At 40.7% G+C, this 144179-nt stretch overlaps 1 long non-coding RNA gene across 2 annotated transcripts; it reads left to right on the top strand.

Moving 5' to 3' along the window:
* Positions 1 to 70858: 70858 nt before the first annotated feature.
* Positions 70859 to 73484, top strand: LOC115286071. 2 transcript variants are annotated; one of them, XR_003905837.1, is made up of 3 exons: positions 70859 to 70979; positions 71541 to 71653; positions 73425 to 73484. It is a non-coding gene; the product is annotated as an uncharacterized LOC115286071 (long non-coding RNA). The 2 variants fall into 2 exon arrangements; XR_003905841.1 differs by lacking the exon at positions 73425 to 73484 and adding an exon at positions 72737 to 73404.
* Positions 73485 to 144179: the final 70695 nt, after the last annotated feature.

The raw sequence follows: 144179 nt of genomic DNA, 5'->3' as shown, positions 1-144179 counted from the left end.
TCTCATCTAAAGACTTTGCCATCCCTGTGCCCAGTTGAAGACTCATGGTATTCATCCACCAGGATGCATTTACACTTCAGCTTAAATAAGCTTACTAGATCAGCTAACTTTCCCAAGACAATGTGACCCAAGATGGTAATATGCTTAATAGCAAGTGAGAAAGACAAGCCATTAGCAGTGGTATGAGTTTACACATCCCTGGATGCTGAGTGTTAAATAAAAGGCACTCAATCTGTTGGCCAGTCCATTGGAGTAAAGGTATCCCTTGGGGTCAGACCTGCATCCCAAGTCCTCTCTCCCTTGACTCCAGACTGAGTAGCTATGCCTATTTTTTTTTCCAGATTACATATTGCTTCCCCACACAGCATCACATTTGATTCTCATATTAATTAACTCTATAGAACTCACAAAGCAGACACCACAGTGAGAAGCAGCAAGATTACAAGACTTGCCCAGAATTACATAGATAGTCCAGTCTCTCTTCACTCTCTCGTACTTCTTCCCTTCCCAGCAATATCTTAACCATTTTCATAGGCATAAGACGCATTTAGCCAATCGTGGCTGAGCTGAATTTATTATTCCTATTTAACAAGATCAGGAGTGCAAAGGCTAGAATTGCAGCTCAGTCCGTCCACCCTTCTGCATCTGGGGTCATTTAAAAACCGCACCCTGGTTGCAAAAATGCTAATGATAATTCGACTAGTATGTTTGCACCTCCCCACAAAACAACTTTTAGATTACAAACGCTGAACTGTGCACTGCCCAACTGAAATATCTTTTTCTGTGTTATTCCTGTAAAATCAAGAGACTATTCTTTTTAAATTCCAAAGGGCTAGACTGAAGTCAATATTTGTGAATATTAACTACCCTATTTTTTCTTCCAATCTGATAACAAGCAATCCGAATTGGATTGGGGTCTGCACTAAATAAAACTCTCCATTTACACGACCTGTGCTCTTTAGTAGAATGGTGGTATAAAAAAGGGTACAATTCAGCTCAGAAACCTTGACTCTTTATCGTCCATCAGTCAAGGTGAAAACCTCTCTGAAACTCCAGTGAGATTAGATTTAACGTAAACTTCCTGAGCTGAATTCCATTATTGCTAAAATAACTGGAAGGGAATCATTTAAATATTTTCCAGAATGCCAATATTGGGGCTTACTTGGCTTTTGACTAATAGAATTTTGAGAAAAGTTCATCCTCTTTCAAAGTGTCAAGAATTACTTAAGTTTTATACCTAAAAAGGACATTAAAGAGTGTTATTTCAACCTTCTTGCTAATGAAAGGTATCCTGACAGAACTGAATCAAATTTTACTCCATATGTCCAGTAATGGATTCCTTTACTTCCCAAGAGGTGTCCTTCCATTGTTGAATACAAAATTATGTTGGTGGATACAACCAAAGTGACGAGAAATGACTCTAAGGCCATACCTCAGGCCCCAGAAAAGAAATAGGTGATAAGCCTCTTATATTCTGATATCCAGGTTTGACACCGTCATGATGAAAACAGTTAATAGTTCAAACATCTGCTAGAAATCTCATTCAGTTAAAAGAAAACATGCAATAAGTTCATAACTCACCCAGTGATTATTTCCATTTTCAGGACATAGAGGAAAAGAAATACTGTGTGGACATTATTCATAAGCAGTAATTACTAGGTATATGGAAATGATTTAAACTTGAAAAAAAGAATTATTATATTATATTAAATTTCATATAATTGAGAAAATCAACTTGGTACAAAATTGAACATGAAGCAGCTTTCAAAGAGCCAAAAATTAAAGTCCATGTAACTCCATGACACTCCAATTCACTTACCCTATTATCTTTCCACCAGTTGGGGTGCCATGCACTATGCATGTATATGTGCCATGCTCTGTGAGGTATAAAGGGAGTAAAGATGAATATCTGATTGAAGGAGCTGACAATCTAGCAGACAAAACAAATAAATCCAGGATTCAGGCCAGTGATCCTAATTTTAAGACAAAAAGTTGTGTTCTCTTGACTTTACTCTTCTCCTATATGCATTACAAGATTTGGACAAGGGGTTCTTTGAGTCCTTACAGATGTGAGAGACAAAATCACCAGTGGGAGGGTTTGCTCCAACATTCATCTCAAGTCAGCACAAATAGCTTTAAAGTTTTTTGTTATTTACTTTTTTTTTTTGAGAGAGAGAGAGAGCTGTAGAGTACATGTTGGGGGAAATGGCAGAGAGAGAATGGAAGAGAATTCTCAACAGCCTTCTCATGGTCAACACAGAGTGCTTCATGGGGCTTGTTCTCATGACACAAACCAAAATTAAGAGTTGGATGCTCAATCAACTGAGTCACCAATCACCCCAACACAAACAGCTTTAAAACACCTCTAATGAGCATTCTAGGGATGAGAGAGGGTGAGAAGAAGAAAGGTAAGGAAACTAACACTTTTAAGCACCTGATACTATTAGTTGTCATTACACTGGGTGCTTTACATTCAATATCTAACTTTATCAAAAGAAAAATTACATGGGGCTAAGTGTTATTATATCAATTTTACACCAGAGGAAACTAAAGCTGAGTGGATTCTACTACATGCCTGAAATCACATACTGGAAAGTACCTGAGTAAGGATGAGACCCTTCAAAATTCCCAACAAAACTTCACATTGTAAGGCTAAGGCCAGTCTGTTTTCACAGGCTTTGAAAACTATATTCCACGTTCTGTTTTTCCTGCATCCCTTATGTGATATCATCGACCGGGTGCTGAGTCTGATTGAATTTAATTCAACACCACTTTCAACTCACGTTCCAAAAATGTATCTGCCAAATTTTGGAGATACACAGATGAATGAGACATGGTTTCTTTCTTCGAAGAATTTACGTCTAGCAAAGGAAAAGAAATGCTAACACAGAAAGAGAGCAGTGCAGGATGTATTTGGGGACATTAAAGCACGTGGAGTTCTTCACCAAGTCACAACTAACTCCCTCTGTGATGGGACTCTGCTAGGCTCTCTGTCCTCTGCCCTTCTCCCTCTCCCACTGGCCCCACACCTAGCCACAATGACATTTTCTCAGTTCCTGAACCTCTCACACAACCTTTCTTCTGGCCTTTACACACTCCGTTTCCTCTCCAAGCCTTAGCTCATCTGCCCACATGACTTCCCTTTCCCACTGAAACGCTCACCTGGTTAATTCATACTTGTCATCTGAGTCTCCACCTGTGACTTCTCCAGTTGGCAATAGATGCCCCTGCTTATTTTAGCTGCTACTTGGGTGAGCTATGATAAAGTTAGTGTAGATCAAAAGAGGAGTCCTGGGAAAGGATTTGCAAGTTTGATACCCATGGTTCACTGGAGAAGACACAGCCTGAGATGTAGGGCTACATGGAAAAGCACTGACCGAGGTCAGTCATGAAGAAAGGGGAAATGTGGATGGCACCTTTATGTGATTTCTGTGAGAAAGACCGGGCAAGGCAGGGAGAGCAAACTGATTGGATTATTTGAAGCACTCCAGCAGGACCTTGGCCAGGGGTTGACCCTGGTTGTCTGGTACCTGACTCTAGGGATTTTAGGGCAAGCAGACTAGTGGTCTGGAGTATGAGATCTCAGTAATTGAGGCAGTCAGGGACTGGACTTCATCTGCTGCTCAAGAAGGGGAATTAACTGTCTGGTAGCCAGGGTCCCCAAACTGGATCAAAACAGCACTTTTTAAAACCAATATATACTGCGTGCCACCTCAGACACCCTGGACAACTCCTATCATTAAGTGCATGCTGTGTTGTAATTGCATATTGAGTCTGTCATTTCCACTTGATTAAGCTATCTCTGTGAGGGTAAGAATAACCCTAGTATCTAAGATACACGAGATGGTTTAAATGAAAGGTTATGGCATTTAGGCTGTGTTTTGAAGGAGGAATAGGAAATCTCTAGGAGCAAGTGTGTTGAGTAGGAAACCTAGACAAAGGGAAGAGTAGACCAAAGGCTTTAAGATATTCCAGAAAATGTTTATATGAGAATGACAGATGTTGTTAGGTTTTTTTAGGTTAACATTCAGGGAGAAATATCAAGGTATGTAATGAGGTTAGAAAAGATAACTTGAAGTCTGACTGAGAAAAACTTTATGTGTTGGGCTAAGGGATTTTGATTCTATGCAATGGAGAGTCATCAAGTCCCAGCATTAAAAGATGGCTTGATCAGCAAGTTCCACAGGTAGCTTCTCAGTATGAAAAAGAAATAGGAAAGATCAAATGTCCCCTACCATGGCAGATGTCCAGGGTTCAACTGGCACAATTTAAGCAGAAATTCTTTTACCCTGATAGCCAGCCACCACATTCAGTTCCCTGCAGGGTTCATGATCAGATACAGTGTCATGTGTTGATGAACTCCAAAATTATCTACAAAGACATCCTTCAGCTCTTATTACCAATAGATTACATCTTGTTTTTCACCTCCTTTCTGAGTGCAGCATGAGGAGATGAAAAAGAAGCCTATAGGAGTATAGATAGTGCATATTTCCAAGTAATATGTAATGCATAATATATAATTGCTAGAGTCATAAAAGATCTGGCCTCTAGGCAAGTTTTATTTATATAATGACTGTCCAACTATCTTTAAATTACTGTTTAATAACTACTGTGCTCTCTTATTAAGAAGAAACCATACATGGTGTGATATTGTGCTATTGTTTATTATTTTTCTTCAGACACAGACATGACATATCTTTGGCCAGATTCAAATAAATAAAATAAACGAAAAGCCGCAATCTGTGAAAGATCGCAGGGTTTCCATAAGAAAACGAAAATGTAGATGCAGACATCTGATTTGCTCAGTCCCTTCATGAACCTTTTGCAGCCTGCTCCGTGTGAGACACAAAGGGCTTTTGTGACGCATATGCTGTGCATCACAAATGGAAAGCCCCAGCCAAAGAAAATATACAGTTACCAGAAGAATAAACCCAGGATGAAAAGCACAGAGGTAGCATCAATAGACGTCTAATATGCCATTGGCCCCATCTGGTTAGAATCACATCACCAAAATTAGAGCTGGAGTAGACCTTCCAGGTCATCCTTGGAACACCTTGCCAACTCAACAATCATCTTTTTGAGGACCAGGTCCAGTTCAGTTTCATGGGTCTCAAGAGACAAGAATTCCACAGATTCTGTGGGCAAGATATTTACCATATTTAAAGAGGCAAATGTAGTCACAGTAGAGACTTCAGTCAGTAAAATAATTGCATTCAGCCTTTGAAATATAATGCATTGGCTTTTTTTTTTTTAGTGGATATTTTCTCCATAGAAGACAAAGAACTTGGTGCTTAGAGAATCACAAATAAAATAGAAACAAGAATTGCTGCAAGCAGTACAAAGATTTAAGGGAACCTCAGAACCATATCAAGGGGCCTCACAGGATCAGTCCTAAGAAATTTTATGTCAGTGTTCAGTCTTCTTCTATGATAAGGCATGGGGTGACACAGAAGTCATCTCAGGCACTGGAGAAAGACATAATCAGAGGTACAGGCTCTCACTCTAGAATATAGAGGACTCTTCCTCATCTTTTGGAGATAGTGGGAAGACAATTGCATATTAAGAGAAATCCTGTGTGAAAAGCCAAGAGGTGGAATCAGAACACGTGTCCAATTTTCAAAGATCTGATAGTAGGATCAAAGATACAGCCTGTGGAGTCAGGAGTTTGGAAGGAGGAAGATAAGATCTAGTATAAACAAATTGGGATCAAAAAGAATGAGGAGGTCTTCTAAGTGATTCTGTTTGAGTCGTTTTTAAATAGTGAAAGTTTTTCTTCAAATGAAGCTCAGTGTGATTGGCACATATACAACATAGAAACACCAGCCTTTCTGAGTGGAACATGACACGGGATCCATTCAGTAAGGAATGCTGAAGTCCTCATGCCCAAACTTACCTATTTCAGTGGAGGACCTTGCCCTACATGGAACAGCCAGAATTTATTTAAAACACGAATTTGCAACAGTAGAGTTAATAATCAACTATGTTGAGTATTCCATCGTGGGACACATCAAAGGGGAAGAGGAATCATTCTTTAATAAAGAATTCTAGCCATGGAACTCAGAGCTTGTTTTATTGAGGGCAATATGTTATTACCTCACACAGCCACGTGACTAAGTTGTCCTCACAAACACCACAACCATATTTGCTTCAGCAGACCGAGCGTGTGGTTTGTTGCCCGTGAACATTGTCTGTGGCTTGATTTATGTACCAGCAAAGCAGGCCAGCCCAGATTCAAGGGTTCTAGATGGGGTATAGCTAAGAGACAGAATGGTATATGGAGTTGAAAAGAGAGAATACAGAATAGCCAAACTAGGAAACAGGAGAGGAGTTAGAAAAATAACAGTAACAAGATCAGCAAGGATGAAACTGGGTACTGTAATTAATGGTTATGCCATTATTATCATAACATGGTTGTTTTACTGAACCAAATGGATAGACCATCCCTCATTTTTGCTAACATAAATATGACTTTGTTTGGATTATGTACCCTCCTTCATCCAACCAAGTGTAACTAGACCAGTCAATAATTCCTTCACTTTGCCAATAATTGACTTATTGGGCATATGATGACATTGTGAGCAAACAGGAGATCTAATACACAACTTCTGTGAAGAATTTCCTGCTCTACAATGGTTTCACTGGAGTAAGATGGCCCCTCTTCTTTCCCTAGATGTTAAATCTGAGTAACTGAAACTATAGCAGTCATTGTGTGGTGTGAGAGAACTTCCTGAGTGATAATGTTGACACAGACAGCTTGAATCTTCCATATTCCACTGAATGACCCAACCTTGAACTGTCCCACCTTGTGGTCCTCTTTATGGGAAATATTACCTTTCTTCTTATTGCTTCAGTTAGTTGAGGCAGGAGATTCTGTTAGTAGCAAGCTAAGCATTCTGACTGATACCAGAGGGTAGAAAGCAGCTTTATAACCCAATCACAGTTGGAATCTCCTCAGCCATTTCTTGTACACATTGTTTGATCTCTATCACTGACCTGAAACTTGAAGCAGCAGATATTCACTCGGTAGAGATGGCCCAAGAAATATGATTGCAGAGGGACAAAGGCTGATTTTGTAAGGTGAAACCACAGTTCTATCACAGAGTCCAAGTGAACAGTTTATATATTTATGCCTATTGGACTGACGTAGACCACGTGGAAGAAAGAAAAGTCTTTGGAACAAAACAAGGAAAATTAATCAATAATGTGTGTGATCTCCTTGAGCGTGGGCACAATGTTTTCTTTATTGTTGGGGATTCAGTGCTCAGCAACATGCCTGGCGTATGGTAGGTTATTTATAAGTGCAGAATTAAGTACTTGAAGGAAACTAGGGATCTAGTAATTAACATAATTCTTTGTTTCATCTAGGCATTTTCCAGGTGTTTATGGTATAGTTGAATAGATAAGGCTTAGCTGGCACCAGGAACTAAACGCAAACACTAGTGCTAGTTAAGCATGAGCTGCAAACACGGCATACTCATGGGAGTCTGAGGCAGAGACTGTTTATTATTCTTTAAAATTAAAATACATGTTCATCTTCCCAGGACTGCAGTAAGAGTCACAATGCATAAATCTAAAACCTACATTCATGACCATCGCAGCTCACAATAATCTGACATGTCCTACCTTCTTTAACATTTCCTACAATGCTGGGCTCACACTAGACTACAATTTTCAGACTCTCTTGCATGGTATTTCCATGTGAAAATTTCCACATGACTAAGCCAATAGAATATAAGTGAACTTGATGGATGTCATTTCTGAGCATAACTTTTAAGAAGCAAGTGTGTTGTCTTCATATCCTCCATTCACTGTCCTGGCAGCGGGATGAAGATAGCGTTGAAGCTCAAGAGAGCACCAGAGTCACAAGCTGGAAGTACCTGGGTCTGTGATAAACAGTCAGCACCAGCCAGTAATAATATGTAGTTAAGATTTTTCTGTTACATATTATGCCATCTTTGTGGTCTACTTTAAAATTTTTTAATGTTTTTAATTTATTTTTGAGAGACAGAGAGAGACAGCACGAGCAGGGGAGGATCAGAGAGAGAGGGAGATACAGAATCTGAAGCAGGCTCCAGGCTCTGAGCTGTCAGCACAAAGCCTGATGCAGGGCTCAAACCCATGAACCGTGAGATCATGACCTGACCTGAAGCCAGACGTTTAACCAACTGAGCCACCCAGGTGCCCCCTTTGTGGTCTACTTTAAATAATCAACTTGTCCACACCAAGTTAGCTGAGAAGCACAGTACCAGTCTTGTCAACATTTCAAGATGATAGAGATAACTATGTTAATAATTTTTTTCAGTGAAAATGAATGTGTTTTATAGTTCATAATGATCTTATATACACTAGTTGGTATGATCTTCCCAACAACCCCATAAAATAGCAGAGTAGATATTGTTATCTGCATCTGAAAAGTGAGAAACATCAGTGATCAAGGAGATCGAAGAAATTATCTAAATCTACTGAGTGCTACATTTAGAACTTAAAAATAAATTCTTTTATTTCAAAGTCTTTGCTTTTCCTATTCTAAATGTGCTGAATGTCTGCCTCCATACAAAATATCTTGTGATGGTAACTTTGCTGCAGAAATTTTCCCAGGAGATTAGAGATTATTTTAAGAGAGTCAACTCACTTGAATCCTAAATATGGAATTTAAATATGGAAGGATTTGTAATTACAGAAGACTTAGTAATGAGGTTGGCTCTATCACAGACTATTTTTCTTTGTAGAGTCTCTCAGTGCCTCAGACTTGAATGGTTCCCACTGAGGTTATTGATTCATTCACCTTCCCAAAAACCAAAAGCTTCTCTGATGTGTCACTAAGAACAGGTCAGCCTCTCTACTTGATCACCTCTAATGATGGAACACACACTACCTCAAAAGTTTTTTCAACCTATTGTTAGGGTGGCCAGTTTATCCTGGTTTTCAAGAACTTTCCTGGCTTTATAACTGAAAGTCCCACAGCCTGGGAAACTCCAGTTTTGACCAACCTGGAAAGGCTGGTCACCTTATTATTACTGAACAATGGAAGTTATTAATTTCCAATTTTAGCTGCAATGATATTTGCCTTGCTCTAACTTCTAATTAGTTCCTCTTATCCAACCAAAATTTGTTTCTTGGTGATATCTGGATTGTCTCTGGTTTTCTATAACTACCAAAGTTTGCAGTAAAACCACACTATCATAAACTGTAATATCAATAGATCAGGGGCACCTGGTTAACTCAGTCAGTCAAGAGACCAAGTCTTGATTTCAGCTCAGATTATGATCACAGATTTGTGGGATTGAACCCTACATCAGACTCCACACTGAGCTTGGAGTTTCCTTAAATGTCTCTCTCTCCCTCTGTCTATTTCTTCTACTGTGTACTCTCTCTCTCTCTCTCTCCCTCTCTCTCTCTCTCTCTCTCTCTCTCTCTCTCTCTCTCTCTCTCTCCCTCTTTTTCTCTGTCTCTCTGTACACAAAAATAAAATAAAATCAATAGATCTAAGCTTTTACTCTTGTAATCTTTGGGCTAGATAGACACAGTCTGAAGACTCACTAGTAATAATCCCTCTCTCCTAAATACATTATTTTCCCTATAAGACTATAGTATTAGCCTTTTGAAATTGTTTTCCTGGTTCTCCAAGTTGAGTTTTATGATAGAATTAATGACAATGAAAATAAATATACACATATTGTAATCTTTCATGGATATAGATACTTTATTAGTTAATAATAATTCTTAAGCAGAAATCGATAATTTTCCCACTTCATGTTTTTGAGGGAAAAAAATAACTCTCTTCTAAGATTTCACCATTGAGCTTAATATGTCTCTGAGACTTGAACTTTCTTTCTTTCTTTCTTTCTTTCTTTCTTTCTTTCTTTCTTTCTTTCTTTTTTTCTTTCTTTTTTTCTTTCTTTGTTTCTTTCTTCTTTCTTTCTTTCTTTCTTTCTTTCTTTCTTTCTTTCTTTCTTTCTTTCTTTCTTTCTTTCTTTCTTTCTTAAATTTGAGCACACCATTTGCTCTTTGGGGAAAGGAACAGTCTCTGTTATTGGGTACTGAGGGACCACCAAAACCAGGAAATTCATGTTTTATGAGTTTTCCCCAAATCAAAGCTACAAGGTTATGGTCAACATCACCCTTTCATTCCCACTGGGTACTTCCAGAGAGGTGCCTCTGGGGGCAAAGGAAAGTTTTTGCAGTGAAAAGCACATGCACTTCATTGCTTTCTTTCCTGCTGAAAATCAAAACTGGGATCCTAAGAGCCCATAAGGTTCTGCACCAAGCCAGACAGGTCTCTTTATGCTGTCTTGACTTTCTTGCTACTTATGTTATCTGCCACCTGATAAAACACTTCATAAACCTAGTTCTTGAATGTATAGTCTCTGTACATAGCAAAATAAAAGCTAAAATGATGAGTATTATCATAACTACCAGGACGAATCTGAGAATTTTGAGAAGCAAATGTTTCTAGAGAAGATTTAGGTTGAAAGCACTTAGGGAAGGTTTTAATACTATAAGATTATAAGATTAAAATAATACTGTCTTGTAAATGGAGTAGGATTTTTGAGGACTAAATTTTTAAATAGTAGGATGTTAGAATGAAATGGGACTTAAGACATCATTTAGTTGAACTGTACCCATTCTGCAAATGGAAAAACTGAAGTCCGGAGACTTCAGATCATCACACTGATGGCCCATGGCAGATTCTGCAGACAGCCAGATTGATCTTTCATTCAAATTCAACAAGGCAAAGAATGATTCTCTACCTTTGGGGACTGATGAAGCCCTTTGAGAACTGGATTAATGTCGTGGAACCTGACAAAATGCACATACACTCAAAATTTCTCATGTAATTTCAGGAGATTTATATACCTTGTGAAGCTTGTCTTGGGATCCCCTTGAACTATGCTCTTTAGCCCTGGTTGATTTTCCAAGGGAACAAATCAGGGTATTCCTGAATGGGCTCTATAGTTAATGGATACTTAGAATTAAGAATTTAATTATTACTGAATTATTTGACTTTCAGTATTTTTTAAAGAAATCAATTTTTGATTGTTGTTTTACATTCAAATTGAGGCTTTATGTAAGTTATATGTTAATAGATTATTTGTATATTATAATTAAAACCAGAAATTTTCCTCAAGGATTAGTGGGGTAGGAAACGGGCAATGTTACTCAAATTAACACCTTAGAATGTCTCGATCTAATTTTTCCAAATCTAACTGTGATTCCAAATTTTTATAAAAAGTTAGGAAAAACAACTTAAACCTTTTTTGCCCCAATTTTAGAAGGACCTCTGCAGTCCAGCAGTCTTTGATAAATAAACAGTGATAAATAACTGATACTAGTAACTAACGTTTACTGTTCTCTTACATTACACCAGTGCATGCTAGTGAGTTTGAGTTATATCTTTTCATAGCAGTATAAGTTGGGATATTTATACATATTTTTAACAGTTAAAAAGAACCAAATCTCACAGAGTTTTAAACATTCCCTAAGGTCATCAGCCAGTGCAAATCACCCACTATTCTGTCCCCACTCCACTCTCAAAGGAAGAGAAATTTGGTGATTTCTGGGAGTATTTTTAGTCATCATATTTAGTAAAGTGATATTCACATCTCTTAAGTCAGGCCAGGAACGTCACTAAATATCATGTAATGTATAGAATAAACCTCCTCCACACACAAAAAATTATTTAGCCCAAAATATCAATGCAGCTGAGGTTAGAAAATCCTAAACAATTAAATGTCAGATTGAGAATTTATACCTAAAGAATATGATCCCAGAATGCACACTTGATATTTGCTCTCAAAATACATGTTTAATGTTACATTTTTTTTTTCAAAATAAGAATAATCTTATTTTGAAAAATGTAGTTGTGCTCACTGGACAGTTTATAAGTCACAGTTTGTAAAGTTTAAGCTACAGGACTGGGTAAAACTGGGTAGACTGTGACAACAGTATTGGCATATGTGTACCACGGGAGCTGGTGAGAAGAAAGGAACCTGCCTACGACAATCTCAGTGACAAGTCCACCCCAATCAGGCATCAATCCTTAAATAAGTATTTTGAAGATCACATTTGGGTCACAGTTTATTGGAGGAGATGCTTTGTAGAGATTGGTAAAATTGAGGAAACCAGTATGCTTAATATTGAATTATCTTTCCCAAGCATCTTTTGTACAGTGAGCTGGGATTGGTACAATTCTTAAAGTTGTAACTCGAGGTCTGCACTCAGGAAGATGTCATCCAGGCTGGCATGGGTTTTAGCTAGGCACATCGTTCCATGCTGTGCCCTGGGCAGAAAGAAAGCTGTTGCCTCTTGTCCTTGTCCACCATTCCACTGGGAAGTAAGTGCCATGCAAGCCCTCAGAGGTCAGTGGAGAAAGGATGACTTTGTGACTCTAAAGCAGACTGAACAGAGCACTCTTTTATCTTGGTGTGTAGGTGCAGCCCTTGTTCTGGAACTGATTTCTTTAAGTGCAGTTATTGATAGCCTTTAATCAGAAACGGAAATCCTGAGGGTTCTGGCAATCGCCCCACACAGTAAGTCATGGACCTCAGACCCCACTTGTTATTTGCTTTAAACCAGTAGAGCATTAGAATATGGCTCTAATGGGGCATAGAAACAACTCTGTTGTGCCAGATAGTTAGTCCATAGTCATTTCACAAGTATTTCATGAGCATATAATGTTAACCATACAATTATTTATTTTATTGTATTGTATTGTAATGTTTTATTTATTTTTGATACAAAGAGAGACAGAACATGAGAGGGGGAGGGGCAGAGAGAGAAGGAGATGCAGAACTGGAAGCAGGCTCCAGACTCTGAGCTACCTGTCAGCACAGAGCCTGACGCAGGGCTCAAACCCGTGAACGTGATATCTGACCTGAGCCAAAGGCAGAGACTTAACCGACTAAGCCACGCAGGCACCACCATACAATTATTTTAATAGAAGACACAGTTGGCGAAACCAACAGGATACAAGCAACTCCACACCCAAAAAATGAATAATCCAGTGAAGAAATGGACAGAAGACATGAATAGACACTTCTCCAAAGAGGACATCCAGATGGCCTCCAGGCACATGAAATGATGCTCAACATATCTCATCATCAGGGAAATACGAATCAAAACCACACTGAGATACCACCTCACACCAGTCAGAGTGGCTAAATTGAACAAAGCAAGAGACTATAGATGCTGGAGAGGGTGTGGAGAGATGGGCACCCTCCTACGCAGTTGGTGGGAATGTAAATTGGTGCAGCCACTCTGGAAAACAGTGTGGAGGTTCCTCAAAAACCTATCCATAGAACTCCCTTATGACCCAGCAATAGCACTGCTAGGGATTTACCCAAGAGATACAGAAATGCTGACACATAGGGGCACATGTACACCAATGTTCATAGCAGTACTTTCAACAATAGCCAAATCATGGAAAGAGCCTAAATGTCCATCACCTGATGAATGGATCAAGAAGATGTGATATATATATACAATGGAGTACTACATGGTAATGAGAAAGAATGAAATCTGGCCATTTGTAGCAAAATGGATGGACCTTGAGGGTGTCATGCTAAGTGAAATAAGTCAGGCAGAGAAGAACAGATACCATATGTTTTCACTCATAAGTCTAACAGGAGAAACCTAATGGAGGACCATGGGGCACGGGGAGGGGGGAAAGAGAGTTGGGGGAGAGAGGGACGCAAAACCTGAGAGACTATTGAATACTGAGAAAGAAACCGAGGGGTGAAGGGGGAGGGGGAGGGGGAAGGGGAAGGGAGGTGGTGATAATGGAGGAGGGCACTTGTGGGGAAGAGCACTGGGTATTATATGGAAACCAATTTGACAATAAACTATTAAAAAAAGAATATCATTATGCTCTTAGAACTTTTACTCTAATTAGAAAAATTAGACTATTAGAAAAATTAATTTGCCATTCATTTATTTCCAGGCATTAAAAAAATCTATTATGTATGAAGTACTATTGTAGGTATAAAAGGAAAACATAACTGAATACATGAGCCCTCTCCTCATCTTATAATGTAGTGCAAGAGGCAAATGGATGTATAGAGTGAGAAGAGAAAAGAAAGGAAAGGAATGGAAAAAGAAAGAATTAAGACATAAATAGGAACTCTGACTTTTCCTTTTTGAATCACAGGAGGAAACATTTAATGTTCTGAGGCTTAGTTTTCCCATCTGTGAAATGGGTACAATCATACCCATGTTATAGAAAAAGGAAGTTTTTTTAAACATGCTGTGATAAAAGCAAGACTATGGATATTTGCTTGCTCACAAGTCCAGGGATTCCACAAAGACACCCTTGATGTCTATGCCATCCCTAGAGAAGCCAAGGCTGGGCAAGCTCCTCCCATTCTCCCTTCAAGGATGCTCCAAGCCAGAAGAACCAAGAGAATCCAGACCCTGAAACTTGGGGCTAGAAGAAAATGGAAAAGTAATTTGACTAAGCCACCAGGTAAGTGAAAGACACAAGGACAGTGCAAAATATGCAGAATTAGTTCTCTGAGTTTCCCAGTGTGTTTCTTAGGTGACAGACTTTGAAAAGATGGGTTGGTAGAACAATGGTAGTGAACACTATCTTCCTGACTTTTAATCTTCACTCCTGGCTGTGTGCCATTATCATCTCCTAGAGTTTGTCAACAAGTATAGATGCCAAGACCCCACCCCAAACCAGCGAATCAGAATTTCTGGAGGTAAATCCCAAGAAGCTGTATATTGAAGAAGTACTTTAGGTGATTATGAAGCAAAGTCCAGTGTGGAAACCATGGTACTAGAGCCTTATGGAATGAGGACAGGGCTGTTGTGGGCAATAAAACCTTTTCACTTCTGATTTATGTTCTTCAATATGTAGAAGTAACTCTAAGATGAATTGACCTCATACATGAGAAGGCACATTCTTTCTTTGATTATATGATTATTATCATGTCTATTTGCCTGGATAGTATAATACACCACCCTTCCCTCCAATGTCCCATCTCTGGGAATCTTGTCCCTTTTTTCTTAACTTCCACACCCATTCACACACCAAATCCTGTTTACCCAACTTTTCTTAATATGTCTCAGTCTTTCTCATTTTCTTCTCTCCATTTATACCACCTTAGTTCAAACCTTCATCATCTCTTATTTTCTAATTTTGGAAGCCTATATTATTTATTTGAATAAGAAGACAAAATTAAATATTAAGGCAGAAAAGTAAAAGTGAGAGATGGGAGCCAGCACATAAAGCAACTACTACCTGTGAACCTTGTGCTGAGGTCTCCATATGTTACCTATTTTTATCCTGCCAACAATCTCATGAATTCAACTGATACTTCAGACCACTCTATAGAGGAGAAGCTAAGATGATTAATGATTATTTCCAATGTAGCAAAGCTAACAAATGGCTCAGCAGATTCTTGAATCCAGTATCCTTCCTACAATCAAAGATTTCAAGAATTTCTACAATTGCCCGTTCATCCTTCCCAATGGCTAATCTACATTCCAACAGTTTTACATAAATCTCTTTTCATTGTTTTCTTTGCTTGATGGACACAGGGACCAACTGTTCCCTGTCACTCATCTATTTGAGTGACCTCTTCTAATTTTTGAATTAATCCACCAGTCTTTCATACACAGAATTCAGTTTCCATTGGCACGGTGGGGCTAGAGATCAGGAAGGAGGGAGATTACAAGTTCACTGCCTTTGGAGTACTTAAGTCCAATAGAAGTTTGACAGATGACAACCAGGCAAGCCAGTTAAGTGCATTCTCTGAAGTCAAGTCGTGAAATAAATAGGAAGGCTGTGTGTGAAATGAGGCAATAGTCCAACAGCCCTCTTACCCAGCTGAGCAACCTCTTAGAGAAATAAACAGCATCCTTTTAACCATCCAGACAGGCTCATGGTTGAGCCCATTTATCTGTATCATCTACAAACAATATTTAACTTAATCTAAGGCAGAACAGGAGCACAAACATTGAGGTCTGGGTCTGTAACCATTCCTCTAGCACCGCAATGTTTATGGGAACATTCAAGGCCAAGAAAGAGTATGTGAGTTCTCAGTAGATATTGCCCTTCTTGCTGGATGCCAGGTTCTTACTTATTCATATAGCATGTGCTTCAGAATATTATCCAGTGGTCCTTTGGGAAGGGGCTAAGGGGTATGTGAAGTCAAGAGTTTGTGGTTCTGGGCCAAGCTGTGCTTCTCACTGGTTGTATGATGGTTAGGAAAGTCAGTTAGTTCACTCAGTCTGTTTGGTGAAAAGTCCAAAAAGGAATTGGACTAGATTCCTACAAAAAAGCTCTTCCAGCTTCCCAACTCAAGAGTTTCATATGAATGAGGAGTTGACGAGTTCTAAGAGAGAAAATGGCATCAATTCTTTTACCTGGAGAGATACAGAAGTAGGCTAAGTAGAAAGAAGATCTTGGGGCACCTGGGTGGCTCAGTCAGCTAAGAGTCCGACTTTGGCTCAGTTCATGATCTCACAGTTTGTGGGTTCAAGTCTCATGTCAGGCTCTATGCTGACAGCTCAGAGTCTGGAGTTTCCTTTGGATTCTATGTCTCACTTTCTCACTGCCTTTCCTCTTGTTGTGCTCTGTCTCTTTTTTGTGTTTCAAAAATAAATAAACATTAAAAACAAAACAAGAATGGGGTGCCTGGGTGGCTCAGTTGGTTAAGTTAAGCATCCGACTTCAGCTCAGGTCATGATCTCACAGTTCATGGGTTCAAGCCCCACATCAGGCTCTGTGCTGACAGCTAGCTGAGAGCTTGGGGCCTATCTTCAGATCCTGTGTCTCCCTCTCTCTTTGACCCTCCCCTGCTCAAGCTGTTTCTCTCTCTCTCTCTCTTTCTCTCTCAAAAATAAATAAAACATTTAAAAATGTTTAAAAAAAGAAAAGGAAAGAAAAGCAGAAAGAGGGTCTTCAGTCTCCCTCTATGTCTAAGTCACCTGTGTGTGTGATTGCCATTCTCTACCAGTGCTGGCGAGGAGTGGACTTGTGCTTTCTCCTAATCCTTCATGGCTGTCATGTGCACCTTCCCACTGACATATCTGCTAGGGATCTCTTTTAGGCTTGGCACACCATCATTCCCAGGTATCACACAGTGTTTCAGAGAGCAGGTGTCAGGTAGCACTATGTCAAAATACAATCCACGGAGTCTACCTCTGAGATCCCAAGGGAAATTTTGGATAAAGGCCAAACAAGGAAGCAACTTAAATGACTTCCCCAAGTAGTTTTGGGTTTTCAAAGGCATGAAAGATACCTATTGTTTTGCCTGCCCACCATTTATACCCCTTCCTCCAGTAAAAGCAGCCCAATTTCTCCCTATACACAGTGCATACAGTTTTGGTGTAGACCTGGAGCCAGGCCTCAACCAACCACATAGTCTATACCCTGAATACAATAATTAGCTCAGTGATGGGTACATAACCTATCCAGAGCTAGTAAGAATCTTATGAAGGTTGAAGACAGAATTCCTCTCCTAAGACTACTCACAGTAAGGATGATGTAAGCCTGGAGATGCCATAAGGTATCACATAGAACCTGGAAAAAAAAACTAAAACGAAGGAAAACAGAACTCAGAGATGAAGAAAATGGGTCATGATGATACTGACTGAGTCCTTTGATTCAACCATGCCTGAAACTACTTCTTCATTTATGTGGGCCAGGGGAGTCCCTTTTCTGTTAAGCCATCTGGTATTTACCACTTGAATGGAAGATCCATAACTTACAATTAAATGCGAACATTGGGCCTGATAGTTGCTTGCTAAAAAAATTGTAATAAATGGTTTGACAGGCTTGATGATCCTGAAGACATTTCCAGATCTATTATTAGGTGGTATTTCTTAGAACAAATCTGTCTGAGAAAAGCAAGATAGTAGAAAGAACAGCAACTGTGGAATCAGGCTGACCTACATTTGAGTGCCAAGTTATCCACTGTCCCATACAAAAATCTAGTCACTTAGCTTGTCTATGCTTATAAGTTTCTCTAAAATGGGAAGTAATTGTATGTGGAATTGAAGAATTTCTTTCCCGGATTAAAATTAAAACACTGAGTACTGAATATATTGCCTACCACATAATATATATGCAATGGATGACAGCTGTCATTAATTAGTCCATGGAACCAGAAGCCACATCTAGTGGTGTCTACTATGAATGTAATAATGGTACTTCCTTACAATTTCAGGCTCAATATAGTTTACAAAATGTCTTCTTACCCCCCAGTGTATTCTTCCCACTCTCTCATGCTGAGAAGGAGCAAAATTGGGTTTGATAACCCCCACTTTATAGAAGAAACCAAAGTCTTACAGCCAGTAACAGGCAGAGTCAGGACCAAAGTACCAGCATTTTGACCCCAGGCTCAGAGTTCTAACTTTTCCACTGTGCAGCTCAGCAGTCCTCATGCCCAGAATGTGTGTTCTCTCTCAGAGTCCCCACTGATAGTCCCTACATTGCATATATTACAGAGTCATAGAGTAATGGAGCTAGAAAAGTCACTGGAAATTCAAACCTCCACCCATAAAAACTTCCACCAATATCATAGTTAAAAGTGTAGGATGGAAGAGAAGAAAGACCAGAGTTAGAATGTGCCAGTTTTGGGACTTTTTGACCACATGCATGTAGAACAGTCCTGCTGAGCTGTAGTTTTCTTACTGTATTTTAGGGGTCCTCTGATTGTTTACTGCTTCTGCTGATAAAAGTAATTAAATGGGCTTCTATTGTGAAGAAATTAGCATATCACCTATCACATAAATTATCAAGTTGTTTATGGTTGTGATTATTAGTCTTATTATAAAACCACAATTCTGCACTACCTATGCTTTTCCCACTCCCTATCTCTCTATACTGTAAATTTTAAGAAATATATATTGGGGTGCATGGATGGCTCAGTCGGTTGAGCATCAGTCTTCGGCTCAGGTCATGATCTCAAAGTACGTAGGTTCGAGCCCCACATCAGGCTCTGTGCTGACAGCTCAGAGCCTGGAGCCAGCTTCGGATTCTGTATCTTCCTCTTTCTCTCTCTCTCTCTGTCCCTCCTCTACTCATGCTCTGTTTCTCTCTGTCTCAGTAATAAGTGAACATAAAAAAAATTTTAATAAAAGAAATATATATCACACTGAGGCTAGAGACTGTGTCTCCATTGCTTTTGTATCATCAAATCAATTCATATTTCTCAAATGTCACATTTAGTGAATGATTGCCATGCGAAGGCATTCATTCATTTAAAGTATTGTCCTAAGGGAATTATTACCCTTGAATTCTTACCAGGGCTTCTTTCCCCTCTCACCAGGGAGAAGACCACAGAAATTAATGAAGGTGAGGAAGTTTGAAACATACATTTTTGTTCTTTCCAGAGTTGTTTCTTGTGTGTGTGCATGTGTGCGTGCGTGTGTGTGTGTGTGTGTGTGTGTGTTTTCATCTATGTTTACCCCTTGCTTCTTTACACACCTGCTTCTGATCCAGTCAGGGATAGAGGGCTGGGTGTGAACCCCATTAGGGAAGATTTGGGCTTTATCCTTTGCTTGTGTTCTCCACTTGTGATTTGTATTAAATTCTCTTTGAGACACATGCTACAAAGTACAAGAGGCCTTTTTGATTGAACAGTGAAAGGAGCCTATTAGAAATGTGAAATCATAATTTCTAGAGGTTTGGGGGCTTAAAAAAATGTGGACAGCTGTTGGCTACAGAACTGAGAAATGTTTAAGTCAGGAAAATATCCTAGGTAATGGAGCCAGAGAGCCTAAATCAGCGGTAAATACTGCTAAGCTATCATTACATACTAAATAGTTATTAGTCATCTCTGTTTTTAAAGGAAAGCTTAAGGGTCTGAAGTCCCAAGCTTAGACTCCATTCTCTCTAACAAGTCAAAAATCTCATCTCCTCCAATAACAGAAATCTGCCAAGAGAACATTAAAGGTCAAGCTAAACCCACAAAAGCAAAGCAATGCCGATTTCAAAGACCCTGAATGGAAAAATACAATTAAAAGTCACTGGTTCATTCTGAGCAGGAGAAAAGATTGAGAGCTTGATTTAAGGACAGGAGCCCAAGGGGCAATGGTGAAGGGAAGCAGGAACCCCAAGCCAAACCATAAGCAAAGTGGCCTGGAATCTCTCAAACTTGGAGTGAGCCTTTCCCTTTCCAGCCTCCTCTTGGGTGAGTGGGTCACAGTGTGGTTGGAACATTGAGTTGCCCCCATGGGACCAATATTGGGAACTGAATGTGGAGACCTGGCCTCCAGTGGGTAAGCCTGTACTGTAGACCTGGCTTTGTCCCAACTCCACAGTGATTTTCCTGCATTACCCTATACAAGTCATTCACCCTGCCCTGCCCTAGTTTTACCTAATTACAAAATAATTTTTTCTAATGAGGCTCGGCTTACCAGTAAGCCTGAATTTTGTGGCTTGAAGGATGCCAAGAAGACACCACTGGGACTTGAGGCCCAGCTCCATAATATTCACATTCCTCCATTATTCTTCTCCAACATCGGAAATACCACCATTTGTAAATATATTTAATCTTAAAAACACCTTTTGAGTGCCTAGACATTTTTTCATGCCAAGCATTGTACTAGGTATGAAATCTACAAGAGTGAAGGAAACAAACATGAATCTTATACATGGGCTGGTTGAGAGAAAGAGACGGAATTAAACAGGTAAAGGCATATATACTTACGTGAAAATTGGGAGTTCCCTAGAGAGTTACTGAACAAGTTACTCTGAGAAATATTGAAAGTCTGAGTCTTAGTCAAGGCCACTGAGAAGGTAGTTTATTGATTGAACAAAAAGAGACAAAAGGCATTGTCTCAGGAAAATCTCTGAAATACAGGCAAATTAGATTACTGTAGCCTGAATAAGAACCACCCCAGCCACCCCAGACCTGTATCCCTCACATTTCATAGTAAATGTGTATGGTTACTAAGTTTGGGGATAATTTGTTATGCAGCATTCCTGTGGCCAGAGCTGGGCACCATGAAATTCAAGGGAAAGTTATGAATTTTGAAATGTTAAAACTTGAGAGAGCTGTGATATTCCCAAATGGAGATATCAGTTAGGCAAGTGAATGCACAATTCTGTAAATATACAAATGAGTTCTCAGCTCAAGATAAGCCTTTTGGAGTCTCCAGCATAAAGATTATATATAAAATCATTCATATGAATGACACCATCCAGGGAAGGTGTATAGAAAAAAAGGTTAAAAAAATGCCCATTTCCTGCCTATGGAGTCCTTCAGTATATAGAGGTCATGAGAAGACTTCAAAAAAGACTGAGAAATAAGAACCAGAGAGGTGATAATAAAACAGGAGACCATGGGAACCCAGTCTCCAAGGGAGGAGATGTTTTTAAAAGTAGGGAGCAGTTGCTCATGTCAAACATTAATATGGAATGCTATCAGTTTTCTACTACTGCTATAACAAATTACCACAGCCTTGGTGGCTTCCAAGAACACAAGGTTATTATCATACAGTTTTGGAGATCAAAATTCCAAAATGGGTCTAACTACACTAGAGTGTTAGCAACTATGTGCTCCTTTTGGAGGCTGCAGGGGAGAGTCAATTTCCTAACCTTTCCCAGCTTCCAGATGCCACCCACATTCTGTGTCTCCCTCTTGTATGTAGAAAAATCTTTGATTTTACATTGATTACATTTATGTGATTACATTGGGCTTCGGGCCCACTTGGCTTTACCAGGATAATTTCCCCCATCTCAAACTCAGCAGATTAGACCTCTTGCCCCATATAACATATTATATTCACAGGGACCAGGGATTAATCAACACACAGCTCAAGAGGTCCATTTTTTTACAAAGCAAACACACAAAATAGAATGAGCTTTGCTTTTTGAGAAAATGGACAGATGTTTCTAGAAAAGTTTAGGGCTTCTAGTATGTTAATTAGTTTTCCAGATTATTAAAATAATATCTCTCTTATACACAGAATTATAAAAAAAGACACTTGAGAAATCAGAGAAATAGATGTAACCATAAATAAAACCCCCTTCTGCTGCTTATTTTAAATAACCAAAGATTTCCAACCATGTGGGAGTGGGGATTGGGAAGAGCACAGAATAGAAAAATCAAGGAATAAACAAAAAAAAATCTGGAATTAACATAGATATTCACAGAATATGAGAACATTTAAAATTATTCTAATGGTGATTCCCAGAGATAATGAGAAAAGATCACATCAATAAGATATGCATAATGAGACATGAAAGAGTTGATTAAGGGACAAGAAAGTAGTTGTGGACATTTAAAACATGATAGTTGAATTTTGTTTTTTAACTTTAATAATATGGTCTAGGAAAATACCCCAGCACACAAAATAGAAACAAAGTAAAGAAAAATAATATAAGACAAAAGTAAAATCTTAAAGGATCAACATAGAAAGGTCATCCTTCACCCAAAATAGTTCTAGAAAAAGAGGAGAGAGAGTATGAAGACTTAAAAAAAGTGCTGCAAGATAGCAGAGAAATGGGATATGTTACTTTGAATACAGAATTCCATACCTAGTCGTAATACTAAGTGTGAGAGCAAAATAAAGAAATTTCTAGACATGAAAGAATTTGAACATCTGTCTTCTGCAGACTTCTGGTGCTAAAAGCAAACAAACTTGATCATGTATTCCAACAAACCAAAAAAAGATACAAAAAAAGGAACTTAAGAAATTAACTCAGAGTGTAGGTAGAGGGTGGCATCTCCACATCTCCCTAGATAAACAGTGGATCCACTTCCCCGTATGCCCCATCCAGGTAGGCCATCTTACTGCTCTTTGTCAGTAATGATTCGAAGTCACACGTCCCACTTCTAGTCCTAAGAGATAAGAAGCACATGTGCCTTCCCCATCTCCAACCTGCCTGAGCACTGCCTGCGGAGGGGATGAAGACCTTCAAGATCATGAGGCACCAAAGGGCAATGTCCATTTCCAGAAAGTCTGCCCAACACAGAGCCACCTTCATATCCTAGGACTGGGATGTGAGCTTATTAGAAAATAAGCTCCCGAAATTTGGAGATATTATGGCCTTAAAACCAGCCTGACTAATATAAGAATATAATGGAAGCGGGGGTGGGTGGGGAGGGGGATTCTGGAAAAATGGCTCTGCAGCAGGCTTATAAAGAACTAAGTCCAAATCTGCACAGAATTCAGAGGACTTCTATAGTTTTCTGTATAAGAAAAAGTAGACTTTATTAAGGCATATGATTAAAAGACCAATAAATTCTGTGCACATGGTAAAGAAAGTAGATGGTTCTTCTGTTAGCAAGTAAAAGAAATCAATTAGAAACACCAAGAAAAAAATAAAAGATTTATAAGATTTATGGTTTAAGTAAAGTGAACTAAGATGTAGCATGATATTGAGCAATTAGAGTAGAAAAAAAGTCTATTTGAACTCAACTTTGGAAGCATTGTCTGTCAGTCATAAATGGCCTAGAATTACATTTCTTTCACTCTGAGTTCAATATGACACAGTTGCTGTTACATTGACATTGTCATAATACTGTAAAGACTCACTGCTTGCTTTCAAATATTTATAATCAACTTTAGAGAAAAAACAAATAGAGTCATAAAACAGAATGTACCCATTAAAACTCTGATATTGTACAAGTAATCATATAACTGACATCACTTGGGAGATGCAAGGAGGCAGGAAGGTCAAGAGTGTGCTGAGGCTCTAATTTTCTCATTGTAAATCATGGAGCATCAAGAAAGCCTCTCTAGATTTAGTGGAAGATGAAACACAGTTTTAAATATAACCTTTACTCAAACTGGGGAGAGTGGTGTATGTGACCCAATGGACTAATTTTTGCCACAAAGGGTCAACAGAAATAAATGTAGTAGCAAAATGGTTAACATTACTTTAGTAACAATTAGAAGAAATAAAAATATAAATAATCCCACTAAGGAGTTAGACTTTGGAAGGAGCACAGGAATGGGGAATAATGTTAATTTCCTCCTTACTACTGGCATTCAATTTTTCAAAGCATGTACCTTTATTACTTTTATGGCTCCACCAACCAAGCCTGCAAAGAGGAGGCAGAACAGGTGTGCGTGAGGATGGTAGGCATAGGAGTGGATGAGGATTTCAGTTTAAACTTGTTGAGTCATTTATTTTATATCTTTAGATCAAACACAAGCATTTCCTCTAAACTCTCTAAGAGTAGGATTACAGAAATACACTGATACACAATGGAGGGCTTTGGTGTACTCACTTTGAAATTCACATTTTTTATTTTGGAAGGAATTTTGTGTTCAAGGTTTCTGTTTGTTCTCAAATGTATCCACTTCTTTGACTTGGAAGAATTTCACATTTAATCACATGGAATAAAACCAAAACACCAGCAATGGTTCTATTGCTCATCATAAACATCTCATTTTAATTCATGTTTTCCAATGTTTTCTCCAGTGCTTACATTACTAAAACATTTTATGAAAACACCAGGTTTTCAGCTGGTAGGCTTCCTACCATACCTTAAAGTCATATAACATGAACTTGGTCTGTCATTCAGTCAACAGGCTCCTTAGCCCCTTCCTCATGAGCAGCAGTTGGTAATTTGTTGGTCTTATCCAAGGAAAAATGTGCAACAGAGAGGGGTACATATGTGCCCAGACTTTGGCTGAGACAGAGGTCAGGATGCAAGGGGTGCATCTGGTGGGATTAAAGTGCTGAGAACACCAGTCATGGATGTGAGATGAACTTGCTTAGGCAGAGAGTAGAGGGAAATGAAATGAGAAATAATAGCCAAAGTCAGGCAGTCCTCATGCACGAAGATGCAGACTTGGTTTTATAAGAATTTATTTATAAGAAAAAAGCAGAGATGAATGCATAGTTGGAGGGAATAAATACAAACTCACTGGACTATGAGTTCTGTAAGGCACAATTTGTCATCACTGACCTTTAATTCTCAAATTCTCCTCTCCCTGATCCCATTATAGACACATCTCAAGTAGCTATTAAGTGAGAGGGCAGAGTAAGAATTCAGAGTGGGTGAAGATGAAGAGAAAACTTCTTGCAGACCCAAGAGAAAATAAGTTTGTTGAACATGACTGTAGGCATGCAGTAGGACTTTGTCCCAGAGCACTAGCGATGTAGAGCACCTTTTATGTAGGAAATGCTCAGTGGGGGGTGGAGGAAGATGAATAAATGAAGTACAGGGATCCTGCATGGCTCAGCTAGTTAAGTATCCAACTTCAGCTCAGATCATGATCTCGCTGTTCCTGGGTTTGAACCCCGCATCGGACTCTCCACTGTCAAAGCCCACTTGGGATCCTCTGTCCCTCTTTCTCTCCATCCCTTCCCCATTCTCTGTCTGTTTGTCTGTCTGTCTCTCTCTCTATCTCGGTACAGGTGAGATATGCAAAACAGGAAAAAGAACAAGTAAGTCTGTTCTGTTGTCTAAGTGAAGGAACTTACCAGAAACATAAAGTCAGTGTTTTCCAATGGGAAGTGATGAATTATTAGCATGAATACATGCACTTCACCTCTTAGGTGCTAAAGCCAATTTAAGAGTATATGGGAGAAACCTGTTGTCCTTTCTCTATTTCTGTATCATAACCCATGAATATAGATCAAGTGACATTAATATCAGAAAAGCGGCAGAATATTAGTACTGTATTAATCACAAAACTACTTGGCACATTTTCTCTCCAGGAGAAATAGTTGGATTTCTAACCACCGGTGGGGCTTGGGAGAAACCACTGCTGTTTAGAATTCACAGGTTCTGTGTCGTCAAGGTAAAGATACTTTCTTTGAAGGCTGGGCCTTTTCCAGCCAGTCAGAATTTCATAGTCTACATTTTCCTATGAGCTTTCTTTAGTTCTTGGGATACATACATATATACTTATTGAGAGTCAGGGAAAGATCACTCTTAAACATTCCTAGTTCTTCCAAGCCTCAACCACTCACTCCTTTTCTTGGGAGGATGCATGTCGAAGGATAAACAATTCTCATTATTTGCAGTAGCCATGCTCTCTAAAGTCATCACGAAGACTGAGCTGGTGAATACGGAACCATTTCCCCTACAGAAAATGGAGGGTTTGGTTTTTACAAACCTCTGATCACAAAATTTTTAAGAACCAATCAATATATAACCTTGTCTTATATGTGTCTGTGTTTAAAGATGGCTTGCTTAAAATATATTGTTTACTCATGAACATTGAATTCATAGCCATCGGTGTAGGAACTCATGCCAGGACAAAGCTAATCCAGCATATTCTCTGTAAGCCACATCACAGTGTCTTTGCCCTTAGGGACACTAGACACCACTTCAGCACTAGGCTTGGGAGCCATTTAAACATCTAAAGCAGCACCAAGAAAAAGCACAAGAATTCAAAAATCATTGCACTAAGAAGATAACTGGAAAAAAAAGCCTATTTACCCTATGAGAGCTGGAATAGGAAGGCAAAATGTCACCTTGCTTCATCTCAGAGCAAAATGTGTGTGGCAGGTGACTGTACATTCAAAAATGACCATGAAAGCACCACAAGCATGGATTTGGATGTTACAATAAATATTAACAATGGGTCAATTTGCAAATACAGAATCCGTGAATAATGAAGACCCGTTGTATTTTTTAGGCTGCTATCTGTTGTTCAGTCACTATTCTCTACTCTAGGTTTTTATCCCAGTCAGTTGTCACAAGAACTCATTGAGGTAGGTACAATTTTCATCCCCAAATCGGAGAGAAGCAGACTGTAGACTGAGGGACTCAGGTGCCCCGTTGCTCAGGACAGGGTCCAGCATTCAGTCCACAGCCACGTGACCCAGCACCTGCGCTCACAGCCACATGCGCGGATGCAGGGCGCCTGCACAGGGCTCTCACTCAGCCTGGCCCACCCGTCAGCGTGCTTTCTTGAGTAAAACAACTATATTCCCGAAAGTGAATTAATTTGAACCCTCCCTGAGGGGACAGAATGAGGCTAGGATCGGTTTTTGTTTTAAATGGCACTTGTTGCTTTCTTCTTGCCAGATACAGACAGCAGTTACTATGTGCAAGGCGCGGGCACCGGGGGAGGCGGTACTTACCAGGCATGGGAGTAACCAGCAGCTGCGAAAGTGATGAAAGCTGCTGATGCTGAGCCCCCCCCGGCCCCCGTGCGCCCCACTGAAGGGATTCGATTCAAGTTTAATTTGGTGCATTTACTCATCCCATATCCCTGAACGCTTGGGGATCTCCATACCTCAGGGGCCATGTCAGTCCAGGGAGGGGCAGCCACCCTGCCTAGCTCCTTGCCACCATCACGGAAGGGGTGACAGAGCCCTGTGGGGAAGGTGTGACTCCCCCCCGCCCATGCCCTCACCACCAGGTTCCGTCCAACCCATTTCCCTCCCCACACCCGCCCCTGCTGCGGCTCTGCACATGCAGCACATGTGATCACCCTGTATCCCAAGAGCGGAACCGAATGTTCAGGGCAGTCATGACAAGATGGTAAGGAACAAACGTTCCACTAACGGCAAGGCTGACCTCGTGTTTGTGGGCGTGCGATGGTTACGAGAGGGGTTCACATTTACCCCTAGGAACAGCCCTGCAGAAAAGACATTACTTTCTCTGTTTTACCAAAGACTAAGTAAGATGCCAAGTCTTGGAGAGGGCCAGTGGTTTGCCTCCAATCATCCGGCTGATGAGCAGGAGAGGAAAAAGTGCCTCCTGGTCCAGGGCTCTTCTTGCTGCATCTGTCCAGGGCAAGAAAAGAAGCAGAGCCCTGGGGGCAGGAGACACCGCGCCAACAAAGGCGCACAGATCCGTTGTGCCGCCACCGCACGCAACTGCTGAGTGTTTTTCCTTCATTTCATCTCCTTGGCAAACGTTCAGGAGCCTGCAACAACCCAGGGACAAAATAAACGTAGCATCTGGAGCCATACAGAGACGCAGTGAGAAAGTCATGCAAAGCCAAGCAAGGCCGGTATTAGGAGACAGGCAGGAGTTAGGAGAGCAGGTAACAGAAGATCCCCAAATGCCAGGGAGTCCAGGGAATGCTCCCTGAACAATGACATCGTGGCTGGTATCTACAAGGGGTGACAGGAAGCAGCTGCTAGGCAAAAGGAGGTACAGGTACAAGAGGCCAAAGACAGGAAAAACTGGAAAATCTGAGAAGCTAAGAGTCAGAGAAGAAAAAGAAGCATAAGGAGGGAAGGGGGAGCAGAGGGCATGCAAGGGGGTTGGGACAATAGAGCCAGGTGTTGTAAGACCCCCTATTTCAAGGACCCAAAGAGTCAGTCTTGTGCGCCTCTCAGCTGTCCGGGGTCCCTGCCTCGGGGAGCAGTCAAGCCCATTAAGCTCTCTAATCTCTCCCCTCTAGGTCATTTCCTCCAGCTCCGAATGAATCACATGGTTCCCTTCTCCCCATCCACATGGCCTGGGTACCGAGCCTGGGAGCAGGGGCCTGTTTTCCAGGTGCGGTCTCACCAGTGCCATATAATGGGGGATTATTCCCCTTCCTGCAGCTTGACTCCTCACACAGGCCAGCCCCCAGCAGCGCTGGCTTTCCTGGCGGCCAGATCAGATTACGAGTGAATATCTAATTTGTAAGTTCTATATCATACCTCAGTTTCACAGCCTTTGCGGCTTCCAAGCAAATACTCACTTCTTCCTCTTTCAAAATTAGCTGAGTGTCCTCTAATGGGAGGAGGAGAATGGAACGTACAAATGGTCAAATAAAATGGGAAGGCCCGGAGTTGCTATCTGACCACAAGGGTGTAACTTCATCCCTTAGTTAACAGTCTGTATAATGGGGTCTTAATTCTTGCTGCTGTTACAGAACTTTCGAGAGTCCAAACTAAAGTGGGAAGTTTAATGGACTGGAATTCACGTTCTAATATGAGCTTTTCTGTCGATCATCTCTCTTGTCTTCAGTTTCCCCATCCGTAACATAAACAGATGGCAATAGATAAGCTCTAAGTTCCTCTTTTTTTAAATTTTTTGAACATTTATTTATTTTTGAGAGACAGAGAGAGACAGATCATGAGCAGGGGAGGGGCAGAGAGAGAAGGACACACAGAATCCGAAGCAGGCTCCAGACTCTGAGCTGTCAGCAAACAGCCCGATGTGGTGCTCAAATCCATGAACTGTGAGATCATGACCTGAGCCGAAGTCAGATGCTCAATTGACTGAGCCCCTCAGGCGCCCCATCTAAGGTCCTCTTTAAAAACAAAGGGGTTTCTATGCTGTGTGATTAGTGGCTGAAAGATTATTCTGAGATTTTTGAAATCCTAAGAATTAATATCATCAGTTACATTGCTATATTTTTGTAAGTGACAGATTACTAGGATGCTTTGGAGAAGAGGAGAGAGGATAGGTAAGGGTAAAAAATCTTTGGGTAGAGTAGTATCATAATGATCCAAGTTTTCCCCAACTCCCAAGTCTATACTAACTTCATAGGATGTCCGACTATAGTTTTGTTTTGGCCTTTTTGGGGAACAGTCTGATATTGGTGAATATGATACAAGAAAGCTCAAGAAACTTATGCATATTGGGGTGACTTCTCTTGCCTCCTACTATGGCCATGCAAAAGACATGCCCAGGAGCCCACTGGCCCCAGACAGAGGATGAGGCATATGTGGAGAAGAGCCAACATACGTCCACACAAACAAGCCCAAACAAATTGTAAACTCATGAACGATCTCAGGCAAACGCTACAAAACCCTTCCTGGATGATCTCATCCCTGCTGATAAGTTAGAAATAAATATTTGTTGTTGTATACCACTGAGTTGGGGGGAAATTTGTTCCACGGCATTATTTTTTTTAGCAGATGATACATGTCTGAACCTGAGTACTTCATAATTTCTTTAATCTCTAACTTATTTCTCTTTCTCAGTTTCTCTATCTTCTCCTGTCTTCTATCTTTCCCATCTCTCTTAAAGCCATGTCCCTACTCTGAGCTGTCTCTGCCTCAGTCCCCTCTCTGACACCATTTTATCCATCATCTCATCTCTCAGAATAGTTCATGCACCTTGATGTCTCTAAGCATGACTTTTCTCAGAAGGTGAATTTAAGAAAAAAACATCCTCTGGAAGAAATTGATTGTCACAACCCATTTTGTTTGCGGGATTTAAAAGAAAAGTGTCTGGGGCACCTGGGTGGCTCAGTCAGTTAAGCATCTGACTCTTGATTTTGGGTCAGGTCACGATCTCACGGTTTGTGAGTTCAAGCCCTCCATTGGGCTCTGTGCTGACAGTGCAGAGCCTGCTTGGGATTCTCTTTCTCTCTCCCTTTCTCTCTGTTCCTCTCCTGCTTGTGTCCTCTCTCTCTCTCTCAAAATCAATAAGTTTAAAATAAATAAATAAATAAATAATAAAATAAAAATAAAAGTGTCCATACTCTGAGGGGAAAAAAGATAAGCATCCTAGAAATAATCTCGGCCAGCTCTGTGGGTCTAAGGCTTACCCCCTGGGAAATGGCTCAACATGTACCCAGGGCTGGGCTGGTGGAGGGGGCGGGGCGGTGGCAAATATGGAAGCTCCTTAGTGTGGCTTAGCATGGAGGGAAGATCAAAGTCCTCCCTTAGAAATCATCATAGCCTGTGCAGGAATATGTCCACACTCCTCAGCCTAGGCTGTTGCAGAAGACAAAAGCCTCACGTATGACAGTAAAGTGTGAGGAACCTGCACATCCTGCACCTGCAATTACTATCCAGAGATTCGATGCTGGATGATTGAATCATGATGAATAGAAGGGAGTCAGCTCTTTTATTATAATTACCATTGCCTTTTACTCTGAAACAATATAAACAATAAAATAAAATTTACTTATTTATATTTATACTATTTCAATTTAATTTATTTTTTAGAGTGTTAAATATGCTTCCAGAAACTTCTTCAAATAACTTGTAACTTAGGATTCCTTTGGTTAGGGTCCAAGACTAGAAACTAAAACATTCAATATACTGCTTTTATTCTTCCCTTTCTGTGGGAAACCCTAGGTCAAAGAAATTTGAAATAAAAATACAAGTTTTTAAAGGGCATACAAATATCTTATGGGAGGTGGCTGTTACATGAACAGTAGGTGACATTTATGCATATAAGTATATTGCATATGATTATAACAGCAAGCATTCAGTAGCTGTGCATTAAAATGTGCATGCATTTCATAAAACACTGTTTCTAGAATTCTAGCATTGATAGATGACACACTCCATCAGAGAAGACATTGTCACTTTTATTTATATTATATACTTAGTACTTCTCAAGATAAGCTCAGGTATTTGTGGAATAGGTGTACAGATGGAAGATGAACAAATGAAAGACATCATTATATATGTAATTAATATATATGTATATATGTAAATATAAATATTTTATATTGATATTATATATGTTGAATATGCACTATATGTGAAATATACTTTTAAGCTAAGGGTATACAAAAAAAAAAACCCACTAGGGGTACCTAGGTGGTGACTCAGTCAGTTGAGCATGACTCTTGATTTCAGCTCGAGTCATGGTCTCACAGTTATAAGACTGAGCCCCACATCAACCTCTGAGCTGACAGCACAAAGCCTGTTTTGCATTCTCTCTCTGGCTTTTTCTATGCCCCTCCCCCATTATCTTTCTGTCTCTCTCTCCCAGAATAAATAAATAAACTTACAAAAAACAATAAGACAAACTATTTATCTTGAAGAAATTTCAGCCATCCAGTTCTGATCATATTTGACCATTCAACACTTAGGCTGCTCTGATTTGGAATATACCATATATCTTTAGGCTAAATGTGCTCTCACCTGGAACAAAAGCACTTCTTTGTCGTCTTGACTAAGCCACTTTTGACAGAATGTTTTTATATATCTCACTAAGCTTACAATCTCTGTCTTTGGGTGAGTAGCTCCCCATTGAATAACAGGTCTTTGAGGACCAGAATGACATTCCATTCTCAATTTGTGGCATGTTGTAGGTGCTTAATAAACACCCATATTCACAGAAGAACCAACTGAATTAATGAATGCATCTCCCAAATTTAAATATTTATAAGAACAAGTCTTCCCTTTAAGCCTTCATTTTTTAAAATACATAAACGAATGAAAATGAACAAAAAGTTCATGATCACAGGCCAATTAGATGATTCTTTTAAAAGTGTGCACATCATCCTGTTTTGCAGAGCTGTGTGTGGAGAAAGGACTCTATGAGGTATGAATAGGCTGAGACCAGAATACCTAGGTCAAAGACAAGAGGGGAGTGGGGAAGATGTCTTCCGTGGCTTCCCTCCAGGAAAGATGTCTCTTTCCTACCCCAGTTGTGAAGCAACTATACATAAAATAAAGATGTTGGAAAATGGGAAATAAAATATTAACTTTATACTGGTAAAGACTAGGTCTGGGAGAAATTGGGGTTCTTCACAATAAACTCCAGAGTTGCACAGCTGTCTGCAGGCCACTCCAAACTGTACTGGGTTGCCACATGGGATGCAAATCTCTACAAAAACTGTCCTGTTCAGAGCAGAAAGAGCAAGGTTTCTCTGTGGGAATCTGGTTTCCAAGAGAGAAAGGGGAGAACAGTGGAACAGGATTATGAGTGTCTAGTTTCTTCTTCATAACTCAATAATCAGAAAAGCCCTCAGGAACCACTGAGTGAGGCAACATGCGAGGCCAGAAGTGTTACTCCCACGGATGCTCTCCACATGAAAGGACACTTATGGAGTGAAGACAAATCCTGCTAATTGAATCTTAATTCCAGGGGACCTGGGGATGGGAAGAGCTCCAGATCAAGCAGCTGGACAGGTCACTTCTGAGAAAGGGTGAACTTGAGAAGTAGGGTCAATGGGTGATCTAAGATCAAAACCATCAATGACTTGGTTGACAAGAAGGCTCAAACAAGCCTGGAGCTCCAAGGTCTCCCAGATAAATTGTTGTTGCAAGTGCCCTCCATTGCCCCTCACTTTACCCTGAGCCCCAACAATCATGTATTTCTTCCGTTTTTCTGTCACAGCACTCTGAACTGAATCATTCTCCCTGTTCTCTTCATAATCAATTTCATATCCCTGCATCATATATACGTACATTTTCATTTGAAGTGTCAGACTTTCCTTCCTTGTTTTTTTGGGATCTGCATGCATCAAGTGCAGGTCTCAATTTTCACAAAACTCTTTAATTAATGCTTAATTTACTATGTGGCATACGGTGAAGAAAGGGGCATATATCTTCTTGTAGAGTCAAATGATGCCAAGGGAAAATGAAAGAAAAAAGGCATTAGTCATTTCCAAAGTCTCTACTCCAAAAGTTGCAGCAGGTTGACATTGATTAAAATACCACACATTGTAAAATGTGTGAAAGAAAGTGAACTGGGGCCAGCAAAAATATTTTGTTCCCTCAGGTGAGTAAAATCTTGGATTACATGAATTTCATGTATTCTAGACAGAGTTGGAGGTTATCCTAATTTGAACAAGGCATCATCTTTCCACACTGCAACTGGCACTTAATTGTACAGCTCATGTCAGAACTACCAGGAGTGGTAATTCTATAATATGAATGGTCATTTCTTAACTATAGCACTGGGCTCTCCAAAGTCATGCGTTTCAGGAAATTGATTGCTTAAGTCACTTTGTTCTCTACAAGGGAAAGAAATAAACATTTATTAAGTATTTAGAAGATACATATATCCTGTTGGTTCTTTTTCTCTGAAGAACCCCCACTAATACAACAATCAAGTGAGTACCTTCTGTTTGAAATATGAATAGCTGCCTTCTTTATCTTTCTCCTTTGGATCTTTATTGAGATGTTATTCACTACTAGAAAATTCACCCTTTCAAAGCTTGCACACCAGTGACTTTTAGTATATCCAGCCCATCACCAGAGTCTAAGTTTGGGACATCTTCATCACTCCACAAAAAGGCTTCATACTCCTTAGCTGTCACTCGCCACCTCTCACCCCATACTGCTAGCCCCTGGAAACCACTAAAATGTTTTTTTCTCTGCATGTAGATTTATTTGCCTATTCTGAACACTTCAGATAAATAGAAGCATGTGATTGGGGTCAGTTGGGGCTGGCTGCATTCACTTAGTGTAATGTTTTCAAGATTCATCCATGTTTTAACCTTTTATCAGTACTTTGTTCTCTGTTATTACTCAGTAATATTTCATTACATATAGATAACATATTTTGTTAGTTCATCAACTGATTTGTGTTTAGGTTGTTTCCACAATTTGGTTTTTATGAATAATGCTATTATAAGTATTTGTCTGCAAGTTTTGGTGCAGATATATATTTTCATCATATTTCCCCTTATGTCTACAAGTGGGATTGCTGTCAAAATTTCCTTGATATTTGAGCAAAGGAAAGAATCCCTGGGGAGGATAAGATGATAAGATGAGACTTCGTAAAGTTAGCACCAAAACAACTGATAGTTCCATATCAGAGTATTCGTTCGAGCTTCCTTTAGCTGCTGTAACAAATTATCACAAATATAGGAGCTTAATACAACACCATTTTTTAAAATTTTACTGAAATCCAAAATGAGCCAATGGGACTGCACACTTTCTGGAGGCTCCACAAAATAATCTATTTCTTTGCTTTTTTCAAGCTCCTGAGGAAACTCTCTTTCTTTGGCTATGGCCCCGTCTTCCATATTCAAAGTTAGCAGCCTAATATCTTCAAAATCTCTCTCAATCTTGCTCTTTCTCATTCAATGCCTCTCTCTCTCTCTTGCTTTCTCTCTCTCTCTCTCTCTCTCTCTCTCTCTCTCTCTCTCTCTCTCTCTTCCCCTCCCCTCAGAAGACCTTCATAAATTATGGGGTCTTTTAATATTAGATAATTTGAGAGTAGCATGTCCAGTCCATTGATATTAGAAACTTGAATCACCCAAGCATAGAAATTAGTTAATCTGGGTTTTATAAAATGAGAGAAATACATTTGTTATTATCATTAGACAATTAAGAATCTTAGTGCTACAGAAGTACTTGATTAGAATGGTTCTATTAGTGGGTCCTTGGGTTGGACCTCTAGGGATCAGACCTGAACTCTCTCACTTACCAGCAAAATGGGTCTGGCAAGTGATTTAAACTTAGTTTCTTTATCTACTCAACGGAGAATATAAGAATATTATTTCACTGACTTGCTTTAAGAATTAAATAAAATTTTAAAAAGAATTATGTAAGATAATAACACATGGAAAGTGCTAAGAACCATTGTCTGGAATTCAGTAAATGTTAATATATGTTTATGATTACAAAACTATTCAAAACTTTTTAAAAAGAAAGTCAGGTAAAACTATATGAAGTAATGAAAATGTATTTCTATGAGAGAGATAAATGATTTACAGGAAAATCTCCAGCTTTGTGGCTTTATAAAAATTGATTTTTCAGGTTACTAGTTTCTAAGACTGAGGCATGCTGGCCGTCCTGGTGTTGAAATATTTGGATATTACTAGAGATCCTAGGCCCTATAACAGAAAATGAGGCTAGAGGTCTTTGTCTAGTGTCCCAATGTGATTTTAATCTCCCCCTGCAGAACAATGCTCATAATTACCATATGATGGGTAACATCTCTTGAGGAACCACCCAGTGGCAGAAACTGTTCCAAGCATTGAATAGGAATTAACTCATTTAATCCTCACTCCAGCCCTGTGAGGCAGATCATAAACTCCATTTTACAGAAACGGAAACTGAGGCCCAGAGAGTCTAAGCATCTTGTTCAATGGTACAAAAACTGGTAAGAAGCAAATCCAAGAGGGTAAGCTTGATCTCTTGTTCCTAGGGGTGTGGGTCTTCCCACAAGAGACACAGTGAGCATGATGGGTGGGAGCACCTCTTAGAGCCATTTTTTAAAAGAAAAATCAGTCAAGTAAAACCATATGAAGCAATGAAAGTATGTTTCTATGAGAGAGGTAAGTGATTTACAGGAAAATCTTCAGACCTGTGGAGATTTTGAAGTCTGAGTTTGAAGTCTGGCTTTGTGATATGCACTAAGCCTGAGTAATCTCAGGCAAATTGCCTAACATCTCTGTGCTTCATCTGTAAATGGTGGGGCATAGCCTGTTCTTCATGGGGTCACTGTGAGGAGTAAATAACATCTATCAATTGCCTCACCCACAACAAATGCTCAATAAGTGCTTCCAAATCAGAATAGGTTTTTTTTTTCTTTTGTAATAGTCTCTGCCTTTTAATATCATCTAATATTAAAGAAAATTAATTCTGGCATGTTTGCTCCATCACATTCCTTGATACTTGCTTATAAACTCATCAGCCTTCCTGTGAATTTTTTTCACTCATTCATTTGTTCATTGTCTTATTTCTTCAGTAAAATGTTTTGAGCTTCCTACGTGAGCTAAATCCTGTATCATAGATTCTCACACCCAATCCTTATAAACCACCTGTGCAAATGATATTTTTGGCTCCATGCTTTTTTCAATGATAAAATAGAGACTCGGCAATGCTCTGTTGGGTTGTGGAATGAACACACTGAGCCACCACACTTGACCATGAGGTTGGCTTCAGCTGTTTGCCAGCTGTTGACCTTCAATGGTGTATTAAATCTGAGCTTCATTTTCCTCAACTGCAAAACAGAAATGATAACAACTACTTTCCAGCGTTGTTTACAAGTAGCTCAATATATTGGTATGCCTCCATGAAATTGAGCATCCAATAAATGGTTACTTTTGTTACATCCATATATTAATTTCTTTGTAAGATTTAGTCCATTCTTTCTAGTGAGACTCTAACGTGTCCTTTGCATAGAATGCATTAGGGCAAAATTCCATCTAAGTTTTTTTTTTTCAATTTTAATATAAATGATGAAAAGGTAGCCTGTAACATTTTACACATCTGTTACCAAACTCCTGGGAGTTGACTCGAATCCAAAGCAGGTGGCTGGGCAGGACATACTGGTCTGTATGTAGAGCTGGACTTCCCTCAAAAGCCCACAAACCAAGGAAAACGTCCAAGAGAACTGTGAGAAAAGAGTAATTAATAACTACAAACACAACTTCTGGTCTTTGCAGTAAAGGTTCTGTGTAGAGGCATAAGGAGATCAATTCCACAATTTGAGTTCTCACCCTGAACTCCAAAGCACCATCAACCAACAGGAGTGAAAGTTCTATTAGCATGGAGTACCAGTCATGAGTCAAATGTACTAGGCATTTTATGTGAACTATCTCTTTTTTTAATCCATGAAACAGCTGTTATGTGTTGAATTATCCACCACCCCCCAGATTCATATGCTGAATCCCTAATCTTCAGTACCTCAGAATGTGATTTTATTTGGGTATAAGGCCCTTACAGATATAATTAGTTAAGATGAAGTCATTAAGGTGGGCCCCAATCCAATATGACTTATGTCTTTTTAAAAAGAGGAAATTTGGAGAGAGACATATACACACACAGAACATCATGTGAACATGAAGACAGAGATTAGAATGATGCTTCTATAAGCCAAGGAATACCGAGGATTGCCAGCAAACCCTCAGAAGCTAGAAGAGAGGCATGGAACAGATTTTTCCTTACAGCTGTCAGAAGAAAGCAACCCAGCCAATACCTTGATCTTAGACTTGAAGCTTCCAGAAGCATGAGACAATAAATTATCTAACCCAACCAGTCCGTGGTACTTTATTATGGCCACCCTAGGAAATTAACACAGCAATCCACAAAGAGAGGCATTGTTGGGTTTTCAGAAACTCACACTTAGAAAATGTGATTGTCTTGCCAAGGCACCACAGCCGGTGATTGATAAAGTTAGTGGGACAGGCTGCTGAGCTATGTGAGTTCCATTATCCACTTTCTTTCTAATCTTTCTAGAACAACAGGATGTCCCTTGTTGTATTTGCAATGGATAGCTAAACCTTTTCAGAAACCAAGTATGCTTTACAAAATAACTCACTTACACCAAAAAAAAACTATTGACCTACCTCCTCAAGAAACATCACAACCCTAAATAATAATAGTACACATTTAAACAGTACTTTGTGCACTTGCTGGTGTTGGCTTAGGTTTTCATAGGACCTCTATGTGCAAATGTTGCCATCTACAGGGAGGGATGTACACAAAGAGGCTGTGAGATTTGCCAAAGCAAGGCAAGGGAGCATTGGAACCATGGGCACCTAATCTGCCATGTTGTCTTCCTACCATGAACACAAGCTTAACCTGCTTCTTCCGCATCTGATATATCTGCTTCTTCCCTGTAACCAAGCAAACTACTGGACAGTTAGGGTGTGTATTAGAAAAAGCATGGCCTTTGGAATACGACACATGTGAGTTTGTCAGTTATGTTGAGAAAGGCCCTCAGTCTCTTTTATTGGAAAGTGGACTATAGGGAAGATTGTTGAGATAAACTATAAAAAGTATCCCCCAGAGAATTCTGCCAAATAAGTTATATTTCACTATTCCAAAGAAATCCTGGCTTAACCCCAGCTTCCCTATTCACTCAGGGTACTGTCCTGAGCTTATCTCCTTTACTTAGTTCTTGACTCATATACACACAGATTGCTGTGTTACCTGTTACAGATTGTTCTAGATTTTTATTTATATGCAAATTCAAGGAACTAATTGTAAGGAATTTATAGAGATACAAAAAAATGCCCAGAACACGCAAGGTATTAAATACATATTTGCTTGGGGCACCTGAGTGGCTCAGTTGGTTGAGCATCCAAGTCTTGATTTCAGCTCAGGACATCATCTCCGGAAGTGTGGGATCAAGCCTTGCATCAGACTGTGCACTGAGTGCAGGCCCTGCTTGGGATTCCTTCTCTCTGTCTCTCTTTCTGTGCCCCTCACCCATTTCCACTCTCTCTCTCTCAAAATAAATAAAAGCATACATACATATTTGCTTAATTAATTAAAACTACTAAGCCCACTTAACCCTCAAGATTCAAAAAGGCCTATTGCAATGGACAAAATAGGATCAGTTTCATCTGGAAAGCATTTGCATGAGTGAGAAAATGAAGAGAGATCATTTACTCTGGAAAATTAGAGACCATAATCATTAGTTTGATTGGTAAGAATATCTCATGTCTTAGGTTTAATTATAACTAAAACCCCAAGTTTCATTTAAAAAAAAAGAACTCTGTTCAATTTCTTCTAAGTTACTATAAATTTAATTTTAAATCCACTCATCTCCTAATTCAATATTATTACACATAAAACATATTTTAAGCCATGTCTTTATGCAGTTATTACTTAGAAACACATATATGGATTTGTCTTAGAGGAATTCTAATTCATGTGTTGAGATTCTTATCTAATCTGAGTTTGATATTTGATAACTGGACATACTAGGAAGACCTATCTCAGACTTTTCCTTTGGAGACAAACCTCAAGTGATCACCAAGTGTTCAAAGTCAATACCTATTAATGTTCGTACATATGGTATTAATTCCACATTAATTCTGTCAAAAGTGATATCATAGTTAGAAGTTCCAAATGATGACATCACTAAAACAACTTGGTTTTCATGAGCGTGGGACCAGTCAGTGCCAAAATCCAGTTCAATGTATTCATCCGTCTATTCTGACAAGTTCAGTTTAATTAGTTCATGGCCTCATAACGAACAAGAGACTGGCTTTCTGTCCGATTGCCAGAGCCATTTCTATTCTCTTCAACTTAAGTGCCAAATGCTTACACTGCTTTGCCCAATTTATACCTTTGCCTATAATTACTGGTCCCCAAGGTGTGATTGTCCTTTTTCATAAGAGTTTGTGCAGCTGCCAACATGAAGTTGTAAATAAATTGTAATACCGTTGCTATGAGGTGTAAAAATCCCACAGCTCATATCCAGAGCCTTGTATAATAAACCCGAGTAAACATTCCATTTCCTGCAAATGATTGTGGTCTGTGACTAGATTTAGAAAACAGGGCAGTAAGTCATCTTTCTTTAATGAGTCGTTGAAAACAAAGTCGTATCCCATGAAACCAAAACCTGTCCTTGACAAAAACAAATAGCTTGTTTGTAAAAGGCCCTCCAATGGGGGATAGATTTTTCTGAAACTCATGATCTGGGTTCCATTTGTGCAGTTGGAAGAGCGTGAACAATAGCAACCCCGCTGTCCCAACAGCACCTACTACCAATGAAGCTCAAGGCATTAGGTTTCTAACACGGGACATAATGTGCTTTGGGAGGAAAGAAGGAGAGAATCAGATGGAGACCCAGCTTGGTGGCTCATTCTTCTGCTTAGCTGTGTGCATTGGTCATTTAAAACCTCTGTGCCTCAGTTTCTTCAGCTATAACTAGGGAGAATGACCCCACTTAACGGGACTGGTTTGATCACACGATGAGATTATTAAAAGCAGGACACATGTCTCTAGCAATAGTCCTATCTGACAACAGGTGACACAGGATTGGCAACTTCTGCCTCCTCTTTCTTTATAATAGACACAAACTCTGCATTTCTTGATTTCCACAGGACCAACCCTTAGGCTTTGTGTGGAATGGGCTGCAACTAAGGAACAAGCCATATATATCTTTTTCTAGCACTACTGTTCTTAGAGACCTTGGTAATGTTTTCTTTTAAAATTGCCTCATCTGTGAAACATGGAAATGATACCCAAGGACAAACTCTATAACGCCTAAAATGTATTGAGACTCTTGGAGTTTTTATCATTTTGTTTTTTGTATAAGACAAGTTCATTGATTATCTTTCTTGCTTAATTACAATAGAATTTAAGAAACATGGAAGCTTTGTGTCAGAATTTTATCTTTTGAAACACAGAGAAACCATGGCTTCAACTTTAATATGAAATAAAATTTATAATTAAATCCGTTAAGCAAAGACACAATCACTGACTAAAGTCATTGTGTGTCCAAGAGCCAAGATACTTTAGTGGGAAATTAAATTAATCAAGATTAACAATTCATTCTTGTACGTTGCAAAGACCATTAATGCTACCAAATATACATGGTTTCTCCAACCATGTATATTTCTCTGCCTCTTTTGTAGTTAGTTTGAACCCATGGACTAGTTCTGACCGGTAGACCAGAATCAAAAGTGATGTGTATTATTCTCAGTTAAAGGGCATTGACAGTGTGTCTCATCCACATCTCTTTCCAGCTTCAGAGACCTTGGAAAACACGTACCAGATGTCACAGTATAAGATGAAGTAAATAGAACTTGATCATAGCCAGTGAGAGATAAAATGCTTTAAGATTACATATGTGGTGGTCATTTGCTGCAATCTTTTGTATTAGCAGTGCCATTCTAGTAGAGCTCAGTTCAGAGTTTGTCTTGCCTGTGCTCTAGAAAAATTATCCATTTGCTTCTTACCTTTTACCAGATACTAGGTATAATTAGGGTCATTTTCACAGTCTTTCTTTTAAAAAAATAAAAATAAAAACACCTCCACCATTAAGTCATGCTTAGGCTTCCAAGGAATGTTTCCTGTTTTCAGTTATCATAAGAAATCCACCATCATTTTGGTGACCACAACATCTTTCAATGGGGATTACTTCTCCTGAGTCATACCATGTCTGCTGAGCACCCCATTCTCCCCAGGCTTCAATGTCTATATTGTTTTACTGTAGCTGCCATGAAGAACTACTTTGGAGTGTGTGGCTTAACACAACAGCAATTTATTATCTCACAGTTGTAGAAGATAAGTTCAGAGTCAAGGTGTTGGCAGGCTACCCTCCCTTCCCTGCCTCTTCCAGCTTCTGGTAGCTGCTGGTATTTCTTGGCTTCCTTGACTTATATCTCTGTTTCATCCCCACATCACCTCCTCAGTGTGTGGCTTCTATTCTTATAAGAATACTTTCTACTGGATTTAGTGTTCATCCAGAAAGCCAGGAGGATATCTTCCTCTCAAGATCCTTAACATCCTTTACATCTGCAAAAATCTTTTTTACAAAGAAGGTAATATTCATAAGTTCCAGGCATTGGGGCTTGGACATATCTTTTTGGATGCGATTCTTAGGCCTATTAAAATATCTTTGATGCTAATGTGAACAACACAGAATGCTCCTCTCATTTATTTTGCCTTCTGACCACAACTTCTAAAGCAAAGTTGCCTTTCTCTTCAATGTCAGAGTTTTCATTGTGGAAGAATAAAATGTTCCTTTAGTTTTTTTTTTCCTTGAAGCTCCCACCTCCCTAGGACTCAGACACAGGCCAAGAAAAAACAGATAAGTAGGACTTCATTAGACACTGGTTGTCAAGGCCAGGTCCCCAAGCCAAAATTTTCCTTGGGAAGAACATTTCTTCTTCTAGAAGACATGAAGGTCCCTCATGACTAGCCTACCTAGCAGTTCACTAACTCTTTGCTTGGATTTTAGTTTCTAGGGATACTCAAACTATAGACTCAAACCTGCACAACAAGTATAGTTGTTTGTGTTTCTTAGTCCTATGAAAGTCTGGATCCTTGTAAACAGAGTTACTTATTTCTCTCTTCTTATCTCTCACTGTAGATATTCCTACTGATTTTTACTAAAGTGCACTGAATTGACCAAGTACTGTAACATTTCCAAATTAAATTGACAGTAGTCCTATTTAAATAATTAATTGTTCTGTGATTGTCACCATAATGTATCAGAACAGAAACAGACCTTAAGTCATGTTTTTAAGCCTCTCAGTTTATAGATGGGAAAACAGATCCCAACATGGCAAGTGACTTATTCAAGATCACCTGACTACTCGAAAAAACTACAATAATTTGTTGGAGTTACCCAAGAACATTGGTTTCTGGTTAGAAAACCAGGATTTGGACCAAACCTTGGCACTTACTACCTGCTCGAGACTATTCTAAAGAAATCATGTAGCTTTTTCTCCTCTTTAGTTTCTTATTCTGCAAAGTGGAAATAGATACCACCCTTCTGACCATCTGTGCAGCCCCAGTAACCTAACATAGATTAAAAAAATGTCTTGTGAATGATCCTCGACCAGAATGAGTTTATTGAGAACAGAGAGCACATGTCATCCTTGACTGCCACTCTAGCATATAGTTCAGGGATTGACATAGAAACAGTGTTCAGGGAAAGCTGAGACAATAACCAGGTGAATTAATTATTTAATAAAAACTCATGCTGTTAAAGAGGAAATTAGTATTAGCCTCAAATATAATGAGACTGTATAGAAATAGGGATTAAGAGCACTGACTCTGGAGCCTGGCTGACTGGCTTCAAATCCACCACTTACTAACTGTGCTACCTAGGGTAAATCACTTAACCTCTCTGCTTTGACTTTTCATCTGTAAAAGGAAAAGAGTACTGGTTCTCATCAATGGCGTTAAGGTGAGACATCAACGACATAAGGCTTGACAGAATGACTACCAATAAGAATTTTCATTATTTTTAAGTGTTGTGTTTATACCGTTTCCTGAAATGTATTCTAATCCACCTCCCCTTTTGTGTTTTCCATCCAGTTTTGGCACTCTGCAGTTTTTACGGGTCTCCGTATGTTTTATCTTCTTTTTTTAATATAATTTATTATCAAGTTGGTTTCCATATAACACCCAGTGCTTTTCCCCACAAATGCCTTTTTCCATGACCATCACCTCCTTCCCTTTTCCCTCTCCCCCTTCAGCCCTCAGTTTGTTTTCAGTATTCAAGAGTCTCTCATGGTTTGCCTCCTTCCCTCTCCCTAACTCTTTCCCCCACTTCCCCTTCCCATGGTCCTCTGTTAAGTTCCTCCTGTTAGACTTATGAGTCAAAACATATGTTATCTGTCCTTTTCTGCCTGACTTATTTCACTTAGCATGACACCCTCCAGGTCCATCCATGTGGCTACAAATGGCCAGATTTCATTCTTTCTCATTGCCATATAGTACTCCATTGTATAGATAAACCACATCTTCTTGATCCATTCATCAGTTGATGGACATTTAGGCTCTTTCCATGATCTGGCTATTGTTGACATTGCTGCTATGAACATTGAGGTACATGTGCTCCTTTGCATCAGCACTTCTGTATCCCTTGGGTAGATTCCCAGCAGTGCTATTGCTGGGTCATAGGGGAGTTCTACTGATAGTTTTTGAGGAACTTCCACACTGTTTTCCAGAGTGGCTGTACCAGTTTACATTGCCACCAACAGTGTAGGAGGGTGCCCATTTTTCCACATCCTTGCCAGCATCTATAGTCTCTTGATTTATTCATTTTAGCCACTCTGACTGGTGTGAGATGGTATCTCAGTGTGGTTTTGATTTGTATTTATCTTTTTTTGAATTATTAAAAGAAAGTGGTAATCACAGACATCTTTGTGCCCACTAAAACAAAAGGCACACAGACAGCCACGGATAATACATCAAGATGACACCGTGTGGCATCGTAGAAGCCCTCTGTTACTGTGAAAATTTGCCACTGTGAAAGAGGATGCCAGAGTACTAGGCACATCACAAATGAGACTTTGGGAAGCTCAGCCAGGAATGATACAATTAACTAGTGCTTCTCTCTTGGACTCCTAGGGCTGCTTTAGGAATGCCCTTGTCTATTTAATCTGTCCTGAAAGCTGGTAATACCATGATATTATTGGCAGCAAAGGACTCCATGTTTACAACCAAAGCTATCGCAGTTACTAAAGAGAATGGTTCACCCTCATCCCCACCTGCTATCGTGTGGCACTCCCGGAACCCACTTCTCCAGCCAACAAACTTACATTTCACATTTAAAACTCAACACAAGTGTCCCTGTCACTTCAAGAAATTCCCTAGTCACTCCTCCTCCACACATTTAACTAACAAATCCAGAAGGAAAGGACCCAACTCTGATGTAAATTTGCATCTACAGTAACATAAGATGGTGCTTCTATGTCATACGTACCCAGAAATGTCTTTTTGAATGAATCACAAATTCATAAAAAAGGATTGTCGGTTAACCTTGATAGGTTGTTTTAATGAGCAGAAGTCCAAAAAAACTTTTAGGAAAAATTTAAAATATAAACTTGAAATTTAAAAAAATGCATCTTGATTCTTTCCCTGATAGTTGGGAAAATATCAGTAATATTTGCCATTATTAACCAGCTTGTGGAATACTGATGTTCTGTAGAAATTTTAAGACCAATTGAATTAAACCATCCAAAACCACATAAAGCAGATAAGAAGGCTAAGTGTGGTCAACTGAAAAAAAGTGACAAATGTTTTATTACATTAGTTATAAAACAGCTCAAGCTCAATCAATACCTACCCGCACTAAGGCACAAAGATGAGGAAAATAAGAGCTATCCTGTCCTGGGACCTCCTTTGCTTTAATGTCCGTAAGTCCATTCTTTGTTTTTTTTTAGCTTTTTCTGTTTTTTATTTATTTTTGAGAGACAGAGAGAGACAGCACAACCAGGGAGGGTCAGAGAGAGAGAGGGAGACACAGAATCTGAAACAGGCTCCAGGCTCTGAACTGTCAGCACAGAGCCTGATGCGGGGCTCGAACCCACGAACCGTGAGATCATGATCTGAGCCAAAACCTGATGCTTAACCGATTGAGCCACCCAGGCGCCCCAATAAGTCCATTCTTTTCACCTATCACAAAAGTCTTGCAACTCAGACATTATCATTATTATTTTAGAAATTAAAAAGAAAAACTAAATGAATGTTAAAGAAACTACCCAGAGGGACAAATTTAGTGAATGGAGAGGCTAGAATTTGAATTCGTATGCATTTGATACAAAACTCCTGTGCTTTCTTCTCCACCTCAATAAGTTTCAATAGGTTGGAGAGTAGAAAACAACCCACAATTTGAAATAATCAGCTACTTTCACAATACCTGCACAGATCATCAGAAGTTGAATATCCAGACAAAAATGTTTTAATGTAATAGAAGTACAGAACTATGACATGCATAACGGAATAGGAAGTGCTTTATCCAGATTTAAAACTAAAGTCTAGGAAGGTTAAGGAGCTAGTTCAAAGTCATAGTACCTTCAATTATTTATACATGGTTTTATTAAGCCATTCATTCAATAACTAATTCATCAAAAATTTTGGAACAGATATTCTTCTAGTCACTGGAAAGACAGGGGTAAACAAGAAATGATCCCAGGCTTCAGGAATTTTTTAGTCTGTTAAAGGAGACAGGCACACAAATATATAATGATACAGTGCAATCTAGTACTTATAACAGGGCCTCCCTTTGTGTATCTTCCTAGGCTGCCTTTATTGTTTTCCAGTCTTCTGTAGTTTCACATCCCAGTGCTCCAGAGAAAATCCAAAATACTGGAAAAATGTAGATCTACCACAAAGTTAGTTTTACACATCTAATGACCCTGGCACAACTAGAGTAGAATTGTAAGATATGATCTGTCCTCTTCCTTTCTCTCCTCTTGGTAATTACTCCTGCCAAAAGCTTATCACTCTCATGGAAGCTATCAGCTAGTCCATTACCCTATTTATACCTACTTTCTGCTATGGCTATTTTGGTTAATTGGCTACCTGTGAGAAAACTCCCCTGGAGCTTTTGGTCTTGGCACCAGGACCAGCAAGATTAGCCTCTCTGCAAGGCAAATTGATGTAAAATGTAAATATCAGGGGACATCAGTATCATGTGAGGAAAGTATCACTTTTAGAGAGCCAATCTATGTCTAGAGTCCCTAATATCTGATTACCTAAGTGCCACCACTTCTTAGATATCTCAAAGCTACTGCAACTCAGTATGTCCAAAACCACACTCATACTCTTTGCCCTAAGCCTGGTTATTTGTCAGTATTCACTGTTGCAATGAATAATATCTAACCCTGTTAGTTATGCAAGTCAGAAAGTTAAGATTTACCTTAGGTCTTTCCTTCTCCATTACCCTTCATACCCCATCATTCCTTGCCCTTAACATAATCACTCCTAAATTGTTCTGTTTTCTGTCCACATTTCTCCATATATATCAACCATAAGACCAAGCTACAAAAAGTTTGTAACGGATCTACCACCATCCACTGCTGCTCTCCTAGAGTCCATTCTTCAGTAAGTGGTCAACTTTAAATATTCCAGTCTTGGCTAAAACCCTCTGACATTTTGCATGTACTTCTTTAAATAAAGTGGAAGTCCTACAATACTCTGGGCTTTGTCTCATGTCGCCCTCTTCTCCATGCTCAAGAGGACCTGCCTTATCACAAGATCTTTGCAAACAATCTTGACTTCTACTTCTCAACTCAGTAATCTCTCCCCCAGCGGAAATACCTCTCACCTCCCTAACCAAGCCAAATCCCTCATCATCAATTTATAGCATCTTGTATCTTTCAGAAAACCAAAGACACATGAACTCTGCTGACTGAAAGCACCACAGTTGCGGGACTCCACTGTGTGATTCTGTGAATAAGATTAATCTCCTCCACCAAACCCCATGACGTAAGAACTGAGTAGGTAAAGACCAGGTCTGCTTGCTCTTTCCATTGTGTCCCTAGACTCTTTCACAGTACCCATACAATAAATCTGAAATATTACATGAAGACCCTTAATTTATTCTGATAATTTGTTCTGGAGACAGTAGAAAATGACAAGTATTTTTAAAGATTGAAAGTGAAAGTGAAATTTCTTCAAATAATTACAATTTACAATTCTGTAAAAGGAAAGCTCACAATGCTTTTAGAAATCTATGCAAGTTCTCTTTCCCCCAGTTACTCCATGCCAACTCCTGACTTGTTAAGTCACAAGTTATTCTACTAAGCAGGAATTCTTGCAGAATCCACCCACCTTCACCTTTCTACACTCTACTCAATTCCTTATAACCACCTGGGGAATGCCTAGCACTCTAGATGAGGAGGACTCGGCATAGAAGCCTTGGCCTCAGTCATCAGTATGCTCACAATCAGCAGTGCTCCAGATGACCATGCTCCCCCAGACCCCTCTCAGATACCTGCTCCCATTTCAGCTCTGCTGCTCAGTAATAAAACCTGCAGTAAAAAGTGCTGTTGACACAGATGCTTCAGGGGGGAGTTGGCCAGCACTGGGAGCTATTGTAAAGCAAAAACAAAAACAACAAAAAAAAAAGCATTATCTGGGCAATTTCTCTAAGTTTTCCTTTAAACACATTAAACATTCCTTTAATCATGGATAAGCTATACACTGAATGCAAAGAACCATCACTGAGATTTGTAGAGAAAATAAATACTCCCCATGATCCCTTACAATAACCCAGTTTGGCAAGGGACAAAATGTTTACCATTATTATCAGTTTTAAGTGTCTCTGATTCAACCCTAACATGAAATCTGACTGATGGGCATCATTAAGTACATCTTCATTGAATAAGTATAAGAATGAGTGAATGGGTGACTGTGTTGTCATGCTCTCAGGAAGTGTATGTGCCACTATAGAGCTAGCTACCTCCTGATTCTCCAAATCTCTCTGTGAACCCGAGGTTGCTATTGAGTAAACACACCTGGAAAGGAACAATTTAGGGTGGTTTAGAAGTAAAGATCCTGTTCCCAAACTTGTGGCTAACTTTATGGCTTAGAAGTTTTCATTGGATCCATTAATAACCTCTGTTCTACCTTTTGAAGAAAGAAATGAAGAGTTTGAGCTGACTCACCTTGGAAAGAACATCCAATATCACCCTGGCATTTTGAGACCATACAAACACCTTCATTTGTTGCAGCCTTCCAGTTCCTCCATCATCTGGAATATCAGCCAAATAAAAACATTAGTTCTGCTCTTCAGAGATGCTACCAAAAAATTACACAAGGGAACTTTACAAAAAGGACAAAAGAGCATACAGATTTTATTAGCAGGCAGTGTCACCTCCCCTGGGGGACATGTACTAGGAAGAGCAGGGGAGATTTGGCCTGCAGGGTGCTTGCTGTAGTGAAAAAATCAGTGGACAGAAAGTCCAGACAATGTCAGTTTAGTCCTGGCTTTGCTGCTAAGGGAAGCAATCAACATCCCCATACCTCAAGTTCCTCTTCTCAAAATGAAGGAGTTTGATCTCTAAAACCCGTACCAGCTCCTACCTACCATGACTTTCAAATCTCTTTGATATTGGCTGCATTCCGGTTATTTCATAATTAATATGTCATATTTCCCAACCCAGTCACCAGGTAAAAATAGACACGTAACTTGTAAATTTTTGATTGTCTAAAAGATTGTTCTAAATGAAATTTGAAGTAGTTGATCTTAAGATACTACAAGATATTTTTGCGGGGGCGGGGAGCCAAAATCCTGTGTTGGCCAGAAAATATTCACAACTAACAAGAACTTTCACCCAGTATTGAACATGAAAGTGGCCAGGGCAAAGTGTGCCAAAGACTTGGGCACTTCCCCAGAACTTCCCTACCTGTCATAGAAAAGTCGGCTGGTTAAACATGGCAAAGATCCCTGCTGATAGTCCCAAGAATAATAAGTTCCTTTACCTGATAGTAGTGAATAGTGTCTTCCAGTTGGCTGCAAGCATTTCCTTTTCTAAATAGCTCAAAACCTAACATGATACAGTTTGTAGATTTTGGGGGCAATTCTTGGAGTCTAAGAGAACGTTGCCTTGGATAGTTAAAATACACTACAGTAAAAGGATCCAGGCTCCTTTCCGCTAGGAAAGGGCACACCTAATGCTGTTTCAAATGGCCTTGTTTTTTAGGAAATGGTCCTGTCATTCAGGTTGAAAGATTCAATTGCGTGACTAATTATGTTTTCCTTTGCAAACTATTTCACCATCCATTATGCAAAAGACTTAATGGGCTATTTCTAGAGAGGGCAGACTGCATACAGTCTTCCTTATGAAAACATTCAGAGAATGAGTTTAGAGCAAAAATGCCAGCTCCAATACCATCTTTTCCAGTGGCCCTTCTCATTGGTAGAATTAATCTTTCTTGTTTAAAGTGCTATTGGAACTTATTGATTGTTCTTCTACTCATACATTTAAGTTAAAAAATTAATTAAGAAAAGTAGAGGGGAGACCACAACTCACTTGGACATGGTATGGCATCTTTATCTTTGATATTAAAAGAAAATATGAAGGTTTTTCCCACCACAGACAAAATGAAACAGGACTATTGATTCACAATTGATCTCTGGTACTGCCGATGGTTATGTGAATTGGCAGACTCTTCTGTAACTTTTTTCTTAGCTCTAGAATATGGAGTGCTATACTGGCATCTTTATATGATGTGAAGATGTGGTAAGGGGAGCAGAGTGATGCTCTCCTCCATCTTCATCTAGAGATGCTCTGGGAGTCTGGGATAATATTTTTGTTATTTTTAACAGCTTTATTTAGGTATATTTTACATATCACAAAATCCACCCCCCTTGATGTGTATAATTCAATGATTTTTAGTTAATTTGCCAAGCGGTGTAGTCATCACCATAAACTAGCTTTGGAACAACCATCCCTCCGGTAAGATCCTTCATACCCATTCATGGTAACCAACATTCCTACCCCTAGCCCCTGGCAACCACTAATCTACTTTATGTGGCTATAAATTTTCCTTTCTGGACACTCCATATCAATGGAATTATATAGCATGTGGTCTCTCGTGTCTGGCTTTCTCCACTTAGCATCATGTTTTTGAAGTTCATCTACAATATAGCAATGCCTCAGTAGTTATTTCTTCTTATTGCATTGTACAGATATACCACATTTTCTCTGTCCATTCCCCAGTTGATGGGCATTAAGTTACTTCTACTTTGTGGCTAATATAAATAAAGTTCCTGTGGACATTGACTGGTACACGAATCAGTGCATGGATATTTCTTTCAGGTAGATATTAAATGATCTTTTTAATGTCATTATTCAATTCTTGCACTCAAATTAATTCATTGGCTATGTGTCTATGTAAGTAAACCTTACCAGCAGAAACACATTAGATGAGTGAAGTTTACTCTCTTGCAGGGATAATAAGATATGCACAAGGAGACTATAAAGTGAGTCCTAGAGAGGCAGATTTTGAAGGAGGGAGTTAGTAGGTTCAGTAGAAAAGCAGAAAGCCTTGATGGATGAAAGTCACATTTGTGCAGAGAATAAATGATATTTTAAGAGCTGGAGTTTTTCTGTGCAGACCACTTTCTTTTAAATGCTCAGAATTGCATGCACTTGCTTACATAAAGTGTGAAGAACAACAGTAGTATTGATATCAGGGTGAGGATCTATGGCCTCTAGCCTTGACTCAGTCTCTCTCAAAATGTACATCTAAACTCTCTGGGTTTTATGGTTTTCTCACTTGAATTAAGAATCACCCCTTTTCTCTCGAACCTTTGCTCCAGTTTTTCTGACCTGCAGAGGGTTGGAGGAAGAAGTCTTTGAGATACTGGATAGAAATTTCTTTTTCAAAAAGAATGATAAGTTTTCCTCCAAATCTTTGTACAATCTTTTACAGAAATGGATTGACATGAGAAATAGTTCACAGGAAGAGGTCGTCCGTATGTAAGCTGACAACAGTGAGCTCAGTTATATTGTAGAATAGCTGAGCTCAGCCGACTACCACCAGGCATTAGCTCCCTGATCTACCTGGTACCTGTCTGCTCTTTAGAAATGTTAACCTAGTTGTACTGGCCTTTCTGCTTCCTTAATATGTCAAGTTACATATCCTGTTAAAGCCTTTGAATTTACTTTTTCTCCCTTACTCAGAAGGTTCTCCTCCTTATAATCCATATAGTTAGCTCCTTATTATTGTTCATTATTATTCCTTATTATTATTATTATTATTATTATTATTCCTTATTATTGTTTATTATTGTAGAGCCATCCACTGATGGAGACTTTCACTGCCTACTCCAGGCAACGGTGATATCAATGAATGTGGTGGACCTGAAATGTAGTAGGTACCCAACACATCAAAACTAGAATTAACTATTGCTATTAACACTAGTAGTTTGCTAGGACTGCAGTAACAAAGTACCACAAGTGGTGGTTTATACAACAGAAATTTATCTCACAGTTCTAGAACCTAGAAGTTCAAAATGAAGTTGTCAGCAGGCTGATCCTTTCTGAGGGCTTGTAGGTAAGGACCTGCTACAGGTCTCTATCCTTGGGTTTGTAGATACCCACTTTTCCCTATGTCTCTTCATTTTTTAAATGTTTATTTATTTATTTTGAGAGAGTGTGTGTGAGCAGGGAAGGGGCAGAGAGAGAGGGGGGAGAGAGAATCCTAAGTAGGATCCATGCTGGCAGCACAGAGCTCAACATGGGACACAAACTCATGAACGTTGAGATCATGACATGAGCCGAAATCAAGAGTTGTATGCTTAACTGACTAAGCCACCCAGATGTGAGATCATGACCTGAGCCAAAATTAAGAGACGGACATTTAGCCTACTAAGCCACCCAGGTCCCCCTCTCCTATGTCTCTTTAAATCATCTTCCCAGGGCTCTTGGGTGGCTCAGTCTGTTGAGTGTCCAACTTCGGCTCAGGTCATGATCTCACAGTCTTATGAGTTTGAGCCCTGTGTTGGGCTTTATGCTGACAGCTCAGAGCCTGGAGACTGCTTTGGATTCTGTGTTCCCCCCTCTCTGTTCTTCCCCAGCTTGTGCTCTGTCTCTCTCTGTCTCAAAAATAAATTTAAAAAAAAAATTTTAAAGTAAATCATTTTCCCTATATGGGCATCTCTGTGTCCAAACTGCCCCTTGCTATAAGGACAGCAGTCATACTAGGTTATGGCCCTCCACCCTGGTGACCTCATTTTAACTAATTATCTGTATGATGACCCAATCTCCAAATAAGTGCACATTCTGAGGTCCTTAGGAACTACACTTTACCAAATAAATTTTGGGGAGACATAATTCTACTCATAACACCACTATTATTCAAAGTGCCATCAAAAGGAGGCTGTTCCAAAAGGAAATTATTTTTGGAGGAGCACCAATGGAGATTAAAGCTTGACAACTCTAAGCACAAAGCAGACAATTTCTTGGGAGATCTTGCCCATTGGATGACACACGCACTACGCATTTGACTGACCTAGACTGCTCTTCAGTGAGGTGTGTTGCTGTCCCAATAAAGCAGACATTCTCTCGGTCAGAAAGACTAGCCAAACCAAACCAGTACTCAGTAAGGAGCTCCAACCCATCTGGACCATTCTCTAATGCACCATGTAAAGTCAAGAACACATTTAAGGCTGTGAACACCAACTAGCCAAACACTAACATAATCAAGAGTATGGAGACAAAGTCAACACAGTTAATTTAAAGAAAAGTCAAACATGGGGCACCTGAGTGGCTTAGTCGGTTAAGCCTCAGACTTCAGCTCAGATCATGATCTCACAGTTTGTGGGTTCAAACCCTGTGTCAGGCTCTGTGCTTACAGCTCAGAGCCTAGAGCCTCTTTTGAGTGTCTCCCTCTCTCTGCCCCTCCCCTGCTTATGATCTGTCTCTTTCTCTATCTCTCAAAGATAAATAAACATTAAAATTTTTTAAATGTCAAACCCAAAATGTTTCCCAATGTTATTATTCATTCATCCTGCCCTGGTTTATCTACTTTTTCTTAATTGAAGGTCGTTGTCCATTTACAAACAGCTTAGGTCTGCTGCACAGCCTAAATTTTTTTCTTTTCTGACCAGTGGAGAGGATGCAATTAAAAGAAGGAAATGAGAATTACAATTTTGGATAAACAACAAAGCCTCTGAAATGCTTGTTCATAGTAAGGTAAAGTAAGTGCAAACATGTAATATTTGACATATCCCAAAAGAATTTGCATTTTTATGCTACATCTTGTGAAACAGGTTGAACAAGGACTATCTTAAAGTCAAAGGAACTAATATGAAGATCAAAAGGCTTAGCCAAGGTCCAGGGAGCACTTGAGGCACTGATGTGTGGGCTGATGTCGGGACCCCAGATCCTGACTTCTAGTCCAGCACCTTTCCTAGATTCTATGGCTTGGGGAAAGCTACAAGAGAAATGTGAAGTAAAGGGCAGGTGTACTTTGTTCCAACATCAGTCTTGACCACCCCAAAATTTATGGGTAATGTTGTCTCAGATCACCCAGTGGGTGGCATGGATAAACATCATCTCATGCTCAAGAACACAATACTACTACTCAAAGACCTGAACATTAAATTTGATGTCCCTTGAAATTTTCTAGGATCACTCCATTTTTCAGTGCGTGTGTGTGTGTGTGTGTGTGTGTGTGTGTGTGTGTGTGTGTGTTTATGCTTTCAATATCAATCCACTACCAGAAAAATGATCATGGGTAAAACAGGTCAGGAAGAAGCCAAGGACAAGGAGAACATAACGAACTCCATGAGGATGCAGTTACCAACCTCTTAGGTAAAGTGCTAATCTAGGTTTTAAACTTGTATCTCTTTGGCCCAAGAAGATATGGAACACGTGAAAAAAAAAACCCATATGGAAAATGCAAAAGCATTTTGCAGAAAATTAGACTCTGGGCTTAAAAGAGATGAATATTTCTTCAGAGGCTCTTGCCAATGCACCTCATAGAGGACACATGGAAATAGACCAAAGCAGCCTGTCAGGCGGTCACTGCCAGGGAACATTTTTTTTAAATATGTTCATCATTTATCTTGGTAATTACAATACAAAACTGTAGGTTTTGTTAAGATTAAAACTATGAAGATTAAAAACTTGAAGCATGGTAGAGGAATAGAGAATGTGTATCTTTTTTTTAAGTTTATACCTCAGGAGTTGAACATCTTGATGTCCAACTTGCTGTGACATCAAAGGAGTTCAACATGGGAAATATAGAATCCACTCCCAATCCAGCCAAACTGCTACAGTGTGCCTTCAGCTGCTTATTCTTTTCTTCTTCCATTAGAATCTTCTAGAATATGTGTCAGCTTAGAGCTGCATAGCATCCCTATTTGTAGCAAGAAAGAGAACCAATAGCAAATCATCATATCTCAACGTTTGATCAAGGGAATCAGTTGGGGTCTGAACCTCTGTGTCCCTGATTAAGTGATCTATGGAAAGCCACCATCTCCAAAGGACAGGTCCTTGGATATAATGGAGGTGAGGTAGTTTAGGTTGTAACCTCAAATGGAAGGAGACACCACCATTGTGGTGCTGAGCATTAACACTAGAACCCAAATCCTCAAAACTGACAGAGGCTATGCCAGATCTGTCCCAACCTCAGGAAGGACTTTGTGATGACTGTCACATGGGCCTTTGTGCCACCATAGCCTCAGAATGTCCTTTTCTCTCTGCATTGGAAACCAGGCACTACGGTCTCTTACTGAGAAGCTTATTTAGACTTCCATATCTCAGCTCAGACCCACTCAACAATTATTTTTAGAGTCCCTGTGTGTGCCTGAAATTTAGCTAAATGTTGATCAAGGTAATATCTTCAAATATGGAGACACAAGAGGTAGGGCATGGAGGCCTATAACTGTGGTCAGACCAATTTTTACCCAGGTCGACAATAATGAAACAAGTCATCACCAAAGCCCAACAGGTGCCAAGAGGTGCTCTCAGTGTTGTGCATAAGGAAAGGCAGGGGTGGCCCTTTGAAGAACCATCCCTGTGATCTATTTAGACCACACACATTCTGCTAAAAGGAGACAAATGCTCAAAATCATGGCATAAAAGTCACAGGAAAGGTGGGTGTGAGTTGTTAAGAAAAACAAAATACTTAGCTCTGTCTTGGACCTCAATTTCTGTCTGCTTCCATTCCCATATGAGTAAAGGATTCAATTTAAACCATGCATAAAGGGACTCCATCAGTGTAAGCCCTTGTACATGTCCCAGGACTGTGACATTATCATTCTCAGAGACAATAACTCTTATCCACACCTCTTATCAGCTGAGGCTAGACTGACTGGGGGACTCAGTCAAGTTAAGCCTCTGATTTCAGCTCAGGTCATGAGCTCACAGTTTTTTAGTTTGAGCCCCACACAGGGCTCTGTGCTGACAGGGTTGAGACTGTTTGGGATTCTCTCTCTCTTCCTCTCTCTGTCTTTCCCCCACTCATGTTGTCTTTCTCTCAAAATAAATAAATAAACATTTTTAAAACTTTTAATAAAAGAAAAATAAAATAATCAGTTCTGGTGTAATGACATCCACTACAGTCTCCCCTAACCACCTGCCCAGGCACATCATGCCTCCTTTTGTGCTTCCATAATAACCCACATCTGCTACATCCCAGCACTTGCCCTACTTGACTGAAATCACTACTGTTGTATAGGGCTCACCCTCCGTGTGAGCCCCTAGAGAGCAGAGACTACATTTTATTCATCCTTACATCTAAAACTCAAGAGTAGGGCCTGCTACAAAGCAGTGGCTTCATTATTGAGTAAAGTGCCCCTCCATAAATATTTGTTGAAAAAATAAATATTTAGATGAAATGGTAATGAATCAAATTGTATTCCTTACAGAGAAATCTGGGGTGATCTCAAAACCACTGGCCTCTGCACCTCCGTTCTAGCGCAGACCTATCCAAAGAAGTAGCATTCATGGTAGTGGGTGGTTTATCTGTTCACATTAATTGAGAAAATACTACATTTAAACATTTTGTTTTGATTGATTTGTCCTTACCGGGAGATTTCTCATCCCCAAGACCTGCAGAGTGTAGGAATTCCCAGACATTCGGTCCAGATGCCATTTTGTTAGGAAATGGGTCCTTAAGGACATATGCTCTCTTGCAGGGCCACACACCTGTGCAGATGGGCAAGTCAGCAAGGCAAATGCTCCACCAGGCACAGAGGACAGGGACTGTGTACCAACTCCCTCCCCTCAATAAAGAAGGACCATGAAGGAGCCAGGGCCACAAACTAATGCTCCCACAAGGTGTAAGGAGTCAAAAACCATTAATAGTGATACAAACAACGCTACCGGGGGAAAAGAGAGCTTGATCATTCATGTGGGAGAAACAAAAAAAGATTTTGTGACAGGAAAGAAAAACGTGGAGCTAATAGTTATTGGCAGTTATTTGACAATAAGCAACAGAAATCAATTATTTATGGTGTAAGAAAAAAATTACTAGAAATCCAGGGGATAGAAGAACTATAGACGAACTAGGGAGGTTTCTGGAGATTCAGGGAGGGAGTCCTGATGGCTTAAAGGCACCATTGCTGATAGGAAGAGCTCTAAGAGTTTCTGTCTTGGGGTCCCTCCCCTCAAGACTCAAATCTCAGGGAATGAAGCTCTGAATTCTCTCACTTTGATCACATGGCCACATGTTGGCCAGGAGAGGCAAGTCACCATGACTGACTATCTCTTCACAGAGATGTCCAAAGTACACTTGCCATGCTATTCCCAGAAGGGGGTATGGATGTTAGGCGGTGGTAACAAGAGCTGATTGTTACATTCCTTCTCCTCTCAGCCACCGTGTGAAATACGGTGATCCCATTTGATCCAAGGAAAGAGTGAGGCTCAGAAACTTAAGAAACAAGCCCAAGGAGTTTGAATAGAGAAGTTTCCTGAGTTTAGAGTCCAAGGGCATCACTAGTACAATTCCCCATACACACCACTGGCAGCAAAATCTAAGGTCTTTGCACTACAAGCAAATTGAGCTGGGCCTTGAAAGGTGCACGGAATTCCAAACGGCAGAGATGTGAGGGAAAGTGGGATATGACCACGCCATTTGCTGTGGCATGCATCTGATATTTGCAACATTCCTTTCCACGCGGGAAGCCAGCAACCTTTGTAAATGCTACAAGCATGCTCAGAGTTTCCTCAGAGACTCGCAAACATTCTACTAAAGGGAACACGATCCAAGGCAACATTTGTTTAAATTAAAAATAACAATAAAAAGAAAAACTTGACATCTATTCTTGGCCAGAAAGGTTGAGCATTAAATAACATTTAAATTTGGCTTTGATAAAAAAATGTATGTTGTTTTGGATAGCTATATTTAAGCAATTTTTGCAAGCCTCAGAGGGAACTAAAAACGCCTTAATTGCTTCCTCATTTTTACATGCTCCATTATATGGAACGTCAGCAGCATCTATCACCAAATTACCAGTGTTACAAAAACATTGTATATTTTATACATGGAAGAACCCCAAATACCTAAAAATACCTCTGAGTGTTGGAGGAATCATTTGAGTATTTTTTTAAATGTATTTAATTTCTAGTTATGCCTGGGTGTCTGCCTGAGGTGTTTTGTTTTGTTTTGTTTTGTTTTGTTTTGATTTGATTTGATTCACAATAAGGAATTTTCCATTGAAATTCTCCTTAATAGGGGCACCTGGGTGGCTCATTGGTTATGCGTCTGACTTTGGCTCAGGGTGTGATCTCATGGTTTGTGGGTCCGAACCCCATGTCAGGCTCTGTGCTGACAGCTCAGAGCCTGGAGTCTCCTTCGGATTCGGTGTCTCCATCTCTCTCTGCCCTTTCCCCACACATACTCCATCACTCAATGTCTCAAAAATAAATAAAAACATTAAAAAAATAAAAAATATGAAAAGCAAAATTAATTTACTTGATACTTTAAAATATGAAAACTTACATTAGTGATTAAAAAGACAAAGTGTGTGGGGAATGGAAACTAACACTTCAGGAAACACCTAGCATGGGTGGGCAAGTCTTAGGCCATTTCTGTCCCAAAACAGCAGTGATCCAAACACAAGCACACGCTGATAACGTCCATCTCATCCAATAACATTGCCCTTTAGAAGTGAGGGGACTAGAGACGAGAAGTAATTTGCTCCAAGGCACATCATAGTTCAGTGACGGGATAGGGCTTTAACCCCAATGAAGTATTTTTTTGGATACAGCAAGTGGAAGAGAGGGTCGGGGGAGGGGGGGGAGGAGGGGAGAGAGACAGAATCTCAAGGAGGCTCCACATAGGAGCCCAACATGGGGTTTGATCCCATGGGGATCGTGACCAGAGTCAAAATCAAGAATCAATTGCTCAATTGATTGACTCACCGAGGCACCACAAGCTCTTGTCTTTTTAAAACAGAAGGTATATTTTTACAAGAGCCAAAGGCCTTGGATTTCTCTATCCCTTCCCCACTTCAAATCTTCAACAAGATAAAAACAAATCAGTTGTAATCAGTGGTTTGACTCTTAGTTTGACTTCCATCATTGCCACAGAGGCTCAGCGATCACCACAATCTGTCAGTGCCATGATTTATTGTCATTCTAATCCACATCCATCATAGGATTGCCACCATGCCACTACCCCTCTGGCATGCAGCAGCCCTGGGACTCTGAGAATTTATTCCTAATCCTTCCCTCCCCGGTCACCCCAAACCCAGCACTCAGTTTTGCCAATTCCATCTGCACAGCTCTTGCCCACCCTGCAAGCCCTGACTGGCCACCCCCTTTCCCTGGCACATGATGCACCATAGCGCACCCCTCACCCTCCTGCCTCTCCCACTAGGCTCTGAGCACTGCTGGGGCATGGGCCAACTCTCCTTTGTCTCCGTGTGCCCCACCCCTAGCACAGAGCTCTGTCAATGTTGGCTATGTAAAAGAATAAATAAAAGGAACAAACACATCACATATGAAACCGTGTAAACCCTCCAAAAGTAACAACAGAGCAACAAACACAATCTAGCATTATTGACTCTGGCCCTCTAACGCCCTTTCTACTTATATGCCTTTTATGTTTCTGGCTGCTCCCTTTGCTCCAATCAGACACATTTTTCCCCTTAAGTTCACCTTTCGCTGCTTCACTGATATTTTGGCTCTCTTGTACCTAGAGTATACACAAACTATAGTTGGACATGTATCAGATGGAGGCGCCCTCACAGCCTGGCCCCGATGAACTCAAAAGCAAGACAAATATAGTTACTATTAGATTCTCTTAGAATGCCCTTTTTTTTTCTTGGTGTGGTCCCTGCCTATTGGATTCTCAAGGACTAGTTCATAGACATCTTCACCTTGGAGACTTTTCTGACCTACCCCCCTCCATTAGTTTCTTTTGTCAAGACACATACTTAAGCGATGCCTGGATGGCTCTGTCAGTTGAGCATCTGACTCTTGATTTTGGTTCACCTCATGATCTCATGGTTTGTGGGATTGAGTCCCATGTCAGGCTCTGTGCTGATGGTGCAGAGACTGCTTAGGCTTCTCTCTATTCTTCTCTCTCTCTCTCTACCCTCCTCTGATCTCCCTTTTGGTGTCTGCAACACCAAGTATGTCTTCACAAGGATCTTTGTGAATCAGTTAGAAGAAGGAGGAGGAGGCAGAAGAGGAGGAGGAGGAGGAAAGAGAAGAGGGAGGAGGGGGAGGGGAGGGAGAAGGAGAAGAAGAAGGAGGAGGAGGAGGAGGAGGAAGAGAGGGTGGGGAGGTGAAAGGGAAAAGAAGAAGAGAAAGAAGAAAGAGAAGGAGGAAAAGAAGGATGGGGGAAAGGAGGAGAAAAAGAAGGAGGAGGAGAAGAAGAAGGCGAAGGGAAAGAAGAAGAAGGCGAGGAAGGAGGGGAGGAGGAAGAGGAAGGAGGAGGAGGAGGAGGAGAGGAAGAAGGGGAAGAAAGGGAAGGGGAGGAGGGGGAAGAATGTGGTTAGGAAGGAATAAATGTGGCCGTGCTTTCAGATAACACAAAGAATCTCCCAGTCTGCCGAGACAGTGCCATCCGGCGCCATTGTAAGTCCTTAGAACGCCAGCACTGGCTTACAAACGGCTTTCTCTCCCCTCCTGCTCACACGCTACTACTCTAAATCTCTCTTGCCGTTTCTTTTTATTATTATTATTCCTTCCAGGCAAACAAAACTGGCATTGCATTTATTGCAAACACTTTATATATTTTTTTGTTTGATTACAGGGTATTCGTTTTGGTGACTTTGTTTTACTTTGTTACTTGTGTAACGGAAATCCTGAGTAAAGCGGCTCCCACCGCTAAGGGGATTTCAAGGAAGGATGTCAGGTACCTGGTGGGACCCTGGGGCTGGTTGTTGTGATGGGAGATACACAATGCTGGGGCCGGTGCGGTGTAGAGGGCTCCGGAGTGCTCCCCCTTCCCTGCCTGACCTTCTGGCCCGTTTGCACTCCTGGCCAGTGGGATGCACAGAAGTTGCTTCCTTCCCTGCTCTCATGTCCAGGCAGCTGGAGAGATACTCATCTGTTTTGATTTTTAAATTCCTGGTGAAGCCCCCTGAGTCGCTCAGAATGGTCAGGTGCTCCTCCTTGAAACAGTTGATGGCCATGTGCCACGAACCTGGTGTCTCTTGGAAACTATGTGGAGGGATTATGGGAGGGAGAGAGTGCCCAGAAAGGAGTAGGGACCCCTGGGCAGCTCTTTTGACAAGTTCCCACTGGGAGCCAAAGTCAGGGACTCCAGAGCAATATATATTCTGAGCACAAGGAGTCTCAAGGCTGCAGGCTGCAGGGTGCAGGAGGGTCCAAGGTTCTTATTAGCATATTAAAGACTCTGAGAAGTCCTGCAGATTAACCCAGCATATGCTGAGTCTATGTGAGCACAGGTTACCTTCTCAAGCATTAGTTAATGTCTCCCCCAAATACTTGAGACTCACTGTGTTAAACCAGTTGGCTCTAAGAGTGGTCACTCCCAGCTCCCAGCCCGGGGACTAATTTCTTCACACAGGCACCTCGAAATAAGCAAGGACAACCCTAGGGTTCCCTCCCTGCCTTTGAGGTTTCTATGTGTTTTTAGATAATTTATTCCCCGTCTATTTAATCAAAACATTGACTTGCAATTGGGTTTAAACCCAACAGCAGTGTAGACCTAACACATTTACCAGCCTTCTGAACATGGTCACTCACATACCCTGAGCCAATTCATTCACTTCTAGGAGGAGATCATAACACTTAAATCAGAAAATAGACACTTAGCAAGGTCAGAGATGCAAAACATCTACCAGAGTAGTTAGCAAGCAGGAAGCCTCCAGAAATGGGGGTTCCTTTCCTTTTGTTGTTCTAACATTTGGGGAAGGGTGAGTTGCCAGAGAAAAGCTACTTACATTCTCTCTCTCTTTCTCTTTCTCTCTCTCTCCCTGCCCTCCTTCCCTCTTTCCCTCTCTCTCTCTCTCTCTCCCTCCATATAAAATATGCCTACACCATTTAAAACTTCACTTCACTGAATTCAAAACTAGCATGCCCATCCTTTTCCTCTTCTCTTCCTCTCTCTTTCTCTCTCCCTCTTCTACTTTATTCTTTCCCTGTCACTGAATTTCTTCTTCCACACCCCTTTCAAACTGCCAAGTTTTTGTAGCCTGAGGATGAATGTCAGTTCATAGGGATTGGTCTTCAAAGGACTGGGGTGGAGAATTCAGTGGATGGAACCTGGGGCCAAGAGCAGACAGGGTTTCTTGTGTATTCTGGGAACTTCTGGGACGGGTCTCTAAATGTCAGAGGACACAGTCAGCATTGCTCAGGTGCTCAGGACATGCTTGATATCTACCACACATCTCAAGATCCATCACTACTCAATTTTCAGACTCTCTCCTTGCAATATTGTCCTTTTTTTCCTCCTCCTTCCCCTCAACCTGCTTACTATGATTTTTTTCACTTTTTTTTAATGTTTTATTTATTTTTAAGACAGAGAGAGACAGAGCATGAGCGGGGAGGGGCAGAGAGAGAGGGAGACACAGAATCCGAAGCAGGCTCCAGGCCCTGAGCTGTCAGCACAGAGCCCAATGTGGGGCTCAAACCCACGAATGTGAGATCATGACCTGAGCTGAAGTTGGAGGCTTAACTGACTGAGCCACCCAGGTTCCCCTCACCTTTTAAAGAGAACTTAGCCACATAAATGCTAGCTCATTGTGTCTTAGGTCCACCTGCCAAGGCGTGATTCAGAAGATACTACGAGGCTCCACTAAAGTCCCTGCTTCTCTCCTTTTCCCTGTTTTGATCATATGTAAATTAGTTTTAAAAATCTATGAAGAGTCCTACTAGGTACTGGTCAGCATGATTAGTGCATTGGGGTGATTTTTCTCTGGGCACTTCAGGGTATTTAGATATGAACGTAATACCAGAGAAATGAATGTGAAGAACATTTCTGCATCTATAGAGTGTGTGTCTCTAGTAAAATAGAGATTACAAAATCCTCACACAGGAAGCAATTTTTTCCTGTAAAGAATGAAAGAAATGAAATGAAAGAAACTTGATTTCTTTTTTATTTTAATGTAATTTACTGTCATGTTGGCTAACATGCAGTGTATACAGTGTGCTCTTGGCTTCAGGAGTAGATTCCCGTGATTCATCACTTACGCACAACACCCAGTGCTCATCCCAACAAGTGCCCTCCTCAATGCCTATCACACACTTTCCCCTCCCTCCCACCCCCTCACCCACCCTGTTTGTTCTCTGTATTTAAGATTCTCTTATAGTTTGCCTCCCTCTCTCCCTGTTTGTAACTAATTTTTTCACCTTCCCTTCCTCCATGGTCTTCTGTTAAGTTTTCCAAGTTCCACATATGAGTGAAAACATATATCTTTCTGTGACTGACTTATTTCCCTTAGCATAATACCCTAAAATCACCTGGAGACATTGTTTCTATTTCCTAATTTTAAGCCATTTCAGAATCACAAACATTTTAGCCATACTCCACACCACACACCTTTCTGAGAAGCCCACATTATATCGGAGACCATGGTTGTTTCTTAAGAAACAAAACGAGTAGGGGAACCTGGATGGCTCCATTGATTAGGCATCCCACTTCAACTCAAGTCATGATGTCACAGTTCATGAGTTCGAGTCCTATGTCCAGCTCTGTGCTGTCAATGTGGAGCCTGCTTGGGATTCTCTCTCTTTCTCTGTCCCTCCCCCACTTTCCTGTGTGCTCTCTCTCAAAAATAAATAAATAAACTTAAAAAAAACCTGAGTGTGATAAATTTCCCAAGAGGGCAGGACCCTGAGCTCTCTAAGGCTGAGCGATGAATCCTGCCTCCTCAGACGATGAATCCTGCCTATTTGTCTTTGGGAGTATTTCCAGGAGTGCACCACGTGGTGAAGAGGCTGAAGCTATTCAGGGCAAGGAAAATGCTGGAAGACCCCCATGGTCACCTCAGTCCAGCTCACAGACTCAGTGACCTAGGTGGACTCCATTGTCCTTCGCTGGGTTCTGCTGGGTGGATTACACACATCTCCACCCCATTGGGGGCTGGGCGTGGCTGTGTCACTTGCAGGCTGATTCAATACATGCTCTACCTGTATGAAAGAGGTTTCACATCCATCGCTGCTTTTCTGCAGGCTCTAGTCTGCTCATTCCTCTCTCCCACGGAATCAGCAGGTCCCCAGCAAAAGCTGCTCCTTTATCCTAGTTTCTGGACGGCCGCCAACCGGCAGTCACCAACATGCGAGAAAGAAATGTATACTGTTGAGGCCTTTGAGATTTAGGGGGAGGGTGTTGTTCCTGCAGCAAAAACTGAATACTCCAAACCTTCCTGCCTTTATTCGATCTCGTAGAAAAGTATTCTGTAGCTGTGAAACTTCTAGACAGTATTCTGCACTAGCTTGATGCTAACAGCTATCGCCTCTATAATTAATATGCTTTTTTCTTAATTTAAGGTTAAGTCAATGCTTCTGTATCAGTGGATTTTTCTGATTTCTATAAGAAGAGAAGTGGCCCAACACTTTCCCTAAAGGAGGCCTGCTCTTTCTCTCATCCGTTGTGACAGTTACGTACTTTTTATAAGCATGCGTTGTGCCATTGAAAGTAAGTAGGGGTGTCAGAGTTTGGGGGACACACTCTGAGTCCTGGGGCGAGTCAGATCAGATGCATTTAAAAAGTAAGACACATTTTGCTCAGGTCAGCTTCTCCTTGTCAGACAGCGAAGGGGCTGAACGGCAAATCTCCAAGTCCTTTCCTTTAATAAAATTCTAGTTATAAATTATTTTAGGTCACCTAAACATATAAAAAGAGATTGGACCCTGAGACCCAGAGGACTCTTTTGTGTCTGGTTCATCACAGCTCTCTGGTGTCTGCTCAAAACCAGGCCTGGAGTAGTTCTTGCTGAATGAATGAATGAATGAATGAATGAATGAGTGAGTTGGGTACATGCATGAAACATACATTGAACATTATTCTAAGCATGCAAAGTACTAGCCACTAAGATTACAAAGATGGGAGACGTGGTCTCCAGCACGAGGAGAGCAAAGATACACTAAGAGCTGTCTTCCATAAAACATGACCAACAGTGACAGGCACAGGGTGACACAGAAGCCCACAGGAGAGCCGTCAAACTCAGCCTAGTGTCAGAAAAGGCTTTTCACTTCTCAAAAGGTTTGCCCTCTGTTGGGAGTAGTTTCAGAGTCACATCTGAGAAGTAGCTGCTTAGGGATTACCAAATATCAGGTGAGATGTGTCCCTGTAAGCACCATATAAAAATGGCTCAAGAAACTTAAGAGGGGCAGGAGGATCATAAAATCTATGCTTCCAGAAATTGGAAATAATGAAGAAAACAGAACTCTTCGAACAACTGCTATGGAGACATCCAAGAGATAGAAATTTAAGACAAGAAACATTTTTGGAGGGCACGTGGGTGGCTCAGTCGGTTGGGTGTCCAACTTCAGCTCAGGTCATGTCTCATCATCCATGAGTTCGAGTCCCGCATTGGGCTCTGCGCTGACAGCTCAGAGTCTGGAGCCTGCTTTAGATTCTGTGTCTCCCTCTCTCTCTGCCCCTCCCCTACTTTCTCTCTCACTCTCACTCTCTCTCTCTCTCTCTCTCTCTCTCTCTCTCTCTCTTTCTGTCTCTATATCTCTCAAAAACAAAGAAACCTTTAAAAATAAAAAGAAACCTTTTTTGTTTTGTTTGTTTTGTTTACATGTGAGGTTTGATCACCATGTACTAAATAAGGAATCAGTAATACCATATTTATAAACTAGGCATGGAGTTCTTTTCAGGAGGGCTGGGGAAGGGTCACATTCCAGTTAAGAAATGCAGAATAGGGGACACCTACCTGAGTGGCTCAGTCAGTTAAGCTCCAACTCTTGAGTTTGGCTCAGGTCATGATCTCGCAGTTTGTGGGTGTGAGCCCCACATTAGGTTCTGTGCTGACGGTGAGGAGCCTGCTTGAGATTCTCTCTCTCTCTCTCTCTCTCTCTCTGCTCCTCCCCTCTCTCTGCTATCTCTGTCTCTCTCAAAATAAACTTGAATTTTTAAAAAAAGAAAGAAATGCAGAATAAAACATGAACTCCTTTTAGCCAGTGGTTTCAAGCACCATTATTTGACCATTTCTGTATTTAGAACTCATTCAAACTTATATAGTACATTACATTTAATTAATTGAGTGTTTATGCGTTAAAGAGTTACTTGCTTGGGATTATCGTGAAATTCCCAGGATTTATGACAGGAACATTTCAGAAGAGCAGCGTGTGTTTCCCCCCAATTTGTATAGCTTCATTCATTATAATTTTTCCTGATGTTTTGCCTACCATATTATTAAGTTCCCCAAAGTAATGAAATACCAGCTTGTCTTTTCATGGCAGAGAAATGAGACGAATAATTATGAACGTGGAAATCCCAGTGAAAACATGTTTCTATTGAAAAAAAGGCTAGCAGTCCAAGAAGGAGCTCCCTGGATTTATGAAGACCATTAAAAAAAAAAAAAAGCAAACACACAGGAAAACAGATACATTTTGTCATCTAGCATCTTGGATACCCCACATTCAGGGTAAAGAAATCTTTTATACATATTTTTATTTATATTTATATATATATATATGTATGTCTTATACTGGACAAGAATTTACATTTTATTATAAGTTATAAAGTCTGAATATGTCATCGAGGTTTCAAGTGCGTGCCATGCATAAATATTTAATCGCTGCAAAGTGTTCTTTTCCAAATATAAGAGTTTGTAAGCACAGTGTTGGATGTGTAACTGACTCCAGGGGCGGTGCCGGGACGCGATCCTCAGAACCCACAGCTACTTAAGATCTCATGCTGATGGGGGCGGGGTGGGGGGAAGTCAGGGGAAGGCCCACCTCCGTGCCTGTCAGGGCAGAGATGCTGGGTAGTCTGGGAAATCAATTCTGGCCAGGGCTCTAGGTCAGTGGTTATTTTACAAAGAGCAGGGGCTGACAGGACCACCATGGTCATTCATGGTTATTGTTCAACCAGGTGTTTGGGGGTCATCCAGACCCCACCAGGATCATGTGAAGAAGGCAATAGAGGAGGGATGCAAGGAAAGGGGGAGAGGACATTGAGGACCTAGGACAGGGGGAGGACAGGACAGGCTGGGAGGCAGCCTTCCCACCTATTCGGGATGCTGTTTGTACTAGGACATCCTGCAGCCTCCATTGTTATTTCTCACAACATCATGGCCCCCCCACCCCGGTGGCCTCTCATAAAAGGAGAAAAAGAAACCCTTGATTTACATTCTCCCTTCAGAAATGTTCTCTGCCTTTCTACTTGGTGTTGCTCCGTTTCCCTGATACTTCACTTTGGTTTACGTGACCTCTCAGCTGGATGGTGGTGCCAAATGTGTATTCACTAAGGGGAAGTTTCGGTTGGAATGTAATTCCCAATCTCGATTCTCCCTTCCAAACTCTGTGCCTCAAAGCTGCTCCACAATTTGAAGTTATTTCTATCTGCATAAATGTGGGGAAAAGAAGGAAATTTCCAAACTAAAGGGAACAGGCCTGGGGTAGGTCACTCCGGTGATGAGGTCAGGATAAATGCATTTCATTTAACAACTTTATGGAGCTTATCTTTCAACCCCTACCCTTTACAATCATTTTTATTATAAATCAGACCTCTATAGAAATGACCCAAATTCACCCTTTTACAGCCACCTAGTAAGTGGGACCAAAGCCAACTCTGATGCTAACACCAAGTTCATTATTCATACCAAGTTCATGCCATACCAAGTTCATTATCAAAATGAACAATTCAGAGGAGGCAGAGAGCACAGCAGTAGCTCTCCTCATTAAAACACCGGGACAGGAGATCCCAAGGAAGAAGGACAATATTCACTATGAAATAAAGAATCCACTTTTATTCTAAACTTAATTATTCTCTGATTTTGAGAAGCCACACACGGTGTAGCCCACACTGCAGAATTTCCCAGAGAAACATATGATTTTGTAAATTTTACTTTGAGTGATCAACTTTGCGTATTTAAATGCAGAAAGCATAACTGTATGATAAACATTATATTTTAAAGAAGGAAGTATCCTTTCTGCAATCACGTCATATTATATTACAAGATCAAGAGTTTGAATCGTGATCCCTTGCCTGGCAACTTTTGTGCAAGAGTCACATATCATGGCGCTATGTTGAAGATCACTTGACTTCATGTCCCCATTTCTCAGAAAGCAAGGATCTAGTGAATGCCCTAATGTTCAGAATATAAGCACAATATCGTTGTGTTAGCACCTGCAAAATGGTCCCCGGGGATGTCTGCTTCCTAGTATTCAAGTTCTTGGGTTATCCTGTGTGTTTGCATTACAGCCAAGGACTTGTCTGCTTGTACCTCGCAGTGTGGGGCAAAAAAATGTTATGTTCCAGATTCAAACATAAAAAATCTGTAACTTCTGGGGCGCCTGGGTGGCTCAGTCGGTTAAGTCCCTGGCTTCGGCTCAGGTCAGATCTCACGTTCGTGGGTTCGAGCCCCGCATCAGGCTCTGTGCTGACAGCTAGCTCAGAGCCTGGAGCCTGCTTCCGGTTCTGTCTCCTTCTCTCTCTGCCCCTCCCCCTCTCATGCTCTGTCTCTCTCTGTATCAAAAATTAATAAAACATTTTAAAAAATCTGTAACTTCTACCTTTCTCCCTTTTCTTATGACTTTCATTCCCTCTCTCTCTCTCTCTCTCTCTCCCCTCACTCACCTTCCTTCCTTCCCTCCTTCCCTCTCTTTCTCTGCCCTAGAGCCCTTACGCTGGGAGAATATAAGCTGCTATCTTACAGATGAGCCCTGTGATGTCTATGGCCAACAGCCACAGAGACCTACAAACAGGCAGGTAAGTGAGCTTGGGAAGCAGGTCCTCTGCTATCCTACCAGTCAATCTTTGAGATGACAGCCCCAGCCATTATCTTGATGGCTGCCTGCGAGAAACACCAAGCCCGAGAATCCAGCCAAGTCTCACCAGATTCACTCATGAGGTAATAAAAGTTCATTTTGGTTACAGAATTTTGGAATAATTTATTATGCAATAGCCCATAAGTAACATAATAATACTCTTCCCAATGTGAAGCTGGTTCCCCATGAGTCACTGGTGATATACCCCCTAAACTCTAGCTGTTAAAATAGGATCATTGATAAAGAAAAATTGCCAATTACAAACCACAAGCCACCTTAGCATAACTCCCTGGCAGAATCTTCTCCAAAGTTCTATGAACTCAATAAGCCTTCATATTCTTCATGCATCTTATCCTCTAGCACACTGTGTTTAAAATTAACATACTTATTGTATTTATTCTTTATTTTCTTCCTGTCCTATTTAGAATATACACTGTCATTTTTCCCCCATTCATATATTCCAAGGACTAAAACCAACACTGGGTCTATAGGAATTGCCCCCCAAATGTCGAATGAATGAATGAATGAATTAACATGGTACAATGTCAACTTCACAGTCTCCAGCAACAAGCCGTAAACCGTGCTGTTCCTCGGTCACACCTTCCATTTTCCTAAACTCACTGCCTTCCCCAGGCTATTCATTCCACCCAGAATGCCCTGTGTCTTGAGTTGCATTTCCCAGAAACACACTGTGAGACAAGAATTTGTGTGCGAGCGATTTTTTAAGGAAGTGCACCCAAGAGAAACCAGTAAGAGTGAGGGAAGCATGACGGTTAAGAAGCCAGAGGAGGGTGTGATTTCAGGCAGAGTCCCAGAGAGGGTAACTTCCACGGAATCCCCTTGGGGAGCTCTCAAGTGTAAATTATGCCTCCAAGTTTGTCCCAACCCCAGGCTAGAGTGTTGAGCTTGCAGACTCCCATGCTAATTAGTCATCAACGAAGGGCTGCCCCAGGGATGTAAACTCCCAGGTACTTCCAGCTGTCTGCAAGTGTGGGGAGAGCCAAGGGCAGCCCGCCAAAGAAGAGACACAGGTGCAGGCTTTGGAGGCAAACAAGCACGGAAGCTGAGAGAGAGGAGGAAAGAGCCAGTAAAGCAATCCAAGAAGATCTAGGCGGAGTCCCAACAGTGCCTGCTACCCCCATGTTTCCCAGTTTATTTTCTTGAAATCCTATCCATCCTTCAAATAATTCTCTACATATCTTAGCACCACACCTAATGCCTCATTTTTTCCCATTAATGTTCCCTCCTCTTCCCTAGATCCTAAAATCCATGAAAACAGAGATCATATGGTATATGAGATTTGTGCCTCCCACATGGTGTCATAAAGAGTTGCATTGCCACTGCAGATAGACTTTAGACTCCATGACAGTGTGGATCAGGGTTTCCATCACCATGTGTCCAGCAACTTTCCCAGTGCCTGTGGATAGCAGGCATTGAGAGAGTATTTGTAGAACAAATATAAGACGTGTGTTACAGGCTACCGAGGGCTTTTCCTGTGTTATTTCGTGTAGCTCTCACAGAATACAGAGGTGCACAAAATAGCTATGACTACCTGATTTTCCATAAAGAAAGTCTTAGTGATACAGATTTCCCAATGCCTTGCTGACTAACTAGGCACTGAGTAATGCTTCAGAACTAAATCCAATTTCAAGTCCAATTTGCTTTCCCCTGTACTGATTGATTGATTGAATGATTAAGTGGGGAAGTAATCAAAACATGTTTAATCTTATTTCATTGAATCCCATAAAATAAAATGGAATGCTATTAAAAAAAAATAAACTCAGCCCTGTCTGGAAAAAATAAATAAACTCAGGCCTGTCTGGAAAAAAAAATAAAAAAAAAATGGAACGCAAATGTTTAGCTTGAATCAAAATAGATTGAGACCATTTAAGTTACAGTGAATCTTACAGCATCCTTTACTCCTTGATTCATTCCCTATATTTTGGCTAAAATTGAGGGTGTAAGCAGAAGAAGGGAGGAAAGTTGTGGGCAGGCTTGGTGACTACAAATTTGTGGCTGTAATTCATTAAGAGGAATCAAGTAACCTATAAACAGGTCAGACCACCAGAACTCTGCATTTTAAACTTGTTTGAAGCCATGTTAGCCTGTTGTTTTCTGGGCCGTGCTCTGGTTGCCCAAACCCTTCACTCATCACTGTCCACCCCCAGCAAAAGGACTGCTCTCCTCAATGTTTTATCCTTAGATGTCATGGATTAGAGCCACACAGCCTAGTGCACACTAAGCTAGGAAGGACTGATAGTTCGCAACTCTGACACATGGATGTTACTTGTGCTTTACCCAACACCCTTGCCCAGGAAGTACCCAACAAGGACCCCCTGCAAACACTGGTGACTCTCTGCCCTAGTGACTGGTCCAAACAAGACAGGAAGAGGAAGAGTCCAGGGCCCCATGGAGTAGCTGTCGATAAATGACACCAAGAAGTGAGTGACAACCTCCCCAACTTAATTATCATTTTAATGGGTCAGCTCTGACATATATTGGCTATTTCTTCCCAGAAGTCCCCAAATGGCTTGAGCCTCAGCTGCCCGTAGCAGTTGCCTTTTCAACAGCTTACCCTCTCTGGGTTTTCTCATCTTCCCGTTTTCTCCACACTCCCACACAAGTGCTTCCCAGAATCATCTCCAAAATAAACTGCTTGCACTCAGATCCTTTTCTCAGAGACTGCTTCTAGGAGAATTCAAGCCTGTGTTGTGTTGCTCTCTTCAGAGGTATTCATACTTTGAAGGCAGATAGCTGGACTCACAGCCCAAAGGGAAGATCCAGTAGTGAGGGAATGGTCACAAATAGGAGTCACGTGGGGGAATAAATCTTAACAAAGAACCTTCCCAGCAGCACCTCTGGGGTGGCCGCATTGTCTGTCTACACAAGAGGCAAGCTGGCCTGGTGGAAAAAGCTGTGGGCTAGGGGTTGGAAATGTGGACTCTAATGTTGTCACTGACACTGGCTCCCTCGTCACCCTTGTCATTCTCTCTGATCTTCAGGTTTTCTCTTCTGAAAATTTACGGGATTGGATTATTTGATCCGAGGGCTCTTCTGGGCTCCCAATCCCCATGAATCCATGGAAGAAGATGAAGTGCATGGCACCTCTTTAAAGGTATGTTTCACAAGTAATTAATAAACAAGCAAACTTTTCACACAGTACCAGCTGTAAGAAGGACTGTTTAATTAGGCACACGAGACGTTCCAATCTGTCTAGACAGGCTTCTCTTTTTCCCCAGGACGCCGTCAGCCATGCTTGCTCTGACACTGTGTCAAGGTGTCCTTTGGCTACAGACAGCGATTTTGTTAGGTGATAATTCTAATGCCATAGAGTCAGCCGTGGAACTTTCTTTAGTTTTAAAGCTGTTTGTCTTTCCACGTGGAGCTGACTGAGAAGATTTACCCAAGAAATAGCCAGGAGAGGCAGCATCTGCAACAGGAGGCACCAAAGAGTAGCTTTCTGGTGTAGCCCCAGTGTCCCTGTCTTTCACTTTAGTGGGCTTTTTATTTATTGCCCTGCTCCTAATTTCTGCCCTTGGGGAATAAAATGTCCAAACATTTACAGGGAACTTCCAAGTCATTCAGTGGACAGCCCTCTTCTACCTCACCCAGAATCTCTGACAAAGCCTTAGAGCAGAAAAAGAGATTCCTTGACACCCAGGTTCCTTAACACTCCAACTTGAGTCTTGTGACAACTCTGGCCAACAGACCTTAAAACCCTTGATCTTCCAGGTGTTGAGACCTTAAAACCCATGTTGATAATATTAACAGAAGTCATCTGGTCTGAAGACCGGAGAAGAAATACACAAAATTCCTGTCAGTAGCTAAAGAAACTTTTCAAAGTTCAGTCAGCAAGTTAGACAAATGCAACTCACCAAATGTCTTCAAAAACATTGAGTCTTTGTCTCTTAGGGTCTTTTGCAAATGTATTCGTGGGGGGTGGGGTATGAAAAATTCTCAGGAACCATAATTTTTCATTTAGTTCCTTTAGTTCTATAACTGTATCAGGTCACAAAACATAACACCAATTCAGTTACTGAAAGTGTCTGCCCAAGATACTGGCCACATTGCATACTTTGTTCAAGGCTAGGCTCCTTCTATCCTACCCTCACATAAGGTTAGGTTGATGGCTGTCCTTAGAGAAGGCTATGTTTGGTTTCTGTACTCTTTCTCTTCCATTTCCAACCCCACTCACTAGCTGCTGCTCCGCACCCCATAAAAGGTAAAGAGGATGGCCTGCCAAGGAGAAGAGGAGGAGAAAAGGCAGTTTTGGCTGGCATGGATGGCTTCACGCTCTCTGGACCTGGCAAAGTGAAAGCAGTAGCTCTTTCCTTGTAGATGCTTTGAAAGTTGTTTGGAAGAGTCTCTGCTGGCCCCTCCAACTACAGCTTTTCTGATGTGGACACACATTGTCTTCAGCTGGCTGCTTCCCCCACCCCAGATCCTCAAAGATGAGGTCCACATCTATTATACCACGTGAATCCAAAAGCACTCCCAAACAGTCCATTTGAGCAGGACTTGAATGGCTCCAGCTTGGCTCTGTCACCACCTGGTCTATGAAACATGGCCTTTTACATCTTCCTCCTCTGGTTACTTGCCAAGCACTGTAGTCTGCTCTCTCTGGCCCATCACAGGTTGCTATAGTTTTCCTGAGGAGATAGTATGTCTGGGTCCTTGGTGTTTACCAACTGCAGGGAATGTAACTGAAGTATTGTGAGTTCTCGCATTGAAACAAGCTCTCCGAGCATGAGAAAGACATAGCACCCTCACCCATTCACTCATGACCGGGAAAGGATTGCAACTGACACTTAAGTGAAACTCTTCACAAATAAAAACCCCATCATTTTTTCTCTCCATTTTCTTAAACATTTTGTATTCTCAAACAGATGACAGACCACAAAGATCATGGAATCAGATCTTGATCATGTCCCTGGAAGAGTCTCCCAAGATGGTCTGCCTCATGTTATCTGAAGTCTACCATAGTTATTACATGTGGGTGCCTCAATCAAAACTCTGGTCTTAAATTCTATTTCTAAATAATATCAGTGATAGATTATTTTCACTAATTTCTTTAAAGATTAGGTATGCTCTTGGGGCACTTGGGTGGCCCAGTTGGTTAAGCATCTTACTTAGGCTCAAGTCATAATCTTATAGTTCATGGGTTTGAGCCGCACATCAGGCTCTGTGCTGATAGCTCAGAGCCTGGAGCCTGCTTCAGATTCTGTGTCTTCCTCTCTCTCTGCCCCTCCCCTGCTCACACTCTGTCCATTAATGCAAAAATACCTTATTAATACATTCCTTTCCTAGATGTTTATTAAATGCCTTCTATGTTGTAGGTACAATTCTAAAATCTTACCTATTCTTTTTGTAATGCTTATTTATTTTTGAGAGAGAGGCAGATTTAAAGGACAGCAAAAACTTGGAGATGTTACAGCTCCAGCCAGACTGAGTGGAGAGAACTTGCTAAACCAGTCAGGCCTTAAGCTGAGACATTAGAAACATCATGTGTGGGGTGCCTGGGTGGCTCAGTTAAGTATCTGGCTTCAGCTCAGGTCATGATCTCACAGCTCCTGAGTTTGAGCCTGTGCTGATAGCTCAGAGCCTGGAGCCTGCTTCAGATTCTATATCTCCCTCTCTCTCTGGCCCTCCCCGGCTCGCACTGTCTCTCAAAAATAAATAAAAAGCATTAAAAATTTTAGAAACATCATGTGTGAGGAGGGGGGTTTCCCCTAACACTGAAGTGAGGACTCCCCTTCCTCACTCTAACAAAGCTTTAGAAAGTCCTCAAAGAAGTTCAGGCAGGTCCACAAGTACATTAACTGACTCCCAGATCAAAACTGAACAACGCTAAAGGAACACGAAATCCAGGCACTCAACTGTGAAGAATTCACCGTCTCCAGCATAAAGTACGATGTTACTGGAAATGTGAATATGCAGGTGAAAGACAAGTCAGTAGAAGCAGATGTGTCTACTTCTGTTTAGCCAATTTGGATTTAACAGAAGACTCTAAAATAATTATTATAAAATACGTTCAAAATATTTAAGGAAAGCATGACACAGTAAAACAGAAAACAGAATATAAGATAAATGGAAACTGTAAAAAAAAAAACTGAATAAAATCTCTAAACCCAAAACTAAAATTGTAATATTTGAAGCAAAGAATTCAATAGAGTGGTTTAATGAAAAATTAGATGCTTTTGGAGAAAAAATAGTGTCTTGGAGGTAGGGCAGCAGAAACAATTCAAAAAGAAGCAAAGCACAGAAAAAGAGAGGCCTGGAAAAATGAGCAGAGCATTGGCCAACCAAGCCTAGGTGATCTAAGAGGGGTGTGATTGGATTCCCCAAGAAAGGAGGTTGGAGAAATTGGGACATTAAAATTAGCCAAAAACAAACAAAAATAAACAACAACAAAAACCCAAAAATACTTGGTGACATACTTTCCAAATTTGATGAAAAAATGTAAGGCAATGATATTATCAGACACAAGGAAGGAGACATACATCAAGGCATCTCATAATAAGATTGCTACAACATAAAAAACAGGCAAAAAGAACAGCTGTAGAAAGGGAAGCATTCCCTGCGAGGCGACAGCAAGTGTGGCTGCCGGGCCCTCGTCAGAAACGGTGTTATCCGGAAGACAATAAAATATGTTTCAACTGCTTAATTTTTTTTAAACTAGAGTTCTATGTCCAACATAAATATGCTTCAAAAATAAAGGTGATATAAGGATATGTTTAATAAAACAGAATTCATAAACAGAAGACTTAAATTCAAAAACAGTAATGGAAGTTCCTCAGGCTAATGAGAAATACCAGATGAGTACTCAGATGTGCTCATACACAGATGTGTATCTTGATCTTGGTGCTTAATTTACTTAAAAAAATCATTGACTCAAAGGAAAAATATATAGAAAAATATATAATTTTTCTAAAATATATAGAAAAATATATAATTTTTCTAAAATATATAGAAAAATAGCACAGGGGCCTGTGGGTGGCTCAGCTAGTTGAGCCTCTGACTCTTGATTTCAGCTCAGATCATAATATCATGGGTTTGTGAGTTTGAGGCCCACATCACGTTTCATGCTGACAGTATGGAACCTCCTTGGGATTCTGTCACTTTCCCTCTCTCTCTCTGATCCTCCCCTGCTCCTTCTTCCTCTCTCTCAATATAAATAAATAAACTTAAAAAAAAGAAAGAGAAAAGAAAAAATAGCACAAAGGATAGAAGGACAAATAAAAATATACTTTTGTAAGGGCTCTTATGTGAAGGACATGACCTTAATTAATTCATAGCAGACAAAAAATCTAAATCATAGATTAAATTTTAAAATATCAATAATCATACAAATGGACTAAGAACACAGTCAATGGTAGATAGCCTCAGATTCAATTAAAACAGAAAGCAAGATGCAATCATATGCTATATATTTTTGATACACTTCGCATTGAAAGACAAGATATATAAAAGATAAATAATAGAAAAACAAATATTATGCCAAGACTTATTATAATAAATTTGAGTGTCAATATCAGACAAAATAGACTTTAGAACAAGAAATATGAGAGATAAAAAGGGACATTTTTAAATGATAACATGTCAATTCATCAAGAAGAAATAGCAATACTAAATATATACTTACCAAATGAAAAGGACTTACAGTACATGAATCAAAAACTAAAGAACTAATGGAACACATAGACAAAGAAAAATAACAGTAGAACAGCTCAATACTATTATATCGGAATTCCATACCAGAAACAGACAAACACTGAAGAACTATCTAGAAAATTTGAACAGCCCTGTCATCTAAATTGACCTTGATGGTTATTTACAGAACATTACAACCATCAGATCCAGATTTATATATTTTTTCACTTCTCAATGGAATATTTACAAAGATAGATTTGGAAGAAATGAAATTATGCACAGTATGTTTTCTAATTACAACAGAATTAAAATAGAATTGATACCCAAAAAAGTGTCATCTGGAAATCTCCAAATACTTGAAAATTAAGAAACACACACACTGCAATTCAATTGAGGTCAAGGAAAAACTAACAAGCTAAATTAGAAAATATTTTCAGGGTGCTTGGGTGGTTCAGTTGGTTTAGCATCCAATATCAGCTTAGGTCATAGTTTGAGCCCTGCATCGGGCTCTCTGCTATCAGCACAGAGCCTGTTTTAGATCCTCTGCCTCCCCCCGACCTCACACTTTCTCTCTCTCAAAAACAAATAAGCATTTTTTTAAAAAGAAAAGTTTTTCAATGGAATAATAATTAAGACATATCTAAACATGCATTGGGAGATAACTAAAGCACTGCTAAGGGAAAGTTTTATAGCTCTAGATGCTTATATTAGAAATGAAAAAAGGTTTAAAGTCAAGGATCTAAGCTTCCATAACAGAAGACAGAAAAGGGAGAGGAAATTAAGCCTAAAGTCAATAGAAGGAAAAAATAAGATAAAATAATACAAACTAATAAAACAGAAAATAAATAAGTATAGAGAACATCAGCAAAACTAAATGTTTGTTCTTTGAAAAGCTCAGTAATATTGATAAATCTCTGCCTTGGCCAAATTATTAGTATCAGGAAAGAATGAGAGAATATTTCCAAAGATTTTTAAATTTCTTTTAATAGTTTATTGTCAAATTGGTTTCCATATAACACCCAGTGGTCTTCCTCACAAGTGCCTTCCTCCATGACCACCACCCCCTTCCCCCATACCCCTTCCCCTTCAGCCCTTGGGTTCGTTTTCAGTATTCAATGGTCTCTCAGGTTTTGTGTCCCTCTCTTTTTTTAAGTATGCATTTATTTTGGGGAGGGTGCAAGCAGAGGAGGGGCAGAGAGAGGGAGACAGAGGATCCAAAGCAAGTTCCTTGCTGATAGGCTGACAGCAGCAAACCCGATGTGGGGCTTGAACCCAGGAACCTGATCATGATCTGAGCCAAAGTCAGATGCTCAACTGACTGAGCCACCCAGGTTCCCCTACCGTAGATTTTACAGACCCTAAAAGAGATAGAATATCAAAGTAGCTTACTAATAAAATCAAATTAGTATTTTAATAGTATACCATGAAGAAAAGCACAGAGCCAAATTGTGACACTAGTGAATTAATTCTATTAAATAAGTAAAAAATAATAATTTTGCACACTTTTTTTGAGCACAGTATAACCACAATCCCAAAGTCATTCAAAAATACTCAAACTAATTATCAACATTTCACATGAAAAGAACAGAAAAAATATTTTTAATATTAACCATTCAAATCCTGCAATACATTAAAAAGGCAATGCATTATGAATCAGAGGGGTTCATCTGAGAAATGAAAAGTAGATTTAACATTCACAAATCAATCAGTGTAAGCAAGAATGGGCACTCTTACCATTAACATTCACAAATCAATCAGAATAAGCAAGTTGGGCACTCTTACCTACACAGCCCATTAAGTTTTGATAAAATACACAAGGTAATTCAATATAAGAATGTTTGTCAATCAGTTCTGCCAAAATAACTAGAGACATGGGGGAAAGAAGGTGTAAACCCTCACCTCACCCATACATAAAAATTAAGTCAAAAAAGATAATAGACCCACAGGTTAAATGCAAACGATGAAGTACTGAAGATCATCGTCATTAGTGTCAATAAAGATTTTCAGAACCACGAAAGTACTAAAAGAAAAAACTGATAAATTGGATTTTATCAAATTGGACTTCTGTTCATCAAAAGACACCCTTAAGAAAAAGATTGGACAGGCCACACAATGGAAGAAAATATTTGCAGTATAAGTCAAACAAAGGATTGTATCCATAATCTACAAGTACTTTCAACTCAAAACTTTAAAAAAAAAAAATCAAGAAATCTATGTGGAAAAGGTAGGGGCGGAAAGCAAAATACTTGAACAGACATCTCACAAGAAAACATAGATGAATGGCCACAAGTACAGGACAAAGTGTATGACATCTTTAGTTATCAGGAAAACGCAAATTAAAACCACATGGAGGGGGACCTGGGTGGCTCAGTCGGTTAAACACCAGCTTCAGCTCAGGTCATGATCTTACAGTTTGTGGGTTCAGGGTCCACATCGGGCTCTGTGCTAATGGCTCAGAGCCTGGACCCTGCTTCAGATTGTGTGTTTCCCTCTCTCTCTGCCCCTCCCCCACCTGTGCTCTTCCTCTCTCTCTCTCTCAAAAATAAATAAATGTAAAAGAGTTTTTTAAACACATGGAAATACCACTGCACACCGACTAAAAATGACTAAAATTCAAGAGGTAGTGAGGATAAGAAGCAACTGGAACTCTCTTACAGTGTTGGTGGGAGTATAAAATGGTACGACCATTTTGGAAAATCGTTTGGCTTTTTATTTTGTTGTAAAGTTAAACATACTTCTACTCTCTGATTCATGAATTCCACTTCTCTGTATTTATCTGAGAAAATTGAAAACTTATGTTCTAGGTTCTCAAAACTATGGGTCCAGGAATGTTCAGAGCACTTTATTCATGAAAGGCAAAATCTGAAACAAGAAACACAAGTGCCCCTTCAGAAAAATAAATGAACAAATTTTAGGATATCCAATGATGAAACAAATGTCAGTGTATTTACATCGTGGAATATGACTGGTAAAATAATAAACTACTGATACCTGCAACAATATGGAATGAATCTCAAAACACTGTGCTAATAAGTAAATAAAAACAAGCACAAAAAGGCACATACTGTAGGATTCCATTTATATGACATTCTAGGCAAAGTTAAACCAAGAGTTAAAGAAAGTAGAACAGTGGCTGGTTTGGAGGAGAAAGATGTGAAGGAATTGACTAGAAGGGGGCATGGGCAGATTTCCTGGATGAAATATTCTATAGCTGAGGGGCATGTGGTTACACAGCCTGTATGCACTTGTCAAAACTAATTAAACTGTACACTTAAAATCTTTATGTTTCTTTGAGTGTAAGCAAGTATCTCAGTAAAATATGACAGCTTACTAATTTAAAAAATTGTGCTAGAGTGAATATAAGTGATTATAATAAAAATGACTGACAGGAACTACAGTGGCCCCAAAATGGACGTGGTCAGACTTCGGTGGGAGAGGTGTGGGGTCCGAAGAGAAGAATGAGATCTGGGACTCTATAAGACATGGAGGACCAAACCCAAGGGGAGGATGGTATTTGGGCCCCAGGAATCTCCTCACATGTCTCAAGTTAGTAATTCATGAGAGGCAATATGACTAGTAGTGTAGAGCTTGCTATCTGAAGCTAATCAGCCTAGGCTTATAATTAGTTCCCCTATTTAATAGCTGTGAGACTTCGGGCAAGTTCTCTAACATCTCTGTGCCTTGCTTTTCTTATTTGTAAAATAGGAAAAATATTACTTAACCAAAATCCTTATTGTGAGGATAATATGTTTTAATAAGTATAAAATACTTAGAAAAAATCTGGTGCACACTTAGCACTCACTAAACATTAACTGTCATCATTATTATGTTTTTCTGAAGAAAAATAAATTTTTTAAATTTCTTTAATGTTTATTTTTGAGACAGAGAGAGAGTGAGCAGGGGAGGGGCAGAAAGAAGGAGACACAGAATCCAAAGCAGGCTCCGGGTCCTGAGCTGTCAGTGCAGAGCCCCAGAGGGGGCTTGAACTCACAAACTGAGAAATCATGACCTGGGCTGAAGTCAGATGCTTAACCGACTGAGCCACCTAGATGCTCCTGAAGAAAAAGAATTTTCACAATGTTTCCTTGGAGAGGGGATTGGTAGGAGTTGAGAATAATGGGAAAGACAGGAGGTTGTTGAAATACTGTGATTTATAAAAAATATTTATTTGGGGCACCTGTGTGGCTCCAGTTGAGTGTCTGACTCTTGATTTTGATTCATGTCATGATCTCAGAGTCATGGGATTGAGCCCTGGATTCAGCCCTGCGTCTGTCTCTGCCCTGAGCATGGACCCTGCTTGGGATTCTCTCTCTCTTTCTCTGTCCCTCTCCCCTGCTTACACACTCTTTCTAAAAAAATAAAATAAATCTTTATCAAATATATATACATATATATGAATATTCAGATGATCAAATACATATTCATGTATTCTCATTTATTTCTCATATATATCTGGTCTTCATCCACATTCCCTGGCTCATGAGGTCCCCCAAACCCTATAAGTTTCCTAAGTAATAAGAATCCCGTAAAGGGGCTTTTGTTATGTTAAGGAGGTGACTTTTGTACTCTACCTAATCAAGAGGGCTGTTCACCAGGAGAACCAACCTTGGGATTAGCAGGTTGGAATTTCCAGTCAGGGGACCTCTTGGGAGGGGGCAAGGGCTGGAGGTTGGATCAATCTCCAGTGGCCAATACTCTAATCAATCATGCCTTTGTAGTAAAGCATCCATAAATACCCAAAAGGCCATGGTTCAGAGAGCCTCCAGATGGATAAATACATGGATATTTGAGGAGAGCAGTGCATTTCAACTGAGCATTGGAGCCCCATACCCTTTCCCCACCATGCCCTGTGCATCTTGTCCATTTGTCTGTTCCTGAGTTACATCTTTTATAAAAAATACTCTAGGAAATAAAATGTTTCCTGTGTTCTGTGACCTACTATAGCCAATTAACTAAACCTAAGGAAGAAGGGGGTCACGGGAACCTCTGATTTGTAGCCAGTGGTTAGAAGGCCAGATGGCAGCCTGGATTGGGGACTGGCTCTGATGTAGAGGTGGGAGGAGTACTCTAGGAGGACTGAGACCTCAACCTGTGGAATCGGATGCTGTCTCTGAATGAGGTACATATCAGAATGGGGTTGGATTGTAAGACACATAGCTAGCATCCCAAGGATTGCTTGGTGGTGTGGAGAGAATCCCTTCCTCCTCCACACATTGACACGGGGTGCTCAGAACACAAAGGGATTGCCTATTCCCCAACAACCCAGTGAGCTGAATCATGATATGAAAAAGGCAGCAGAAGCCAGAAAAATGAGATGTTGCATAAGGGGACTTTACGAGATTTCCAGGTTTTGTTCCAGTGCCGGTGGTAAAGCAGGACCCACGGCTGGAGAGAGGTCATTCTCACCTCACAGAGTTGCCACCACAGAGTTCTATGCAGTGGGACTAGCTAGGTCACCTGATGTAATGAAGGTGGCATTGATCAGCATGGATGGGGAGGTAGGGGATCAATTCAATCAGTCCTTTTGGACACCATTATTACTTCATACTCTGACAACCATTTTGAAACATTCTTAGAGAAGCATCATGAAGCAGAACAAGCATGGGCATCAGGGTCAGACGGTCCTACCTTTTGTGTGACATGTATAATCTATAGCACTGTCAGCAAATTACCCAACTTTTCTGAGTTTTCTTGTTGCTTTTTTTGTTAATCTGTGATAATAATAATACACATGTATACTATTTGCTATGTGTGGTATAATAAAGAAACTGTGCTCTGTCTTGCATGTTCTAATTAACTAACACCCATGACCCCCATAAGATAGGTATTGCCATGACCTCCTCTTTGCACTTTAAGAAACTCACTCACAGGACTGCATCATTGGCCTACAGTCCCAAAGCTAGCAAATTGTGGAGCTCTGATATAAACCAGATCATCAGAATATGGATTTGAGCCTTAGCACATCTTGGGTTGTGATGAGGGCCGTCGGATGTAAGCAACACGTGGGACACATGGTGGGTGTCTTGTGCTCAGATGGCACAGGGAGAGGATGCTTCTTTACCACTCCTGATCTTTCCTTTCACATAAAAGGAGGCCTATCAATGGAGTGTCATCAGCCCCACTGCCTCTCACTCACTACACCCTAGTGAAAGAGGAAAGACATATCCAATGGGTGAGTTTTTAAAAAAATATAAAGAAAGGTATACCTGTTCCTTCTTCTCTTTCTTCTTGGGAACCTATGCATCTCTTCTTGCTCACAGGGTACATCTGTCCTCTATTGTCTGATACCCCCAAGTCTCAGGATCCAGCATTGCCTATGACTTATGTAGTCTATTTGGCCGCCTCACTAAATTGTGCTCTAATCTTGCCACTATCAGTCAAGAGTAGTATTTTGACCCTAACTGCCTTACTCTTTTTATCCTATTCCTCACTGCAATCTGTGATGCCAGAGCAAGGGGTGAGGGGAGGTAGTATTTATTGTTCTTTCACATCTCTTGAAGTCCCATATACCCTTCCAGCTTCTATTTATCTGTAATGGGCTATGAGATTTCTCCTGGACTGTATATTTCAGCCCAAACATTTTTTAAGATATTTAGAAGCCAAAATAAGTCTCCTAAGTAAATGAAGGTAACTTTATTTGAAGGTAACTTATTTGAAAGGCAACATCATGCTGTTCTTCTGAGTGACTTCTTTCAAACTTTTTTACCCAGTTAACTACAACATTCCTCTATGAATCAGCTAATCCAGGATGGCCCTTGCCTAGCCTTCCCTGGCCAACAAACACACTCCACTCCAGAGAGGAAACTGTCCAAGGCACCGTGAATTTGGAGGAACTGGTACCAAGATGATTCAAGCTGAGAGATATTTAAAACAGACTGAGCCTCACAGGGCCTTTCTGAGCTCACACCATTCAAACCTGAGAGAGGCAGTTTCTTACTAATGTTGCCAGCTGAGAGTCTCACACAAATTATTACACACCATCCTTCCCATCCTGAGAACATATTCAGTTCTTGGACTAGAAATAAAGACTCCAGCTCCTTCAGTTGAGCTGCTGATGTTTGATGTGCTCTCCAATCTCATTCTCTTGTTCTGCCAAAGTGAGTAAAATATTTCCACCACTGTCCCTGAGGCCATTATAGCACATGGGGTGGGTCCAATTGACACATATATACATCCAGTTTAATGGAGCTAAATTTGGAAATGAAAAAAGGACTGCAATGCAACCAGATGAATTCTGTTCATAGAAAGCTTAGACCTAGGAAAATGAGTTTTATCCCTCCTCAGCGTGGTCCCTGGATCTAACTTCACGTATTCACTCATTCCAGATATACACTTACTGTGTGACAATGAAGGTAGTTAGCATCAAGAATACAAAACCCTTTCCCCCAATGAGTCTAAAGTATAAAGGAATTGACAAAAAAAAAATAGTGAATCAGGGACAAACAAACATAATCATGTATGGTAAATTATAATATTGAGCGCATTGGACATGTACATGATGGAAAAGAAGAAGCACAGAGTGTGATAAAAATGGAAAGGCTGTATCTAATCCCAACCACCAGCTAAGGAAATGGTTTTCTGGTGAGGGGACCTCTGAATTAGACATTAAGAACACCCAGGGGCTGACCTGTCAGAGAAAGAAAAAAGGTCGTTCCTGTTTGAGACCGAGAACATGTGCAAGACATGGAGGCGTTAGATTGCAAGGCATTAAATTACATTTGAGGAACTATAAGAACATTTCATGACCGGAGAGAACTGTATGCACATAGCTTATCCACTGTTAGACATTTGGCATTATTTAGTATTCAAAATCCTATGCAAAATAGCTTGGGAAGATACAGAAGAGAAGATTTTGTGATCGTTATTAGAAAAAAAAAAGAAAGATGACCATTTTTTGGGACAAATGATTACCATTCATAAAAGAATAGTTACCAAGACAACATAGAGAAAGGGAAAGCAGAACAACCACCCGGAATGAGAACATAATTTATCAGAATACTTTGGAAAAGGGAATACTGTTATTAACTGAATTTTTCTGGTGAAATCATCACTGCTTTTTTTAGCAATACCCTTGAAATTTCTTCTTAAAATTTGATGCAACTTTTTCTCTTAAAAAAACAATCAACTTAGGATGATGTCTGGTAAAAGTAAGTATTACTTAGTAGTGGCAGTGGGAATAGCAGTGGAAAGTAGTTCTAACACTGGTAGCCATAGTGATGGCAGAAGCGGTGATCGTTAGAGCAGTGGCGGCAGTTACAGTAATAGTAGTAGTAGTGTTAGCAAAACAGAACAAACAAGATATAACTTTTTGTTGACTCTGAAACAGGCAAAAATCTCAGAGCACTTATTAACAGTAGTATTCCTCTTTGGCCAGGCATATAACAGAATGCTTTGGGAAACTGTAACCTAATCAGAGAGGTCTAGGATTAAAGAAGCCAGGTACCTAGCCATTAGCTTTCAAAATATCTCTGTTATCGGCAGAGAAGGACAGAAACCATATGTTTGCACTCATAGGTCTAACAGGAAAACAGGAGAAACCTAATGGAGGACCAGGGGGAGGGGAAGAGGGAAAGAGAGTTGGGGAGAGAGAGGGATGCAAAACTTGAGAGACTATTGAATGCTGAAAATAAACTGAGGGTTGAAGGGAAAGGGGGCGGGGGGAAAAGAGGTGGTGGTGATGGAGGAGGGCACTTGTGGGGAAGAGCACTGGGTGTTGAATGGAAACCAATTTGACAATAAAATATTTTTTAAAATCTATATATTAAAAAAAATCTCTGTTATCAACTTCATCACTATCTCTCCTCACCTCCTCCCCAGATGCCCTGAAGCTCTACCCTAGGAGAATCTAACTCCCTCTCTATGTTCACAAAGCACTTTTCACATGAAAAGCCCTCATTTTTCATAATTGCAGAGATTTCTGTCTTTCCTCCTGACTGCTGCCTCCTTAAGACTGTAATTTGTGTCTTGTCCCCATGGGTGTCTCAAGCACTCAACAGAGTCACGGGGTGACAGCAAACATTCAATTAACCACCACTGCATTTATTGGACTCTCCTTATTTGTCCCCTTCTACGGAGTATAAAGATAAACGCTAGTGAAGTGAAATTTCAAATGGCTAAGCTCTGTCCATGAAGTTTTGCTCTTCTGAAGGGATATAGATTAATAATGTAGAGTCTGCCCATAACAAACATGGAAAACATTACATCTTAGTGCTCGATCTAGTAGTTCACGTTGCATGGAACTTCAGGTAAGGCCTGACAGTGTTCAGAGAATATCTTAGTGTTTCAAAAAAAATATCAGAAATCAAATGAAAAGAGAGAAAATCTCAGTATCAGTAGAGAATGCCCTGAGGATGTTGGCGTGTGAGATCCTTCATATCTACTCACAAGAAAAAGGAGGGCGCAGGGCCTGGCTGTTTATCCACCAATAGTGCATGGCAGGAATGAAGATGACAGTTCCAGCAGGAGATCACACAGAGACGCTGCTGAGCAGCAGGGGATGGCAGAGACAGTCCACACCAATCACCCAGCCAGTGCAGTCACATGAGCTGAAGAGGCAGGAAGCAGAGAGAGAAAAGACCACGATGGGGAATCTGGGGCTTTGCACATCTGCCCAGGCAAGCAGAGATTGCCTCCCCCACCAGTCTGATCTGCAGTTCAGTGGTCTCCTGGCAGCCTGGGTTCCAGGGAAGATCCAGGCCCTGGAAAGACAGGCAGTGGGAGAGATGGACAAGTTGGGTAAAGGGAAGTCTAAGTGGAAGAACAGCCATTACCCATTTTATGAGGACTTGTCATCTCTCAGGTGCTATAGTAGAGGAGCAGGATACATGGTAAACCCAAAGCCAACCTTAATGTCACAGATACATGTCAAATAAACCAACATTGATAGTATAACATGGTAAATTTCCCTATAAAATGAAACAACTATGTTGACTGCTCACTACATAGTAGTAACTACCTAAAGAGCCTTATATATGAATCCATGTAGTCTCACAAAAACCCTATACAGTAAGGAAAATAAAGCCCATTTTAATAGTTAAACAGATAGAATTTAATGCCAAAAACTTGGTTACAAAGGTGCTGCAAAAGCTGCAAAAACCTAACATAGAGTTGTAAGGCAACCCAAAGAAGAGCAGAAACCCGGAAATACAACCACACGTATGAAGGTGTAGGTTGAGGGGACACAGGAATGGGGTGATATTTCCATAGCTGAGGTACCAGGGTTACCAGAAGAAACTTGATCCAGGAAAGGCTGGGACCCTGGAGGAATGACTCCAATCACCTTGCTTCTCCCTTCCCTGGATGTCTGATCTCTTGCCAGTATCTACCATTGACTGGACACAGGTGGGAAGCAAGAGATAAGTTTTCAGAAAAGTGAATAATGGATCTGAAAGCAAACTGGTAAGTGACTAGCACAAAACCAGAGAGGTGGGTGCTTTTGTAAGGAATGCAGATAAAGAAACGAAGTCATGGAGGAATAAAAACACCTGCTCAAGATCACAGAATTGAACCCCAGAGCCCACATTCTTATCCATCCTGCCACACAGCCACTGATAGATAAATAATGGAGTTTAGTGGGAACACTAATTCAGCTGGACTGGGGAAGGGGGCAGGAACAGATTCCCAGGAGACCAAAGAAAATATACTTGGTCCCAAGAACAGGATCACAGAAGAGATTCAAGCTCAGAATATTTGCAGCCTCAGGAACTAGCAAATAGAACAGTACCTGCTACATATAGATGGTTTAACAAATGAATCTATTAAATGTATAAATGGACTAATGGTCCCCCTAAGTTGAATAATATCTGGGGTGGAGAATAAGTGGCAACCCCAAAACTAAGAGGGATGACTCGCTATCACCAAAGGCTCTGTGCCCCTGTCAGTCTAAGGAGAAAGAGAAGATTGGGGGTAGTGCTGGTGTTTTTTGGTCCCTTGTCTCATCATGCAAGTATACTAAGGGGATTGATTATCTCATTTATACCACCACAACCTAATCCCATAGCAACTATAATTATCCCCATTTTACAGATGAGGAACCTAAAGCTCCAAGACTTAGGTAACTTGCCCAAGGTCAGCCGGTAATTAAGAGAGCCAACACTCAACCCAAAGTCTTCTAAGTTATCTCAAGTCTTTACTCCTTCAGTATAGATTAGCCAGGGGGTTAGGGTGGACAGAGGCTGTGGTAGTAAAGGTAGAGGATGCCAGGGAACTTATTTACAGAGAACTGAGGAAAGAAGGGGATGGGGAACCAATGGGGTTGCAGGCTGGTGGAAACAAAATAATGAAAAATGAAATGATTCAGATGCCAACAAAAATCTTTTCTAAATTCTCCCTTTGCAAAGGCAATTCCACTTGTACTCTGATCTTTGACCCAGACCCATACAATTAATTCCACATCATATTTCTGCATATTGCTCTCCAAGGAGAATTGAGTTTACACTTCCCCCCAATCCAAACCATAACAGTACTTAATTAGGTGATAATTTATGTAGTACTTAGCATGAACTTTTGGCACTTGCTGGAGAAGGCTGTACAAGTGTACACATGTTATCACCTGACTACATCAAGTAACAGGGCCTGGGCATTGGTGAGGTGTCTTGGGCTTTACAAGGTATCAAATGACTTTTATAACCCTGTAGTACCTGGCTTTCTAGTAGGCAGAACTGTCTCTGGTGTGTATTAATATACTGCATATTATGCCCACATGCACTTAAAACACTGATCCTGAGCACTTCAAAACAACAAGGAGCCTGGAAAATTGGAGAAACAGATGTTGGATGAATAGACAGCCTTCTTGGGGTCTATCATTCAACTTCAGGGAAATAGTGCAATAGCAAAGGGATCGCTCAGACCTTCATAGTGGAAAATAAACAGAACATCCCCTGCTGGCAGACATGGTCTATGGTGATAACGAGGCTCTGCTCACTTGACTCCAACCCTCACGCACCAGCCCTTGTTGACAGGACTGACCCAGAAATGGTTCTTTTTTTTTTTTAACATCCTGTCAGGGTTGAGGGGGTCATGACTGTATGACCCCAAAACATTGTAGATGCTCATTTACATAACACGTGCTTGTCAAGTGAAAGGAAATCCTGGAAAATGGCCAATGCCTGAACTACACTGAGGAGATAAGCTTGGGCCCAAGGCTCTGAAACATAGAACATAGGAGAATGTTTTCCAGTTGTTCCTAATTCTCCTTATGCTCATGAACAAAAGAGGAAAGAAATAGCAAGGGACATTATTTTGGCTCCTGGATACTGCATTGCATCTGGCCTCTCTCAGAACTAAAATCAATTCAGAGAAAAAGTACAGTCACAGACCTGGTCCTCTTCTGTCAAGTCCAGGAAGAAACAGAAACACGAAATATGTTCCATTCTAGGGACCACCACCTTGTTCAAGGTCCATGGCCCTAGGTGCACTAGACAAAGTAGCTCCTAACCAAGAACCTAAGATAGAAGGGAACCTACAAAGATGACTCATATCACAAGTCATGACCCCTGTACACCACTGACAGCTGTTCCTGGCAAGTTCAGATCTCCCCTTTAAGGTTGTTCCCTCTCTCAGTCAAGTTCATCTGGCACATCATCCTTGGGTTTATCTTCTGGCTGGGGCTTTGAGCCCACTTCACAGATGGGGCTTTTGACATGTATTCCGCAGCTCTGCCCCTCTGCAGGCCCTAAGACTGCAGCTCGAGGCTGTACCAGGCTGTCCCCCACCCATCCCTTTAGGCCTCAGAGATCACCCCATCCTTGTACTGGCTTTTCAGTTTATGTGACTCTGCTTTGGCACACACTCCATCCTCCTGCGGTCAAAAGGAAAGCAAGTAGAGGCTTCACAAATTCAACTACGAGATAGAAATTTAAAAATTAACCTTCCTGACTTGTTCATTTTAGCCACTCTGACCGGTGTGAGGTGGTATCTCAGTGTGGTTTTGATTTGTATTTCACAGAGTTTCTTTTTAATAATGCAATGGGAGTCAACTAATCTGGTGGGTTATAACAATCCTAAGTTCTTATGCACCTAATAACAGAACTTCAAAATACTTGGGAAATAACTTGATATAACTGCAAGGATAAATAAATCCACAATTAAAATTGGAGATAAAACCACAATTAAAATTGGAGATATCAACACAACTCCATGAACAAGTAGACAGATAATTGATAGATCAACTGGACAGAATATCAGTAAGGATATAGAATATTTGGAAAACACTATAAACCAACTTGAATTATTTGACATTTATAGAACACTCCACCCAGAAAACAGAATATGGATGATTTTCAAGTACAAATGAAACATTTATCAAAATAGACTATATTCTGGCCATAAGGCAAATTTCAATAAAATTAAAAGATTAATGTCATTCAAAGTATTTTCTTTAACTCTGATGGAATTAAACTAAAATTCAATAATGGAAAGATAGTTGGAAAGTACACAAATATTGGGAAAGTAAACACACTTCTAAGAAAACAATGAGTCAAAGAAGAAATCTAAAGGAAGATTCCAAAGTATTTTGAACTGAGTGACAATGAAAATGCAACATATCAAAATCTTGGGATTCCTTGACGAAGTACTTGAGGGAAATATTTTAGTCAGGAGACTCTAGATGCTGGCGAGGATGTGGAGAAACGGGCACCCTCCTACACTGTCGGTGGGAATGTAAACTGGTGCAGCCACTCTGGAAAACAGCGTGGAGGTTCCTCAAAAAACTATCAGTAGAACTCCCCTATGACCCACAATAGCACTGCTAGAGATCTAACCAAGGGATATAGAAGTGCTGATGCATAGGGGCACATGTACTCCAATGTTCATAGTGGCACTTTCTACAATAGCCAAATCATGGAAAGAGCCCAAATGTCCATTATCTGATGAATGGATCAAGAAGATGTGGTTTATCTATACAATGGAATACTACATGGCCATGAGAAAGAATGAAATCTGGCAATTTGTAGCAAAGTGAATGGGCCTCGAGGGTGTCATGCTAAGTGAAATAAGTCAGGTAGAGAAGGACAGGTACCATATGTTTTCATTCATAAATCTAACAGGAGAAACTTAGCAAAGGACTATGGGGGAGGGAGAAGGGAGGATAAGGTTGGGGAGAGGGAGGGAGGCAAACCATAAGAGACTCTTGAATTCTGAGAACAAGCTGAGGGCTGATGGGAGAGGGGGAGAGAAGGAAGGGGTGATGGGCATGGAGGAGGGCACTTGTGGGGAAGAGCACGGGGTGTTGTATGGAAACCACCTTGACAATAAACTATAAAAGAAAAAAATGAACCCTCTTTCCCCTTCCTGGTATATTTCAGCCAAAAATAGAAGTACTATATTCCTAGCTCCTACTCCCACACAAATACTACAAATCTAGTGTGAGTCTAAAGTAGTGTTGAAACCAAGCCTATAATAGTTCCATAAACCATATGCCTGTTCTTTCTCCAAGAATTCTTTTAAAATTGAAAATAAGGAAAACATTGTTCTGGGTGCTCTGAGGAAAACAAAGATGAATAATGTGCAGTGTCCTTACGGAATTTACAACGCAGCTCAAGAATTAAGACACAAGAGCTGTGGCTCCAGGAAATCCAGAATCACAGATAATTGAGATCCCTGGACTGGAAGATTCCACAAAGTGCATCCAGTCTAACAGACAGTTTGCCTCTGGTTGAGCCCCTCCAGGGATAGAAATCTCATGACTTTTCAGTTCAAATCACTTCATCTTTGAACAACCTGGATGCTGGGCATGTTTTACATAAAAACTGAAATTTATTCACCTGGGGCTTCTGCCAATAAGTTTACACTGAAATCTCTTAGGAAAATCTAATATTCTCTATTCATCACACTGAGCATCAATTACTTGAAACTGTTTATTATAGCTCCATCCTGTGAAATTCGTCTCTTTTTTCAGACATGATATCTCTAATTCCTGAATCATTTTTATGCTGCATTATGCCTTTCATAATTATCCTGCTTGCTTTTCCTTTAATTCTGTTCAGGCTGTGTATCCTTTTGAGAATATGGAAAAATGCCAGTATATGGACATGTGGTTCAATTACAGTAGAGAAGAATCAAACTCCTGCCCCTCTTTCCTTCAGTACTGTATTTTAGTGACATATCATTCAACTTTTTTGAGAGCCACATCATACATATCCAATTTATAGCAACTCTGATGGAATGGATGACACGGTTTGTCTACATGGTTGGTTTGGAGAAGCCAGCTGTTTGCCATTGAATACATTATCCTGGACTCACTGCTCCAGTGTGTTTTACTAATCCTGGATCCCTGCTTCCTCACCCAACCTTCCAAATTAGGCCATATGCTCCAGGCAGGTCTTGTGATCCTGTGTGTTTAGCGGATTTCCTGCTGTGGATGTGGATGTAAATGTTAGTGAGAACAGCATTAAGAACAGAGCTCTAAGATACACTGCAAAAAAATTTCCAATGTTCTGAAACAAGCCTTCTAAGAACGGATCCTCTCATACCACCTGCGCCTCTCCCACCCTCACTGAAGCTATCTCCATATTGCAATGGGATTAATGCAAACACAAAGTTTAACACTTCTCCCATCTTCACCCGTGCTCCCCACAGTCTACACTAAACAGAACAGCCAGACTCTGTTAGCACCCAAGCCACATTCTCTATGTCTCTGCTGCTGATCCTCCAACAGCTTCCCATGCTAATCCCGATAAAAGCTGACACCTTTCAATGGCTGATGAAGGGTGATATTGAACCCTTTCCTCTCTTTCATCTCATCTCCTACTCCTCTCAATGTGAAGTACTTTTCTCAGTGAAACTGGACTCCTTGCTGGTCCCAAGCACACTGGGAAAGTTCTGGCCTCAGGGCCTCTGCATTTGCACTTCCTTCTGGTCCTTCCATAACCTACCCCATGGTCACTCTCTCACCAATAAAGTCTTTTCAACATCACCTGCTCCTTACATACCCTGACCAACCCTCTGGCACACTCTCTCCTTGTGTCCTGTTTCACTTTCCTCTGGGGCCCTTATCACCTTCTGACCTAAGATCAAATTCACATGCTTTAATGGTTATTGGCTGTCTCTACGAGAATGTGGAATATTGGGATAGATGACTTACTGATGCTTCTGTGCTGCCCTGTGGCATGTGACACAAGGTAGGGGTAGTCATTCCTTACACATTTGCTGAATAAATGAATGATCCTTTAGTGAGAAGTCTCAATAGCTTATTTGTATTTGGGGGACAGAAGGTTATACGTAAAGTTGGCATGGAAAATCAGGATCTCCAAGTTCTCAGGCTCCAGGTTGCATCTCTATTCCTAAACCATGGAGGTAGTTCACCTCTCATTAAGTCTCCCATCTTGGCTGAAATGACCACCCTCTACCATCAGCCTCAACCCATGAAAGCTACAAACACAGGCCTCTTTTATGGGCTATTGCCCATATCCCCAAATCCCACCCACAAACTTAGAGACCTACCATCTCTCAATAGCCTCATTAACCAGGCAGCACCTTGGAGAAGGCAAAGGAAAAGCCTCAGGCAAACTTATCCTGTGCTTCCACTGAAATTTCACTTGTACATCAATTAAGCCATAGACCTAGAACCCCACAAGGAATAAGGGTGGCCTTATTTTCCATACTTTCTGAATGATTGTCAATGGAAGTCTTTGTGTGGTATACCCAAAAGATCTTGGAAGTCTACAGAGGTCACCATAACCTTTGACCTCTCTTTAGGAGGTAGCAACTGATCTGGGGTAGCAGTTATGAGCATGAAGCCCATAATCATGTGTCTGGGGTTCAAATCCAAGACCTACCATTTTCTACCTAGATGATGCAAGTCAGGTAGTTCAACTTCCCTGAACTCATTATCCTCATATAAAATCAGACAGTAATGATGGTACCTACTTCACAGATGATTGAAATAGTAATGCTGTATGGTACCTGTGACATAGGAAGCATTCAATGAATATTAGCTATTAGTAAAACTAATTAATTGAATATTTAATAGCTTCTTTTTAAAAATTGAGTATGTTTTCTATCTTGAACACTGTACTATGTTTAGGAATTATGGGGAGAGGTGAGTCACTCCTCATGCTCCCAAGGATCATGAGGCCCAGGAGGGTAAAGTATTAGCTAGGATCAGATAGTGGGCAGACAGCATGCTCAGTAGGACTTGTGAGGTAGACTGTGAAGAAGAGACTATTTACAAAGATATGTCCAGAGCTAAAGAAACCACATGATTTGTTGAGACACCAAGAGACAAACAACAGCAGGAAACTGCAACCACACATGGGCTTGAAGAGGCAAGAGAGGAAACAGTTCTACTGGAGTGAACCCAGCTGAGATAAAAATCCTGAAAGGGGTGTTTGACACTGTCAGAGCACCCTGAATCAGGAATGGGAAGAGAGAAATAAATGCATCAACCCTCATCTTCTCTTTCTCTCTCATGACCTTCTCTGTGCTTCCCAATCAGAGGTAGAGAGCAAGCATGCCTTGAATGGAGCAGCTCCTAGAGGAAAAAGGGAGGAGGGTACAAAGGTTAGGGTATTGAGAATAACTGAAACAAGAAACACGCCACAGTCGTTTCACTATGTATCAGTGCTTGCACTAATTGCTTTGCATAAATAATCTCTAATAGTCAAAACAAAACTGAAAGTAAGGTACACATTTTCCTTCCACAGTTTTCAGAAGAGTAAGCTAAGACTCCAGGAGACCAAGTGGTTTTTCCAAATCTATACCGTCTAGTCTCTCTGTGGGAGTATTCTTTCCATTGGACCATAGTGTCTCCTTCACTTCATTCAACAAACGTTTAAGGTGTTCTGTAGCAAAGACAATAATATTCACCAAATAGTAAATCTTCTCCTTGTATTTTCCTCCTTGCACAGTTGATGTAGCCATGATCTGTAGCCATTGGTTATTACCAATGAAACATGAGTGGAAGCTACATGCATCACATCCATGTTGGGATCATAAAGAGGCTATACATGAATCTTGACCATCTCTCTTTCTTCCACTGATGTAGCACTGAAGAGATTACACACTCCAGATCATAAGTAAGGAGATGTTCAAGCCTCCCTCAGCCCAGAACCCTAAGTGACTATGTGGAGAGGCACCTCCTGCTGTCATTCATGTTACATTAGCAAAGGTAACAAACTATTGTGTTGTTACTGACATTGGGGTTATTTGTTACTTAGCATATCCTAATCTGTCCTGACTAATACATGTGCTAACTTTATGTCAATTTCTTTGTGGTGCCGAGAGCACAACAATAAACACTAGTTCTACTGGTCTTGGAGTTTCAGTCAATGCCATATAACAACTGCAAACAATGACAAATAGATAAAGGAGGAATTATTCTGCAGGAGTAAACAAAATAATTGAAAAGATGCTTTAGTTTTCTTGAAGTATGCATGGAACTTTGCCAGCAGAAAAGGGATAGAGACAACTTTTATGGAAGAGAGATGGAAATGCAGATACTTGGAGATTCACAACATAAGGTGGTGATAAGCTGGAAGGTCCTGTCACTGAATGTAATCCAAAATTATACCAAGTTTCTTATATGACTGGGTCTAGATCACCAAAATACAATCTAGAGGGGAATGGATAAAACAGGAGGAAAACCTGAAATAAAATAAAATGAAGAAAGAAACTGTTACAGAACTGGATTTTACTAGTACAGGAGAACCAAAGCCCTACCTGTGACCACGTGGAAATGTAGAAATTTAAGGCAGGAGTTGAATGTGTTGAACTACATGAGCCAGCTTAAGGGTTTGCTCTTAGCAGTGGCAACAGTAGCAACTTTCCTCATAAAAGGAGTAACTGAGCCCTGACCTGTGTGCCTGTGGGCATAAGTGACTTATATGCATTATTATTGTTTAATTTACTTACTTAACAAGCTATGTGCCAAATACCATTCCAATTACTTTCCAAAGTAATTACTTTCCAAACTATTCAATTTTCCTAAGAACCTTAAATGATAGATATTATTTTTTTAATCCCCCCTTTCTTTTTCGGATGGAGAAACTATAACCTAGAGAGGTTACATAACTTACCCAAGGATACACAACTAAGGAGTCGCAGACCTGGTCTGAGGAAACAGAACTGCAGACCTCATGGTGTCTTGAGATTGCTGCTTTATGTTTTCATTAAATCCTCACCATCAAGCATTTTATTGTTATTGTTATTGTTATTGCCTCGTCTTATAGATGGGCGGAATAGATTCAAAGAGCAGTACTTTTTCCAACATCTCATGGCTACTTTATATCAGAGCCCAATATAAGCCAGACCTATGGACTCCAGGGCCCATGCCCTGCCCTTACATGGCTCTTCAAGTGGAAGTTATGGCCTTCTGCATTTTCTATCAAGTCATACAAATCCATGTATGCTTAAATATATTTCCAAAAAGCTTTACTTATTGAGGTGAGGGTTTCAGTTCATGAAAATCTATAAACCAACAAATGACCATTGAGCACCTACTGTGCATAGGACAAAAGTGAGAAATTTATCAATTTGTATAAACTGTGCCTGACTCAGCATCTTATATTCAGTTGGAAGCAAGGCACACTGTCTAACTTGGTAAAACAAACCCAGTAGTCTGGAGTCTTGGGTAATAGGTGGTGAGGAATTACAGAGATGTCAGAACAGACTCCAGGAGGAGAACATAGAGAATGCATTGGGCCATGGTCAATGGGAAGGGTCTGAATGGATAGAGAGAAAGGCATGATGTCACTCAGGTTCTGAGTCCAGAGTGAAGGAGGAAAAATCCAGGTTTGGTTGGAATATAATTGATGAGGATCAGTATGGGGAGGGGCCCAGAATTCCAAGCTAAGGAATGGCACTCTACTCTGTGATAAGTAGATCAATCTATTCAGAAACTAGAACCTTAACACAATGTGACTTGGAGTAGACACCATTGGGATGTCACCAGCCTAATCGGCAGCTCCTTGGAAACACTGCCTGGATGGGGAATTTTTACAACATCAGTTATTCTGCCATCAAATTGGCTTATTTGTGAGCCACCAGCACATAGACATTAAGGAGAGGGAGAAAGGAGCAAAGGCATGGGGGAGTGGAGTGAACAAAGAGAAAGAAGTTTAGAGCTGAGACAAAGCCCATGATCAACCCAACCAAAAACTAACCTTAAGACAAAGTTGCTCTTAGAATGCAAGTAAGCATTATTGAATTGCTCCATTACCATCAGGACTGTTTTCATTTTTAAGCACGTGTGTGGTCGCCTCCACATTGACGAACTATTCACAGCCAGGGAAAACACCCCCAAAATCATTTTCCAGGGCATCTGTGCCCTTGTGGAGGCTGCCACAATGTTTTAATTGCATTGGGTTGAATTTCAATGGAAAGAGTAGAAGCAGTGCATTTTCAAGAACTAATAATTCTGTAATTTTTTAGGTGGGGCATACATTTTTGGCACAAATAAGCAGGAGGCATCTGCATTTCTCTACAGCAGGCATTCTTATTTGGAACAAGACCAGGACTATCAAAAGTGCATGCTATTTCTTTCTGACTCCCACAGAGGACCCTGGAGAAAATGTGCCTCAAGAGGGTCCTGCCTGATGTGAGAGGTCCCAGGAAGATTTGCTGCAAGATAAGCCAGGAAATGGTGGTTCAGCCTCATTGTGTCCTTGGTTTCCTGGTCAGCTTCTCAGTAACATCTACCCTCTTCACTCCTGGGTTATTTGTTTCCACTGCATCCACCTATTCTCCTGAAGCTGGCTACACAGAGGGACAGTGGGTGCAAAGAGAAGCAAAGAGCAGTGTACTGTTGCCAGGAAACTCCAGTACAGCATCTCAGAGCAAAAAGAATTCTGGTGCAGGTCCCTGAGTAAGTCAGTTCACCTTTTTGTACCTTGATTTCTTCTCCTATATGATGTCTAGGGACCTTCTGAAACCCTGTGGTCTATGAGCCCTTTGTTTGTCATTCCAGTCTTCCCACAATAAGACCAGAATTAACTTATCCTTCTATCCAACATCATATGGATCCTCCCCCCTCAACTCCCAGACCCACCCCTCAGTTTGCTTCATTGATTCTCTCCTTTTGTCACAAGCTCCCACTAGACTTTCTAACTTTGAGGAAAATTTCCTTCTGCCTCCCTAAAGCCACTTTCTCTTCAAGACTCCTGCTGGCTAGACATCAACAGCCAGTGACCCAGCAGGGAGGGAAAATTCCACCATTCTGAGAGCCCCCCTAAGTGTTGTCTTAGGCAGCATTGCATCCCAAGTGCCTTGGAACAAACTTGGACATAGACTTTATCAATTCATCTGGAAATGTATTCTCTAGGGTGGCGTCTGAAATATCCTGGGTCCTGCGCATACTTGAGGATCTTATAATAGCCATGGAGAAAACTCCTCCCAGAAAAATACACCTGCAAACTGGCAAAGCATCCAGGCAGATCCAAAGCATGATGTCCAAAGAGCATGACTAACAATAATGGCATTCAGAACATTCTCATCACCAGGAATCCAGACGTCAAAGTTCAGTGCAGTACAGACGCTAGATAAGGTGGTTTTGTTTTGTTTTTTTTTTTTTGTATTGTGGATACCTGCCCCTTTTTGGGAGGGGGTCTGCTTCTTTTCCTTTGAGGAATTGTCTTTTCCTTGTTCTGTGTGATTCTGATGTGGCTCTCAGTCATGTGACTTTACCCTTCCAGCTATAGGAGGTAAAGCCATTATTGGTCAAGATGGGAATAGTGATGAGCCTGGAGTGGTCAGAGTATTTTTAGGGGATCAAGACAGTTGACAGGAAACAGAGACCCACATTCTTCTCTCCAGAATTACTATTAGTTGAAATGTTATAAGCTTAGAGCTACCAGAAATGGTCCATACTGCCATGATACAAGAACAATAACTGGCACCTGGCACACCACTGTGATCTAGAGAGGCCACTACACAGGAACTAAGACAGGGAAGAGTGGGCAGAAGTCCGGTTCCTCAGAATGACCAAACAGCCAGAAGGGGAAGATGGGCTGTGACCAAGGTGCCACAGCAGTGGGCTGAAGAAGAGACTGAGCAGAGGGGAGCCCAGCAGCTATCGAGAGCCTCAAAGTCCAACCTAACAGTAGAAGCAATGTCCACTTATTGACATGCACTGGACTTGAGCTTTCCATGTACCATCTCATGTAATTATTGCCATAAAATTTTGAAGTATTACATATACATAAGTTAAAAGGTATGCCCATTTTGGTGTGTGTGTGTATGTGTGTGTGTGTGTGTGTGTGTGTGTATGTATACAGAAAAACCTTGGTTTCAAGCATAATTCCTTCCAGGAACATGATTGTAATCCAAAACACTCATATATCAAAGCGAGTTTCAAGAACCATTGGCTCAGTAGTGATCAGGTGATGTTGGCATCACATACTACAGTATTGCAAGACATTGCTTGTTTGTCAAGTTAAAATTTATTAGAGGGGCACCTGGGTGGCTCAGTCAGTTGAGCCTCCGACTTTGGCTCAGGTCAGATCTCACTTCATGGGTTCAAGCCCTGTATCAGGCTCTGTGCTTACAACTAGCTCAGAGCCTGGAGCCTACTTCCAGTTCTGTGTCTCCTTCTCTCTCTGCCCCACCCTCTCTCATGCTCTCTCTCTGTATCAAAAATAAATAAAACATTAAAAAATTTTTTAAAATTATTAGAAATATTTGTTCATCTTGGGGCACCTGGGTGGCTCAGTCGGTTAAGTGTTCAGCTTCAGCTCAGGTCATGATCTCATGGTTTGTGGGTTCAAGCCCCATGTTGGGCTCTGTGCTAACAGCTAGCTCAGAGCCTAGAACCTATTTTGGATTCTGTCTGCCTCTCTCTCTGACCCTCCCCTGCTTGTGCTGTCTCTCTCTGTCTCTCAAAAATAAAATAAAATCATAAAAAAATTTTGAAAATAAAGAAATATTTGTTCATCTTGTGGAACACTTGCAGAACAAGTTACTCACAATCCAAGGTTTCACTGTGTATCACAATAGATTTATATAATTTATATGTGATATCATATATACCATGTGTTATTTATATCACTATATGTGATACATCACTATATATGATACATATCACATAAATATCTCCATCACAAAGGAAAGAAGGTGTACAAAGGCTATGTGGCATAGCTGTGGAGAGAGCATTGAGGGTCTGCTGTATTGGACTGCACAGCTGACACCCTTCATTTCCTTTAAGCTTTAGGGCCTGGCAAGGAGAGTGACAAGCCCCATCCTCAGGTGGGGCTCTGGAATTGGCTTAGCTGCCAACCGCCCTGGACCCAAGAATAGGGGAACAAGGCTGGGGGTGATACACAGCAACACTGGCATTGCCCCCAGGAAGTTTACAGCCTAGTGTCTTTGGGCTTGAGCCCCAAAAACTTATCTAATCTTCTAAATTGTCTTTAAATGGTGGGGCACCTGGGTGGTTTAGTCAATTAAGCGTCTGACTCTTGACTTGGGCTCTGGTCAAGGTTTCTTGGGTTTGACCCTGCATTGGACTCTCTGCATTCCATGTGGAGCCTGCTTTGGGTCCTCTGTCTACTCCTCCTCTCTCTGCCCCTCCCCATCTCTCCCTCCACCTCAAAATAAATAAACATTTCAAAAATAAATTGTCTTCAATGGCCTTTTAATTTTTTTTATCGTGTGTCTGGTACACAGGGGACTGTATTCCCTGCTCTGCCACCAACTATGACCTTGTGTATTTCCCATCACTCCAACAAATCATGAATGCCTGGGGACTGGAGGCCCATGTTGGTCCCTGATGCCCCCCCACAGGATAGTGCAGTGCTTGGGAAGCTTCAATAAATATTCCTTGGAAGAGTCAATACCACACAGCAAGGTTCCACTTTCCCCTCTATTGTAAAAATAAGGCAAGAGAAAAGCATTTATTGTACTAAATTATTTGTAGCAGTGTATTTAACTCTAAAGAAACCAGCAAACCCCTATTACTCTAGGCCTATGGCCAGGTCTTTAAAATATCTTTGTTATAGTAATATTTTTCTAACCGTATTTTCTATAATAAGATTTGACCTTAATTTGTTCTTTTACCACAATTCGAGTCAACCAATTATAGGGCTAGAAGTAGCCAAACAAAAAACATAAGAAACCAAGACCATCTACTTTAAAACTTCACTCCTAGGAGATGTTAATAGATGCTACACACACACACACACACACACACACACACACACACACACACACTACGTGGGTGGAGGTGTGGGAGCACTGTATAGACCAATGTACTGCTTGATGTGTTCCCCTTGGTGATTCATAAGGCACCTTAACATATGAAAGGCTGAGAAGTCCCAAAGGAAAGAAAATGATCTTTGAGCACTCAGCAGTTCTCAATTTATTGCTGCAAAACATCGGTGAAGACAAAGATGAACCCACTGCTGCATTTGGAACACCAGCTAGAGAAACTGATCTGGCATATCTTCCTCTTTAGAGGGACAGGGGACTAGAGACAGTGCAGCACCCAGCAGCACGTGCACACCAGATGCTGGATTCCAATGCTACCACCTCAGAGCTACTGTCTGATGTAGGCAAATAAAAAAAGCGTGTGTCCTCTTTCAACAAGAACTGTTTGAGCACCTACCCTGTGCCAGGCACTGTCCTTGTCATTTGGGATATATCTGTAAACATAAAAAGACCAAAATCTAGACTATAAAGTAGGGACAGAAATATCTAGGGAGATACATTGCGGGAGACCGTTTTGAAACACCTGCTGTGACGTCAATTAACGCCCAGTTACTGTAAGCAAACAAAAGGTCACCAATCCTTTTAAAAAGAGGCAATGAGCTAGTTCTGGTGTCTCCTGACTTTCCTAGTGTCATGGTCTCTCCCTGGTTTATTGTCCTGTCCCTGAGACCATTCCTACAAAAAGCTGTAAATCACAGTGCCAGTACTGTTATTTTGGGAAAAGAAGGGGTTACATTTCTTAATGAGCCGACAGAAAGGTATACTCATGGGGAAACTTGATTGAAAGAATGACCTACAATGAGGAAAAATTGAAAGAAGAGGTGTGAGGGGCAAAAGGAAAAGTTAATGGAAAGGCAAATGTGACTTTAAAGAAAAAGCAGAAGATAGTGACTCTCTCCAGACTGAACAATTTTCCTGAATATTCAAGACCAAATCTTCAACTAACCCTTAAATATCTCTCCCTGAAGTATCCTCAGGTATCCAACCCTGACTCCCCAATCCAAATGTCTCACTTTTTTTGTTGTTTATTCAGTTTTGAAAGACAGAGAGACAGAGTGCAAGCAGGGAAAGGACAGAGAGAAAGGGAGACACGGAATCTGAATCAGGCTCCAGCCTCCCAGCTCCCAACACAGAGCCTGATGCAGAGCTCAAAGCCACAAACTGTGTGAAGTGAGCCAAAGTTGGACACCTAACTGACTGAGCCACCCAGGTGCCCCAAACGTCTCACTTTTTTAAAGCTAATTCTTCCTTTTGTTATCCACGGAGTTGAACAGTGTTACGGTGAAATCATTTGCTCCAGAGTCAGGTCTGCAGTTTTTGTCCCTATATCCCTGGCTTACACCAACAATAAGACAAAAGGGAGTTAAAATCTGTGACACAAGAGCCACTTTGGAAAACAGTTTGACAATTCCTGTTAAACACAGCATTAATGTATGTGGAAATGAATGAAGACCAACCAAATAAGAAAAACAAAAGGCTATTTATTCAGAGTTTGCTATGGCAAAGGGAGGCAGCCACTACCACTTGAGCCTCAGTGGAGACTCAGAGGAAGGTGGGAAAGCTTTACAATGGAACAGAAAGGAAGGTTGCACGTCCACCTGGACTGGAAGCTGTTGACATAAGGAAGTGATAGGCAGGCTAATTAGAAGTGGGGCACCCATGTGATTGGTTGGGGCACATATTTGGCTTTCTCTGGTTAGTCCTACTTGGAAACCAGAACAAAAATTAGGGAAGCTGTCAGTTACTAATCAAGTCCTGACCACCTGGGGGCAATTTTTACAGCAGTCGTTATTTAGCTTCTTGAGGGTTACTAAAGATGTCAGGCTGACTTCCGGCAAGCCTGACTTCCAGCAGGCTGACTTCCTGAGCCATTTATTGTAGATAGGAAGATGGATTTCTGGGCAGGTTGTTGAGGTTATGTGTCTGGGTGCTGTTTTTGTATATGATCTGGATGTTTTTCGTCTATATATTCAGTCTCTCACATATGATACAGAAATTCTACCTCTAAGTATTTACCCAAGAGAAATTAAAACACAAGTCCTCAGAAAAACTTACACCCATGTTTATAGTACATGACTCCCAAAAGTCTCAAAAATAGAAACAATCTGAATGCTCATCCACTAAAGAATGAATAAGCAAGACATAGTATATCCATAAAACAGAATATTATGCAGCTATAAAAAAGGACTAAATTATTGATGCATGCTATGCCATGGATGAACTGAGAAAACATATGCTAGGTGATGGAAACCAGACAGAAAAGGCTGCATATTAGATGATTTTACTTATATGAAATGTCCAGAATAAGCAAATCCATTGAGATGGGAAATAGATTCACGGTTGCCAGGAACTTGGAGGGCAGAATAGGGAGTAACTGCTAATGGACACAGGGTTTCTTGGGGGTGATGAAAACTCTCTGAAATTAGATAATGGTGATGATTGCACAACTCTGTGAATAGACTAAAAACCACTGAACTGTGTGCTTTAAGAGGATGAATATTTTGGTATGCAATTATATCTCAATAAAGCTGTTTTTTTTTTTAATCTGTGATATGCGTCTATGTTCCATTGTTTCCAAAAGTCTTTCCTTAGTTTTGCCAGGTACATATTAGGTAAAGTGCTTTAAAATCCAATAAGCCCCATTGCCTCCCCTGCCCTTGTCTTAAAAGCAGTCTAGTTGGAGGAATTATTAACTAGATTTCAGAGACTGACTTTTTGCCCACAGTCCTAGAAATACCTCATGCGTTTAGGCTAAAGAAATGAAGACACAGAAAGCCGCCTTAAAGTTAAACAACAACAACAACACAGGAATTTGAGGAAAGAAAAGATTCAATTATAAACTGTGATAATTTATCAAAAATGTGGGTACATCCTGAAAATTTTCTAAGTAAAGTAATGAGTCCATTAGGGATCCAGAGATAAAAGGATGAGATCAGAGGCCACGCCAACCACCTCCAAATCCGATATTCACATTCAAAGCATTTGTGTGCAGAATTGCCATAAATTTCAAACTAATTCCACGCCATGAATTTCCAAGGGCTCTGAGCTACACTGACTCTAAGAGACGGACTTGTGCTGGTAGAAGAGCCAGCGGGACTCAATTGCATGTTTCATTTTCATTCTCTCTTTTTTTGCCACAATATTTTCTTTCAAAAAAGAGGAGGGAGACTTCTGATCAGTTATCTTAACAGGCTTTTTTTTTTTAACCTAATAAGTTGCCATTCTGGCTGCCCCATAGTGTCTGTTCTCACTTAGGGCAGAGTTCCAGCCTCCATCTGTGGCAATATTTGCCTGCAGGTAGAAACAGGGAAAGTGGACCACCATGCAAGAGGCTCTGCCAGTCAGGATTATGCACAGGGGCTCTGGACATTTCCGTGGAACTTGTACACAGTCAGAGTCCTTCCAGGAGCTTCCTGGCAAAGCTAGAAATGAAAGCAAAAGTGAAAATATACCAGAACAGAAACTGAATAGAATGTCTTCAGGATGCTAAATAATAGTAACCGCACTTGGTAGTGATGCATTCAACATACTATCTTAGCATAATTATAAGTATTTACCATACTTATTATAATATGATAACTATATTTAGTGAACACTTGCTATGTGCCGGGCACTGTTCTAAGTACTTCCTAAGTGTCAATTCATTTAGCCTGTGAAGTACATATTTTATTGTTCTTACTGTGCAGATAGGAAAATGAAGGTTCACTGAGTTTATGTAACTGGCCAGAATCACAGAACTAACAAGTATTTTCATGATATCTATAGCAGTTGGCAAAGCTCATTTCTATTTGCCTTGCTTGAGACATTATTTTATGGGAACATTAATTGCAATTTTTTTTAGGTCAAAAGGCAAGCCCTTGCAATTTAGAAGTGGTTTATCTAATTAATAATTTTTTTTATTTTTTTTAATTTATAATAGTTTATTGTCAAATTGGTTTCCATATAACATCCAGTGCCTCTCCCCACAAGTGCCCCCCTCCATGGGGGCTGTGATTAATAATTTTTAATCAGAAAGCTCAGAAGGTCTAGAAACTGGAAAAAAAAAGAACCTAATCATGTAGATTAGGCAAACATGTATTTAGAGGACATCTATATTCATTCATTCACTTATTCAGTACATAACTAATGAGCCCCTAAAATATAACACCAAGAGAAAGAGGCAGAAAGTATCATGATGAAAATGACGTTCCAGTGGGAAGATGAATTGAGCTTTTAAACAGATATTCCCCAAACCATTAATTGTTTCAAAAAAATAACACTTAACATATACTACACATGAAAACTATTTCAACATATTTATTGCAAATTTAGAATTTGAAAAGGGGGAGGAGCTCAAAATGTTTCCTGTTTACCTACTATAGTTAAAACACATTCCACATTTTAGAATGAAGGGTAAAATTTAAGTGTTGAGCCCCCGCTTTGTGCCAGGACCTGTTCTAAGCTCACCACACTTTTCAACCTATCCACACAACCCAACAAAGTAGGTTCTGTGATCATCTCCACCTTGTAAAAGAAGAAACTAAGGCACATAGAGGTTAATCAGCTTGCCCAAGTCACACAACAAGTAGCAATAGAGTTAGCATTCTTGTCGAAGGTAATGTGATAAAACGTGTTATGATAGAATGCAAGGTGACACGCAAGGTTCAGAAAAAGATGTGCTTGAATCCTCCTGAGTAGTCAGGGATGGCTTCTGAGAGGAGGCAACATTCTGCTTTTTCAAGACCTTTGGGCATCTGTCTCATATGTTCTTAAACAGTCCTTTCGGAGGGAAAATGGATGAAGACACAAATCTGACCGTGATATTCACAGGTTCAGGACTTGTAGCTAGTCAAATGTCCCTCCATAGGTTTCAGCTTAATTAGAGAGAATTCTGGGTGAAACTGTAATCTGCTGTCTCACATGACATTTTTATCGCCAGCTTAACATTTCAAATGAAACATTTTATTGCATTTGATGTTAGTTAAACACTTAAAGTGTACTCTTCATGGTTACAATTCGCAATGTGTTCTGACTATATTAAGCAAATATTTAAGAAACATTTCGGCTGTTTTTCCATTTTTAAGCATTTAATCTGTAATAAACATATAGTATGTTAAAAATACATTTCTTGTACAGTATGTGTTAAGTGTTAAGAATATATTTTTGAACTGCCTTATTTGAGCCTGTCAGACTTTCCATTACAACTCCCTAATTTAAGGAGGTTTTAAACTAACCATAAAAATCTCTTCATGCTGGTTTTTCAGGTAAAATATCTCTCCTTCCAGAAACTTTTCTTAGCTGTTGGTGGGTTTTTTTTTTTATTGACACATTTAAAGAAAAGCTGATTTTGGGTGCCTGGATGGCTCAGTTGGTTGAGTGTCCAAAATCAAGAGATTTTGGCTTAGGTCTTGATCTCGTGGGACTTGAAATGGAGCCCTGCATCGGGTTCTGCACTGACAGCACAGAACCCACTTGGGATTCACTCATGCTTGTTCTCTCTCTCTCTCTCTCTCTCTCTCTCTCTCTCCCTCCCTCTCAATAAATAAATATTTTTAAAAAAGAGAGAAGTTGACTTTACAAAATTGGGTCTAAAGAAAATATCTTTTCAGTAGGATTTTGGTATGATCTTGTCTATGCTTTTTAATAATCCATATATTAAAGACACTTCATTAAAAATCATAGACCTGGAGTGCCTAGGTGGCTCAGTTAGTTAAGAATCTGACTCCTGATTTTGGCATAGGTCATGATCTCACTGTTTGTGGGATCAAGCCCCATGTCGGGCTCTTCACTGACAGCATGGAGTCTGCTTGGGATCCTCTCTCCCTCTCTCTCTGCCCCTCCTCCAAGCTCACTCACCTTATCCTCTCAAAATAAATAAACATTTAAAAAAATCATAGACTGGGGCATCTGGTTGGCTCAGTCAGTTAAGTGTCTGACTTCAGCTCAGGTCATGATCTCACAGTTATTGAGTATGAGCCCTACCCTTACCTGCCCTTCAGGAAGCTGAGAGGCAAGAAGACTTGTCAAAATTCCCACCATTCTACAGACAGGCAGGCAAAGTTTTGGGAGAAGTTAAGTGATTTACACTGAGCATGGAGCCCACTTAAGATTCTTGCTCTCCCTCTCCCTCTGCCCCTCTCCCCTGCTCACATGGACTCTCACTCTCTCTCTCTCTCTAAAAATTAATTAATTAATAAAAGATAAAAATCATTTAAGTCATTATATTTTGAGCAAAGCAGATTACCCTTCAAAAAGAAGAAGAAGGGGAAGAAGAAGAAGAAGAAGAAGAAGAAGAAGAAGAAGAAGAAGAAGAATGTGGTTAGTGATTTGCCCAAAATCACACAGCCAGTTATTAATGAAGCTGAGGTTTGAACTCAGATCCCTTTGTTTCTTCCATGTTACTTGCACCCACAGGATGCAGAGGATTGGGACCCTGCATGACTTGGTGCTTCCATGTAATTATTACTTTTTGTGCCTCTTAAAAAGCTTAAATAATTCAATCCCTTGTAGAGATAAATAACTGTATTTTTTCTAAAGTTACTTTTCATTTTAAGAATCAAGATCATACCCACAGGCAAATTCAAGAAATGTTTCTCTTCCTCGTTCAAGTCATCTAGACTATGACTTAAAGGAAAGAGATGTTCATCACATCACACTGGAATATCATTGCTAACTGTGTGACAAGAAGTTTTGAGAGCTTGTGTTTCCATCCCACTTAGTCCCAGATTCTTTGCAAGCCAGGGCTGTCTTCTGTATCTTTGTGTCTTCTTCTCTCCTATCCTTACCTGCCCAAAGATGAGCACAGTACCTGGCGTATTGTAGAGGTTCAATAATGTCTGCCAATGGGGGGAATCTTCGCAAGACAGCTTGTATCTGTGCTGTCTCATGGAATGTTAGAGATGGTGGGCACCTCAATTACCCATACCAACATTTCCCAAAATGACGGCCTTGCTTCATAAGTTCCACAAGACTACACGACAAAACAATTCCATGAACAGATATATTTGGGAAATGCTCTCTCCCCAAGATAAATAATGCCATAGAGCTTCCTAAGCAGACTCTTTAGAGCAGTATTTTCTCATTTGGAGCAGACTGACTGTGGGGAGCCAGTGGTCTCTGCTGTCACCAAGCAGTCCTGCCCTACTGGCCAGGTGGATACCAGTTCTGTCCACTGCGGTGGTAGTGTGGTAATGTCTAGCTTGTCCTAGGCTCAGGACTCTTTGGTCCTCGCCCTAAACGATCTCCTCAACTCTTACCAGTAATTACAGTGATATTTTGGCCTATATATGTCAAATTCCTTATTTTTTATTTCTCCATTTGTCCAGAACATTAAAGGGGGGTGAGAAATGCTATTTATTTTCCGTGCCCATAAGTTCCAACAGAGAAAATTACCTGAAGTCCTCGGCCATCAATTGCTTTTCTTTCAAACCCATCTTCCTTCCAAGTGTACCAAAAATATCCTTCAGAGTAATTATATTTATGATCATTCATTTTTTCATTAGTCTAGAGCAAATATTGTGGGAACCGAAGAAAGACGATGTTCCAAAGTCAACCTCAGGTTTGGAGTTGCGCGAAAGAACCACAGATGGAATTGGAATCAACTGAACCCTGGATACTCTCTCTCTCAGAAGAGCTCTATGCAGGAACCACATATTATACTGTCTCAATATACAGCCTGAGGAAGTTAGGTGGGCTGGTCCCCAAATCGTACCTATGAGACTTTAGCCGCAGAGGCAACTAATAACGCTCCAGGACCCAAAAGGAGAAAACAAGATTCAGCAGGGACATTGACAACAGGGTGGAATATTTGAATGTTGATTCCTAATTCAGACATAATGTCAAATAGTAAAAATGTCCTGACAATTTACTGGCTCAAAAAATATTTACTGAGTGCCTGTTATATGCCAGGTACTGCTGGAGGCATTATAGATGTGGTAGCAAGCTCAAGACAAAAATCCCTGCCTTTGTGAAGCTTAAAATCCAATGGAAAGAGATCAATAATAAAAAAAAAAAAGTAAGGTGAATGTGAGAAAGTTTACACTCTGCAAGAAAAATAAGACAGGGAAGGGAGGCAGCAAATGCAGGGGTATTGGGTAGGGAGAAGACTGCCATTTTCAAGGGGTAACTAGGACAAACCCAACCAAAAACCTGACATTTGCACACACATGAAGGAGATGCCAGTAACCAGATTAGAAAGCATTCTCTAAATAGGAACAAGAAAATACAGATACCATGAGAAAGGGTATACTTGGCATGTTTGGTAAGTAGAAGGGGGATATCTTAGTCAGCTTGGACTGCCATACTAAAATGTCATAGACTGAATGCCTTAAACTATAGAAAATGTATTTTCCCACAATTTGGGAGGCTGGGAACTCAAAATCAAGGTACGGCAGATTTGGTTGCTGGCGAGCTTCCTTCCCCATCTTACTGCCACATGGCCTCTTGGGCCAAGAGCAGAAGCTCTCTGGTGTCTCTTCTTATAAAGACACCAGTCCCATCACAAGGGACCCATCCTTGTGACCTCATCTAAACTTAATTACCTCCTAAAGACCTCACCTCCATACATTGTCTCACCAGGGGATTAGGGCTTCAGCATTTGAATTTTGGAGGATGAAGTTTGGTCGGTAGCTGGGGACTAGTGCAGCTGGAGCTAGAGATGACAGTCACTATGATCACCCTGTCAAACTGTCAACTTCTTGCCCATCTCACTGCATGTTGACTCATGAGGCCTCAGCCCTGATTATCTGCAGCTCTCCCCTTCCTCAGTGGCTAGAGAAAATCATAGAACCATGTTCCATGAACATTTTTAGTGCCTAGCCCAAATCTCTGGGCATTGCAGTACATTCTCCCACCCTCCAAGACAACTTTGTTATATCTTCCTTTTTCTCCTCCAAACTCTAACAACTTTTTCCCTTCCTCTTTAGATTGCTATGTCATTGAGAAAATAAAAGCATTCAGAAGAATATTCATACATACACGCTCCTATCCACCCAACCCAGAATTTGCTGTCATGGATGGAACATCTCAGGCCAGCCTCTCCTCCTGAGTCCCAACCTCATGTTCTAGTGCTTGAGCACATTGCTAGCAACTCTTCTTTCGCTCTTCCACTCCATCAAGTTCCCATCTTGACTGGATTATATACATCAGCTTTCAAATTCCTCCACAGACTTCCTTTATCTAATTAAAATAAAATCCTCTTGTCTTTTCAAGCTTTGACCCCATTTCTATGCTCACCTTTAGAGCGAAACCCCTGAAAAGAGGTGTCTACACTCACTGTTTCAGATCCACTATTCCTATTATCTTGTCCTTTTTGTGACCACTCACAGTATTTCTTACTTATGATTCATATACACTAAAATTCACTCTTTTAAAAATACCTTTCTCTGAGTTTTAAACATATGGACACAATTGTGTAACTACTACCATGCCCAGATATAAAACAGCTCAGTTGCCCCCCAAAATCACCTCCTTTTCCTTTGTAGAAACATCTACCCCATGCTGAGGCTGGCAACCAGTGACCTGTCCTTTTATATCTGTCATATAAATCAAATTATACCATCTGAAGCCTAGTCTTCAGTCCGCTTTCACCCCTACCCCTTCTCCAAAGCTATCTTGTAAAGTGATATCAAGGCCTTTAGATATGATGCTTATATCTCAGTGTTTATCTCACTTACCTTATCTACAGCAATCTTCTAGAAACATCTTCCTGGCCTGTTTCCCAGGACTCTATATAAGTGTGATTTCTTCTCCCCCACCACTGCCACCTCCTCCTCTCCTCAACTTCCTCATTCTGAAGAGCACTAGACCCCATTCAAAGTTGTCTTTCTCTTCTCTACCTACATCCAGACTCATAGCTTTAATCTATATTTGATGACACCAAAATTTATATCTGTAGTTTAGACCACTTCCCTAACTGTAGGTGACTGACCCAACTGCCCATTCAACATATACCTCTATCTCCTATTTATCTATCCATCCATCTATTATCCATCCATCCATCCATCATCTCCAAGACTTAACACTTCCATAACTGAAGCCCTGATGTTACCTCCCCCTCTCCACTCCCCACTTCTTTTCCTAGCTTTTTTCTTCTCACCTACTGTCAATTCCATTCTTCCAGTTTGCAAGCCTTGGATTCATCCCTGACTGCTCTCTTTCTTTCACTAACCGGGACCAGTTCTGCAGGCCTTATCTTCAAAATATACCTCTGCATTTTTTAATGACCTTTATCCTTGAAAATCCTACTAATTTTTAAAATGCCTGTTCATTTTAATGGGAAAATTATGATGCATTGCATCACAACTCAGGATAACCAAGATGAAAAAAATGTCTTGATGAAAAAATTGAAAAAATTTGTATAAAAATTAATCTAAAATGTTTATATAAGCAATAAAGAGTAATTTAAAAAGTAAGCAAATATAGTTGTAGATGAAATGTAAAACAAGAATAGCCCATAGAACTTTCCAAAGGGGGAAATAAGTCTTGATAGTTTATGGGGAAGGCAGATGCGGTGCTGGGGATCATTCTTTACGAAGTGCACTCTTAGAAGTATTATTTTTTTCATTAATCTTTCAACCTTCTGATGACTTGAACTTCAGTTTAAAAATAAACTTCCTGAATAAAGGAACACTTTTAGGATAAAATAAAGAATAAATGTCTTAGAAACACTTGTAAATATAGACACAACCTTTTATGTATAACCTCTCCATCCTACTCACAGACAGTTTGGGTTTCTGTGGACATGAACTACCATTCTAACTTTCCATATCATCTTCTCTGACAAGAGAATATTGGGTTGAGTACATCATTGAGCATGCCTTTGCCTGAAATGCAAGGTGGCAATATCACTACTTAAAACGTGTTTATTTAGTTTGTTTTTAAGTTAAAAAAAATAGTTGTATCAAAAAGGAGTCAAGGGAATTACGAGCACACTGACCTTGATGAGCAGTGAGTGATGTATGGAATTGTTGTGTCACAATATTGCACACCTAAAACACTATGTGTTCATATAGCCCTGTAGGCTAACTACTACACTGGAATTAAACTTTTTAAAAAAAGAAGCTATGTAAAAAGTGGAATTTTTCATCAAGAGCTTTTATGGTAGAAAGTTGTACACTGACTAGTCAGATTCAAGATGAGACTGAATATCCAGAATCCACCCCCTTCTCATTGGCTCCCTCAATGACATTATTATCTCTCGCCTGTATTCTCGTCCTGACCTCTGGTCAGCACAGTAGATACAGCATATCCTCCACTCTGAACACTCTGGGGGACCCACATCACCCAGTACATGCCAATGTCCTTACAGTGAGCTGCAAGGATTACAGGGTCTTGCCTCTGACATTTCTATAAGTTATTCCACTCTGCCCTCTCACTCATGCCACCCTGCCCAACTGGCCTCCTGATAGCATCTCAAACACATGAGGCACACACCACAGGCCATTTGCATTAGCTATTCATTCATTGTTGATATGGCTCAATCCCTCAACTCCCCATCTTTATTCAAATAATACCCCCATAATGAGGACATCTGCTATGATCTGAATATATATGTCCCTCCCACCACAAATTCAAATGTTGAACTTTTAATGCCCAATGTAACAGCATTAGGAGGTGGACTTTTGGGAGGTGCTTAGGCCATAAGGGTGGAGTCCTCATGAATGGAATTAGCACCCCTAAAAATGACCCCACAGAGTTCCTCAGTCCCTTCTGCCATGTGACTACACAAGACGTCTGTGAGTGGGAAGAGGATCCTCACCCAATCAACACCAACACCCTGACCTCAGATCCACAGCCTCCAGAATAGTGAGAAATAAGCTTCTGTTGTTTACAACAAAGACATCACTGATTATCCCATGCATCGTTTTAGTCACCCCTCACCCCTAATTATCTCTTTTTTCAGCTTCATTTTCCTGCAGAACGCATTTCCTAATAGTCTATAGTATTGATTCAATACTTCCTGCTAGATCGTGAGCTCTTCAGCTTTTGTCTGTTCTATTACCTGCTGCAACATCAGTGTCAATTAGTGGCATTCTCCATCTGTAGCTCTGTGGCTGATTGCACTAATGAGATCACGCACTGGATTTTCCAAGACTAAGACACCTTCCTCTAGGGAAATTGTGTCTTGCTCAAAGCAAATGCGTCTTAGCTCAGCATCTTCCTTGATTCCATCCATGTTTCCCAGCACTCAGCATATCTACTTCCACATAAGTTGCTTTTGTTTTCCCTGTTTTACATTCTTTTTATGTTTTTTAGTGAGTTCTGAGGAAAAGGATAGGAACAGAAATGCTCTTTTATCTGCTGAAGTTAAGGCAGCAATATCTATTTTAAAAGTATGTATATGGATTTTATATCTGAGCCTCAATAAGAATAGGTAAATCTCTCTATATGTGACTGATTATAATGTGACAATAACATAGATTTTCAAACTTTGTTATACATCAGAATCACCTGGAAACCTTGTTAAAACACGGATTTTTTGACCCACCTCCAAGGTTTCTGATTCAGTAGGGCTGGGTTGGGACCTGAGAACTTTAATTTTTGACATATTCCCAGTCGATGCCAATGCTATGGGTCTAGTGACCACACTTTGAAAAGCACTGTGATAAGAAACTGTTTTCATTTTAGCTGTGTCTAAAGGACTGAAGCTGGAGGGAGACATCATAAAACATTCTAATATCGGGGTGCCTGGCTGGCTCAGTTGTTGAGCATCCGACTTTGGCTCAGGTCATGATCTCATGGTTTGTGAGTTTAGGCCCCACATCAGGCTCTGTTCTGACAGCTCAGAACCTGGAGCCTGCTTCAGATTCTGTGTCTCCCTCTCTCTGCCCCTCCCCAGCTCGTGTTCTGTTTCTCTCTCAAGAATAAAAACATTAAAAAAATTTTTTTAAATAAAACAGTCTAAGAAAAGAATCATTCTAAGATTCATAAAATCTTTTAAGCATGATAGCAGGTGTACCATAACCAAAATAAACATGTGTAATATTTCAGAGGGACCAATGTCATGGAGAGATTCCCAGGCTCTCCTGACTTCCTCTGGATATGATCTGGTCCTTCTTCACAGTGAACCAGCCTTGTAACTCAGAAAAGTCGTGCTTATGGTCTTCATGCCTGCAGAATGACAATCTGGGACCATATGGTCTCAGTATAATTATATATATAGAGAGAGAGAGAGAAAGAGATGCATATGTTTGTACACTTTTTCAAACCCTTTTGCTAAATACAAGATTGTTTTAAAGCAATTGTGCAATGGGATAGCCAACTAATGAACCTAAGACTAGAGTCGGGTAGGTAAACTTGAACACTTCAGGATAATTGCTCAGATTTTCATGCTTCTCCCCAGTTCTTTGGTTTCCCACCTCTCCACCTAGCTAGGTGCCAGAAGAAACTCTATAAAAATATGAAATCAAGATAAGGGTACTGAGCTGTGCATTATCTCTGCTTGCTGGTTCCTACTAACCTCTGGTTTAAGGGAAGCTCATACTTCCTAGTTTGAGGTGATTTAAAATTCTAACCTCTGGTCTCTGCCCTCAGTGCTTCTGCAGAGAAAGTACATGCTGCTCCCTTAAGGGGAGTTTCCCTGGGAACTCTGTCATCTTCCCCTGCAGGGGGGCTCTCTCTCTCTGCTCTTGCTGGTATGGTAGACCCTCACCCCACTCACTGCCTCATCCCTTAGGCTGGGTTCTTTGGGCTTGTCCATCCAACAACCTCTTTACAGAGTGCCAGGCTCAGGTCTCCATGAACTTGTAAATTACCTCATTTCTTGCTACCTTCTTTCTTCCACACAGGGTCATGTTGGAAAATGTAAACTCCTTCCATGTCACCTGCAGTCTTTGAGGAGATGTCATTGAAAATTCTCTGGCTGCTGCCCAACCCTGCTGTTGCTTGATTATGGTCACCTTTTCTACAGGCTGGACACTAAAACATTCTCCCTCCATAATTTCAGAAACAAGCCCTCTTCTCCTGCAGCTTCTTTCAACCTATCAGTGAAGTGTCCAACATGTTGCCCAACACGAGTGACAGTCCAGAAAGTGAAGGCTCCAGGTCATCCTCAACAAGCCAGCAGCATCTGCCTCTGAACCACCTGGCTGGCTCTCCCCCATCACACCAGCAGAGGCTTCCTGTTTGAAACAGACTTACACACATGTTCCTCTTTGTCTTCTCTACACAATGGCCAAGGGCAAATAAAGCTTGGATACTCAGACTTGGTTTTTTTTCTCAATAAGTAAATGGAGATGTGGGGAGATTTAAAGGGGAAAAAACCCTCTTCTCTCTCCATTAAAAATAGGCTGACAAAACTCCTATCTCCCTATGTGCTTTAAAAAATCTAGTATGAAACTCCAGATCGAGCAATGAATTCTTTGTTCTAGTTGGTAGCCCAATCTCGCCAAAGCAATGAATGGCATTGATTCATTATGCAGAGGGAATTGCTAGGCAACATAGTTTATGGGGAAGAAAAAATATCTTGGTTTAATATTTTTTTTAAATATTATCCCTACTTCTAACATAGAAAAGTATACTTGAAAAGGGGGAACAGCAAAATCCCAGAGAGACAGCAACAGAAAGTTTTAACTGTGGCTAATGCCAGTGGGGAGGCCACAGAAGATAAAGAAAATAAAGAATCAGGAGGGGGGTGAATGTAATGGATGAAAACTCTGGAAAGTGGAATTTGGGGTGGAATCTGTACCCTTCTTGCCAAAAAAATAAAATAAAACAGAAACCAGAAATCCCAAAAGATTTCATCTCCTACAGTGTTAACAGAGCATGAGCTACCTTGTAGATGTGACAGGGTGAGGAACGGTCCTAGGAGATGAGGAACATTTCCCCAAAGAACCCACAATACGTGAACAATGAATGGGTCCACTTATAGAAAATCAATAAGTAAGAAACTTCCAACATCAGATAAAAACTTAAAAATATGGAAGCCTCTGGGGCCAAATGACTCCCTTTCCTCCTGTTGGGCTATGCAGTTTATCTGCATGCATGCACTGGAAAAGGGACCTGGTGGTGGCAGAAGGATTTCATCATCATACCTAGTGCATATATCCAAGTTAATTCTGTATTTGCTCAGCTGATGTTTGCTCTTTTAACACATTCCAGTCCCTTTGGGGCATAGCAGACCTTCTCAGGAGAAGCAGGGTGTTTCCTGGGCCTCTAGAGGCATTACCATCGATGTGAAAGTAGCATGATGCATTTGAAACAGGACATTTTTCTTACTTATCTCTGGGCTGCTGGTGCCTAGCCCAGTGCTCATGAAATAGCAGGCACTCTGCAAATGCTTGATGAAGAAATCACATTACCTGGAAGTCTATATAAAAAACAGTCTACCACAGGCTAAAGAAATAAACTCCTACAATCTGAACATCTGAAGGAATTTCAGGATGCATCTCAAGATATCCATTCACCTCATTTTACAGACAAGAAAACTGAGGCCTAGAGAAATTCTCCCAGCAAAGGAGCCGATAAAATCAGAACTGGAACTTCAGCCTTTGACTCCTATTTTCTTTCTCTTTCTTTCTCCTTCAATTCGCTGCTTTAAAATTTAGGTTTACAGGTGTAAGTTTAGGTGGCTCAATAGGTTAAGCAGCTGGCTCTTGATTTGGGCTCAGGTCATGGTCTCATGGTTCATGAGTTTGGGCCCTGCATCAGGCTGAGACTCTCCACTGACAGTGTGGAGCCTGCTTGGATTCTTTCTGTCTCCTTCTCTCTCTGCCCCTCCCTGCCCCCATTTCTCAAATAAATTAATTAATTTTAAATAACTAAAATGGAGGTTTCAATATTATTCAGATATGGCCAGGCCAACAGATATAGAGACAATCACCACTGAAAAGATAATTTGTCAGAGTAACAGATCCAAAGAGGAAGGGGCAGGCATGTCTTGGGGTGGGCTGGGGGAGAGGGGAGTCACACAGGGAAACACCAGGGTGGGTCAGGAAGTGGAGGGAGCAGGGGAAAAATGGTAAAGAGCCTTTGATGTGGTTTGCACAGATAAGACCAGGTAAGGCAGTCAGTGGACTGAGGACTGGCTAGTTTGAATCACTTAAGGGGGTTCTGGAGCACAGGGGCTGCCCCTGCTGTCTGACTCCTGGCCCCGGGGGGGACATGGTAGGGGGATAGTGGCCCAAAGTGTGAGAGCCAGACAGAGAGGGTGGTGAGGAGTATAGGCTCTGGACAGGTCAGTCTGTGTACGCCTGAAAGCACACTCCCGGCTGCGATGTGTGTGTCTCTAGAAACTATTTAACCCCAAGCGGGGCAAGTCCCTCCAGGCTCAGCAAGGCCTCAGATAGCAAAGCATCAAAATACAGAAATTAAAAGTGATGCAGCATATACTCACCATGCTGAGATTGTAAGTCTTCATGGCATTAACATCTCAGCTTGGGCCTTGGTAGGTTTGTCTGCCTTCTCCTCAGCCCTGTGCAAGAAAATAACGAGAAAAGGGGGCTTCCATGCGAAGTTAAGGATTCTGGATCCTCAGAGCTATGAAAAATGGCTTTTGGATCATAATCTAGACAATCTTTTTTGATTATTTATCTAAAACTAAAAGCAGGAAATGATTCATTTGATTCCTGCCAATCCTGGCATGTTGCCACATTCGGCTCAGGAAGAGCTGGCTTCCCTTGGCAGTCCTCACTCGCAGGATGATGAATGAAGTTCTATGTTTGGTGCTAGCTAAAATTTTATAGGGTCTAAAAAGGCAACTTACATGCTTCAGGAGGTGGCTGTATTTTTTCTTTTTTAGATAGCTCTTAGTCACAGCAGGGTACTTAGTATACATCTATCACATCGAGTGGCCATTTTACAGGAGAAATGAAACTTTGCCCTGAGTGCTGATAAACATGTTCTGGGCTTCTCCAAGCCTTATGTATGCAAATAGGTTTTAACTGAATTCTGAATTCTCCCAGTTATTTTCACACCTCAAGAACCCATGACCCTCAATGCAGAAAAGATAAATCATCAGGCTAACAAAACATTTTCTTGGTTCCAAAAGTCAGTGCTGTTATTCACAAACAGGCAGGGCCAGTTCTCTCCTCTTGGGAATCTCAAGCATGGGTTGAATGGTCTTGCACGCTAGCCCGTCAGTCTACTAAGTTGTCAAGGGTCAAAGCTAACTCAGAGAAAGTGGCCATGGGCCAAACCACCCACTTACTCTAAGTGATGAGCAATCTAAACACCACCCACCAAGCCTCATCCATCCCACTTTTCATAGAGTTTTTGGTTTATCATGTTCTCATATGTATGTATCTGGTTTGAAACGTCTGAGCACTGGGTCTTTCTTAATCAAGCTTTGAGATACTTTTGAGATTATCTTTCCAGCTTCCATCATGATAAGGGTTTGATTAGCCTTCTTCCCTTTCATTTCTGAATACATATCATCATGTCATTACAAAGTACTCTGAAAGAAGTCTGGATAGGAGGGCTGAGGTCCAGCACTGCCATATATTGGCTGAGGGCCACAGGCAAAGTACTTCACCTCCACCAACCTCATCTGTAACATAGGAACATAATATTTATCCCCTCTTTAGAAAGATTATGTAATAATATGGGGAAATCTTAGGATCATTTTTAGTGAAAGTGTAATCTATAAAATATATACTTAGAGAGGCATTTGAACTTGTGGAAAGGTTGCTCCAAGTTCATTAAAACCCTGTCCTTGTCCTCCGGGCTCTCAACCGTATGCCATTGCACAGCCTTTCTTGGAGTTCGTTGTACCACGTTACTCACTTATTGCTGAACTAATACTAACTTACAGTGAAGTTTTAAATAAAAAGCTAGAAGAGAAAGTAGTGTGGCTACTTCTGGGTCTTCCAATAAAAGGTTTCCTTGAAGATCCTCCAGCCCTTTACCCCCAAGTCATCATTTTTGGAGGGCTGGGCCAAAGATGGAAGAGCCACCAGATGGCAGGAGCCTGGTCCTCCGAATCATCACTGGGAGGAAAGAGTCCCCCAGGCGGAAACATCCATTTGAACTTTATCTGAGGGAGAAATAAAATTATTGTGTTAACCTATTGATATTGGGAAGTTTCTCTATTACTGCACATAGCAATGTGTTAACTAACATACAATAGTCTTTAAAGTGTATATATAAGAAACTATAAAATATGAAGTCAGAGGATATTTTATCAGTGTGCTTTGGTGTTAAGACAGCAAGTATATTTTTATTTTCTTAATCTTCTATTCTGAATTGTTCAAATCTTCTCTAAGAAATATGTATGGATACTTTAATTTCAAAAAATTACCTAAAGGAAAAAATAGCCTCCCTCATCTGGCCATTCTAGGCAGGTATATTGTCATTTTATATTCAACTTATATTTCTTATATAAGTGCAACTTATATTTCTACCTGATACCAAGCACTGTGCTAACTGTTGAGATACTAAAATTAATAAAATATTACCCCAATGGGCTTCAAAGAATCCACTGCCTATCAAAGATTACTGCATACAGTGAAAATTACAGCTACTCTAGGAGCACACAAAGGGACTGACCCCAAACTGACGCAGTACAGATGAGACTAACTAAATGGAGGGATGCCTGCATGAAGCCGTAAACAGAGTAAGTAAGAAAAGGCATTAAAAAAAAAGACACAGCACTGACAAATAGCATGATGTGTGCCACCTAGTTAGCTATAAAATTCTAAAGTTTCAGACCCACAACTTTTATTTATTTTTGTTTCTGCAGCGCTTAATATGATGCCTGGTATATAGTGAGTATACAGTAAATATGTGTCAGACAAATAATTAAAAATGGACATTTCTGCCAAGTGGTTATCCAGGCTCTTGCTTACACATCCCTTATAATAGTGAGTGTCTTGTGAGGCTTTCCACTCCATGTCCAGGCATCTCTGGCCATGGAAGAGTCTTGTATTAAGCCAACCCCACACTCCATTGTAGCAGGAAGCATATTTCCATAAGGGAGCAGGGTAAGTGGCAGTGTCATGGTCTAAAAATGTGAAGGGTTGGGGCACCTGGGTGGCTCAGTCGGTTGAACATCCGGCTTCAGCTCAGGTCATGATCTCACGGTTCGTGGGTTCGAGCCCCACATCAGGCTTTGTGCTGACAGCTAGCTCAGAGCCTGGAGCCTGCTTCAGATTCTGTGTCTCCCTCTTTCTCTCTGACCCTTCCCTGCTCAAGCCATCTCTCTCTCTCGCTCGCTCTCTCTATCTCAAAAATAAATAAAACATTAAAAAAACTTTAAAATAAAAGGTGAAGGATAAAGGGACTGGGTGTGGGGACAAAAATACAGGACAATGGGGTCTACTTCCACTTTGTTCTTACTTAAAATGACTCTTACATGCTTTTCACATGCAGCTCTGTAGAGTATTGGATTTGTGTGTTCACGCTTGCCAGCCCTGCTAGATGCACTACAAGCACCTTGTCTATTTGATCCCATTTATTCCTTTTCACTGCTTGCTGAATTCTGCTCAAGTGGGAAAATCCATGGCTGAAGGATAAGGAAACCAAGATAAAGTGGAGGTGGTCGATTAGTGATACAGCCTGGATCCGAAGCTCTGTCCTCCTGCCCTGGTCCATGGGCGACCAGACAGCGTTTTCCCGGAGAGCCACTGCAATTATTGTTCCAGGGGAAACTTTGGGCCCGTGTCATACTATGTGGACTCTGCCTGATCCCGAGCTGAACTGGGCAAGCTGTGGGCTCTGTGGCTGGTGAAGCTGGTCTGCTCTGGCTTGTTACTTAACAAGGCACGTCAGTGCTTTAACTCAAGCGGAAATCACGGTGGTGTTCAGGAGCCACAGCAAGGCCAAGGAGAAGGTAATTTTGGAAAAAGATATAGTGAGGAGGCTCTGGGTTCAAGAGCTTGGAAGTGTTCTTATGACAATGGCCATGAGGCAGGGTTTGTTCCTGGCAAGGTCAGGAAGCCTCGCTCGATGTGGGCTCCTGAAATACCTTGAATTTAACTGTCTAAAAGACTGACGCTTCTGCTTCGAGGACCTAAGCAGGACTGACTGGTCACGTGACTCCAGCTGGTCCTGTGATTCGTCCAGTGGCAGGTAGCAGGCCGCCATGGGCTCTGGCTCGTGAACCCCCAATCCTCTAAAGCCCTAGTCCTAAAACTCACCTTCCTCGCTGTTCCTCCAACATGCCCTTCCATTTGGCATAAAACTCACCCTATTTCACATCCCAGCAGTACCCACTGGCTGGGAGAACACAGTTGGAGTCAAGAAACATGGGGTTGCCAAGACATTCTGGAAGAATCAAAGCCCTGGCGTGTGCCGCGACAGCCCGGCAGCACCTTCCATACCAGGAGTGGAAAGCCCAGTGTGTTGGAGAATGCACAACTCAGCAGTCACAAAAAAGGGGATCATATTCATAATCATGATAAGCCCTCATATTTGCATGTGCTTGAGCCCACAATAGCTTCCTATTCACTGTCTAATTTGCTCTTTAATACACGTGGTGCACATAGCAAGAGTTATCATATGCGTTACAAAGATGGATACACCGAAGCTGAGAGATGGAGTGCATTTTTTATCAATTTAAGTTTACTTTTACACTATGTTATGGCTTGAACTGTGTTCTTTGGGAAAAGAAATTCTGACATTTGAAGCCCCCAGCATCTAGGAATGGGACCTTGTATAGAAACAAGATCCCAGGGGCACTCGGGTGGCTCAGTCAGTTAAGCTTCTGACTGGCTCAGGTCCTGATCTCAGTTTGTGAGTCTGAAATGAGCTCAAGATGTGCTGACAGCTCAGCACCTGGAGGCTGCATTGGATTCTCTCTGTCTCCCTCTTTCCTTGCCCCGTGCTGTTCGCACTCTGTCTCTGTCTCTCTCTCTCAAAAATAAATAAACATTAAAAGATTTTTTTTAAAGAAAAGACATAGGGTCCTTACCCGAGTGATTAGTTAAGATGAGGTGAGGCCATACTGGGGTAGGGAGGGTGCTTCACCCAATATGACTGGTGCCATGTGAGGAAACGGATATGCAGGGGAAGCTGGCCATGCGAAGACAGAGGCAGAGACCAGAGTCATGCTGCCACAGCCAGTGAGTGCCCATGGCCACCGGGAAGTGCAGGAGGCGAGGTGTGACCTTCCCCTAGAGGCTTTGCGGGGAGGCATGGCCCTGCCCCACCTACACCTTCATTTCAGACCTCTTACATCCAGGACTGAGAGAAAATACACTGAGGAGTACATACCAAGAGGAGGTGTCAACACCACCAAATATCACATCTTTAAGTGGAGAAGACAAAAAACTGGGTGATTAGGAGCCTGACTGACAACCACCTTTGCAAGGTGACTCTCGGTGGAGGAAGGGAAGCGCTCGCCTCCTCAGAAGGGAGTGGGGTGAATGAAACATGAAGCAGTGGAGACACCCAGGGACTGCTGACTCATTTCTAGAAGCCTCCCTGTGAAGAGAAGCAGGGTGATGCAAAGGAAAATGGGGAGAAAAGGTGGAGAGGCATCTAAGTAACACACGCCGTCTAAGGGTGAAGACCCCGGGCCCTGTGCTGGAGTGGGTCCAGGAGGAGAGGTGTTAGATGTCACACCCTGGGGACATGGGTGGGGGTTTCCAGAGGTGACGCAGGGTCAGGACCAACCTTGTGAGCCTGCGGCCTCTGCTCTTCAGAAGGGCCCTGTGCTTCGTTTAAAGCTCTGTGCTCGCGGTCCTAAAATTCCTATGGATGTTATCCTTGACTTTCTGTTTTGCACATGGAGCCTGGGCTGGGAGCACGGAGCCCGGGCATGCATGCAAGCCGACTCGCTACTAGATGCTGCCCTGGATGTCCTTGTGCATCCCACTCATGGATTCACCTGCTGCACAAGGCTGGCTGTGTTGGTAGAGAGGCCACGTTGGCCATCACCCTCTTGTCCCAGGGCAGCGGCCAGGTCTGACCCAGGCCGGTAGCACCAGACTCACTTGGTGGACAACTCAGTAAAAGCCCCTCGTTCGCCTCGACCAGGTGTTAAGTGAGTTCCACCATGGACTTTACCATCACGTGGGGGTCACCTGTCCACTGTGACACTTGTGCACAGGCCTGAGGAGGGGGATGGAGATTGGCTTCCCTGCCTGGGTTTTCCTTGTGCCCTGTGCCTTGTAAAGCCTGTCTCCAGCCTTGAGTGAAGGCAAGAAGGAAGAACTTTTTTTATCTTAGGATTCGAAAGACAAAAGCATCGGTGCCCGTGGTCTGCATGACGGGAAATGTCCACGTGCCGGTCTCTCTTGTCTCTCAGGTACAAAACCAGGATAATGGCTGTAAGCAGGGTGTTGGGTGGAAACAGGGTCCCCGAGCTGAGTGAGGACTTGAGGTGAGAGATCCCACACCTCACCCAGTCCTTCCTCAGAGCATAAACACCTGAAAGAACCAAAGAAAGGGCTACTTTAGGGAAAAACAAAACAACAACAACAACAACAACAAAACCTCCACAAGACTTAAGTATATCTTTATTTACACACAAAGGTTTCCAACCAGCTTTACATGCCAGAAACTTCCTTTCAGTATTGAAAGGGACCAAGGCATCCCATCCCCCTGAATGTTTTAAAGAATATTTTATAATAATTCATCATAGGGCACATTGGGTTTCCCTCACTCATATATCAGATGTTCCATAAATATCCTGGTAGGTTTTGTTGACAGATTGATGGATCCTGGATTGCCACGGGCTAAGCTCCCCTTCACATCTCTCTGTCATGCGCCTGACTCGCAGCCCCAAGGGTGAGCACAGGCGTGGCTCTTTCTTGCTCAAAGACAGGAGGAGAAAGCTTGTGCAGTTCCGACTTGGCCAAGTTCTCCCTCCTCCATCCGTCCCCTTGCCCCCCGCGTTGCCCGGTTAACTCCTCTATGAGATCACTCAACCGCCTTCTGTCTGCACGACTTGAGTTATTATTCCCCCTGCTGTCATTTGTGGGAGTGGAGGACATTCATGGATACGGGGGGATTCTCACTTCAAATAAAGCATATCTTCTCTCAATTAGAAACAGGAAGAAAGAAAAGGGAACGTATGTGTGAGGGGGACCTCAGGGCAGGGACACAAGTCTCAGGCCCCCAGCTCAAAGGATGAGTCATGCTCCGTGAGCTCAAGAGCTGAACGGGCTCCAGAGCCTTCCCCGTGGGCCGCCCCTCCACCTTAATTAAAGACTCCTATGTTCCCACATGGACGGAGCGAGGGGGCTGCTCATTAGAGACGCCAGGGTGGGTGCATGCTGGGCAAAGAGCAATCCAATTATAGGAACCCTTGTGTTTGCAATGTGATCTGGACTCCGGCTCGGAGGCTGTGCTCCCCGCTGCTGACACCTGCCTGCGCCCCACTTGAGTCTTTCCCTTGCTCCCTGCTGCAGGCGGAGCCAAAAAAATTAAGCCTTTTTTTAAGGCAGGCTTGGCAGTAGGGAGGCCCTGGCATGAAGTCACGTTCACCAACCTTCCCAGGGCATTCCTGGTATGAGAGTGGCCTCACAAAGGAACCTTCAGTGATAAGTTAATTCTATTGACAATCAGCCAGAAAATCGGTGAGGCCTCCAACAGCCCCTGGTTTACTAAAACAGCTGGCTGCATCCCCCATAAGTCAGGGGAGTCTCAGACTCCAAAGGGATCTTAGAAGAAGGGCTTTGTTTGGTTCAGATAATTGAACCACAGAGAGGTTGTGTGACTTGCCAGAGTCACACAGCAAGTGACTTACTGTCAGGGTTTAAATGCAGGCACATCGGATTACAAACGCAAGCTTTTTTCCGGTGACGGGAGAGTCTCGGAAACTCATCTCCTTCAAGATGCTTCAGGGATTTCAGACAAAGTGTTTTCCATCAAAAACAAAAAAAAAACTTTTTATGAAAAATGTTTAATTATTTTTGAAACTCCAGTCACAAATAAGCGTTATCCATTTTCTGAAATGAGAGTCTTCATCATATTTCTATGCAAAGATGTTTGAATATTATTATACTGAGCCATGACATCTGCGTTGTTTGATGAAAATGAAGGGAATCAGTAGGTTGAATTAGAACTGGTCAAAAATACGGTACAATATGAGAAGACATGAGTAGTTTAAGGTACAAGAACTAAGGCCGCCTGGGTGGCACAGTCGGTTAAGCGGCTGACTTTGGCTCAGGTCATTTCGCGGTTCGTGATTTTGAGCCCCGCATCAGGCTCTGTGCTGACAGCTCAGAGCCTGGAGCCTGCTTTAGATTCTGTGTCTCCTTCTCTCTCTGCCCCTTCCCCTGCTCAAGCTCTGCCTCTCTGTCTCTCAAAGAAAATAAACATTAAAAAAATTTTAAAAGGTACAAGAACTAGGGATGCGTCTCCCCTAGAAGTGGAGGGGGCAGTGTGCCCCACCCGGATGTCCACTCAAATTGCAGAAGGGTTGGTTCTGAGATCTCACAGCCTCAGGTGGAAGGGAGATGCTTGCCCAAGGTCACACCTTGGCCTGAGATGTAGCTCCTGTCCCATCACTAGCCTGTGGAAGGGAAGAGGTGGCTCTAAAGTGCCAGCCAAACTCCAACCCCTGAGGGATGAGCTCAGATTGCCCACCTTCTCCCATTCAGTTCCTCTCCCCCACCACCTGCCCTCCCCTAAAACCACCTGAATGCAAAACACAGCCTCGGAGTCTTCCAGAAAACCCCGTCTAAGAGAGGACACAGAAGAACGGACCTGTATCACTTAGAACTATAAGCTGTCATTGAAGCACTGTTCCTAAATAGAAAAAAGTGCTAAGTACAATATACAGTGATTTATAACAATAAAAATGTAGTCAAGTAGGTTATTTAGTAAATATATGTCTATATATATGCAAATCTATTTATTACCCATCTTTAAATTATGTCAAATGTTATATCTTTTAACTAGGTGTATGCATAGTATTCTAGTTTTTTTTAAGCTGAAACACACAATTTTGAATAGACACAAGCGTTATCTTTTTAATGAGATGAGATGATACATTTATTTTTTTAATGTTTATTTGAGAGAGAGAGAGAGAAAGAGAGACAGAGATAGAGTGTAAGACAGGGAGGCGCAGAGAGAGAGAGGGAGACACAGATCCAAAGCAGGCTGCAGGTTCTAAGCTGTCAGCACAGAACCCGACACAGGGCTTGAACTCATGAATGGTGAGATCATGACCTGAACTGAAGTTGGACACTGAACCAACTGAGTCACCCAGGCCCCTCAGACCCAAGCATTATTAATTAGGTTGTGTCTTGTGAAGATTAACAGTCATGCCTGAGAAAATATTGTGTTTTGGTTCCCTATTAACCAAGAGGTCCCCAATTACTACTACAAGGCACGTATATAATGCCTTCTGTGAAAAAGTCTTATTCTTATGCAAATATCCTAACTTACTGGTAAATATTCAGCATTCACAAAGGAAGAGATGGAGAAGGTGGTGTTACTTCTGTTCCTATTAGTACAAGAGATATCAGAAATAAATCTGACAAAATTTGTTAAAATTGAGTGAGGGAGGGGCACCTGAAAGCTCAGTCAGTTAAGTATCTGACTCTTGGTTTGGGCTCAGGTCAAGATCTCACAGTTCATGGGATCAAGTCCCATGTTGGGCTCTGCGCTACGAGTGTGGAGCCTGCTTGGGATTCTCTCTCTCCCTCCCTCTCTCTCTCTCTCTGCCCCTCCCCCCTCAAAAAAATAAATAAACTTAAAAAAAATTGAGTGAAGGATAATGAGCATCAGACTTCTCTGTGTGTTTGAGATATTTTAGAATCAAAATACGTAATTTTTAAGAGTATTTACTTCAAAGCTGGATCCCAGCCTCACAGCGTTACCCATAAAACAGATCTGATTATTGATCCCACCATTGACATGATGCCCAACATGTCACCTGTCACTAACTCTCATCATACCAGTGTTTCACAGATTACAAACAGTGTAGAATCTCAAGTTGAAGATATAGTGTCCCTGTGAAGTAGATTGCTCTATCATTCTTTTTTTCCTTAGAAATAAACCCCGATAGTTACTGAGTACAAGACGGCCTAAAATAGATCAACTTCCCCTACTTGCTTAGGCTAAGTGTGGCCGTGCGATCAAGGTTTAACCAACAGGATACACGTAGCTTCCTGGAGATGTCTTCAAGATGAAGACATAGCCCTTTCTCTCTTTCCTGTTGGTTGAAATGAAGAAAGAGTGGCTGGAACTCATATCGCTATCTTGGACTATAAGAAGCCATCCTAAGGATAGTGAAGAGGCAAGGCAGAGAATCGTGGAGCCGGGCAATTATGGTGCCTGAGCCCTGGACTTGATTCTCTGTTTAACTAAACAAGAAAGACTGGTTTATCTTCATAAAAATCACTATGTTTAGGGAATTCAAGATCATCTGTCTTGTGTAGATGAACCTAGTCATAATAAAAATAATCACTAAAAATCCCATGATTTCCAGATTGGGCCACACTTAATCTATTCTGAGAAATGATACAGCTTTAATCTGAAAACCTCCAAAGAGGTAGAAATCACAAATACAAGCTAAGTAAGGCACTTAATCATCATAAAGTGTACTTCTGTCATGTGTTCCAATGAATCAGAATGTGGGAGGTTATCATGTAGTCACATGAATGATGGTTTGTTTGCATCTGGGTACCTGGAATGTAGTAATGTAGAAATGAATAAAACTCCTTGTGTTAGTATCTTGATTCATTACTTCTTTTTATTTTACAGACCAATTTTCTACACCAGATCATAAATTGCTTGAGAATACAACTAGATAACAAGGTTTTGTGCATGATGAATGTTTAGGGAATATTTTCAGGTTATTTATAAAAGTTCTAATGATACTGGAGATTTTGGTATTTAATAAGCAAACCTGGAATTTGTTTTTAACGTCTCATTGAGAGGACTGAGCAATTTAGTCAGGTGACTAAAAGAAAAGGATATTCATTTGGATTAGGAGAAAGACAATGATTCTGAATTTTAGTAATATCACATTATTATGTAATTCCTCCTCATCTCCTAACCCCAGCTTTTGGCCAGAGAGTAAGAAGCAAGATCTAGCCTTCAGGTAAAGATTGCAGACTGAGCAAACACTTAGTATCACTTCATCTAAACACCTCACTAAAAAAAGAAGAAAGTAAAGAAATGTTTTAAAGGATAGAACCACAGGATAAAGAAAATTAGAAAAAAAAGGGGGGGGTTGCCTAGGTGGCTCAGTCAGTTGAGTGTCTGAATTTGACTTAGGTCATGATCCTGAGGTTGATAAGCTTGAGCCTTGTGTCCATCTCTGTGCTGACAGCTTGGAGCCTGGAGCCTGCTTTTGGTACTGTGTCTCCCTCTCTCTCTGATCCTCCCCTGCTTGCACTCTGTCTCTCTCTCTCTGTTAAAAAAATAAATAATTAAAAAATATTTTTAAAAAGAAACTTAGAAAAAGAAAACAATAGCCACAGAATTTTTGGGAGTTGGGAAACAGAAGAATGAATAATAATTGACCTGGAAGTTACCATGCTACCTCTATAAGGATCAGGAATTAGCATTTCAGGACCCTATGGAAATGGGCATAAATGTGGAGGTAGAAATGGTAGGTAGATTGAAAATTTCTTCATGAAGCCGCTGGACCTCGATATCCTCTCCACCATTCCAACCCTGACAGTAAATGCAGGTTTATTCTCTAGGGAAGGTAAAATAGAAGGTATATGGACCAGGGAGCCCCAAGCAAAATTTAGTTTTGGTGCTCTGAAATCAAAGAGATTACATGAAAATTTACATCCTAATTATTCTCCTAGGATTTTAGGTCTCTAGAAGCCAGGCATGATGCTGAAAAATTCTCCTTAGGAAAACTGACCAGCCAAAGAAAAATTATCTAAAGATACTTGTATCAAAGATCCCCTCCTACCAAAAGCTCAGCTATTATCAGGGTACTAATAATGAGGACCAGGGTCAGGTATCCCAGCCTCAGAACAATCCAAAAATGAATTAAGCATCATATTGCTTAAGAGCAACTTTTGAAGTTGGAGGAAAGTGAAGAAATGTCTTCAAATTGCTGAGAGAAAGTAATTTCCAACTAGATCATAGGGTATCTGGATATTCAGTCAAATGTTATTCTGAAGGTTTCTGCAAGGATGGTTTTGGATGAGATTAACAGTCAAATTGGTAAACTAAGTAAAGCAGATCGCTCTTCCTAATGTGGGTGGGCCTCATCTAACCAGCTGAAGGCCTGAATATAACAAAAAGGTTGACCCTCCCATGAGTAAGAGGATCCTGTTTGACTGTCTTTAAACTGTAGCACTAACTTTTTTGCTGCCTTCAGACTCAAACTGAAACACTAGCTCTTCCTGAGTCTTGAGCCTGCAGGCCTCCAGATAGGAATTATACCATTGGTTCTTCTGGTCTCAGATCTTTGGACTCAAATGGATTCTGAATTTTAGTAACATCACACTATCATGCAATTCCTTCTCATCCTCTAACCCCAGATTTTGGCCAGAGAATAAAAACCAAGATTTAGCCTTCAGGTAATGATTACAGACTGAACAAACATTTAGTATCACTTCATCTGAATACCTCACTGAAAAAAGAAGAAAGTAAAGAAATGTTTTAAAGGATAGAACCACAAGGGTAAAGAAAATTAGAAAAAAAAACTAATTTGATGAATGAGCTAAGCCATTGGCTTTTCTGGGTCTTAAGCTTACCAACTCACACTGCAGATCTTGGAACTTGCCAACCTCTATAATTACATGAGACAATTCCTTGTAATAAATCTATCTATCTATCTATCTATCTATCTATCATCTATCTGTCCATCCATCCATCTATCTATCCACCCACCCATCTATTCATTATCTATCTATCTATCTATCTATCTATCTATCTATCTATCTGAACATCCTACTGGTTCTCTATCCATCCATCCTTCTATCTACCCATCCATATCATCTATCTGTCCATCCATCCATCTATTTATCCATCCACCCATCTATTCATTATCTATCTATCTATCTATCTATCTATCTATCATCTATCTATCTATCTATCTATCTATCTATCTATCTATCTATCTGAACATCCTACTAGTTCTCTTTCTATAGAGAACTCTAATACACCAACTTAGGCAATGAAATATCAGTTCAATGTGAACAGGGAATAATGACATTTTAGATCCCCCCAACATCTACCTCCATTTCTCCTTTTCTCATAAACCTAGAAGAGTAGGGCCTCCACTAAAGACCAAAATGCAACCATCATGAATATGGGAAACAGAAACACCAATACAAGAGACAGGGTATTCCTAGCATGATGCTTTAGGAGGGTCCCAGTAGCAATTTTAGAAAGCAACTAGTCCACTTGAGTAAACCAAAAGGCTCCAACAAAGATGTCTCCCAGGTGATAAAAATTGAATGCTCCACTTGTTTGCTTGTGTTTAGAGGAGATTCATCAAATTCTGAGAGAGCTTGAGAAATATTTATTAATAAAGTATATTTTTAAAACAAACTAATCAAACAAACAAAAGTACCACAATAGAGGGAAGGCATTTATAATTGCCAAATGGCTCAGCTATTATAAACACTGAATTTTTGTTTATCTCAAATTATGGCATAACTATAGGTTATGAAAATACCAATGTTCAAACATTTTTCACCAAGAATAATGGCAATGTCATAGAGTTCAACCTAATATAATGGAAAGTTATGGATGAGTAATAGTTAGAAATGTACCTAATGGCCAAGAGGAGGCATGAAAGAGAAAACTGTGTCCTCATCTTCCGTTATAGGGAATCAGTCAGTAAGACCTGAAACTGACAAATCCAGAAACAACAGAATATGCACATTATCTAGATTTATGGAAGCAAATATCCAAAGGAAACCAAAAAAACAGTGAGAGCTACTGTAGTGGGGAAACCACACTGACCCTATCCCACTGAGCTATGCACATCTTCAAACTATACTGTCCACATAACTGTAATGAAAATTAAAGCCAAAATAATGACTAAAACCAGGAGCCAGGAAAAAATAGGATCCCTGCTTCTAACACTGTAGCAAAGCAATTAGAGAGCCTTTATGCTTGGTAGATCCAAGGAAGGTTAAAGTCCACAGACCTCAGATTAGCCAGAGGATGGACTCAATGAATTCACTTGAATATCTTCTCATGAACTTTTGTTGTACATTCAAAACAGTCTTGCCTATAAAGGAGCACGTGTTTATATATCCAAGCAGAACTTTCACCAAGAAGTGTAAATAGTTTGTGATTGTTGAAGGAAACATTCATAGTTAATAATTAATTAAGTCAAAATGAAAATGGAGCTAGACTAAACAATGACAGAGAATGCTAAAGGATCTGTGAAAACAAATCATAATTCTACAAAAGTGTGTTTTCCTGAATATTTTGTTTTAAATTGGGTGCCCGACTTAAATATATTGTTTGTGCTAGTAGTATAATTTCCGTGCTTAATTCCTTTTTTTTAGGAAAAAGCGCAGTTGAGAGTTAAACCAGCCCTATTTATCTCCCCACTGACCAAGATTATGATACTTTTGAAGATTCACATTACAGAACAATAACTAACACAAGACAAGAGAGTGTATCCAAATCACATGGAAAATGTCCAGTAGAAAATCAATTTCCTCCTGCAAGGACAAGCAAATACAAATCTATAAAGAATTGGAAAATGCTATCAGTGTAAAGGTACTTAAATAAATGTAACATGATGGTTAATTGGTCTCTAAGAAATGTCTCTTTGAGGAGAATATTTTCAGTAGACTATGCCAAAGACCAATGACTATGTAGGCTATGAGGGATTTATATACCAAGTATAGAGAACACTTCATGAAATTATACCATAAAGGGATAAGCAAAATAATAGCAGCAGGAAAATATGGGGTAAGAAAATTTATTTTTTACCTCTTCCGTTTTAATTGTTTTTATAGTTTATTGTCAAGTTGGTTTCCATATAACACCCAGTGCTCTTCCCCACAAATTCCCTCCTCCATGTTCATCCTCCCCTTCCCTTTTCACCCTCCCCCTGTAGCCCTCAGTTTGTTTTCAGTATTCAAAAGTCTCTCATGATTTGCTTCCCACCTTCTCCCTAACTCTTTCCCTGCCTTCTCCTCCCCATGGTCCTCTGTTAAGTTTCCTCTTTTAGACCTATGAGTGAAACCATATGGTATCTGTCCTTCTCCGCCTGACTTATTTTGCTTAGCATGACACCCTTGAGGTCCATCCAATCTGAATGGTCAGATTTCATTCTTTTCATTGCCATGTAGTATTCCACTGTATATATAAACCACATCTTCTTGATCTACTCATCAGTTGATGGACATTTAGGCTCTTTCCATGATTTGGCTATTGTTGACAGTGCTGCTATGAACATTGGGGTACATGTGCCCCTATGCATCAGCACTTCTGTGTCCCTTGCTAAATCCCTCACAGCACTATTTCTGGGTCATAGAGGAGTTCTGTTAATTTTTTGAGGAACCTCCACACTGTTTTCCAGAGCCACTGTACCAGTCTACATTCCCACCAACAGTGTAGGAGGGTACCCATTTCTCCGCATCCTCACCTGCACCAAAGAAATACAAATTAAAACCACACACTTCATGCTGGTCAGAGTGGCTAAAATGAACAAATCTTCCATTTTAGTTGAAAGATGAATTTTCATTTGGATGCATTTAAACTCAGAAAGACAATATAAAAGAAAAAGTTATTCAGCATACATTGGAAAGAAAAAAAGGAGAGAGGCAAGAAAGGGAGAGAGAGAGCATACTAGAGGATGGATGGATGGCGTTTTGAACATTTATACCAGGTGCTGGTAGGCATCCTGTTCCAGATGAGGAAACTGAGGTTGAGAGAGAACATGCAGTAGCTGAAACAGGATTTAAAATCAGTCTGACTCTAAGAAGACCATGCTCATGAATCCCATGCCTATGTACCTCACAGGCACACAACAATCACTCAGAGCTGGCACTCAGCTCTTTAGGAAGTAAGAAGAAATTTGAAGTCAATATCGATACCACTTGTCAGTTATCCAACTAAATCATTTCTTTATTTTTTCAATTTTTTAATGTTTTTTCATTTATTTTTGAGAGACAGAGAGAGACAGTGAGAGCAGGGGAGGGTCAGAGAAAAAGGGAGATACAGAATCTGAAGCAGGCTCCAGGCTCTGAGCTAGCTGTCAGCACAGAGCCCAACGCAGGGCTTGAACCCACGAGTCATGAGATCATGACCTGAGCCGAAGCCAGACGCTTAAATGACTGAGCCACCCAGGCGCCCCAACTAAACCATTTCTAAAAAACTAAATTTAAATGAGAGGAGTTTGGTTAGAACTTACCATCAGTGCATATAAAAGGATATAAAAACCAGGCATATATGCAGGGGAATGCTCCTATCACCCTTCCAGCAGCTCACATCTTCACAGCAAGAATGCACACATTTACTTAACATATAGGAGCCCCTTGGTGTTGGCTACATTTCTACAACAAAAGGGAAGTCAGCACAGACAAAAACTATTAATGCATCCGGCAGACTCATTTACTTCTGCATTTCTGAGCGTTCCTTGGCCCCAGCTGAAGGTGCCCTTGAGACATCTCAAGCAACACAGTGAAAGGTGAAACTACACACAGCAGATTTGTGAAAGCAGGCTAGCACATTCAGAAGGAAATATCACCCCCAAATAGTATTGCCATTAGCAAACAATATAATATTTATTAAGCACTCTACTGCCTGGAATACCCTCTTGTAACCAGTAAAGATTAGCAGTTAAAGGCCATAGGAAACCTGAATTTTCCTTTTCTAAATGCAGACAGGGAGCTCTTTATAGTTTTGCATAAGCTGAAGTAGTGCATGCTCTCTTGGAGAGCTATCATTTTCCACATCACCTCAACACCAAGTCATTCAAGTTCCCACGACCCCTGGGAGATGTCCTCTGGCTCTCCTATTCTTCAGGTCTTTCTCCAAATCTAAACACAAGTCCCCTTTCAGGAAGTGGAAACAGTTAGAAGTGAGTGGCATTGAGGTTCTTCAAGGATGTGTGTGTGGTTCAGTTCTGTTCCCAGCACCTCCAGAGATAGCAGTAGGCCCTGCCTAGCACGTGGGAGTTACCTAATAAATGCTTGTTGGAGTTATGAATCAATGCTTGGATGGACAGATGAATGGATATCATAGCATTGACAATGGAGTAGAGATGAACGCAGAGCAAAGATACCTGAGACAAAGTCAGGAGATTCTGGCTCCAGCCACATCAAGTCAGTAAAATAGGACTTTGAACTTATTTTCTTGTTGATGTCTAACTACCAAGGCAGGCCAGGTGTGTAGAATACATGTCATCCCCCAGGAGCCTTCAATCTGAGGCTGATGACAAATGATATAAAAATTCTTTGGTTCTGGGGACCTGGGTTGTTCAGTAGGTTGAGCATCAGACCTCAGCTCAGGTCATGATCTCATGGTTTGGGAGTTTAAGCATCACATTGGGCTCGCTGCTATCAGTGTAGAGCCTGCTTCAGATCCTCTGTCACCCTCTCTCTCTGCCCCTGCCCCACTTGCTCTTGCTCTCACTTTCTCTCAAAAAAATATAAACCATTAAAAAAATACTTCAGTTCCTTCATACCTCAGATGTGCAGTGCCCCATCCACTTTTATGTTTCTAACCAACGTCCACCTATATACCCAAAATTCTCCCTAGAGCTTTTGGTTTTATGTCCACCATGTGGACACCTCCACTGGGATGCCTCCCAGGCTTTTAAAATGTAGCCTCCAAAATCAAATTATCTTTCTCTTTTTCTTAATATTTTTAATCTTAATTGTTGCATGCATCATTCAGTTACCCATCCAACCCAGAAAATCAGGATTCATTTTTGACCTTCCTCTTTCACTGGCTCTGTGCTCAGCCACACCATTCTTTACGCTGTGTCATACTCCTGACTTTACCCCTTAAGGTATCTCTAGACCAGCCCCTCTTTCTCTATCTTCACTACCAGGAACATCAGCTTGACTTACCTAGATTATTGTAGCACAGTCCTATCTTCCTTTCCTGCTTTCAGTATTGCTGTTCCTCCCACCCTCCACCCATTCTCTGCACTGTACTATTCCAGTGTTTCCTCCCTCCTTCTTCCTGCTCATTTTGCCCACAGTTCAGACCCTCCATGAGCCAGCCTCCAAGCCTCATCACTATAATTTGTGCTCTAATACCAAGCGGTTTGTTGCTCCTCTATCCCACAAGGTTGTTCGTTTGTTTTTGTTTTTGCTTAAATATTTTGTTTTCCTTGCTGGAATACTTTCCCATCCTTTGTAACCTGGGTATTTCTTATTCTTCAGGATTCGTAACATCCATGTTTCCCTTTAGAAGAGCTTTTTAAACATAGACCCAATGCTATTTTGGGTTGCCATTCCTCTATACTTACATAGCATTCTAAACATCATATTGGAATTACCTGTTCTGAGATACATGGGTGGCTCAATCAGTTAAGTGGCTGCCTCTAATTTCAGCTCAGAGCATGATTTCATGGTTCCTGAGTTCAAGCCCAACATCAGGCTCTGTGCTGATAGTGTGGAGCCCACTTGAGATTCTCTCTCTCCCTCTCTCTCTGCCCTTCCCCTACTCTCTCTCTCTCTCACTTTCTCTCTATCTCTCAAAAAAGAAGTAAACTTTAAAAAAAAGAGAAATTACTTGTTTCCTCAATGTGATCATGAAATGTTAAGATCTAAGAACCTTTGTGTGCTTATTCTAATGGTCATACACCCATGCATCCCATGCACCCAGCAGATCATAGGGAGGCAAATATTTCTTGAGTTGAAATAAACTTTGTCTAGCCATGTTATGAAAATATTACAGTGTCCAGTTAGAGACTTTGGCCTGCATCCTGAGATCTGTGGGAAGCCAATGGAATGATCCAAACAACATCCCAGGAAGTCATTGTGGTAGCAAGATAGTGAATTGGAGAGAAAGAGACAGTCTTAGAAATGGCATTTTATTCTGTTTTCCCTTTTATGATTATGATCACAGTGTATAATGTTGTATTTACTTGTCTTTTAGCTTCTGCCTCCCAGTGGCCAGTAAATGCCACGTCTCCACACAGAATATCCAGCACCAATTACAATGCCTGCTGCAATCACTGGGGTAGGCCTTTGGGGTAAAGGACAGAGTGTGTAAAATAACTGAAGTGTTTGTTTTCAATGACAATGGACAGTAAAAGCATTCATATAACTGCCTGCAACATATATTAAAATGCATCAAAAATAATAATATGAGCACATCTGGGTGACTCAGTCAATTAAGTGTCCGACTCCGGATTTCAGCTCAGGTCATAATCACAGGGTCATGGAATCAAGCCCCATGTTGGGCTTCATGCTGAGTGTGGAGCCTGCTTAAAATTCTCTCTCTCTCTCTCTCTCTCTCTCTCTGCCCTTCACCCCCCTTTGTGAGCTCTCTCTCTCTCTAAAATAAATTAATCAAAAAAAAAATAAATAGTAAATAAATAGGTAATATGGATTGATTAATGGATAGGAGAGATAGGTGAGTACAGACATGATGAAACAAAGTGGAGCAAGTTGATAATGATAGGATCTAGGTGGTAAGTGGACTGGTATTCACTGTGAAACTCCTACAATTTTTCAATGCGTCTGTAGATTTTCATATTAGGAGTTAGGAATATGAAAACATGTATGATAAATATTGACCATTTCCAAATGGAAATGCATGATGATGAGGAATAAGTTCAGGGAATGATTGATTTTCTCTTCTAGTATTAGAAGCAATGCTCACTCTTGAGTCCTTCCAGAATCCCAGCTGCCACATCACTAAAGATGGCCTATGAACCATGTGTATCTATAGGCCGCTGGTGGTCCTACCCTTCCCTCCTTGAGATTCAAATACAAAAGGAACCAAAATAGTCTATTTCTTATCACATCAGTAATCCAGAGTTTCTCGTATGTGCAATGCAGGTCAGAAAGTTTGTCTCTGTGGAATCTCCTCATTACTCTTGAAATAGGAAGTTGAACTTCTCCACCTGCAGATGAAACTAGAAGCTTCTTCTCACCCCCAAAAATAACTGAAAAGGGGGAGATGTCCTCAACTGGGAAAACTTTTTTTCCAACCATACAAAATACTTTTCTTCTTTCTTTGGACTTAGCAAGGGCATCAACTTTCTCTTAAAATGCTGAAAAGATATCTGGGAAAGCTTCACAATTGCTCATTAGGAGAAAAAAAATCACATCAGTCATAAAAAGAGGTTGTTATGTGTTGTTTTGCAATCTTCTGAATATTTTGGATTTTTAAGAGTTCTCTTCCAAAAATACAACCCAAGTCAATGTACCTATTCTCCAGCATCTGAAACTTGTGGACTTCTCGTAACTTCGCAAAGAGAAGGCAGTTGTTTGCCTGGCCCGAGCTGTACACTGACTCTTTCATGCAAATATATCTTTCTACTCCTGTGGCCAAGTACCTCTCTGTTATTGCCGCCTGTTTGTTCAAGTGGTAAGGAAATATTAAATATCACACGTTCTCAGCAGAGACCGGACAGTAATTATCAACAGATGGCAGTGAAAGGAGACTGAGAGAGCAGGAGAGTCCTCTCTGCAGGACGCCTTGTGCCAATCTCCAGGCAACTATTGGTCCCAGACCTGGGGAGATAAGATGAGGTTAACCAGTCATCCCTCTCCCCACTTTTCACATTATCTTAACATTTTCTAGGCATCCATCTTGAGCACCTAATTCTAAGCTCCCTCGGAAAGGGCAGAGGATTACACCATGTGCTGGAATCAGTTACTAGTCCTCTGGAAAAGGGAAACAGCATCAGGAGGGATTTTGAATGTTTCAGGAAGCACTCACAACAGAACTTGAAAATGGATATAAGTCAATTCAATAAGTACATATCAAAATCCTGCTCTATTCTCTCCACGTGTCGAAATATAATTAGGAACACAGAATAAAAGGATATGAGGGTGCCTGGTTGGCTCAGTCGGTTAAGCATCCCACTCTTGATTTCAGCTTAGATCATGATCTCATGGTTCATGCATCGAACTCTGTGCTGGCAGTGCAGAGCCTGCTTGGGATTCTCTCTCTCTCTGTTCCCCTCTCTCTGCCCCTCCCATGCTCTCTCTCTCTGTCTATTTATAAAATAAATACATAAAATTAAAAAAATATATATCTATATATGAACCTGGTCCTGAGGAATAAACACTTAGTGATGAAAACAATTACTTAAAACATGCTGAACTAATCACAGCCATGGAAATATAGATACTAATTGTAGTATCGTTAAATAATTTTTAAAAGTCATGATTAACTCTGTCTGGACTAGAAGTTGTGGTGGTTATGGGAGCTATGTCAAGAAAAGCTTCAAGGACAGGTGACATCTACCCTGGGCACATAAATAAGAATATATTTGTTTCACGAATGTGACAAGAAATAGGCATCTAGCACTGAAGGAAACAGGATCTCTGCCCTAATGAAGCTTCTATCCACAGAGAGTAGGGAAAAGAGGAGAGGGATTTTCACAGTCGAGTAGGAGACAAAGGACATTCCTAAAAGAGATGGGAGCCATTACTCACACAGAGCCACAGAGACATGGAAGAGTCAGGCCCATGGAAGAGTGGAGACTGATTACATGGTAAATTCAATAGCCCCTCTTCTTGCCCAGGCATTTATTAAACAAATATTTATACCAAAGCACAGGCACTGGACATGCAGATTGAATAAGTCTTCTGGAATCTCAGCCTTCATCTTCATGGAGTTAATTGACCATAGGAATGGTGGACATTGAAGACAACATTCAGTATATATAAGGTCTTCCTTAGATTTCATAGAATCTAAGGTCTTATTAAGAAGTTGGTTTATTCAATCTTGAAAAGAACAATTTTTATTTTTCTCTTATACAAAATTAAGACCTGACAAACATGTAGTGAGGGGCAGCATGGTGCAGAGGAAAGGTTCTACAGAAATCCCACCATGACTTAAATCACTGCCAGGGATGAGCAAAAGCACTTCCCACACTATCCTCACATCAAATTCTATATGAAATATTTAAACAAAAAGAAATACAGAAAATAATGATACTTTTGTACCCATCACCCAAACTGAACACATCTTAAACTACGCTTCTTTTGCTATTATGGACAATAAACATTACAGATAGAATTGAAGCCCCCTTTATACTCTTTCCTTATTACCCTCTATCCCACTCCACATATAATCACTATTCTGATGCTGACCTTGGACTCCCCCCGTGTCTATTACAAAAAATATATACATATAGAATATGCATGTTCTCACCTTAAAGCAGCATTGTTTTGAATAGTTTGTAAAATTTAAAGCATTATCATACTGTATATTTTATTCTACAACTGAATTTTGTAGTTAAAATTAAACTTTAAGGATTTTTCCAGGTTATTCAAGGCACCATCTGTATTTTTTATGGTTTCCATGTATCATTTATATTGAGATTCTCTGAAGAAACAGAATCAGTAGGATATATATTTAAAGACAGATAGAGGGGCGCCTGGGTGGCTCAGTCGGTTAAGCCTCTGACTTCAACTCAGGTCAGATCTCACGTTTGTGGGTTCGAGCCCTGCATCAGGCTCTGTGCATGGCAGCTAGCTCAGAGCCTGGAGCCTGCTTCCAGTTCTGTGTCTCCTTCTCTCTCTGCCCCTCTCCCTCTCATGCTCTGTCTCTTTCTGTATCAAAAATAAATAAAGCATTAAAAAAATTTTTTAATATAGATACATGCATACATACATACATACATACATACACAGATATAAAAAAAATTAGTATAGGAATTGTCTCACATGATTATGGTGGTCGAGACATCCCAAGATCTGCCACCTTCAAGATGGAGAAACAGAGAAGAGAGTGGAATACTCAGACTGAGTTTGAAGGCCTTAGAACAGGGGCTGATGGTGAAAGTCCCCTTCTGAGTCTGAAAGTCTGAGAACCAGGAGCACCAATGGCTGAGTACAGGAGATGAATGTCTCAGCTCAAGCAGAGAGTGCATTCTCCCTGCCTCCATATTTTTGTTAGATTCTAGCTCTCAGTGGCTTGAATGATGCTCACCCACTCTGCAGAGGGACATCTTACCGATTCAAATGCTAATTGCTTCTGGAAATACCCACACACCTGAAACATAATATTATCAGCTACCTGGTGCCAGTCACCTGGAGATCTTTGAGTCCACTCAAGATAACACATAAAATCAACCATCACACCATCCTATTTCTTTACTTCTTTTGTTCTCATTTTTTGCCTCTCTTTTCCTTTCTTTTTTCATTGCTGGCTTGCAATTTGTAAACTGTGATTCTGTTTTAGTGCTTAACATTAAAATTTTATAATTTGTTAACAAGTCCAAAACTATTCACTGCTTTTTTTCCTCTCACAAAGAAGTTAAGGACTTTATAGTGTTTAACTACCCCTCTAAAGCCTGGTATCTATCCTGTGTTCTGTATTATCTAGTCATTCATTTCATATTTTTCTTTTCTAAGTGATTTTTCACCTTAAGTAAATACATGAAGATATTTTGTTACTTCTGTGCTATTTTTACTTGAATCTATTTCTTCCTTCTGGGTTTACTGTCCTTCATTTTCAAGTACATCCTTCATTGGTTCTTTTGGTAAGATCTCTGGATGGTAAATTCTCTTAAACTTTGTCTGATGTGTTCTTTATTAAACCTCCCTCCTGAATGATAGTTTACTTAAGTGTAAAACTATAAATTAACAGTTATTTTCCTCTATCACCTTACAGATATTATTGTATTGCCTCTGGCACCTATTCTGATAAAGAGAAATCACTATCAGTATATTTGTCCCAAGATTTTGTTAATTGGCCTGTTGGTTAGCTTTAAGACTGATCTTTTTAAGCTTAATGTTCTACAATTTTACTATGATCATTTAGGATTTTTATTTCCCCTTACTCAGTCTTCCTGTTCTCATCAACTCTGGAAAATTTATAGCCATTAGATCTTCAAAAATCTCTTCTCTCCCATTCCCACAATTTTTATTTCTTCATAGTTCCTTTTACATTTTAGATAAATTACTTAGTACTACCTTTCCAATTTTGTTTCATGCTTTTCCAATTTGGCATTTATCTCTGCTTGAGCATTTTATTTCTATGATTATATTTTTAATTACTTATATATTTTTTGAAAATATTAAATATTCATATGTTCTTCATTCACTAATAGCCTATTTTTGCTCATTATATTTTCCTCTATGAATCTCTGATCAACTCTCATATATTTTTACAAGTCTTCTTCAAACCGTTCTATTAATTCTATTTCATGTGCCGTGATACATCTAATATGGATTTTATTGTCCACCTTTCAATATCATCATGCTTTATAAATTTGGATTGTAGGCATGGTTTGGATAGAAATATTGTTGTTTGTGTCTCTACAGTGGAGATGGGGTGTTAAATATGTCTCCATCTATTGACTTTTCCGTATCTAGCCTTTTCTACCTTCAGCTGGACTTCTGAAACTCAGGGCTAGAACTAAGTCTCATATGGGAAACTAGAAACTCTTGTCCCCAAAAGCACTCATAGATAGTCAATGAGCCAGGAGATTTTCGTGGCCCATAACTCAAAGGTATATAACTTCATACAAACTAAAAAGTGACAACTGTTCACATCAGTGGGAGAACCACCTTCTAAGACTGTTGAAAAGCAGTAATCTTGGCACCAATAGAGTATCTTAGTCGCTATTACCCCATGAGGCCTCAATTCCAAGCCTCCCTTGCCTCCAAGAAGAAGAAGAAGATGGTCACTGGACACCTCCATGGGTGTCCAGTGACCATCAGGGCCCCATCACAGCACTCAGACCTATATTTCTTTTCATTTTTCTGAACCACAGAGAAAAATGTCCTATATTTGTACTATTTGGAGGGTTTCTCTTTTGTTCTATTTTATCATCTATCATCTGGGATGCAACAGAGTTGAGTGGCCTCAAAACATAAACTTTCAGTCTCATTCTGACATGTTACCCATCCTTCAAAAACCAGATAACTGGTCAGTTTCACCTCCCCACTGTAGTCCACAACTTTTCCTCTGCTCAGAATGCATACCCGTGTTTCTGCCATAGAAGTTCTTCAAGACACAGCTCAGCCTTTTCTTTTTTAATAATGTCTTCTAACAATATTCACCCTTCTCCCCAATACCTTTTCTTGTCCCTCACCCTCAACAGATCATTAGCTTCCTGAACATAGAAGATAGGTTGGATTCCTTTCACCTCTTATCTCCTCTTAAATTTCATTAGGAGTGCCTGATCAATATTTAATGAATGCATACTTATTTGGGTTTTAGAAAATCCAAATGCACAGGACCTTATTTTGACTTTTCTAAAATTGGCCAGCAAGACTAAAAATAAAAACTGAAACTAAAACAACTCTTCTCTTAAAGACATCCCAAACTCCTAAAGCCTATACTCAGATGTCCTGAAAACATGTAAAGATTTTGCAGTCTTCCAACTCCATGAAACGCAAAGCAGTTTGTTCTCCTTGCCATTTTGAAAGATAAATAGGATTTGTGGGGAAATTATGCAAGCTTTCCCTGGAAAATGAAAAGATTTCTACAAAACCCACAGGCAAACTTCTGAAAAGCCAAAATCAACCAGCTTCATTTTACATGTAGGACTTTCTACACCTCAGTATAAAATAATGTGGGTGATTAAATCTCACTAAAATTTAAGAAAATCAAGGTATTACACTTCACCAAAGCTTATTAATATATACATATGTGTAAATATAGTCATATGTGTGCATGTATATATGTCTATGCACATGTGAACAAAAATAGCACCTTTGTGCAACTGGATGAATAAATGCATGAATGAGAGATTTTAAGCAATTAGTATCATTTGGATAAAGGATACTTAGACTCCAAAGGTAGAAACATCTTATAGTTCTCCCCAACACAACTTGTACCCGAGACCCCTGAATTTGCAGTACTATCCATGACGGCCTCCTATATCCTGATTCACTGGCTACGTCTCAGCTTAAATCCTACCCCCTCTGGGCAGCCTTGACTCCTGGCATTCCATCATTGCCCCTACACACCTCCTTCAGAACATGTATTGAAATTATTTCTTCACATGTCTGCCCCTCATCACACTGTGGGCCATCTGAAAGCAAGAACCAAGCGTTCTTATCTCTGAATCTTAGTCTAGCTCTGTGCTTGTGCATGGTAGGTATGCAATACATTTTTGATGAATGAATGAATGAATGAATGAGTGAGTGAATGAATAAAGCCCATGGGTAGAACTATTCTGCAATATACTTTTCATCAAAAAGGAAGCAATAAACAGCATCTGCTTTATCAGAGTCTTCTGCGAAACAAAATCTAAAGGAGATTCTGCAAACGCATTGCTAACTTTCAGTGTGAACGCCATGGTCCTTCTAAAATTAAAGCAGGCACTCCCTCCCCTTCTGAAATCTCAGCCATTTTACTCTAGCAAATAAACACTTGAATGACATGTTTTTCTATTAAAAACTCATGGGCCTTAAATTTCTTTTTAATCACAGGATTTAGTATTATTACACGTGTTCCATTAACAGGCATATCCAATGAATTCCCTTTCATAAACACTAGTAAGTTTAGTGCAAACCAGCCAGGTGATTAATTTATAATTCTTGACACATTAGGGAGGTGGGTTGGAGGTAAGAAGTAGCAAGTAAGCCTAGGATGGACTGCCTTTTATGCCAACACCACGGACACACACAGAGAAGGGCACACACACACACAAACACCTGAACACATGCACTACACACAAGCACACACACACACCATCCGTGAACACCCACTGTGCTGAACTGGCATTGGCTCCAAATTTGACAAACCAATGCCTGAAGGCAAATAGCTGAGCCTAAACTGTTGCAGGTTCCTTTACCCATAAAAATAATAATAACGAATAAAAATCATTGGAGCTTGGCCAGAGCCTAATGCAGCACAATTGCTAAATTCAGCATCCTCCTTCCCCACACACATATACTCCCCACTTGCTCCACCACGTCCTTCTTGCCTCTTTAGGCAGGTTATTCTACCTTGAATAAAAAGTCATTCAATAGCTGTTTCAATCCCAGATGCCTAATGCATTAGACTTTCTCCCTAAACCCCAGGGATTCTTTCTGCAGGAAAGAGGAGCTTCTGAATGGAACAGAGCAGGCACTAACTCGCTGTGATTTTAGGAGAGTCAGTTCCTCTCTCTGAGCTACATTAGTACATTTCCACGTGAGTAAATGAGAAGGTCAATTGTGATGATTCCCTTCATTTCCAACTTTTTATATTGCACCTTAGAACGTGGACTCCAAAGCCAGACTGATGAGATTCAGATCCCAGCCCTTTGTTAAATAGTGATGATGATAGATAGATAGATAGATAGATAGATAGATAAATAGGTACATAGATACATAGATGATAGATAGATAGATAGATAGATAGATAGATAGATAGATAGATAGAGCTGCTACTCATAGGGTTATAATGAATTAAATGACATATTTTATATAGTGTTTAAAGGCAGCCTGGCCCATAGTACGCTCGATTAGTTGCTGTAATAACCACTAAGAAGGGATTTCTGAAGGTCGCACCATTAACACTCTCCATCTTATTTCTCTATTTCAGAATAAGGGAGTGAGGAACAAAAACCAAAACTTAACGTTTGCTTCTGGACACATGAGGGGAGAGATGTCCCACTGAATCCCGAAAGTCCATAGACCTTGGGCCCTGGGTCAGGTAGGCCCACAGGGAGGAGCAGGGGTGGGAGGGGTGGTCCTCTGGCCCTGTGGGGGGGACAGAGGACTGAGCAGGAGGAGAGCCACAGTGAGGAATAAAGCATGCTGGCAAAGTGAGAGGAACTCACACGGAGCCTTGGCCACACAGCTTTTGGCAGCATCCAGGCCTCTTCATCTCTCAATTTCACGGTCACCAAAAATCACACATTAAAAGCCCAATGACTAAATGAATATGGAAATGGAACAGCCTGAAACCCCCAAGATGTGGTCAGTCTGGGTCACCTTCAAGAAGTGCGGTGGCATCCAAGGACGATG

The sequence above is a fragment of the Suricata suricatta genome, chromosome 1 (assembly GCF_006229205.1).
Source record: "Suricata suricatta isolate VVHF042 chromosome 1, meerkat_22Aug2017_6uvM2_HiC, whole genome shotgun sequence".
Lineage (NCBI taxonomy): Eukaryota > Metazoa > Chordata > Mammalia > Carnivora > Herpestidae > Suricata > Suricata suricatta.
This window is presented reverse-complemented; position numbering and strand designations above follow the sequence as displayed.